This window comes from Pipistrellus hanaki, assembly GCF_964339955.1.
Source record: "Pipistrellus hanaki genome assembly, chromosome: 18".
NCBI classification, from domain to species: Eukaryota; Metazoa; Chordata; class Mammalia; order Chiroptera; family Vespertilionidae; genus Pipistrellus; species Pipistrellus hanaki.
In genome coordinates, this window is record NC_140520.1 from 9,935,643 (window position 1) to 10,079,821 (window position 144,179).

The following is a 144,179-nucleotide window of genomic DNA, read 5'->3' on the forward strand; positions in this document are numbered from 1 at the left end:
GTACTACTTACTTGAGCAGTTTTGTGTGTGTGTGTGTGTGTGTGTTTTTTTTTAAGTCATTTTCTAATTCTGTATCAAAAGAGTCGTCCCTGGCAGAGCAAGGGCATGGCAGTCCACCCCAAGTTATCTTTACTGCCGACAGCTCCGTGGTGGATGGTGCAAAATGTCCACAGTCCGCTCCGGCCTTGACCTCTGGGGCAGGGAGGCTGAGTGGGGCATTGTGGGGAGAGGGGCTGTGGCTGGAGCTTCTGCAACTCGGGATGGGATGTGCAGGAGCCTCTGGAGCTCAGACTAGAGCAGAGGAAGGAGGGGGGGGCCCCGGTGCTAGATTGGCTCACGTGCATTCTGACAGCCAGGCCCGGGGCCAAGTCCTTCCCTGCAGAGTTCCCCGACTTCATCTCCGGAGACGAGGAAGGTGCTGCGGGGGCGAGTCCGCACGGAGGGTGTCGCTGTGTCACCTCACGTGCGCACACTAACTAACATTCCTTAGGAAATGAGGGACCCACGGGGCCCGGGGCGACGATTTAGGAGCCTCTTGGCAGAGAAAAAGTGGTTTTGTTTTTGTTGCCTGTTTATGGGACACTCCCCACGGCTACCTGAGCAGCTCCAGGCAGCAGGCTCAGAGCTGCTCTCTCTACGCTCCTGCAGAGAGGGGTATACCTTAGGACACAAGTTTCAGTTATCTCAGGGAAAGCTTGGCTCCCGAGATACTAAGTTTTCCATCTTCACAAACAACAATGGCAAAGGACAGAATTCCTGCTGCTGTGGCTCAGCCCGCTCCCCTGAAAGCGGAGGGAAAAGCCAGCATTCTCTGGTCCCCGCCCACGGGCTTCAGCGAGCAGTCTGTGCGGGCTCGGCCCCCCCCCCCCCGCCCCCTCCCCCCGCCCCCCGCCCCCTGGTACCTCTGGGGACTCCAGACTCAGCACCATCCTCCTGGTTAAGCGCTCCCACCACCCTCGCTCCCTTCCCAGCAAAATCCTTGCCAAGTTGCACAGGTTGGAAGGTTAGTGCAGCCAACAATGGCCACTCTCATTGCCCCAACCCCCACCCCGGAGGGCAGCTGGGCCGAGCCCAGTCTCCCTTCAGGAGGATTTAATCACCTTCCCTTCACTTCCCGGGGAGGTCCAGGTTCCTAACCCACCTCCCAACTCTCCTGAATACCAACTGTCACCATACGGGCGACTACACAGCCTTCCCAAGGCTTCACCGGTGTACCTCCAGCGCTGCCTTGTTTGCATGTTATAACTCCATAAAAAAAAAAATTAAAAAGCAGCAGGTCCCTAATCAAGGACTCGAGCAACCCCTCGGAAGCCCTCCTCCTCCTCCGAAGCGAAAGGAAAGAGAGCCAAGCTTTCCCTTGAGATAACTGAAACTTGTGCCGATCCCTCCCGCGGGGTCCAGCCCCAGCCGTGGGTTCCAGTGAGGAGGGGGGACGCGGCCCCTCGCTGCGGGGGAGCCCCGCCCACAGGCTGCCAACCTGTGCCAGGTGCGTCACCCCCCCCACTCCCGCCTCCGCGATCCCAACTGCGACACACGCCGCCCGGGCACCGCTAGCCGCGTCCGCCCGCGCACGGCCCTGGCCTGGCGGCTACGCAGTTCGCAAGTTTCAGTTCCGAACGGGGCGGCCCCAGGGCGCCGGCACCGGGCTCCGGAGGAGTCTCCGAGGGGAGCGCGGCGCCCCAGGGCCCTCGCTTTGGGTCACTTTGCGGCCGCTCGCGGTGCCCACAGGCTGGTGTGAGTCCAGGAAAAGTGTGCGATTTCCGCCAGGGCCTGGCACCGGGCCTGGGAGGGGGGGCAGGGCACCCCTCCCTCACACTCACCCCAGCCTGATACCAGCCTCACCCCACCCCCAACCCCGGGCCGCGGCGCCTTTCCAACTGCGCTTCCCCAGACGCCGCTCTCCAATCCGCGCTGCGCGGGCCGGAGAGGCGGCCGCGCCGGTGGGAGCGCAGGTGCGAGCCCGGAGGCTGCGGGCGAGGAAGGGGGCCGGGCGCCTGCGGACTCCGGGGGAGAGAGGGGGAGCCCCGGGCTCCCATCGCGTTCGCCCCGGCCCCCGCGGGGCGCCCGGCCAGCGCGCAACACCCGCCGGACGCGCGCGGGGCAGGAACTCGCCAAGTTTGCCAAGCCCGCGCCGAAGTCTCTGGAAAGTTGCAGAGCGTCTCGCCGGGCCCACGGGGACGGGGGGTGGAGGGCGGCTGCCAGGGAGGGAGCAGCGGGGGAAGGGGGCACCGGGTCCCGGCACCTGTCCGCACCCCTCCCCTCCCAAGGGCTCAGCCCCGCGTCCCCCAAGGGCTCAGCGGCCAGGACCTGAGACCCCCGAGGGCAGAGCGCGGGGGAGCCGCCGCTGCCACCTCGCCCCTTGGGAGGAGGGGGGCCCCGGACTCACCTGAGCGGCGGGAGAGGAGACGACAGACGCGGGTCCTCGGCGCGGGCAGCCCCCCAGCAGGAGCGGCGCAGCGGTCACCAGGGCCCCCAGGCAGCGGCGCCGAGTGAGCCTCCCGGCCGCCGCCCCCTTCGCTCTTATCCGGCCTGACCACGCCTCCGCCCGCCGCCCCGCCCCCGCCCCGCCCCTGAGCCTGCCTCCCCGGGGCGCGCGGGGCAGGGCAGGGCGGAGCCAGCGCCCACCGGATCCTTCCGCCGGGGCGCTGACGGCGAGGGCCGGGCCAGCGGCGCCCTCTGATTGGCTTCCCGGGTGAATGGTTGCCTGGAGACGAGTAAACGTTCGGCGGTGGGACACCGAGAAGGGCACTGCGCAGGCGCAATAGAGGGGGGCTGCGCCGGACACCCCGTGAACTTCGGAGTTGCTGGGAGTCCCCTCGGTTTCTCCGTTCTGCTAGGCTCTCCTCGGCCGTTCCTGTCACCCAACTCCGACCCCCTGGACCCCCCCAACTTTCCCCATCTCCGTCCCGCCCCCTCTCAGGCCCGTTTTCCTCCTGCTCCTCTGGAAGTTTGGCTTCGGTTCTCTCTTTCCAGGAGTGGGGAGTGGGGTGTGTTTTGAAGTCGGAAAAATAAATAAATAAATAAATAAATAAATAAATAAATAAATAAATGAATGAATGAATGAATGAATGAATGGTTTCGAAGCAGAGGGAAGCTTTCTGATTGCCCGGCAAATTGGCTGCAGGTCGTTGGGGAAAGAGGCCGTGGATGGCTCGCCACCTGCGCGCCGCTGGTGGGGCCGCGGGTCTCGCTCTAGCGGCTAGAGGAACCCCGCGCCGAGCCCGGCCCCGCGCGGCGTGTCCCCGGGCCCGAGGACGGGGGTTTATGTAACTCGCGGGCGGGGTTTGGATGCCACCCCTCCTACTGGAGCCAGTGGCCGGGAGTCCAGGTTCTAAATTCAGAGAACCTGGGTTTGGGATTGCCATTCACCACCTGACTCTCTGCAAAGGCCTGGAGCCACTCACTTCACCAACCCGCCAGCCCTAAGGCTCGGTTTCCTCACCTGGACGGTGGAACGGACCCACCCCGGAGCAGCGAGGTAGGGTCCCCTTTTCTTAGTTCAGAACTAAGAAAAGGGGAAGCTCTTCGCGCATGCCCAACATAAGGTGTGTGGTCAGTGTTGTGGATATGAAATAGTAGCTGTCATTGATCAGTACCCATGTATGGAGCTTGTACCGATGCTCTACTGGGCCGTGGGAGAAGAGCTCACTTCTCAGATGCGGTGTTTCCGCACCCGCCCCTTGCACCGCCGCCTGGAAGGAATACGCAATGTGCTCTCGGTGTCTGCAGGATAAAAAGAGTTCTCACATTCTCGCCTTCCCTGGGTGGGGCGGCTCCTGAAACATCAAGGAGACAGGCCAGTATGAGTGCTGGTAGAAAAGCCACAGTGACTCGCCTAGGACACGCACGCAGGTGATACGGTCTCTGTGTGTTTTTTTTCTTTGTTTTTGAGGTATAGATTCAGTCAAGTGCACAGAGCTTATGTGCTCAGGTTGATGAGTTTCTACATGTGTGTGCACCCATGTAACTGCCACCCAGATCAGGACATTGGCACTCTCCGGCTCCCTCATGGCCCTTTCCCATCCAGTGTCCCACGAGGGTGACTACTGTTCTGACCTCTCTCGCCATGTATTAGTTTTACCAATATTTGAACGTGATATGGGTGAACGGCATAGTGTGTGTACTTTTAGGTTCTGGCTTCTTACACTCAATAGTGTGCCTGTGAAATGCATCCATGTTGTTGCATGAAGCCGTGGCTCATTCTTTTCCAATGCAGTGTCTTATTCCAGTACACAAACATTCAATAACTCATGGACTCATCCCACTGGTGGATGCTTGGCTTGCTTACAAATGAAGCTGTCACCAATGAAGCTGCTTACAAAGAATCTTTTTTTCTTCCAGTCTGAGGTATACGTGACAGATAAAAACTGTATATATTTAAAGTACACTACATGCTGTTTTGAGATACAGTGTGAACTGATCACCACAACCAAGCTATTAACATATCCATCACTTCACATAGTTACCGTGTGTGTGTATATATATGTGTGTATGTGTGTGTGTGTGTAGTTAGAATGCTTAAGACCAAGTATCTTAGCAAATTTCAAGTAGACAATACAATGTTATTAGCTGTAATCACTCTGCTCTAGATTAGATCCCCACTATTCACCCTACGTTTATACCCAGGATTGAATTGTGGAATTATAGAGCATGCACATAGTAAGCTTTATGTAGACTGCCAAACAGTTTCCCCAAGTGGTGTAACCATTGATCTTCCAGCCAGTGACATGAGATTTCTGGTTGAACCACCACTTTGCCTGGGATGGTCAGTTTGTCTGCTTTTAAAAAGGGGGTGTGGATTCCATTGGGATTTAAATTTCTCTAATAATAATATTGAGATAATTATTCTTAATAATATCCAGATGCTTGTTGGCCATTTCGATATCCTTTCAGGGAAATGTCTTCAGATCTTTTGCCCATTTTCGGGGGAGTTGTCTGTCACACTGATCTGTGTGTCTTTTGTCCAAGACATGGATTACAGGTATCTCCTCCCAGTCTGTGGCTTCCTTTTAATTCTCTTAATGTTATTTTTAATGGACAGGATTTCTTAATTTTAAAAAAGCCTAATTAGCCTTATTTTTATGAATAGTACATTTCATGTCCTGTTTAAAAAAAAAAAATCTTTGTCCAGGAGTCATCTACTTAGCTTTCTTCTAGGACCTGAATTGTTTTAGCGTTCACACTTAGGTCTATGATTCCGCTCAGAGTAATTTTTTGTGTAGCTTGGGGGTCAAATTTATTTTTCCCACGTGGATATACAGTTTAGTTCAGCACCATCAACACATAGTTTTGTTGAATGAATGAATGAATGAATGAATGAAATGAAATGAATGAGTGAATTGCTAAAAAAAAAAAAAAATGCAGTTAGGAGTGACAAGTTACTTAAAATCCAGATTGTCCATAAAAATCCAGAATACACAACCACCTTAACATGAATGCCGGTCATTATATTCCGTCGGCCCTTGGACCATTTCTGCTTTCTCAATGCCTCGTGGGTACCATTAGCACAGGTAGCCTCAGGGCAGAACACAGGTCAGAAACTCTTACCTGGAATTGGATCTAGTATGGGCTGGTTGGTTCTCCCTTTGTTTGGAGAAAATTTTGTCAAGCTTCCTGACCATCAGGCAATGTTGTGGTAGGGGAGAGGGGAGAGCCACGAGCCAGAAAAGAAATTCATTCTTCGTGTGTGTGTGTGTGTGTGTGTGTGTGTGTGTGTGTTGTGTTGTTTATTTTTTTTTTTAAATACACAGTGTTCTTTCTACCTCATAAAGCTATGGCACCCTGGCGCAGGGAGTTTCAGGAAGTCGCCAGGTACTGCCCACTGGCCGCGGAACCACGGATTGGAACTGTCCTTCCGAGGTTATCGGAGCCTCCTCCTTGCCCAGTGCTGGCCTCTGCTGGAGCACAGCCGACCGAAATGGTTTCCAGACCTTTGCGTGCTGAGTGCCGCTGTGATCGGCACCTGGGATTGCTGAGGAGAGAGACGCGAAGGCAGGGAAGTCTCCACAAGGCGGGTTGTGCCTCCCTTGTGGCCATGACCCTGAAGAAGTCTTATGTCCCAATAGAATCTTATTTAAATTCACGGGGAAGCAAATAAATAATCAAATACAAGGTTCTATCATTAATCCTTTTTGTAAGGCAAGAAAACACCTTGTGTAGTGCCCGGTGATCCTCACTTACCAAGTTCCTCTAAATCTGGAGTTTTTGTATTACTTTATCTCTAGGTGGATCACCGTACTAAATGTTTATTAAAATGTCCCGTTCCAAATCTCTCTTTAAAAATGATTTTTAAGCAAAGTTTTTTTATTGCTGTACACGGACATACAGAGCATGGCATCCAGGTCATGAGAGCACAGCTCAACGAGGCCCACAAACTGAACGAACCTGTGTCCCGAGCGCTCGGACTGAGGGACGCAGCAGCAGCACAGCATGCGGGCCAGCCGGGGCCTCCATGGTGCTGTCCCCTCCCCGCCGGGCTCCGGTGGGCCGAGGCCGGGCCGCTTCCCGCTCCATCTACAACTTCCAGCAGGAAATCCCTGTCTCTTCTCGGGTTTCTTCCAGCCGCTGTTTTTCTTGGGTGGTTCAGAAAGAACACTAGTTTTAGAGTAAAAAGGTGTTTTTTAAAATATATATATTTTATTGATTTCAGAGAGGAAGGGAGAGGAGAGAGATAAGATTCTTATCAATGATAAGAATAATTGATCGGCCCTAACTGGTTTGGCTCAGTGGATAGAGCACCGGCCTGTGGACTGAAGGGTCACAGGTTTGATTCTGGTCAAAGGTATGTAACTTGGTTGCAGGCACATCCCCCCTGGGTGGGGGGGGGGGTGCAAGAGGCAGTGATCGATGTTTCTTTCTCATCGATGTTTCTAACGCTCTATCCCTGTAAAAAAAAAAAAAATCAATAAAATATATTTTAAAAAAAGAATCATTGACTGCCTGCCTCATGGACACTGCCTGCTGGGGCCTGAGCCTGTAACCTGGGCATGTGCCCAGACCAGGAATTGAACCGTGACCTCCTGGTTCACAGGTCAATGCTCAACCACTGAGCCACACCAGCCAGGTGAAAGGTATAAGTTTTATTTGGCATAAAGTAGAGAAGGAATGAACTGAGGACCGGTCAGATCTGATGGGCAGGGAGGGGAAAATGGGCTTGATCTTTGGGACAGTTCTGACAGCAGAGACACAGGGGCACCAGAGCATCAGGGAGGGAGGAAGATCAGAGCTCAGAGAGGGGGAGAAGGTGATGGAGGCACTGCCAGAGGGAAGAGGGTGGATGCTGTGCTGGCTGCACCCCTGAGGGATGTCTCTGGACCCCCTTTCTGGCCACCTCCCTGATGATGTCCTTGCAGGTGGGTCAGATGGCTGGTATCCCTGTCACATGGCTTCCTCGGCTTCCTCACCCCAAAATGGGAACAGCCATCAGCCTCCCTGCTCCACCAAGGTGTGTGCTGGCCAAACGCAGCAGCGAACCCCTGCACAGGCCCTGGCCCCGTGCACACTGTGGCTCCCTTAGCCAGCCTCGGCCCTTTCTCATGTTACTGTCATGACAGCTTGGCAAGCAGGTAGGAGGAGAGTCGGTGTGGGTGTGTGTGTGTGTGTGTGTGTGTGTGTGTGTGTGTGTGTGAATGCCCCACACCTTGCTGTGGCCACTTCTCAGGCCCCAGATTTCTTATCTGAGGATTAATGTTCCAAATCTCCCTTCAGGGAAAAGGGCTTCCGTGGACCAGTAAATTGTGAACGGATCACTTCATACCTGTGACCAACCCCTGGGGCCACTCTGGACCGGCCTTACATTGAGGCCCCGGAAGTCTCTCCCCAGCTGCCAAAATGCCTGAAACTCCCCCTCCGACGTCCACGTCCGCTGGAGAAGAGACCTGCTTACCCCACCCCCCCCAAACTGGCTAGCATGCCCCCCAGGTGTGCTTCTCAATGCGCAAACTTCATCTTCCAGGCCTCAGCTCAGCCTGGATAGTTAGTTGCAATTCATCAAAGACGACTCTGGAGATTAACACAAAACGGGATTTCTTTAAAAGCTACTGGGGCCAGAACCGGTTTGGCTCAGAGGATGGAGCGTCGGCCTGCGGACTGAAAGGCCCCGGGATTCGATTCCGGTCAAGGGCATGTACTTGGTTGCAGGCACATTCCCAATAGGGGGTGTGCAAGAGGCAGCTGATCAATGTCTCTCTCTCACTGATGTTTTAACTCTCTATCCTTCTCTCTTCCTCTCTGTAAAAAAAATCAATAAAATATATTTTAAAAATAAAAATAAAAATAAAAAAGCTGCTGGGGAGCCCAGAGAATCCGCAGGATGGCTGGGGAATACGGCCACCACAGCTACCACTTGTTGATCATCGAGTCTGTGTCCCTGCTTATTCCCATCGCTAACTTCTGATCCAAAACCTGGACGAGGACCATCTCATCCACAGAGCCCAGCCCTGGTTGCAAAGAAGCTTCAGAACAGGCTACCGGACGCGTACAGCTTTCACCCCAGGAAGGCACTCTAGCCCGGCGGCAATTAAGTTCCGATGCTGGAGGCTCACAACACGTGCCTCTTCCTTCCAGCCGCTACACCAACCCCTGCGAGCACGGCTTCAGCCAATCAGTGTCCTCGATGCAGCTCCCCCGGGGTCACAGGTGCAGGTGTGGCTCTGAGGCCCACCCGCTGCAGGACCAGGAAATGGGCTCTTGAGAAGCGCCGAGGATGGAGACCATCCAGCTGGCCCCACCCGGCCAGCACGCCCTGCTCTTGGCCAGGGGACACGTTTCCTCCACATTTCTTAGTACGGATACCACCACGTGGGTGTCTGGTGGGAGAAAGAAGAAGAAAACAAGAAAGAGAGAGGCCTTGGGTGACGCCACCACTCCCCAGCCCCAAGTCTCAGGCTTCCTGTCCAGCTCTGTGTTATATTAGCCGCTGCTCTGAGCCCTCGGTTTCCCATCTTTTTTAAGGACCTGGCCTGGCTCACCCCCCAGCACCCATGGCTCCGGCGGGGACGTGAATGGAGGCGGTGGTGGGTGCGTGGCTGTCCCCTGGGGTTGGCACTGTAAGGACAGTGCCCAGCGCTGAGTTTGTGTAACGCTGAGCAGGGACGACTGTTTGCTCAGCAGCGAGCGCTCTATAATTAGCCTGTCCCAGCCTCAGCAGAAGGACGGGATCGATGTAATCAGAGAAGAGATGGAAAAGAACACGGCATCGGTCAGAGCCTCCAGCGGGTCCCCGTGGTTTCCCGAGCACAGATGCCGCAGGTGGCGTGCAAGCCCTCCTTGTGGGTTTCCTCCTGGTGATGGCCAGCATGTGTGTGTGTGGGGGGGGGGCATCCCGATGCCCCTCTCAGCCACCAGCCCTCCTCGCCTCCCCCTTCTCCCTCCTCCGCTCACTGCGTCTTAGCGACGAGAGGCCAAAGGAGGCGGGTGGTACCCACTCCGTGGCGAGGCCCCTCCAGTCCTCACCCCTGCATGTGGGGTGAAGGCTTCCCTGGAATGGCCGGGAACCGAGGCCCCAGGGGGGACCTGAGGGCCACAGGGATCCAGGAACTCACTTTTCTCCATGTCCTCCCTGCACCTCATTAGTGACTCCTGATCACTGGTGAGATTCGGCTACTATCCCTGCTGGCGTCTCCTCCCACCATGAATGCGCAACTCCTTTGCCATCTAAGATTCAAACTCCCGGAGGGGGGTTGGCCCAGCGGCTCTGTGTGGGCCTGTGCTTGCCCTCACTGGCCTCTAGGTTGGGACCACGGAGCACAGGTGCTCCAGGGACAGCAGCGGGGGAAGAGAGAGCAAAGGGCCTGAGGCCTCCCAGGGCCAGCAGCAGTGCAACCGCCACAGCTGCAGATCCCTCCCCGCCCGAGGACCCCTTTCCGTGGAGCTGGTGCCACCCCAAAGCAAAGGACTATGCTGTCTGAGAGCAGCCTCTCTCCCCGAGGGCTTGCTTCCTGTGAGAAATCCTACAACGACCCCAGGCCTGGTGCTTGCGGCCGGCACAGAGGTTTAGTATCCTCATTGGCCCCAATCGGTGCAGATTCGCTCAAGCAGAGGGTGGGGTGCCTGCGTGGCCTTGCCCATGGGCCACGGGGTTCTCCCTGCCCACCGGGATGAAGGGGCACCTCTCCCCTGCTCTCGGGGGTAAGGGGAGGGCAGCTGGGACCATGGATGACGCCAAGTCCCAGCAGGAAGGGGGTGACCCACGGGAGCTGCCTGCCAGCGACGCTCTGATCGTTGTGCTGAGGCAGCACGCAGGCCCATCGCTGCCGGGACAAGGCTGCCCCTGTGAGGACGGGAGGGTCCTGTCTGTCCTGGTGTCTGTCCTGGTGTCCGTCACCTGGGGAGGAGGTGTGCTTCTCAGCCCGGAACCCGCTGAGCCCACTGGGAGGAAACCCTTCCCCGGGGACTTGACCTGAGAGGGCTTCCCCTCGGAGGCAGTGAGTTGGTACCTTCATTTAGGATTCTGTTCTGCAAACCTGAAGACTGTGGGAACCCCCCTACCCCGCTGCCTCCATACCCCCCCACCCCCGGCACTTGCTGAAAAGGCGCCTTCCCATGCCCCAACCGAGGCCCCTCTTCGTGGCTCAGGAGAGGCACTCCCGGTCCGTCACACCCGGGTGAGCACGGACCACCCCTAAGACACCTGGTCGAAGGGGACGGCTTGGCGCCAGCTTGGCCAGCATTCACAGCCTGGAGGCTGTGTGGCCTCGGCGAGCTCTTGACTCTCCCTGTGCCCCAGTTTCCTCTTCTGAGAAATGGGAACAGGAATGTTGGCCTCATCGGGGCCACTGGGAAGAATAAGTGATAGGAGGTGCTGCTGTCCGTGCACGGTGGCAGAGTGTGGACCTGGCCAGGGGCCCTTTCTGCAGGAGCAGAACATCGAGCCTAGCGTCCTGAAGGGATGCCAGCTGAGGCTGCTCTGGTCGGAATCAGTGTCGATAAACAGGTCCACCCCGGCACACACCTCCTCCTTTCTCCGCCTCACGGACCAGCGCTTGTCTGGAAGCCCTGACGCCCCGCTGGCCTGTCCCCCCCACCCCCACCCCCACACAGGACACCGGCAGCAGCGACCATGAGCCCCGTACGGACATCACAGCTGGGCAGAGGCCCCCCGCACCCACCGTGAGCACTCCGGTCTTACCCTTCTGGTTTTTCAAGTAGGATTCCAAGAACGGGTGTCCAGCCGCCAGAGAGCTAGAATATTCTGTGCCGTCGGTCACGTGCCTGGGCTCACGGGGAGGCGGCACCGCCGGTGATTGGCTGGTTTCCTGCGCGCTGATATTGGAGGACGGCTGCTTTACCTATTTTTTATTGGTCGATCGTATCGCAGAGGAGGACGGCTGCTCTAGGCAGAGCACCTGTAGCTCCCACACCCCCTCAGACATCAGCTGGTCTTTGAGGATCAGGAAATTACTTCAAAATCTTGAGAAGCTCTGCTGTCCTTCTTAGGAATGATGCTCGTCATTGTAATTATCTGAGAACCCCCACACTGGCCTTGCCACTGATGAAGTCAGTGTCTACCTTGTTAAGCTCCAAGCGCTGGCAAACACCCAAGAATGATGTCCATCCTACACAAACCAGCCCGAGAGGTGTGTGTGTGTGTGTGTATGTGTGTGTGTGTGTGTGTGTGTGTGTGTTTGTGGCACCTGGGTGGGGAGGGCTCGGCGCCTGGGTTCCAGGGGTGACTCCCCTGAACTTGCTGTGTGACCTTGGCCAGTCGCCCCGGAGCTTTGGGGGGCCCATGCACACACATGGAGCTGCTGTCCCCTGGTCCCATGCCCCCCGCCCAGTGGTCTGCATGCGGAGGGGGGCAGGGTGGAGCGAGGCCTCTTGCTTCCAGAGAACGACCTTGGCCTTGGCTCCAGTTGACAGGCCAGAGCCCATCCTCGCGGCCAGGGATCCGATACAAAACGCACATCTATTTGTTTTGCTGAACGGACTCCCCAGGGCGGCCGTCCAAGCGGCGCGGAGCTGGTGGTAATGGAGAGAGCCCGGGATGAGGGCATAGTTTCCAGCGCCGGCAACACGAGCCGAGTCTTCCTGACGCCAGGACAGTGAGAGGCGGCGTGGACAGCGCCTCCGGGCACCCACGCGTCTGGCCCGGCCCCTGCCTTTGTCACCACGCCGACCCGGTCCCCCTTCTCTGGAATTGTGCAAGGGGGGACGGGCACACTGGTGCGAGGGGAGGCCCTGAGGGAGGGCAGAGCTTGGGGGCAGAGCTGACCTGGCCTGGGTTGGGTTTGTCTCATCTCCCATCTCATTCGAGAGCCTGTCTCTTCCCGCTGGGCCTGCCCGGGAGCTGCCGAGAAGGAGGCTGGGAACGGGAGAGGCTGCCAGTGTACAGGCAGCCCGAGGCCCACGAGCTGCTCACAATGATTAAGTGCTCACTGTATACCAGAGCCTGCCTCTCGGAGGGAGGATGTCTTTATTTGCTGTAGGAAGACTGAGGCAGAGAGACTGAAGGACTGGGCAAAGCCACGGGCCTGTGAGCCGGAGAGAGAGAGAGACTTGAATCGGGCCATCCTGCTCCGCCGGCCACTCTTGAGGAGCAGTCTTTCTGGCATTTCGGAGGGTGGGGCACCCCCTGGGCCGCTCTGAGCACCCTTCCCTCCACCCCGTCCTGGGAGCCTAGAGAGGAGCCGACTTCCCGGGGCAAGTCCCCGCTCTGCACAGGGCAGCCTGCTGCTCCTTGTCTCCTGCGGCCTCTGCCCTCCTGGCCCCAGCCTCCTAAATGCTCCTCCGCCTGCCGTCTGGGGAGGCTGTGAAAAGGTCGCTTCATGAACCCACCTTCCAGGTTAGAATCTTGGGGGACCCCTGGCACAGAGCACCAGCTTGGAGGAGGAAAGACCTGGGCTCAGGAGCCAGCAGCCTCTAAAGAACTAAGTGACAGCTGTCTCGGCACGTTTAATAACCACTGCATTCCCCGGCCTCCAAGTTCAGCCCTTAACAAGCAGCTCTGAGGTCCAGGGTGCAGAGGAGGTGCAAAGCAGCTCGGGAGTCCTCGGACCCCTGCCCGGCAGCCGCAGGCCCAGGCCCCGGGCTCCGCTGAGTCAGCGCCGAGGCCCCGTCGAGGCGCTGGCGTCATGCGGATGCAACTCGGTGCCCGGGCTGGAGAGTTCCAGAAACCAGGGCGGGGCCGAGACGCTCTGCGGAGCGTGAGCGCGGTTCCAGGGAGAGGAGAGTCTGAAGAAACGTCTCCACTGGTAGAAACCGCCTCCTCGGTCTCTGGGGGGACGGGGAGCCCCAAGGTCGCTGGAACCTTCAGCCAAGCCTGAGCCCTGCTGCGGGCGTGGCTCCAGCTGCTGCCTCATCACTAGTCTTGTCAGAGGGTTAGGAACCTCGGGCCCTGCATGGGACAGGGGCCGGCGGCAGGTCCCTCTCCTGTCACCTCTGTCACCTCCGCCCGCGCTCCTCACCGCTGAGTCAAATTCAGAGCCAGTCCTCCAGCCAGGCTGGCCCGAGAGCTGCCCCAGCCCTCACCCAGGGCGTGGGCCCTTCCTGAGACCCCAGACGCAGGCCGGGGTCCCCAAGGCCCGGCTCCTAGCTCTGGGAACCCCGTTCTCCGGCCGAGCTCTGATGCCTAAATCGCCAAGCGTGAGTCCCATCCATTCCAGGCTCCTGGTCTGTGTGATTGGCATTATTATTTTAAAATATATATTTTTATTGATTTCAGAGAGGAAGGGAGAGGAAGAGAGAGAAAAACATCAGTGATGGGAGAGAATCATTGATTGGCTGCCCCCTGCACACCCCCCAACTGGGCATGGAGCCTGCAACCCTGGCTGGTCATGGGGACATCAGAGACCTGCCAGGCGGCCTGGCCCAGGCCTCTGTCCAGCGGGACCAGGTGCCAGGAATGCCCCTAGCGTGTCCTCTCATGGGGTCTCCAGAGCTGCCGCCCAGAGACGGCTCCCGTCGGCAGAGGACACAGAGCACGAGACCCCACGAGGAAGCACATGCGATAGAGAAGAGAGGAGAGAGCCTGGGTACCAGCCACAGGAGCAGCAGCCGAGAAAAGGACAATGCAGACACCACGATGCCACACCCGTGAAGGAGCCCCGACTGTGGGGCTGAGTGCAGGCCCCCACAGCCCTGCTGGGCTGCCCCAGCCTCTGTCCTGAGGCCTCTGAGTGCCTGGTCCTTGCACCCACAGCACCAAACACGAGGACCAAGCTGCCAGGGGCTGGGTGGGGGCTGGGGAGCTGCTGGGCCAAGGACGCGGCTTCTCCAAGGCCTTGGTGATAATCACCCGGAGCGACCACACGGTCCTTAGTGCCGGAGAGCCCGCAGCACCGGGCGGTGGGTGGTGGGGTGGCGGCCACGGAAAGCCACAGGAAAACACCCATCAGGGCCGGGGCAGACACAGGAAGAGGCCGCGAAAAGAGGGAGGACAGCAGCCAAGGCTAGACAGGGAGGAAAGGAAATGGGGAAATGATGGAATTTGCCTGGAATCCCCGAGTGGGGTGGCTGGCAGGGGCCGAGGGGACTGTGCGGCCAGATGTTTGCTTTGCCTCCTGGGTGGAAAGCACTCCGAATGGAAACCTCTCCCAGGCCAGGGAGGTCAGGCTTCCCGCACGGCCCCTCTTCCCAAAAGCAAGATGGCAGAGCCTGCCCCGCCCACGGTGCCCCCCGGGGGGCCTGCAGGGGGACCAGAGGGCAGGCCGTGGAGCAGAGACCCCAGGGCCGGGGAGCGCGCAGCAGCAAACCGTTTACAGACCTCACTCTGGAAGGACGACCCACAGGAGGGGAACACTCCCAGCCGAGGCCAGGAAATGTTGCCCTTGGTCTGTGGCAGTGGCTGATGTTGGCTCGCCTCCTTCTTGCCCACAGCAGGATGGCACAGGCACAGGCAAACAAACCAGAGGCCAATGCAAAGGGCTTGGGCTTGCTCAGTGAGAGCGACCCAGGAATCAGGGCCAGGAGCAAGGGAGGCGCCGGGGCTGGGGGGTGGGGTCGTGGTGGTGGTTAGGAGAGCCTGCTAGCTCCCCTGGGGCAGGGGGGCGGGCCCTGCGGGAAAGTGAGAGAGCTCCAGCAGCCTGCTGCCGCCCATGTGGCGGAAAAGAAGGGCAGATGGTCTGGGGAGTCTCCTTGTGTCTCACGTGTGTGCACATGCAGCCAGCCTCTGTGTGCCGGGTTTGGTCCGCTCCCATCGCTTCCTTCAGTCAGCCTCCAAGTCCTCTCTGTACCAGTAGACCCTGGGACCCTTCCTCAGAGGCCCTGCCTCCCACGGTCGGTATGGGTCCGTGTGGCTGCGGTAACGAGTAGTCCCCACCCTCAGGGACTACTCCCAACCACCAACCTGGCTTTCTCGCTCACATCCCATGCGGCTGGCGGTCAGCCGTGGCCCTGGTGGCTCTGCCCACGACTTCTCATCCCGGGGTCCAGGCTGGAGGAGCAGCCCCTCAAGGGTACCCCCTTCCATGATGGAGGGGAAAGAGCAAGTGCGACGTGGAAACCCTCTCGCCACGTCTGAGCTCTGCTGAGACCTGGAGAATGTCATCACCTCTTCCCAGTCCCTGTCTCACGGTCACGTCCAAAGTCAGTGGGGTGAACTGTGTTATCTCCAAGGGAAGGAGGGCATGAATGAGTGCAAACAATGATAGACCCGCTCCCCCTCTCCCTCCCCCCCGCACAGACCTCCCCACAGCTCAGCACGGCCTGTGTGCCCCGGCGAGCTCTCCACACGGAGGGAGGGCCTTAGGAGACGGCAGCAGCTGCAACAGGAACGAGGGTTCACAAGTCTTTTCTCTGTGCCGAGCCCTGCGCTCAGTGTGTTACAGGGATGATCCGGGTTAATTCAGCGGCCCTCGAGGCAGAGACCGCGGGCATCCCATTCCACTCGGAAGACGACGGAGGCTGAGAGGCTGTGATGCCCAGAGCTGCTAAGGGTCGAGGCTGGGGTGCCACAGCTGTGCTCTGAGCCCCAGCCACGGAACTGGGCCGCTCTATGCCACCAGCTATAACCGGGGGACCCTGAGCGAAGGGACCTGGGACAGCAGCAGAGCCCGGGTGAGACCCAGAGCTCTGACGCCTGGCTGCCTCCCTGGCGGAGGTGCCCGTTACCTGACCACCGGGTGGTGTATCAGGGACGCGCCCAGACAGCGGGGCAGAGGATGGGGGTGCCTGGGAGTGCAGGGGTGCGCGGCTCTCCCCTCCCGCTTTCCTGCTCTCCCGCACGGGGCGAGAATGGCCCACATTTCCTGCAGAGTCAGACCAGCCTCCGTGCTCTCGGGCCTGGTTTCTTTGGCAAGTGGCTCACATTCTCCTGGCCGTGCTTCTGGGGCCTGATTTAAGTTTAATCCCAGCCGGAATGATTGGAAATACCAAGTATTCCTCTCGGATTAGTGCCTGGCTGCGAGAGCCAGTGCCTCGCCCACGGCCAGGTACCCTGGGCCTCCGAGGTACCCTGGTCCCAAGGACATGCCCGGGACTCGGCCCCTGGTGGCTTCTCAGCCCAGAAGGGAAGCGCAGTCCCAGCTGCCCCGCCTCTGTGTAACCGGGCTGGTGGGCCAGGGGAGAGGGCGGAGCAGGATGGCTCAGCTCAGAGGTTCCCCCACACGATGGGGACCCAGGGCTCCCCACTCCCCGTCAGCGATTGCTGGGGTGAGCGTGGGGACCCCAGCCGGGCAGGCAGGCAGTGCGGGCACAGCGCAGGGTTGAGGTGGCGCCGTGAGCTGGCCTAAGATCAGCTCCTCGCTGCCGGCCATGGCCTCGGCCATGTGTGTAACTGCCTGTGCGTGTAACTCCGGTACCTCCATGCAGAGCGGGAATGAAGATGAAATGAGGCAACGTTTTCAAAACACAGAGCACAGTGCCCGTCAGAGGATAAGCCCCGAACGCTGTAAATATCAGCCGTCAATGAGAAGCAGGCCGGCAGCGCGTGCCAGCCTTCACCCCGTGCGGAGGCAAACAGCCAAAGTGGGGAGCACCCCTTCCCCAGGGGGTGGAGCTGGGGGTGTCCCCCCCCCCAACTTTCCAAAAGCCTCCGCCAGCTATGCCAGGGGGAGATGGTCTGGCCACAGGCTCGGCCCACCACGAGGCCACGGGCCCCACGCTGCTGCCCGGGGCAGGCAGCCCTCACCGGCCCCTCTGCCCCACCCCTGGGTGTGGCTCCATCTCCTCTGCCCTGGTTCTTATGCCTGGTTCTGACCAGCCGCCCTGTTGGTACCCAGATACCCTCCAAGGCGGTGCCCACTGGGCGATCAGTGGTCGGGCGGGGGAGGTTGCCCTCCCTTCTCTATGCCTAGCCTCAGCGCTGGGGCTTGCCAACCATGGACAGCTCTCCACCTGGGCTGGATCTTCTCGGGCTCCTGCCCTCCACGCGCCCCTGCAGTGTGGCTGGAAAAGGCACCCAGCACCAGACTGACACAGAAGGGCCAACCTCAGGAGCAGGGGAGTTGAGGGCAAGACAAGAGAAGGTCCTGGGGAAAAGATGGCATGATGCAGAATGCCAGGACACGCCCATCACACTCAGCAACGAGCTGCCCGCACGGTCCTCCAAGGTGGACGCCTTCTCCCCAGAGTCACTCTCGGTCACCCCAGCCCCCCAGTGGGCTTTACTAATAACCATCGTTCTGTACTCATCATGCACACCCAGGCCAGCCAGGCCCCGCCGAGGCAATTCCTTCTGCTGGAATGCCTGCTGACCTTCCCTACTACGGACCAGGAGTGAACTCCTACGCATCCTTCAAAGCCCAGCTCAAATGTCGCCTCCCCCAGGAGGCGTTCCCTGAACACGCCCTCCCACTGTCAAGCACACTCGTGGGTGGCGTCTCAGTGTCCCACAACAGCCAGCTATGCGTCTAAGTATCTCTCAGCGTTGTGGTTCATCGGCTCCTATGTCACCTTCCCTTGTTCTGCTCGGGGCAGGGCGTATGTCTTATCTCCACCGACCCGGCTCCTGTCACACGGCATGGCACTGGGTGAAGGCTCAGCTGAAAGGTGCTGAAATGGAGATCCACAGTATATTTTGACTAACCCTTCATGCCTCTTCTCCCCCCCCTCCGCCCCGCTCCCCTCCACAAATCAAATCTAAACTCTCAGCCTGAGCCCTCTGTGGACTCAGATAAACATCTAAGGTAAACATCAAGTCAAGGTCCCAAACATGGATCACGTCGCTCAGGAAGGGTGAATCAGAAGGAAACGTTCAGAGCGGCTCGGAAGTCACCCGCCGGTTCCTGTGTGAGAAAGACGTCACGGCCGGTGGAGGTCTGGAGCGCCAGCAACATGAAGAATTAACGGCTGTGGCCCAGGAGGGGAAGTGGAGCCAGGCGTGACCCCGCCCCCCTGGGTGTCCAGGCTGAAGAACAGCCCAGCAATGCTGCTCTCCTCCAGGGCCCCAGCCCCCGGCCTGACTCCCTCTGTCCCCTCCTGCCCCGAGCAGAGCCAGCCGGTGGGCAATGGCTCCCACCTGCCCGGGCACCGCCTGCTGCCCTGGCCTCCCAGACCCCAGCACAACCGGCCCCCCTCGGGCTCCACCAGCCACAGGCTGCCCTCACCGCGTCCTCTCTCTTGGACCCGCTGCCCCCGGTTCAGTCTCGGCCACCATGGCCTCCAAAAGAGTGTCCTCAAGTCCAGTCTCTGGGGCGCTGCCCTTCCAGCCTTGTACCAGAGATGCCCCTCCCACCCCCCGCCCACCCGTTTGCCGTTTTCCCACAAGTCCTCCCTGGGCTCTGAGTCTGGGAGGGATGAGCAGGACCTGGTCTCCAGTGGCCTGGAGGGGCAGGATGTGCACCCACAGAACCCTAGTGTGTATGTGCGTGTGCGTGCGTGTGCGTGCGTGCGTGTGTGTGTGTGAATCTCTAACCTCAGGTCACTGGGCTGTTTCCATCCTCAGAAGTTACCCCCAAGACCCCAGCATCCCTTTGGGACTCAGGAGGGGTGACCCCTGGCATTGCTGGTGGAAGCCTGGGAGGAAAGGAAGCCCTCCCCCTTCCTGGGCACAAATGCTGGTGCCTCTGAGCTGAGAGGCTCTGTGATTGGATAAAAGTTCCTTCCTTCCTGCCCCTACCTTCCTCCCCTGCCCCCTCCCAGAGGTTCCCAGGCAGGTATCCAGCAGGTGCATCCCAGGGCAGTGAGCTTGGGGACGTGGTCCCTAAGGCCTGAAGCTCAGAGAAGCTCCTCTCGCACAGGGACTGTGGACATTTATTCACTCCAGTGCCTCCCAAGTCCCTCCGGGGTTCTTAGCACATCAGCTTTGGACACCAGCTGCCACACTCCCTGGAGGTCATTGTACCAGAGACACTTCCTCCCCAGAGACTCCTGCGTCTCACTGTGTGCGGGTCAGGGTTCAAGGCTCCCGTGCACACCTGTGGGTCAGGGCTCAGGGCTCAGGGCTCCCGTGCACACCTGCGGGTCGGGGCTCAGGGCTCCCGTGCACACCTGTGGGTCGGGGCTCAGGGCTCCCGTGCACACCTGCGGGTCGGGGCTCAGGGCTCCCGTGCACACCTGCGGGTCGGGGCTCAGGGCTCCCATGCACACCTGCGGGTCGGGGCTCAGGACTCGGGGCTCAGGGCTCAGGCTCCCGTGCACACCTGCGGGTCAGGGCTCAGGCTCCCGTGCACACCTGCGGGTCGGGGTTCAGGGCTCAGGGCTCAGGGCTCAGGGCTTCCATGCACACCTGCGGGTCAGGGCTCAGGGCTCAGGGCTCCCGTGCACACCTGCGGGTCAGGGCTCAGGACTCGGGTCTCAGGGCTCAGGGCTCCCATGCACACCTGCGGGTCGGGGCTCAGGGCTCCCGTGCACACCTGCGGGTCGGGGCTCAGGACTCGGGGCTCAGGGCTCAGGGCTCCCATGCACACCTGCGGGTCGGGGCTCAGGGCTCCCGTGCACACCTGCGGGTCGGGGTTCAGGGCTCGGGGCTCAGGGCTCAGGGCTCCCATGCACACCTGCGGGTCGGGGTTCAGGGCTCCCATGCACATGAGCAGGGCTCAGAGATGAAGTGCTTTCCCATGAGAGTCGCTTCTGAGTGTGCATCATGGAAAGTAGCGCCTGTGTTCCCTATTCGGCAAATATTTATTGAGCTCCTTTACTGCCTTTTCCTTCGGTAAATAATTGCTTCATATGTACTTTGCAGCTGGATCCACAGGAGATATGCATTTCCCACCAGGACCAACACATTCCTGACCTCACCCTGCCCTGCTGCCCCCTGTGTGGGCTGGAGGGAAGGTCTGGATGAGGGGCGCTGGTCAAGAGTGGAGCAGATGAAGCCACGGGCCACGGAGAGGTCGGGGTGGGGAGGGGGACCTCCACAGAAGAGGGACGGGATCCTGTGCTGAACGTGGAGCTGGGTGTCCCTCAGAGGCCCCTAGGTGACAGAGCTGCATCCTGTGCAAAGGAAGGCGCCGGGGAAGCTGGGCCCAGGCTTGGGCAGAGAGCTCAGGAAGAGCAGAAGGGGAGGCCCAAGGACAGACAGGACAGCAGACACCCACCCCGCGTGTGGGAAGCTTCCAGTGTCCTGGCGTTACAGACACAGCTCCGTAGTCTCAGGGGGTTTAGGAGCTTGCCTGCTCACTCCTCGGCTGCAGAGGCTGAGCTTGAGCCAGACACAGGCCCACTGCTTCCCTGTCTCAGCCCCATTCCTTGGGTCCTCACAATTTGGGGGAGGGGGAGGGTGCAGACTGGTGTCTCAGTGGCCCAGAGCTGGGGAGGTGGGGGTAGTGGGAGGAAGGAGGAATGGGAGGGGAGTTGGCTTTCAGGGGCCTGGCTTGCCTCGGTTCTCCATCGCAGAACATGTGACTGGGCACGTTTGTCCAGTACCTCGTGGGGACTTGCTTGTGGAAGGGATCTCCACTTTTAATGCCTCCCAGCCTGGCCTCCCCAACCCAGACCCAGCGCAGCATGCAGACAAGGAGGAAGGCCATGCCAGCAAACAGAGTGAGCACGGCCTGCACGCTCACAGCCCACCCCTTGGCAGTCACACCCCTTACAGCCCTGCAGAGGGGGAGAGAGAGGAGACGGGTGCAGCCAGGCAGGACCCCGGAGGGTTTTGATGGCCACACCGATGCTTACTCCTGGCCACTCTCAGCAGCACGGAGAAGAAGTCCAAGGAAGTGTGACCACAAAGGGAAGCGAATGAAAACCATTTTACGCCCGGCCCCTCTGATGCACACCGGCACTCACTGGCTTGCCTCAGGTGTGGCCGAATCTTCTGTCCAGTGCTGTCCTCACCGGAGTTTTCTAGAAACCAGCTCCGGTGACAGGGTGCCAGGTCTCTGCGCCCTCCTGCCAATGCCAGACGGGCTGAACCACGAGTACCTGCCATCCTCCTATGAGACAGGCAGCCGTGCGGTGTCCTGGGTGAGGCTGTGGCCCGTGGACTCGGACTGGCTTGCATCAAATCAAACCCCTAACCCGCCACCCACTTACTGTGTGACCTCAGACAAGTTCCTCAACCTTCCTGTGCCTTCGTTTCCCCGTCCCACTGCCACCATGGGCACCGTGAGAACGCCTCCCTCGCAGGATTACCGTCAGAATTGAAACACTCAATCCATGCTGGGAATCACATGGTTCTCACCAGGCCTGGCACTGTCCCCGCAGAGGACCCCTGAGGCGGCAGCACAGAGCTGCCGATACGAGGGTGTCTGCGGGACTAACCACTCCCTCTGGATTTATTACCTTCGACAATGAGGGCCCCGTGGGAAGGTGCCCGGGGATTCCCACGGGCCTATGGGACTGACTACTACTTCCAGTTACTAGTTAACCTGTTCTCATGGGTGCCAGGCTGGCTCAGGTCCGTTCCAGGGTTCGTCCCCACGGATGAGAACAGGACGAAGGCCCTAGCGGGTCCCTGCCCACCTCGGCTCGGGCTCTCTTTTTCTGGAAACCTGCCTGACGACACACAGGAAGGACACTAACGAGTTTACATCCTCTTGCCTAGTAACGCCACTTCCAGAAATCGACCTCCAGGACATAAAATAGGCAGAATGGGTAAGCTTGTCCATCATTGCGTGGTGGTTCGTATTTTAAAGTAAAACAGGAACAAATGGCAACTGCCAGGGGCATAGCTAAAGGAGGAGCGTGCCCACGGCAACACGATGGCTACCAGCGGTCTCTTCGGAGAGCACTGAGCCGTGGGGTTCAAGTTCAATGGGGGTGGGATGGAAATCAGGCCTAAGACAGCTGGCTGGAGTGCCTCCCTTTTCTCCTCTGTGAAAGGGGGGGACCACAGCCACAGGTAACGGGGCATCCCCCGAGCCGGAGGAGAGGCCGTGCCCCTGACCAAACGGTCGGGCATCGCACGTTTTATAAACATTCTCGTGGCGCACCACTCGAAAATCACTGTTTTATCGTGCGATTTCTCAGAACTTTTTATGTAACAACGTGCGTGTTCCAAACCTCTCTGCCCAGGAAACCCTTTCCCCATGAAGCATGTCGGAGGCTTTGGGCAGGTGTGACTCAGCCCAGCCCCCTCGCTCTGGGGAAACAGAAGCCCAGGAGCATCCAGCCGCCTGCCTGCCAGCCCAGGGCGGGCCGGGCCAGCCCGGGCAGGAGGCGAGGCTGTCGCGGGAAACCAGAGAAGCACCGGCCGGTTTGAACGGCAAAGAGCGTCTCACCCATAAAGGCCGCTGAAGAAGTCGGACAAAACGAAAGGTAAACACGGCTGTTCCCATCCACGCGAACCTTCTGAGCCTCGTAAAGGCTCGTTAAAAGGCCAGTAAGAAAGAGTCCTGTCCTCCACGGATGAGTGGGCTCAGGGACAGTGCGCCCCCACCCCCCACCCTGCCGGCCTGAGCCCCAGCAGTGAGCGCCTCTCTGGGGTAATAACCAGGCAGGTGGCAGGTGCCCCGCTCCCCTCCCCCTCACCACTATGTCACCAAGGTGATCCCGAGTGTCAGTCTGTTGGAGTAGAAAGCAGGTGCCTGCTCACTTGGGAGCCGCCCTGCAGCCTGGAGCCCGAGGTGCAGGCCAACGACACAGCCCTGGGGAGGGCAGGTCCCTCAGAGCAATCGTGGGCTCCCATGGTCACTGATCTGGGCTGGAAGTGTCCAGCTCGCCCTGCTGGAAGACCCGCCCCACAGCTCCCACAGCAGCTTCTGGAGACAGGGAACATGGTCTTCTGGGAGGTGGGCCCGTAGACGCTGCCCATCCCGAAACAGCTCCCCACTTGCCGGCCCCAGGGCCTAGCATTCATTTCGTCCAGTATATACAGTGTCCCAGGCACTGGGCTGGACCGTGGAGAGACCAAGGCGGTCCCCAGTCTAGCTGGGGCGCAGACAGGCAAAAAGGAAACCTCGGTAGAGCGTGGCACGAGCACGAGAGGACTGGGAGCATACCTGGGGTTGAAGCCAAGGAGGCTGCCTGGAGGAGGGGGTGTTACCTCGAGTTGCGTGGCGGGGCTGCACTGAGGCATGTGAGGCTGTCTCCCGGCTCATGCGGAGAAGGTCTTGATCGATTAGCGATGTCTGTTCCAGTTACGGAGGGAGGATTAGCCCAGGCTTGTTGCCAAGTACTCACTGACCCTGTGCGAGGCCTCGGCCTGAGCCAGTACATCGGCTTCTTCCTAAGGAAATGGCAGACGGAACCCAGATTATTTTGATTATAGCAAGCACTTATTGATTATTTCTTATATGTCAGGCATAACCCTGGGTGATTTCACAACAGCCCTCTGAGGTCAGAACTATCTTAATCTCTATTTTCTAGATGAGGAAACTGATACCCGGAGAGGTTGAATAACTCGCCCGTAACCACGGACGTCAAGTGGCAGCGCCGGGAGAAACCTCAGTGATCCGTGGTCTGAGACTCTTCCATTACAGACGAGGAAGAGGACGCCCAAGGTCATCCGGGGCTGGATGGCGGCTGGCGACCCAGCTGGCGGGGCTACGGAGGGCCCATGAGGAGAACTGGGCACTGCTCAGAGTGGGTGGCAGTGAGTCCGAGACCACTAACTGTCCTCAGTGTCCATACTCTCTTTCTCATTTGAATAGTAAACCTTGCTGAGTTGAAGCAGGGCGTGTGGCTGTCCTTACCAGTAACTACATTTCCCAGAGGCCTTTGTGGTTGGTGTAGCCACATGACAACGTTGAGGCAGACAGATAGGATCAAAAAAACAAATGCTCCTGGGTCAGCTTCCTAAAGATCAGCTGCTGGTCCGCATGCCCTTCCTTCCTTGCCTGATGTCTGGGAATCGGGGGGGGGGGGGGGGGGGGGGGGGGGAGGTCACTTTGGACACACCCTTATATGGAGGCCTCCTGAAGAGAAGAGCAGAGCTCCCCTACTCCTGATCCCTGGGTGGCCCTCAGGGCACAGAACTGCCTGCTCAGGACAAGAGAGAGTCCCAAAGGGTCTCCTGGAGCTGATGAAATCTGCACTTGCCTGCCCAGCCCAGAGGAGTTTGCGTCACCTCTGCCCTGAGCTAGCTCCATGCAAACCCTCAGCCCTGGGCCGGGAAAGCGCACCCTCCAGCACCTGCAAGGTGGAGCGCCTTTGGTGTGCAGCAGTACCACCGAGCACCACTGTTTGCCCTGCAGCTCCGCCTGGGGCGGGTCCCCAGCGGGGCTGGCTGCCCTCCTCTCTAAGAAGTCCGGGAGCCTCAGCCCACGGAGGCCGGTGCAGACCAGCGCCTCTGGTCCCTGGCCAGGATGCTCGCGTGCTCCAGCAGCTCCACACAGAACGCAGAGCACGAGCTCCCGCCTTCGCCTTCACAGCACCCAGCCAGGGCCGACCCACCCGGAGGCTCAACCCCTCGCGGTGGGTGGATGGAGGAGGACGAGGCTGAGCCTGAGCGAGCAGAGGAGGAAGGATCCTCCCTCCCCCAGTGGGCCGCCCGGGCTCCTCGGCCTTCTCCCTGGTCCACACGCAGCCGCTGGTGCTCCTGGGAGTCTGCATCACGTGTCTTGCGTTGTTCTGATTCAATTCCACAGACACCGAAGGCCTGCTAAGCACCAGGCGCTGATCTAGGCCCTTTGAGGCGACGGGAATGGACCCAGGCAGCCGCTGCTCTTGCTGGGGCTCTTGGCCTGGAAGGCCTGAGAGACGAGGCCAGGAACGATGCCTCCCTGCCCCCCCCCTCCAGGCGCAGCAGCCTAAGTGCCACCAGCGGGCACCAGCCTGCGCTTCGGAGCACTCGGCGTGGGCCGGGCCCGTGGTGAGCAGCATTCCAAGGAGGTTATTTATGGGAGGGAGCGATTCCAGGTAAGGGACCTGCCGGAGCAGAGGATGCAGGCGGGCGCGTGAGTGAGTGCAGCTTCAGGCCATGTGGGCAGAGCTGGGGGGCAGGGGCAGCATCTGCCTGCTTACTGCGACTGCGACTGCCTCGGTTCCCGCTTCCCTTCGTGAGAGGAGCCTCCTTCGCTGTTTACCTAAGAGAGGGAAGCACTGTTCTCTTTGGGCCTCGGGTTCCTCATCCCTGAATGAGGGGCCCCCGGCCGTGCTACCCAGCAGAGAGCCACCCCAGGAGGAAGCTGTGTGGGGTGTGTCTGTTGTCCTTGGGGCTCAGCCCAGGTCCTGCTCTGTCCCAGGGGATTCTGACACCTGTCGGGCTGGCTGGCCGGTTCCTGCTCCCCTGGAAAGGTGAAGTGGCCACGCCAGCCAGGCCCTGTGGACCTTTCCCACCCGCTCTTCCTCCTCTTCCCAGGGCGGCCGCGGAGCTGGGCCCTGGTAGCCCGGAGAGGAAGGGCCTGTGCCCGGGGTACAGGGAGGGGCCGGGTTGGATTTGTTGACTATAAAAATGTCAGCTCCTTTGGGCAGCTTTCTTGAATCAATATTTGCTGTTCTGCGGCCAAGTTCAAATGCTCGCTGATTCCCGGGGCCTGGCGTCTTCCGCCCTCACCTGGGTGAGGACTCACGTCTGTCTGTCCGTCCATCCGTCCTTCCATCCGCAGGTACCTGGCCAGGCCCCTCACGGCCCAGGTGGGGAGCCGGCCGCTGCCTCCCGCCTCCCGGAGGGGCTGCCCTGGCCGCTCACGGGGAGGGAAGATTCTGGGAGGAAGGACATTTCTGAGTTTCATTCTGATGAGTCGCTGACATCTCCTTGACAGGGTGTCACAGTTCAAATAAAAGGAGGGACGTGCAAGGCTTTCGTCGGCTGTGGAGCGTGCAGCCAAACCGCAGAGACAGCCGTGATGACGACAAGGAGGAAGCCCTTTGCCAGGGCCTCGCAGGCGCTGCTCGTGGCCCCAGCTGGCCCCTGGCCCCGGTGGGCAGCGATCTGGGAGCAGACAGATTCTGGGACCCTTCTCCCCGGGAACCTCTGCACCATCTGCTGGTTCTCAGCATCCAGCACCACCACTGGCCTGTTCCTGGAAGGGGCCAGTGGGATGTTAGTGGGAAACATGGGGCTCTGGATGGATGGATGGATGGATGGATGGATGGATGGATGGATGGTTAGATGGATGGATAGATAGATGGATGGATGGGTCTTTGATCCCCCAGTTGGTGCTCTGTGCCTTTTAACGAGTGACTTGACCTCTCTGAATGCCAGGTTCTCATCTCCGGGACAGAACAAGGCTTACTAACCTGCAGAGTGGTTGTGGGGTTAGCGACCGACCATCGCAAAAATATCCATCAAAAGCTAAGCTCCTAGAGGACCACGTGGGGCCTCTGGTGCTGAGGGGTGCTTCCTTCCAGGTGAACACAACCCCTGTCCTCCTGGTGGGTCTGCGCCCTGGCCAGCTCCAGCCCCCAGCCTGGATCACACCGCCCTGGGAAGCCATGAGGCTTTTTGGCCTGCACAACTGAAGCTCCCACCAGAGAGAGTGCTTTCAAGCAGCTCTGTCCTCGGCCCTGGCTTCTGATTTGCTGCGGCTGCCAGAGCTGCCAGCAGCTGACCCCCGCCACCGGGGACAGGGCAGAGTCCACCCCGGACAGGGGGAAGCCCTGTGTCTGACTGGTTGCCAGCTATACCTATTGCACAGCCGTGGACCCAAGGCCTCCTTTCACCATCAGTTAGAGATTTGCTTCCTACCCCATTAAGTTGCACCTCGTGTTGCCTGAATCTCAAGCTTTCTTCTTTCCTGGTTTACACATTCATTTTGGTAGAAGACCTCCTAAGAAAAGGAGCACAGCATGCATGGGCTGGGAACTGGTTCTGGCCTTGGCATTGAGCCTCAGACTTAAGGAGGTCAGAGAGCCACAGGCACACTTCAACGTCACTCCTGGCATCCATGAGTTTGTGACAGTCCATCATTGTGTGACCTTGAGAGTCACTGTCATATCTAATTAGCACAAAAATGTCAGTAGTCATTAGAATATTTACCTTCAAGTATAAGTCATTATTTTAGATGTATTTTGGAGTATCTCCTTATGTATAGAATATGTTTTAATTCTATAAATAAGTTGAATGTAAAAGTATGTCTAATTCTTCAGCATTGAAATGCTGTCCTAATTAATGAGTTATTTTATTTAAAAACTATTATGAAAACAAAAACACATTTGAATAGTTGAATATATAGAAAACAGATTATCAGTTGATATGAAGGGTAAGATAGGGTGGTTAGTCAGATAACTATTTGAAGAAATTTTTGAACCAAAAATATCCATCAAAAGCTAAGCTCCACAAAAAGGATAAAGAGGTTAAATTACAACATAATCTGAATCATCATAGGATGGTTTGATGTACCAGCGTTCACAACACTAACAAAATAAACTTTAAGAACCATGTTTCGCTTTTTGTTACTTAATTCTATTTAGGCCACGGCTATTTCAAGACATTTTGTGAGGAGGTACTTCGTCCCTTCAGCGTTTCATAAGGAGGAAAAACCTTCAAACATCACCCATGATGAGTCATCTCCAGCCCAGACATAATAATAAATATATAAATAATGCATAAAAAATAAAGTTTTTTTTAGGACAAAATGAGGCGAAAACATTTTCTTCTCACTTGGCTAGTGGTTCTTAACTTGTTCTCTGTCCCTTTCTACCTCCCCTCTCCTCCTGAGACACTAATAACATTCACAGGAGACCCCCTTCTCTGTTTCACATGCGTCTCCCACTCTTTGTCTGTTTTCCATCTTCTCTCTCTCTCTCCTCACTTCAGTATTTTGTTACTAACCTGTCTTCCTCGTCATGAATTCTCTCTTCTGCTGTAAGATGGGCAGCCCACGATGGGATGCTTAATTTAGGTTATTTTTCAGTCCTGTAATTTCCATGTGACTCTGTTTATAGGTTTCAATTCTCTGATGAAATTTCTGTCTTGTCATCTGTTCCTAAAAGTACCAATCAATTGTATTTTAGAATCATGTCTGATAACTTCAAAACCAGGATTATCCATGAGACTGACGATGCTGTACGTATTCTCTCTTGGTGTTTGGTTGTGGTGTTCTAGCTGGGGAAGTCTCAGCAAGAGAACGATGAAATTGATAGAAAACATATTCATAGGACAGGAAACCAATCTTTACATTGCCAATAGAAGAATCATTGTGAAGAAAGTAAGTGATTTAGGAATCACATGCAAAAAAATTCATATACATCCTTAAGCTGTATGTTAAGATTGACATTATAACAGTGTATTTGAACAGAATTATAAGCCGAAACAAAATAGTGGGCCATTTTCATCATTCTTCTTCTTTAGCCAAAGAGAAAGTACGTAGACTCTGGAATTGTTTTGTCATTTATTTATGTGAGGTAGTCAAACAAGATGAAAAAGGAGACTTGATTATTTTAAAAAATGACTTATTGTGTAGTAATACCAGCTGAGTGGGATTTGCTAACAACCACAAGCTGATTTACAGAGAAACCAACTCATTTGCTAGATCTGCTGTAGAAGTAACTGGAACAATGAACCTTGGCAGTGCCCTTTTTCTTAAGTTATGCCTGGAAAAAAAAAAAAAAAAAAGACACCACCATCCCTTTTCTCTCTTCTCTAGGGAAAATGCTGAATTTGGCGTGCGTGTAATAAAATCTTCAGTGCAGATGGAAAATTTATAGATTCTGTTATTCTGAAAGCTAGTCTTATTTTACTTCCATAGCTGTTTATCCAAGGTTTCATCAAGTACAAATTTGTGTCAGAACAAAAATCTGAAGTTTCGTTATGAAGATATTCCAACAGATTGAACTTGAGTTAAGTAGCATCTTCATCAGCAACCAAATCTCTAAGTAGGAGTTGAAAATGAAATAAACATTGCCTTAGTTATGTGGAGAAAAGAATAGAATAATTACTTGTGAGTACCCCTGGGGTACCCAGTACTGGCAAGGAGACATTAAAAATATATTCTCCCCCCCCCCCCCTCCGCAACTCTGCCCTTAAACCTAAGCGGGAAGTGGGCACCTGTGTGTGACAAACACAATGACCACAGGTGTCATCGAGCAGCCTCCGGAGCTGACAAATGATGGCTGCTGGTTCTAACTCCGAACTTCAAAAACCAGCCCCTAAAACTTGGAATTCTCAAAACATATTAAGTAGTGGTCTCCTTTAAAAATAAAATGTCAGATGTAGTCACGTGTCTCAGGAGTTCATTGGATGATGGTGGCTTTGAGCTTCAGCCAAATATGGAGGTTAGCTGGTCATTCTCAGCATCTCTCATTAAGTGGCAAATATTTAAGACCTGGCTTGTTGGGAGTGCCCTTGAGAGTTGGACCAAATGTAAAATTCTAGGTTGAAGATGATTTTTGCACAGAATATTGAAAGCAATGGTCCATATGTTCTAGCTTCCCGGATTACTATTGAGAAACCCAGGTCCTTCCGATTCCTGCTCCTTTTTATAGGACCTTGAGCACCCTGCCCGTCTCTCTTTAGAAGCTTTTCACTGTTTTCTTTCTTTTTTTAAAATATATTTTATTGATTTTTTTACAGAGAGGAAGAGAGAGGGACAGTGTTAGAAACATCGATGAGAGTCATCGATCAGCTGCCTCTTGCACACCTCCTACTGGGGATGGGCCTGCAACTAAGGTACATGCCCTTGACCCGAATTGAACCCGGGACCTTTCAGTCCCCAGGCTGATGCTCTATCTACTGAGCCAAACCGGTTTTGGCCTGTTTTCTTTATCTACAGTGTTTTAGAAACATCACCGTTCCAGATATGTAGCCTGCCACTTCTGTGATGGGCACTCAGATAGTCCTTCCAACATATAAATTGGTGTTTATTAGTTGGGGGGAAATGCTCTTAAATAAAAATTAAAAAAAATACTTCGATGCTTTCCTCTTCTACTTTCTCTTTCACTAAGTACTGTTGTGAGGATGTTGGTCTTTTTCTCAAGAATTGCCTTGTGACACACTTGAGCTTGAGAACTCTGTAAAGATCAAAATGCAAGGTTCCATAGTCATCTCAGAATCTTCCTTGTTTGTTGGAACAAAACCAAAGCTCTTTACATAAAGGAGGAAGACCAGTGGGTGGGGGTGGATGGAAATACAGGCTTGAGTCGGCCGGTTTCTCTTCCGCTGCCTGCCTCTTAAAACCAAAACAGATTCACACCTGACAGCAGAGAGAGAAACTGGCCCCACCCCAGACAACTGGTTTCCATTCTCAGCGTGGCTGGCCGCTGACTGCCGCGGGACCGTGGGCCGGCCGCATCCACATCTGGGCCGCTGCCCCTGGACTAGGGGTGTCGAACTCAATCAGAGAAGGGGCCAAAATCTAAAATCCAGCCTAAATAGCGGGCCCAATGGTTTACTGAACAGTCATAAACTGACAATGTCATAAACTGACAGCGGAGTGCAGTGATGACAGCGCGGTGCGGGCCACATTGCAAGGCGTGGCGGGCTGGATTTGGCCCGCGGGCCTTGTGTTTGACACATGTGCCCTGGACTGTAAATGGAAATGTGAAAGGTGCTGCGGGCCTGACCTGATCCAACAATAGGGGCTCCTCCTGCCCAGGGGTGTGAGGAGCGAAGAGCAGGAAGTGGAGTCAGCCATGCTCCCTTCAAGTGGAAGGAATTTTTGTGGCAGGGACACCAGACTTGGTAGTTTTTAAGGTAGTGCATGTGTTTCTCTCTCCTCCACCCAGTGTTTGCCCAGCTGCGAGGGAGGAAGAGTTTCAAATGACAATTGCAGAGACAGGTTTTCAAGGCGACCATGGGACAGGCGCCTCCCACGAGGGCAGGCTGCCTAGAGCATGGATGATGTCACCTGTGAGGGAAGACGGTCCGCCTCTCTCAGTTCCCCATGCCTTGATGTGGAGCCCAGAATCCAGACCTGGCTATGGGACCAGTGCTTCTGTGAGATCAGAGGCCTGTGGCTGTCGTGTTTGTGTTGTTTTGTTTTGTTTTGTTTTGTGTGTGTGTGTGTGTGTTTTAATTTTTTAATTGATTTCAGAGAGAAAGGGAGAGGGAGAGAGAGATGGAAACATTGATGATGAGAGGAAATCATTGATTGGCTGCCTCCTGCATGGCCCACACTGGGGATCAAGCCTGCCACCCGGGCATATGCCTGACCAGGAATCGAAGCCTGACCTCCTGATTCCTAGGTCAACGCTCAACCGCTGAATCACACCCCGGCCGGGTGGGGGCTGTCATTTTGACTTGAAGAGCTTACCCCTTGGGGGCTTTATCTCAGGATAACCAAGATGTCTTTCTCACCTCCCAGGCCTCTCTGCCTGCCCCCGCTGTCACTGACACGGCCTGGCTTAGACTGTGGTGAAGCCTCCTCACTTTCACTCAGCCTCCCGCCTGGCCCCTCGCGCACAGGTCTGACCAGTCACTCCCGTGTTAAACCCCAGGAGGGGACAGGAGGCTTTTCCGTGTCCTTGTCATTCAGCCTTGCCTTGCATAAAGAGCAAAGCAGTTTTAGTTTCACCTGGCCATTTCTGTCATCCCTCATCCTTGCCTGTTAAAACAATTGATCAAATACTTTCCTGTAGTTCATTTTTCCCCTCTTCACAGTTGAAATGCTTGCAAGCTATTTTTATTCTTTTAGTGGTTGCCCTCAAAGTTTGTCACACATATTTAACCCAAAATATTTTCTTCCTTTATTGATTAAAGTACTACATATGTCTGTATTTCCCCATTCCCTCCTTCCCCCCTTCCCCTGCTCATGCCCTCACTTCTCTGGTATCTGTGTCCATTTTAATATATATATATATATATATATATATATATATATATATATATATATTAATTTTTATTTTATTTATTTATTTTTTTACAGAGAGGAAAGGAGTGAGAGTTAGAATCATCAATGAGAGAGAAACATCAATCAGCTGCCTCCTGCACGCCCCCTACTGGGGATGTGCCCTTGACTGGAATTGAACCTGGGACCTATCAATCTGCACGCCCAAGCTCTATCCACTGAGCCAAACCGATTAGGGCATCTGTGTCCGTTGTTAACCTAAAATCTTAAAGTTGAACTATATTTTCCATCCTCTCCTAGAATTTAGCTCAATTTCTCTCCCTTTGAACTCAGAGTGCTGTTTAAGATATATATATTTTTTAACTCGGCAAATGACATTTTGAATTTACTGCTACAGTTACCATTTATTTGCTTACCATCATTTCTTGCAAATGACGCCATATTGTTGGCATCATTTTCTTCCTTGAAGTTTATTTTTTTAATCCTCACCTGAGAACTGTGCCACGCTCAGCATGGCCAGGGGTGACCCTGAGGAAGGATGGTGAAGGATTAAAGAGAATAAAGCCTGGGCTAGGTGGGACGCTGTTCTCAGATGGAGAGACAGTGCCACAGACTGCAAGCCGAGTCTTTATTTTATAGCCAGATTCCACGAGGCAAAGTAAGGGCGTGGTCAAGATGTTTACAATGTTCTCTCGGGTTTCAAATCTACTCAATTACATGCACCTGAACTCTACCAAGCTTTGTTTGGCAGCACTTGCTGCACCTCCTGCAGTCTATATCACTTAGCCACCGGGGACCACAGGTTTGGACCATAAGGTCAAGCTTACAACTATATATAGCCTTTGGCTATAATTGTGCCGGGAGGGCTTTGCCCTCCAAGCTGGGACTTGCACATGGCTTTGCCATGAGAGGGCCGTGCCATCTCATTAGTGCGAGGCTTGAACCTGTCCAAACGCTATAGCTGCTCTCTACATAGAACACATTCATTGGTTTTTCACACACATACACACACAGAGAGAGAGAGAGAGAGAGAGAGAGAGAGAGAGAGAGAGAGAGAGAGAGAGATGTGAGAGAGAAACGTCGATTGGCTGCCTCCTACATGCACCCTAATCAAGGCTGTGGATCGAACCTGTAACCTAGGTATGTGCCCTCACTGGGAATTGAACCTCCCATCTCTTGTGCATGGGACAATGCCCCAATCACCGGAGCCCCCCCAGCCAGGGCCCTTGAAGTTTACTCTTCAGAATAGTTCCCCGGGTGGTAGATGCTCTCCGTTTCACTTCCTGTCAGTATGTTGCTCTTAGTCATGAGTGACACTTCTGCTGAGTACACAAGTCCAGGTCGACAGCTATTTCCACTCAGTACTTCAGGGCTCGTCTTCTGGTTTCCATTGTTCTGTGGAGAAGTCAACTGTCATTCTAACCGTCCTTTTTAAGTCATCTGTCTTTCCTTTCTGGCTGCTTTCAAGGTCTTCTGTCTTTGACGTTTTACTACACTGTGTCTAGGCATGGATTTGTTTTTAATTTATCCTCCTCAGGATAGTTTATACTTCCTGGATCTGGGTTCATCTGCGTTTTCCATCATTTCTAGAATCTCCTTATGCCTCGCCCCCATTCTCTCTATATTTTCTTTTTCAGAACTCCAATCAGATATATGAGGCCTTCTCATTCTTTCTTTGATGTAGAACTCTTTTCATTTTGTACGTATTTTTATATTTCCTTGCTGCATTCTAAATAAATTCTCTTTTGGTGTGTCTAATCTTCTGTTTTATCCATCAAATGTGATTTTCATTTCAGTGCTTCCATTTTCCATTGCCAGGAAGTCCATTGTTTGTTATTCAAACCTGTCAGTCGTTTCTGTTGGTATTCTGCAGTAAACTTATCTCTGCAATGGCATCCTTGTTGGATTGAAACAGAAGGCAGGTCAAGGAACAATTCAGGATGAATATGTTAAATACTCAGAACTAAATGAGGGTGAAATCACCACATATCAAAGCCGGTGGAATGCAGCATATGCGATGCTTGGAAACTTTTATATCCTGAAATACTTTCATCAGAAAAGAAGAAACGCTGGAAATGAATTAGGTAAGACTCTACTCTAGGAGTTTAGAAAAAAAAACAGAAAACCCAAAGATAGTAGAAAGAAGGAGATAATAAAGAATGGAAATTAATGAAATAGAAAACAAAGAAGTAGAGAGTAAGCAAAGCCAAAGTTGTTGGCTCTTTTGAAAGAATAGTCTCTACTCATTGTCTTCACACCCACAATTTGGCTTTTACCCTCATCATTCTCTGAGAAAGAAAGTCATAAGAATGTCTTGCATGCCAAAGCTTACACGCCCGCTGTCAGGAGTCCCACCTCCCTTGCCTTCTGGGTGGCCATGGGTATTTTTGACTCCTCCCTGAAGTTCAGACTCAACTATCTCGACTGCCTGCTCAGTGTCTCCACTCAAACATCTAATGAGCATGTTAAACCGAGGTCCAACCTTGAGCCCTGAAGTCCCCCACCCCCAGCCTGTCTCCTCTTGTTATTTCCCTTCATCAAGAAAGGTCAACTCTATTTATTTTTCCTCAAATTGAAAATATTTTACAAGTTGTCCTTGCTTCCTGTCTTGACCTTTTCGTGCTTTTCCTCAAACCCCATAGCCACAACCATCTATTAAAAACACATATCAGCCAAAACCGGTTTGGTTCAGTGGATAGAGCGTCGGCCTGCGGACTGAAAGGTCCCAGGTTCAATCCCGGTCAAGGGTATGTACCTTAGTTGCGGGCACATCCTCAGCAGGGAGTATGCAAGAGGCAGCTGATCAATGATTCTCTCTAGTCGATGTTTCTAACTCTCTATCCCTCTCTCTTCCTCTCTGTAAAAATAATCAAAATATATATTTAAAAAAAACAACAATGCACATATCAGATCATCAAGCCCTCCAGGGGCTTCCATCACCCCTGGATACAATCTGAACTCCTCACCTCGCCCCTCCAGTCAGGCCCGCCTGCCTCTCCATCCAAGGCCACTCACTATTCTTCGGCTCATCAAGGTGCTCCTGCCATCTGGCCATCAAACATGTTTCTGCCTCCGGGCCTTCATACTTGCCATCCTCTCTCTATTCTCCCCCCACCCCCAAGGAAGGGGGGGGGGGTGCAGGCTCATTCTGCCTCTCTACTCGAGTCCTTGCTCAGATGTCTCACCTCAGAGAAGTCTTCTCAACACAGCGTGTGGAATGAATCACACCTGCCTTCCCCATCCACAACACTAGTTGTCTCCTTTGGCCCTGTCTTATTTGTATTTACAACATCACTGACCTCTTATTTATTTTATTCGTTTGTTGGTCTCTGTTATCCATACCCATCCTGGAATGTTTGCAGACTGTTGGGACTTTTATCTGTCTTACTCATCCTGTATCCCCATATTGCGAACAGTGCTGAGGACACCTTGGAGTTGAATCAATATTTAGTGAATGTCTGAATGAATGACTAAATGCACGAATAAACCGACTTGGCTGGGAAGAGCAAAGAGGCATAGGACAGACAGAGGTTGGGGAGGGTTGTTTTAACTCTCCATTGCCACCTTCTTCAGAAAGCATCTGGATTCCCAGCCACGTGGTCCTTCTCTCTCCGCCCCCGGCATGTCCTGCCTCTTCGTGGCGTTTATTCCGTTTTTATTCCGGATGCAGTTGGACTGTGACCTTGAGAACAGGGACTGTATCTCATTCACCTTTGCACCCCTGATGCCGGGCCCAGTGCCTGTCACACAGCAGATGCTCACTCGGCGCTGTTGAGTTGGGCTGAACTCATAACTGGCTACACTAACTCTAACTTCAAATGTCTTCAGCCTAATTGTCAGCTGAGTCACTTCTGCCAAAGCAAACCAGATCTAAAAACTATGAACCAAAACACTAGATGGGATTAGGCCCGTTTGGGGGTCATTTTCCTGATAGGTCCCTGAGGGTAGGGACTAAATATAAGCAACCAATCTTTGTAAGCCTTCCAGTGACCCAGCACTAATGATTATAGAATGTACTTTGTAAATAAACAAATGTTGCTTGAATACATAAAAATAAAAAAATAAAAAACCTCTTCCCTCTCTCCATTTTTTTTTTTTTCTTTTGGGTTTCCTAATTTGCAAATTGTCTCTGAGGACAGTCTCTAGGACCCCTTCAAACTAGATTTGTTAAAAAATTCTGGCTTCTTTTAGAAGGATGCTGGTGGCTGTTGGGCCCCAGCTGGTGAGAGCCACAGACACTTCATTCTGTGGCTAGGGTGGCGGGTGGCTTTGCCCTGCGCATCCCCCACTCTGCGGACGTGCTGCGAAGCCAGGAACCATGGCCCCCCCCCACCCCCCCCCACCCCGAGGGCTCTCTGACACCTACCGGCTCCGGAGAAGCGGAGGGGGACTTTTGCTTTTTGAGAAACTTTGCTGGCCCTTGAGGATGAGCTGCAGGCTCTGCTGGCAGCTGGGCGGCCCCTCTCCTTGGCTGTCAGTCTCCCTGGTCCTCCCGCCCAGGGACACAGGCCCGGGCTGAGTGTGCGGCTGCCCTGGGCCCTCGGCCTGAGCCAGGCGCACAGGATCGTGGGTGGAGGAAGAAGGAAAGGGCCGGAGTCGGGAAAGAGTACCGTGTGTCCTATAAATCAGAGGCGTGTGCCAAGTGGAAAAACACCCAGTCCGCAGAATGTTTCTTCTTGTGTTTCTTGGAAGCGGTTCCTCAAAGGGGTAAGATGAACCGAGCCGTTCCTGCCCGAGCAGGTGCGGGCTGCTTCCCTCTGCCCTGCCTGCACAGGGCTGCCGCTTCGGGATCTGGTCTGAGGGGTGCTGGGTCCCGAGTGCCCAGAGGGAACTGGTGCCCCTTCGAGAGAATGTCCTCGCCCCACTGGAGGCTTCCAGGGGTCCAGGCTTCTCGCTCTTGAGCGCTTCGGGGTCCCCCGTGGACAGCATGGCTCCTGTAAGCGGCAGCCCCGGCGCAGACGACCCTCAAGCCCGCGTGGGCCTCTCCCTGGGGCTGCTTCCTCTGAGAACCCCAGGAGGGCTGGGCTTCTCCTGAGACCTCCTTAGGGGCAGACCCGTGGGGGTCGCCCGGAGCTCCAGCCCTGGCACACCCTCACACCCGGATATGGAAGAGCAGCCCCCCAACTGCAGCAAACTTGGATCCCCATAACTTCTCAGGGAAGGCTGGCTTCCTGCTGGGAGCGGCATGGCCAGGGCTGGGGCCGGCTTGTGGGCGGCTCCGTCAGCAGCTGTCAGAGGTGGTGTGTCCCAGGGGTTAGGGGTGCGCTCATCTCACAGGACGGCGGGGAAGCAGCTTAGCCTCAGAGGCTGTCTGCTCATCTGAGAATGGGAGAGATCCCAGCACCTGCCTCCCGCTGCTCCGAGGACGGCGTGGGGCAGCTTGTGATGGGAGGAGCCCGGTGCCTGGCATTTGAGAGGGGCTCGGAGTGCAGGTGATGGTCGTTAAGCTGAGAGCCAGGAACCTGAGTTGCGAGGATTTGTGGTCTCTGCACGATGTTCAGCAGCTCCTTTCACACGCAGGAGCCACGATGGATGGGGAGTGGGGGGCCGGGGAGTGGAGCAAGGCTGCAGTGGAATGGCCAGTCTGTGAGCGAAGCCTGACCCTCAGCCGGGCTCCAGCCCAAAGGACGGGGAAGGGAGTGAGGACTGTCTGAGTCTCTGCTGGCCTGCCCGCAGGGCCACCACCTGTTGGAGGTGCGCTATCACCCCCGTTTCCGGTGAGAAAAGTGAGGCTCAGACATGTTAGCCTCGTGGCTCACGCTTCACTTGGCGAATGCGCACCAGGCCTGGGACTTGCACGGAGTGTGGGACTTCCTTCCTGGGATTCCTGCCTCCCGGTGCCGCCACCAGCCCGTGCACTGACTTCTGAGTGTGAGAACCCACCCTGAGCGGAGTCTCCGTGAATGGAAAGCGCCCTCACCCTGCTAGCCAGAGTGAGCGATCGAACCCCTCCTCCCTGTTCACCCCAAAACCCACACTTCACACCTGCCAAGCCAGGCCCCCAAGAACAGGTCTGCGATGGTCCACGGTGAGGCTGCCGCCAGGGCTTTCTGGGGCCTGGTGTCCTGAACCCCTAGCTCCTGCCCCTTCCGTAAGCCTGTGCCTCCAGCTCTCTGCAGGGGCTGAGCCCCCCTGTCTTTCTCATAAGTCCCCTTTGCTTTGGTCCCCAGCTGGCCCCTGCCTCCCGCCTGGAGGAGCCTGGCCCAAAGCCACAGCTGGCCTGTGAGGACAGAGAGCCTCCAAGCTGCATGTGGCATACCAGACCCTGAGGCTCCATCGGTGCCCCCTCGGGGCCCTCCCGGGGCCCCACCCTGCTGTGGGCTCCTGAGGCCGATGAGAGGAAGGACGGACCTACCTCTAGGTCACCTGCACATTTACTCCTGGGCCTGAGCTGTCCCGAGCCCCTGGATGGTGGGACCGAGGCCCTGGCCCAGTCCTTTCTGGTGGCACCTCACAGGGTGCCACATAGGGTGCCATTAATGCCCGGACACAGCCGGGGAATCCGGGGGAGGGGCCGGGCCGAATGCTCCCTGGGCACAGCTCAGGAGCTCGGTGTCCCTCCCTTCAGGTCAGGCCTCCTTGTCACCATGTCCTCGGGTCAAAGGCAGCTGGGTCACTTCCTCCTTTGGGGTCACTCCTCCTCCATTTTGGTCTGACCAACCCCTCCACAGCCTGCAGCTCTTCAATGCCTTAAACAAAATAATTTTCCTTTTGTTTTCAAAATCTCATTTGGCTTTTTAAAATGTCCTCCACGCGAGGGTGCGTGTGGAAAGTCTGCAGGTAACTTCAGCCCCGGGATAGTCTCCCCTCCCCTTCCTCCCCCGTCTCCCCAGCTTCTCATCACACAGACCTGTAGACGCTGGGATGGCTTCTCTCCCCTCTCTCTCCTCGGGGACCCAAGTCTCTAGATCAGGGGTCCTCAAACTTTTTAAAGTGGGGGCCAGATCACGGTCCCTCAGAGAGCTGGAGGGCCGGACTATATGAACTACTAATTCCTACTGTAACACCTCGGCTGCGCTCACTGCCCAAAAAACCTGGCGGGCAGGATCAGACTCCTCTGTGGGCTGCATGTGGCCCTCGGGCCATAGTTTGAAGACCCCTGCCTAGGTGATCTCAACAAGTCCCAGCGGCTACCTGCTGATCAGCCAGATTCCTATCTGCAGCCCAGACTCCTGAACTGCGGGTTCCTGCGACCAACAGCGGACACTCCACACCCGCTCAGATGTCTGGGAGGAAGTGCAGGATCTCCCAACGGCGCCCCTCCTCAATCTCAAACGGGATGTGTTTCCTTTTCGCCTTGTTTGTTTCAGCCGATTCCTATCACAGCCGGCAACCCTGTCCTTCCCTGAATTTCAGTCAACTGCTTCTCCTCCAAACCCGGGAATCAGGACGGTTTGGATTCTCCTGCTCTCTCCCCGCCGCACCCTCCTGCCCCACCCCCAGCAGGCTCCTCTCCGAGTCCCAGCAGCTCCGGTACATACCTTGACTGGGAAACATTCCTGGCTCACCCATTGACCCTGGTCTCGCCCAGAGGACACTGGAGTATCATCGTTGGCTCTGTGTCTCCCGTGCCTCACAGGAGAGTCTTACCACATACATGTTCAATGAATGTTTCAAGAAAAGAAAAAAAAAAAGTGTCCAAAAGGACTCGAGCGGCATTGTATAAACAAGGATAGCTGTGAGTGGTGCTGGAAGGAGACCTGACTTGGGGAGGTGACGCACAACACAGGACACAGATGATATGTTACAGAACTGTATACCTGAAACCTATAGAGTCTTATTAACCAAAGTCACCCCGATAAACCCCATAAAAATAAAAAATAAAGTACCATAATTACAATTTGATTTTTAAATTCCACTAAGTATACTATGCCATAGTTATCAGCTAAAATTATTTGTGGGGTTCAAATCGGACTTTTTCTAGGTCCGGCTTCCGATATGAGATATTTTTCATCCTCTAATAACTTTTACCTGTTAGTTCAAAGTCCTTTCTAAGGGGAGGCCACATTTGGAAAGAAACGGAAGTCTTTTTAAGGCAATATTTGTCTTCTGTCTGGCAAACATTTCATCACTGACTTGGTTTCAATGGGGCATGAGCCCTGGATGGCAGAATCCTGTGCTGAGGTTACTGTAGGTCCCAGCAGGTCCTTAGTCACAGGCTTACCCTCTGTTAGTCAATGTCAGGGTGCAGCGAAATGTAAGTCAGAGATTTTACTACAACTCTAAAATAAAAGGGGGTGGGGTGGGGAGGGAGGGAGAGAGGGAGGGAGGGCTGGAGAGGGAGTGGGAGAAAAGGGAGGGAGAACAAGATTGATTGGTTAGCGCCCTCTGGTGGCACACATTTCTTACTGCTGAACTGTTTCAAAACACTACCCATGCTATTTCTGGGAGTCATCTAAAGTTTTGATAAGTATTTTCAGGGAAGTCCTGTAAACTCTTCCAAAATGACATCTCTCATCCCTTTTTTTCCTTGTAACCTATGGGCCATTTGGAAGATATGGAACCCAGACTTTCCGAAGGGAAAGCCACTGCAGGAATCTGGGCGGTGCCCCTGAGCCACGGACACTGGGTCTCTGGGCCTGAAAAGGACTGTGTGAGACTGTGTTTTTGCAGGTCTTTGTGAAGTGCCTGTCCCTTCTTGGGTTCAAGGCTAGTCCCATTCCCTCATTCCCAATGCTTCTTCAGGTATCTGTGCCTTGTCAAATAGCTCCTTTCTCCCTCCTCTTCAAGCTCTCCTTCCTCTTAAAATTCAGTTCACACGTCAGTTACTTGAAGAATCTACTCTGTGAGAAACCCCTACTCCTAATATGAATGCTATTTGCATGTTGTTGACCGTCTTTTTGTAACTCAGTGAAATAATAAAAATTTCAGGTACTGGCAGACAGAGGGAGGCCCAGATTTTATCAAATTACAGTCACTCGGGGATCCTTGTTCTCTTATCTGGACCTGCTTTAGTTGCTTCTGAAAAGGCAAGTCCACAATTAATTACATTCACAATGTCAGGTTCCTAGTTTAAAATTTTGATTAAGTTGAAATCCAGTGTGCCAGGAAGAAGTAGACCTGGAGGATTTAAACTGGCTGGTATTTCAGGTTTTACCACTACTTTGCTTGATGCTCCCTGAGTACAGGGTTTTAAATATCTGCATTTATAGGTTATGAACTACTATCTACAGTTTAGCTGTTTTCTATTCCTTAAGCACAGTCAGGTCAGATTTTAATGTGAGTGAGATCCAGTGATTTGGGTATTGTGGAGCTTGATGATCTCAGAGGTTGGACTAGACTAGGTCTTAGGAGATAACAGGCCCAGTAATACTATTCTAGTTTTCTTTGAGATGAAGTAAAAATTACCTTTAAGCCCGGTCTTCACCTTTCTATAACATCAAGGAACGTGACACGATCAGCCGAACCAGAGAATATATTCCCTGAATGTGGGAGACGGAAGACTGTCAGTTACTATAAGAGGCAAATGTGTTCTGTAATAGGAAGAAGATTGAACCTGTTGTCATCACTGGGTACAAATGAAGGATAAACAAAGACTTTTCACTTAAAGAACATCTTTATTGGATCTTTAATATACAATATTACCTTTAATTTATAAAAATCACATACAGAGGACATGACTGGAAATCAGTTCAGGAGCCGTCAGTGGGTACTGATTCAAAGAAATGACACTTACCCCACTCAAATAGTTTAAGGAAAATTCCATCAGTGAAAATTTGCGACTAGTGGGATTGAGCAATGGCATTTCAACTTCCCAATCCAGTAATTAAAACAGGGGATACTTTAATCCAACAAAAGCTAACTTCCAAATTTCCTAAAAAGTAACTTTCCCCAGGAGCTGAGCTTGTCTCCATGGAAGTTTCTGGTATGCAATCGGCAGTCCAATTCTGCAGTTGTTTAAAATCCTGTGTGTGGGTTCCCGTGTCACTCACTCCCTTTCACACTGAGCTGCTGTGGCCTGCATCGTGTGTTGGACTTAGAGAGGCAGCTCACTTACAATGTGTGCTCCCTGTCCCTCTGACTACAGGCTTCTCCTCTAGAATTTCCAAAACTTGTGAAATATTTGATAAACTTCTTAGTGAGACATCTATTAGCTCAGGATGATCGGTGCATTGCAGTGTACCTACTGGGAATAAGGTGCTGTCATTTCATGGGTTCTGCTGGGCTCACGCAAAGTTTAAAATGGATGACTTGTTCAACATGAAGTGTAAGGTTGAGACTGGGAGATACCCGAATTTAAGTCTGATGCCTACTGGCACTCTGAAATAATGCTATTGACTAGTGAAGGGCGTCAGGAGAGTTGTGCAGAGAAGGGAGCTATCCTTTGGCTACCACTTTTCAGATGCGGGCGGGTCTAGAAGGAGCAGGGGCAGGGCCCTTCTGCAGTCTAAAAGGGCAACAGTGGCTGCCAAGTGGCACATAATCCGTTTTCTGCTGCTGAACATTTTTCGAGACTGGATTCTGCAGCACAAAGGTCAGCGATCCCATCGTACAGTTGGAGGGCGAGAAGCACTCAGGCGGAGGGGTTCTGCAGCCCCAGTAATCCCGAGTCTTGGGCTGAACGAAGGTGAGTGAGCAGGCAGAACTTAGAGAGGATGACTATTTCGACACCACAGAAACACTTCACCCTACCTGGGGACCCTGGAAGTGTGGCCTGAAATACAAGGCAAGGCCAGCATAGTGGCTGCCAGCACACCCCAGAAACAAAAAGTGTGCCTCCCTCATGAGAGCTGCATCATGAAACCTGAAGAGACCCCAGAGGAGCATATCTATCTTCAAGACAACAAAATAGATAGCCTTAGGTTACACAAATACATACAATCTCACACATACACATCTTTTCGCTTTAAAAACGAATTACAGAACTCAAATATAAAGGAAAGATGCAATCAAATAGGACAGGGTCTTACACCAATTTAAACTCTGGGATTAACATTAATAACTGTGACCCGTGCGAAAAGTCCAGCCCTCCATGTTTCTCTAAATAAAGTTTTATTGGAACACTGCTATGCCCCTTCATTTACATACTGCCTATATCTCCTTTCCTGTTTCAGCTGCAGAATTGAGTAGCAGAGACAGAGACTGGATGGCTCACAAATAAATATTTGTTTAGACCTTTACAGAAAAGCTTGATAAGCCATAAGCCAAAAGGAACATCCCCATCATGACCTAAATGAGCCAAAGTAACAGGAAATCACTACCACCAATGTTCTTGAACCAGAATAAGTGCATTAAAATATCTCCAGACCATATTGGGTTATTCCAATATTCTGCTTAGAAGTTGTGCAGCCAAACTCAGTTAACAACTGTTTTTATTAGTTAACAAATACACAGTATTAAAAATCTCTCTGTGTATACTTGTATTTGTGTATAAATCTATGTAAAGAGTGGATAAGATATGAGCTGGCCAATTTGAGGGGAAAGAAACCTAATGAAAAATAAGATCTCAAAATACTATTATTGGGAACTATTGTTTGAAACTTAGAAATAGGTTAGTATATTTCTCTTTATATTTAACAGCATGGAACCACCAGGAGGACACACAACAGAGCAAAAACAATACACGACCGCAAGTTTTACCCATGAATTATATGCCAAAAATTTTGAATAAAAAATAAGCAGCATTTCTAGAAAACATTAATTTTTAATTATCTAATTAAAGTGATTTAGCAAAATAAGAATGTTTGCATTTATTTCCAAATATTTTAGTCCAAGTTGCATCAGACATCAAATATTCCTTTGACATTTTTCCAAGAAATGTTAGTTATTAACTTACAATTATAGCTATTGGGATTATATAGTAACACACTGTTTAAAATATAAACAACTTCCATTACTCTCCATTTCAGTGAGATATACAATGCAGCATTTTGCAACGTGATCCATGCTGGGAAACATTTGAAATGGTATGAACTCCTCCCACAGAGAATGCTCCTGGAGCCTCAAAGTGTTCTAATGCTGGAAAGGGCCTCGCATGCTGCTGGCACGCAGTGGGCACTGCCCGTCTGTTCATCATTCTCTCCCTCACCCATGCATTCACTCAGAGAAATCCAGGCTTAAGGAGACACTGCCCAATGAGAATGGCAAGCACAACCTTTTACCGGCATCCCTGTAGTTTTGACAAAGACTTTGGCAACAGAGAACAACGAAGATGACCAAAATTTCAAACTGCTAGGTTAAAATCTACCAAACAAGGCCTGGATCGCCCTAGCTGACACCACAGGAAATCAGGGTCAACCTTCCACAGAAGGAATGCATTCCCTCAGTACCCGCTTACACATCAACATCTGCTCAGGAACAGGAATGAGCTGGTGTCGAGAGACACACACCACACAGCCCGTGCCCACCGGGAAGGAAGACCCCTCTGCCTGAGGACTTACTTTTCTGCACTGGGTCTTCTTTTTGGTTAGGTCCACATTCTCTTGGCCTTAACAACTTTACCCTGGTTTGAACAAAAGGTGTGATTCTAAAACTGTAAAAAAAATAAATGTAGCCCTGGCCGGTCTGGCTCAGTGGATAGAGCGTTGGCCTGCGGACTGAGAGGTCCCAGGCCAAGGGCATGTAGCTTGGTTGCAGGCACATCCCCAGTAGGAGGTGTGCAAGAGGCAGCTGGTCGATGTTTCCCTCTCATCGATGTTTCTAACTCTCTCTCTCTCCCTTCCTCTCTGTAAGAGATTAATAAAATATATATATTATAAAAAAAAATAAAGGAATGTAGATGGTAGAGGGGTATTCCAACATGTGTTTTTGTTTTGTTTTGTTTTGTTTTTGGTGCCTACCTACTCTTTGAGGAGATACCTGGAAAAGAGCATTTCTAGGTTCTTTGCATAGGTTCTATACATGTAATGAATTATTTAACCGGTGTCAATTCAGAAATAGGCCTGCAAAATGCAAAGGACTATCAAGGACAGAAGGAAATAAAGAATACTCTTGGAAAGCAAGCAGAATATAGCTTAAGGACTGATCTCGGAGGAAATGATTTTAAAAATCCGTAACAAAAATCAAACATGACACTGGGCAAGTCATTTGCAGCTGACTTTAATTTAATCGCCTTTGGTATCCAGAGGAAAAACTGGACGCATTACCAGAAGCTCACAGTAGGGCAGGGGCGTGGTGAAGACCCTCCCACTGTCCTTCTCAGACTCTTTGCTTGTGCACTTCTTTGCCTTCCTTTACGCCCAGTCATTTGAGAAATACAACAGAGCACTTCAGGAGTGAGGGTTGTGTGTGATTCCTTAAGAACTTCCTGGGGAACCCGGAAGGGCCCCTTACTCTGAATTCTTCTGAACTAAGCAAGGAAGGGCTCCTGGCCATCTACACATTCTGGATCATTGTCAACTCAAGTTTTTAATTTTTTAGAACCAAATATTTTCTTTCCCGTTCTCTTCTTAAATAATAGTCATCTACCCTTCTCATTTAAAATCTTAATTTTCAAGTAGTAAAAGATATCACAATTTCAAAGTATGAGCTAAAACCAAACTCTCTTAAAGACTTAAATAATATATCTGGCTCCACATCCTTATTTTCTATGAATACTGGAAAACTTGGGAGTGGTTATCATTATTGATCATTTGCTGAAATGTGAAAACTATTTGTGGGATAAGATGATCACCCTTAGAAAATATTTAATTATATTAATTTGTAAATTTCCTCCCAATTTAAGTCTACATGCCCATGAAAGGCTAAAAAGAAGTATCAAAATAAGGGAATAGGCCTTCAGAATTCCAAGGAGGGATTCTTGCACATTGTTTCATGAAATCTGCAAATTCAGACTAGATATTAGAATAATTATACTACTCCCAACTTTTATTATCAATGGGAGCTGTTTATATTAAATATAAAGAAGAAAAAGTGTCCTGCACTAAGACATAAATTCAAGGGACAGAAAATGTATAAGCATTAGACATTTATCTTACAATATAGTTCTTGATAAAATTTAAGTTCTTTCCCCAAATATAAAGAAATAATTAATTTATTTAAAAAGAATTATCTTTGCAAAATCTATTGATGGCATGAGAAAATCCTTTAGCTCTATCCCAAATTCAGTGTAATATGATTAATTACATCTTACTTCTATTACTAAAAATTATTTTGCAGCTATTTTGGTTAACTCTTTGGGTTCCTTTAAATATCCTTGGAGAAAATAAAAGTTAAGTTTATTTTTACATAAGAATATTTTTGAAAAGCCCAGTCATCTGATGAGATAATAAAGGATCCCATGTCCCCATTTCAGATAGACTACTTAAGGACATTTTACTGTATGTATTTTGTTCTTGATTTAATAGGCTGGAAAAGTAATTTAGCTCACCAAGGAAATTCAGAGCTGCATAACAGTATAATGAATTTTGCCCAGCCACATAAATAAAGTTGTAAGTAGAGGGATTCTACTATGTTTATAATGGGGTTAAAATGTACTTGGTAGATTTGCTGGTTTGGAAAAATAGCCTACCAAAAAAACCAACACTTTCTCTTAGAACAGGTTTCAAGGCAACAAACTGGCATCTCCTCCACTTTTCGTCATGCTACCAACACGAGACTGAATGACATGCACCAAATTCCCAAGCCAGGCTCACAAGTAGTGGTCATGACAAACAGCTTCAATCATTCCATATGGAGACAAAGGCTTGAAGAATAATTCTTTGTAAGATCACACCCCAGAGAAAGTTAAAATTAACCAAGAAATTTCAGTGGAATGGATTGGGACTTGAAATGGTTGCCAGTCTGGTCATCCAACGGGGAACCCGAAAATCCAGACAAGGGTATTTCTGTTTCTTTTCCGAGTCTTCTTGCTGCTGATCCAGTTACACAGTTTTTTGGTTCTTGTTTATTTTAGTTCATTCCATTATTAAAAATGGAGAAAAGGGGGCTAAACAATGCGTAAATATTTGATTTGAAAGCTGCTCCACTTCGGGAGAAGACAAATGGAAACTGGTGCCACAGCCATCCCGGACTCCTGAAGACGCTCCACGCTCTGGCTTATTCTTAGGAAGTCAAGCCTCCAGGTTCCTGGACTCGAAAACCAGTATTCAGAGAGTAACTGGCTGCACTGTTGATGTGACCGTCTCGTTAAGAATCCAAGTATACCAGGTCTCCATCCTACACACACCGGAGTACGTTTTGGTCAGGTATAAAACGGAATTATTTCAAAGTTGAGATATCTACACGTTGAAAGTCTGTGGGGAGCGAGTCACATTTCACCCTGCCATGCTGACGCAGAGGTCCGGGTTTCCAGAAGCCCCTTTCCAGACTCCGCCGTAGGGTCCATGTAAACAAAACACAGGTGAGAATGGTCTTTCCGGAGCTGCTTTCATCGAACAGCAGGGTTTCCTGAAAGTGTGGTGTTGGCTAAATGCAACACGGGCAGAGGGTGAGCCTCTGTATTGAACACCCAGTGGTCTAAAGGTAAAAGGTCATCCCCGGAGAACAGCAGATACAAATACCTGAAAATAAAAGGAGCTCCAGTTAGAATTCCACAAGAACATCCCATGGTCCAGTTAGAATGGCACAGGACACCAGTAACTGCTGTGAGCAGCTTTCATGAAAAGCACACCAGAGGACAAACCCCGCCACTCATATGACATAAAGCAAAAACACTGTGTTCCAGAACTGCACGTAAGAAAACCGTGAGCTGCACAACCCGAGCTCTGAAATGAGAGGGCTAAGGACAAGTTCACGTACCTGTTTGAAGTACATAAAACAATGCTGTAAAATGGCATAAACAAACCACTTCATAATTTTCAGACATTCTTTTAAACATAACTTCCATCAATCAGTCATATGTTTTGGCAGCTTAGATAGCATAACTAGAAATCCATTACCTGACATTGGTAAATAAATACTGAAGTAAATAAGTACACTATTAGGACATAGCAAGAACTTTTATGCACTAATATATGAATAGTTTTTGCAGGTGCTGCCAACTATTTAATAGAGGTTCCAGAAAGATGAATGTATAGGAGGCTTAACAATTATTAATCTCTTTTCATGGGTAATAGCATTGTTTATAGGAAGGCGAGGATTCCTGACCTCTCCACGAAACGGGCAAGCCACAGTGGTCACTTAGAAATAAAACATGACAGATCTGGCACGCACAACGATTCTTACCTATCATGCTGGGCAAATTCCAATCTGAATTCTACTAGGGGGTCATGGAAGTGCACATAAAAAACAACTTATATAGAGTCAGGAAATCCGGGTTCTAACTCCTGACCTTAGTAGCAATTAGCTGGCCTTACGAGGCTTCAGTAGAGAACTCCTTTACAGTATTTTAGCTAAGATTTATTTTAAACATCGGGACTTTAATATTTTCTCTGCTTACTGTCACAGTTCAGGATGAGAGAGTAAAACACAAAGCTGACGTAAGCAGAGACTGCGTATGGACTTCTAACTGGTAAAGCTGGGAGTCACAGGCTTCAGCCCCACTCCGGGACCGGAGACCTGCCTGTCTGATGTGTTCACTGGCTGCAGGCAGACAGCAGAGCTGGGAGGCAGCCACAGAAGAGCTGTGCTGGGCCCGCTCACTGTGTCGAGAACAGAAGCATACCCTTGGGGTTCGTGTACACACACGTCTGGGATGCTATGGACGTACTTCAGGTAAACATAAATGCTATAAAAATCAACAAAATAACAAATGTGAAAGTTTTAGATAATAAAAGATGCCATCATTTTAAAATATATTTTTATTGATTTTTTTTTTTTTTAGAGAGAGGAAGGGAGAGGGAGAGAGAAACATCGATGTGAAAGTGAAACTTCCATGGGCTGCCTCCTGCATGTTCCCTGCCAGGTGCCCTGTCCCAGAATTAAACTCGACGATCAACCAACTGAATCACACTGGCCAGGGCAAGATGCTACCATGTTTCCCCGAAAATAAGACATCCTCCGAAAATAAGACCTAGCACATGGAAAGATAAGACATCCCCTGAAAATAAGACCTAGCGCAACTTTGGGAGAAAAAATTAATATAAGACACTGTCTTATTTTGGGGAAACGGTATTATTTTTTAAAAAGGACCTTCATACTACCATAGTGGGTTGAATAGTGCACCTCCCCATCCCCCAATTCATTTCCACCTAGAGCCCAAAAATGTAATCTTATTTTGAAATAGGGCCTCAAGGATCTGGAAATGAAATCCTTCTGAACTTAGATGGGCCCTAATTCCAAGGTCTTACACTTTTACAAGAGAAAGAGGGTGAGATTTGGAGCCACAGATACACAGGGAAGAGGTCACTTGAAGACAGATTGCAGCACTGCTGCCTGGTCCCAGGGTTTGGAGCAAGACTGACGCCTTCAGGCAGAGTCAAACAATGCATGGAGAGCAGAGGCTGACACAAGACTTAAATAACGTACAGTGTACACTTAAAAACTTATACCAAAGTCAATGTTTAAAATTAAAGTAACAGATAAAAAACTCTTTTTAACTTCAGATTATAAATTCAGAAGAGGATGTCAAGGCCGTGGTATACTATTACTAATTTAAATTTAAGATTTTTAACCCAGAGTTTAAAAATAGAACAATTGGAGAAGCATGATCTTTGCTGTGAAATTTGAGAAAAGTCTACAATCTAATTTAGCTACTAGACTACTAGGTACTCTTTTCTTCTAATAAAGATTTTTTTGAAACTGTACTTCAAGAATAGCGATAACACATTACGAATGACACTAACTGGATGGAGCCTGTAGGTATATAAAAAGGTGCTATTAAGTACTTCAGTTTCACTGGGTGTCTTGGTTACCTTCAGAGCTATTTTTAAATACTATTCACTTACATCTCTTTTAGTTTTCTCTTACATAAAGATGAGACACGTGCCCCAGCTGGTTTGGCTCAGGATAGAGCATTGGCCTGCGGACTAAGGGATTCTAGGTTCAATTCCAGTCAGGGCACATAGCGGGTTGTGGGCTCAATCCCCAGTAGGGGGAATGCAGGGGGCAGCTGATCAATGATTCTCTCATCATCATTGATGTTTCAAGTCTCTCTCTTCCTCTCCCTTCCTCTCTGAAATCAATAAAAAAAATAAAAAAATGAGACACCCAATGGAGGTGTTGCCAAAAGTCATCAACCGAGTGTTAAATGAACAGGAAACGTTTTCAGAAAGAGGTCAACCAAGTCTGAGGAGAAACATGTGTCTCTAGAGAAAAGGTAAGGCTGAAAGAACCCACCACCAAGTTAATGTACTCTTACTTAGTCCTCTGTTTATTTATTAAACAAGCTTTGATTACTCATTTATTCTTTTTCACAACTACCAATGGCAATGTTGGGCTTATTATGGATAGATGTTACAACTCTAAAAAGGCTTGCATTAAGGACTACAAAGAACTCATAAGAAAAAAAGTTTGAAAAATAACTTACTTAAAACTTCATTCATACTTCTACTATTTAAATAATGTCTTTGGAATTGACTGGCTAGGAATCAAATTAGATTGAAGATAATACTAAGTGGAAATTATATTCTAAAACAAGATGCATTAAAACATTTAATTATTAATCTCTTCAAAAGATCAGCCCCTCTCCAACTTTCCCCACATCTTCTGTCACATCTTAAAGTTGTTTTCTGGGGGGGAGGAGGGAGGATGAAAAAAGATGGGGAAAAAACATGGGCATATTATGGATTCAAATGCAAAATATGCACGCAGTTTTTAAAGATTAACTGAAGAAGGCAGACATTTCTGGTATGCTGGGATGGTTAGGCTTGTCCAGAGATATCAGGGAGCTAAGGGGAATTCATGCCCCTCTGCTTTTAGGGGTCAAATAAGGTAGGATGAATTGGGCTATTAGAGACAGGATTTAAACCACACAAACAATTAGGTTATCTGGCAAACAAACAGCCCAGAGGCAGGTGGTCACAAAGGTTGGTTAAGTCAGCAGTAGAACATTATCAGAGCTCCTTTTATTTTATTATTATTATTATTATTATTATTATTATTATTATTTTTGTAAGGGTTAATGGCAATACAAGAAATGCTTCCAGGTGCCAAAAGACCTTACCTCCCTTTAAGTTTTTTTGTTTTGTTTGTTTTGTTTTGTTTTTTTTCTGAGATCACAGCCTTGAGAAAACTTGTAATTATCCTTCTGATGTGTATGTAAATCTTTTTACAAGCAAAATAAACCTCTTACCAGTTTTACATCCAGAAACGCTTTCCTCCAAGGCCAGGGTGCTATGATTTGAAATGTTAACGTTTTAAGGAAGAGAGCACCCCAATCTTAGTCACTATGGGAGGGTAGTTTAGATGTCTTTCTCAAAGCTGTAATTAAAATGAATTATTTTTCCTTTGGATATAGGTAATTAACTAACAGGGATGACCACCCCAGTGACCATGTGAATTTAGAATAAGCTGTGTACAGCAAGTGGTGCTGTGGAGAGTATTCTTATCACCTACCATCAGCACAGGTACCTACTGGATTGTACCTAACCTGGCTATGTGGAAAGGCCGGATTTCTTTCTGTCTTTGCAATGGGCCTGTGACGCAAATTGCAGCCTGGCTTAATGCTTATTCTATAGTAAACATGTTTTCTTTCTCAGCTACATTTGTGGGAAGGTTTTCTGAGTTGGCAGATTATGTTTTTTAATCTCCCCCCCAACCAGTAATGAGGATCTTAGAAATATTCTTGACTTTTTCCTCAGAATTATAAAATGCTCCATGCCTTACATCTCCACACAAAAAGTCCACAGTCAGAAAGTGAAGGCAGACATCACTTCAGGTGTGGGTCCACTTTGACATCCTAATGGGAGTGTAGTGGTATCTCATTGTAGTGCTAATGACATTGAGCACTTTTTTTTATGAGCTCATTTGTCATCTTTATAATCTTCTTTAGTGAAGTAGACACTTCAACTCTTTTTCCCCATTTTACATTGGATTTCAGGTTACCTTATTATTGACATATAATCTAGACACTTTTCATTGTTTCATTTAATTTTCTTTCATTCTTTTTCAAACATCTCTCAGAGATGCTTTTAAATTTTTTATGGTTTATGCTTTTAATGCAATACCTTAAAAAAATTTTTGCCCACCATAAGGTCACAAAAATTTTCTCCTATGTTTTCTACTAAAAGTTGTATTTTTTCAGGTTTTTAATTTTGACCTATGATCCATTTTGAGCTGGTGTGTGTGTGTGTGGTGGGGAAATGTTAACAATAGATAAATCTAGGTGATACACAAATACTCATTGTATTTTATTCTTACAATTTTTCTGGTCTTAAGAAAATAAAAGAAGACCTCTTAAATAATGTGGGTCAAATTCCACAGTTTACAGATGCGATAACTAAAGCAAAGAAATTTTATTTTGACATGTTCATTCAGCTAGGTTGTAGCAAGTATATAACTAAAGCTCCTGTGGTTTTATCTGCCAGTCCAGAGTTCTTTCAACTACCTGAGTCTCAGGCCAATCACACAGGATAAATCAAAACAGAAATAACTGTTAGAAGTAGGGAACTCACTACCAAGCAGATGTTCTAAGCCATCACAGCAGTACCGTAATAAGGGTGTGGCTTAACATCAACTCAGATATGGAAAGGAGAGGCAAAATAAAAAAGCAATATAATAGGAATTATAAAGACTTAGTGACTGACATATTAAAAGGAAAAGGAAGTAACTCTATAATGCACAAACTGAAAAGATGGAAAAATTAGAGAATAAAAATAATTGAAATAAGATGAGCATTAGGATAACACTTTGTTTGACACATATAAATTTTAATAATATACCAAAATGTAAGCTAGAAGTATACTAGCATGTAAACTTCAGGAGGGTAGGAATTTTTGTCCTTTTTGTCTACTGATTTATCCTCAAGTAACCTGAACAATATCTGAAAAATAAACTTTTTTTTTTTTTTTTTTTTTAACAAAGTGACACTTTATGGGGCATTTAGGTCCGGAAAGACAGGAAATAGAAACATGAAGCAAAGAGAAAGTATCAAGAACTATTTATTTTGTAGTGGACATATTTAAGGTCTCCACCTTCTTCCTGCCATAAGTTTAGAGTATAAGCCCAAATAATAAAGTTCTTTTTTCCTTTCTCATCGTTCTCTTTATGTATATGTTTATGGGAATCTCCAATGAAAGGATAGGTGACTATGGTAATATACTCGCTAGTATTATCAAAACACCGTGATTACTCCTAACAGACTTTACTAGCCAGAGCAGGGAGTTCAGGTGTGGTTTCCAGACCAGCATCATCCACATCTTGAACATGTAGTCCATGTTCTAATAATTCACTTGTCAGAAATGTAAATTCTTAAGTTCTACCCTGGGCCTACTTAATCAGAAACTGCCAGGATGACCTAGTTATCTGGGTTTTAAGAATCTTCCATGTGAGTATAATAAACTAGGAGGAAAGGTACTAAACTCTTACTTGACTAAATATCTACCTCATAGCTGCCATTCTTCTAGAGATGCAGCTAAATATTAAAGATGTGAAATTTTGTAAAAGGCCTCCACTTACTTTAATGTTTCAGCGAGAAAGAAGCTCTGCTGCACATCGTCATGGGCAGGAGTCGAGGAATAAACATCCTTCACCCCAGAGAACCCCCCGCTGACTCGGCAATACTTCTCAATAGCCTGTGGAAGAGATCAGACAAAAGAATCAAGGACAAAATTTCTAAGATTGGAAGGTCAAGTTAAGGGATCCCATCAAAAGTTCACAGAGTTCTATATGAGAATTTGACAGTTTAAGAATACAATTTCTTATCAAATGAAAATAGTTCCTTCTGGAAAAACTGACTGAGGTATCCTGTTTCCTGTGGAATTTCTCCCTATTCAAAACTCTTTAATCTTTTTTTTTTTTTTTTTTTTTTAAGACATCTTGTACATTCCTAACTTAGGAGTCAAATTTAAGTCATTCACATTGGGTTCGAGACCTGAATGACAAAATAAAGTCTCACTAATTCTGACAAATCAAGAGGAGGCCAATTTGAATTAAAAATTTTAAATGCAATTTTATACCTTCCAAGGATAAACAATAATCCAAACATGCTTTAAAAGAAAGCATTACTTAGAAGCTCTACATAATAATAGCAATGAGATAATATTTCCTGTTTGTGTGTCTGTCTATATGGGCTACAAAAGCAACATTCTAACTCCTGTTCATTCAAATTTGGACAGATATGGGTTAAAGTTTGAGTGTGCCAAACCTCTTTTTAATGGATAAGAGTAGGGCCATATGTTAAAAAGCTGTGTAGGGAAAAAGGACCTTAGAAACAGGACAAATTATCCTAGTGTTTCTCAATGAAAGGATACTTCTGCCAAAACCCTTCACCCCTAATTCAGATCTATCTTCCTTATTCCTCTAAATAAGAACCCTTAACTATTAGGGGACACTCAAGTCAGATATACTGCAGGATTACTTTACCTGTCTGTTGCCTCTATGGAAAATACTGTTTGGTTTATATAAGCTTTAGTAAGCCACTGCTACCAACACAAGTGTGTGCCCTGTTCCTGAGCCACTGTGGCAACAGTCTGGCTCTCTTCTCAACTGCAGCAGTTTCACTAGCAGCTACGTTCCCAACTCTGAACAAGTGGAAAGACAGCACCAACAAATGCTGCCTCTGCTCCTGTTCTAGATACCCACCTTTCATTACTATTCTCTGTTAAACTTCATAAGGACTATCCAGGTCTGGATGACCAATGACATGTGAGTGTCCTCACCTTAGTTCAAGTCTTCATCACATTATTCCCAGACTACTGCAGTGGTCTCCAAACCCCACCAATCTGCAGGTTACAATCAGATCCTTGTGTTTTGTTACTTCCAACTAAAAGGCCTTCAATAGTTCCTCCCCCTTTGAAAATCTTTAGTAGTCCTATTATATAATGGATTCTTAAAGTTAGGGAATTTGGGTGGATAGGAGATGGTGTAGAAAAAGAAGATATGATCATTTTTTTATATAGGCAAAGGACTTTTGCATCCCCATATGAGAAACACCTGTGTCATAATTGAGAGATGTGTGTATGTGTGTTTGTGTGTGCATAAGCGCACTCATCTTCTTCCGGAGTCACTGAGTAAAGTACATATCCCTTCACTGGCACATAAGGCCATCCACACGATGGCTTCAAACTCCTCTCTCTTGTTGCCACTGTGAAACCTTTTTACATAAATTAGTCTATGATCTGCCCTAGGATATATCTTGCAAATTCTTGTCTGAGCTATTTACTGACTATTTACTTATCTCACCTAGAATTCTCTCACTCTATCCACACTACAGATTTAAGTCAAACAATTTAAATATGAATATTTATCATCATAGATGGCACTATTTATCATAATTAGTGTATCTTAAAGAATAAAACAACCCCTTATCACAGGAATAGGCAGTACTTCCAGAAAAAGACTAGTGATTTTCTTCCTCCCTAGGTACTGAGAGCCATGAAGTTCTCTCAAAGGCAAGTACTGTAAGGGTAAACCACTTGCTTTCTTTACTAACTAACCATTAATAATTCCCCATTTCTAAGTTATGTATTTGTCCATCAATCTAATAAATTTGTAACAGTTTATTGCTCCTTCTTATGGTGATCCACTATGGAATTACTTAGAATACAAGCTAACATGAAGACGGGGTAATCCACCCAGGCTGTGAATCTGGGCAGTTTTACAATATTTCCCCTTTTTTTGGAGTTTGACCACTAATAAAGAAGTACAGAAATTTTATAATCATACTGAAAAATTGCCTTATAAATGATTCTGTAGTTACTCAATAAGAATAATGAGTGAACACTAATAGGAAAATACCTTTAATAGAAAACTAAACTGGATTTTAGGATTTACTTCTGCTGCTTAAGAAATGTAAATTGACTAGTAGAGTTTTCCGTCAGATAAAAGATAGTCCTACAGTTACTGAACATGAGGTAACGAGGAGGAGGATCACAGCACTAGAGAAGGACTTGGGTAACACTCTTGCACACGAAATGAAAAATTAGTTTACCCACCAGAGCTGCTTCCCAGCCCCACTGCCTGTATCTCGGGTCGTGAGTGAATCGCCACAGGTACCAGTAGGTTTCGATGACTTCTGGACGGAGGATGTAGTACTTCTCAGCCTGCCGGACTGCCACCGCCTCTACTGCACCATCGAACTTGAAGGACTCAGGCCCTAGCTTTAATGCTGTAACGTGACCAGAGAAATAAGTGAGCACAATAAGCCGTATGTGTTTGTATGCCAGAGCGTTTTCTCCCCTGAAGGAATGGGGGTGAAGTAAACTTGTTTCTTATTATTTGTTGTATTTTTACTGTTACTATTTTGCAAAATCAGGGACTTTAAAAGATCCACATTTGGCTTTCTTATAATAGACTTATAAATATTCCTATTATACTGACAAGAAGTCTCTCTCATAAATAATGTACACCAACATACTGCTAAATCTATTTATATCAATAAGAGTCCAGTCATCCTTTGGAAACAAATACAAAGGTAGGCAAAAGCACATTACATATTCTGCTTTGGCCCAAAATAAAATGAGACAGAAAACTGTATGGCACAAGATTATTTTTTAAATAGTCAAGACAATTTTAAAGTCCTTTTAATGTAACACACAAGTAAAAAAAAATGGTCTTTTATTTTTTAGTGGCATTTTAAAGCTCAGACCTTTAATTAGATTTAGTTGTAGAGTATATAATTTTTAAAGCATATTAGAAAACTAAAACTTATAAAATACAGTATATGAAAGTAATATATTTTAAAACTTAAATCAGTTTTTAAAATAAACTTTCTTCTCCTATAGCATCAAAATATGCAACAAGGAAGAGATTGAAATTGCAATCATCAAGAATTTCCCCAGTCATTTGCCCAGTTAGTCCTAAAGTGGGAAATAACCAACAAATTATCAATTATTTTGTAAGAAAACTTCTATCCAGTTTGAATAAAACCGGTCCATTTACACATATATTTCAGCGTTACATACTATTCTTTGGATGATAGGATTTCCATCCAGGCTGGAATATAGCACTACTTGAAAAGCCTTTTAAAACTTCTTTTTAATAACACTAGAACCCTAACCCTGGGCAATATAAAGTCTTATTTCACTGGGATGTTGAAGTCGCACACATTACCACCCTTAGCGGCCACCTTTCTATTCACAAGGCTACACTGGTGGCAAATAGTTTCAAGGTTTCTCACCTCTTTCATGATAATACTGCACATTTTTATATTTCCTTAGAAAAGAAATGGCAGCACAAAAACTATAATGCTGGTGGACCATCAACAAAACCATGGCATAGATGTTGGCATGATGTGTTGCTGTGGCCCAATTTCAGGATTACAAGGGTGACACCATAAGCTCCAAATAATTACAATTCAAAGGAGGTGAAAATAAAGCCTTTCTTACAATGCCCATATCCCTAAAAAATACAAAACTAAAAATACTGTTGTGATGGTGGATAGTTCTATTAAAAGCAAAACATGTAATCCAGAAGAGTTAACAGTTTGTATACGGCTAAGTCTTGGAGAGCTGATGCAGAACTCAGCAGGGGTTTTTAACCTGAGTTCACGAACTCTACGGGAGGCTTTGGAAGAGGGAGACAGATTTGTGTCCAAAAGCCTCTGCAATTGTTGGCAAAACTTTATGAGGGTACAAAAAGCGCTGACCAGATCCTCAATGGGATCTGAAGTTAGGAATAACCAACAAATTATCAATATTTTATAAGAAAACATCTATCTAGCTATTGAAAGGTCTGACACACAATCAACTCTTATTTGGCCTTATATAAATGCTTTTCAAATGATAAAAGTCAAACATTCTAAGTACTGAGATGATGTAAAATCCAATAAAAAAGTAAGATATAATAAGTTATTTTGTCTAGATTTCTTATGTTTTTCCTTACTCAAAGACTATGATGCTAAGAAATAATCAACTGGAGTTTTCAAGTGTTAACCTTAAGGTTAATTTTAAATAACTTAATTACAATGATAATATTGTCTGAACTGAAGTAGAAATTGGCTGTATGGAACTAATATTTTAAACTCATTAAAAACTGTATTTCATTTACTGGTCATTCATAATTTCACACATAAAACATTCCAGAAAGATAACGTAATTGTCCTGTGTGGAGTTGGTGAGTGTAAAATGTATAAGCTATCACATCCATATTTTGGCCAAATTATCAGTTTCATGTCTCATAGGTGTTTTTTTATTTAAGAAACTATAGGTCCAGTGCACAAGATTCATGCACTGGGGGTGGGGGGTGGGAGTTGATGGTAAATTATACTTAAAATAGAAATTCAGTTATTTAATATAAGCAACAATTCAACTTCTGAAACCAGAAATAGAAATCGCCGGTTTTTAGTCTTTCAGGGAACTTATCATTTCATACAGAAACATGCACTTTTAAGCCACAGAAAACCTTGGAAAGTCTGATCCAGTTTTTCTCAATGGTATTTTCAGGCTTTTTAAAAACCAATTTGCCTTCTCTTTTCATGATATGTTAATAATACATACTATTTACCTATCTATAACTATATGTATATCTATGCTTTGTATATAAAAAATATATTTCTCATTCTCACCATTGAGAATCATCACATTTTCCAGGCAAGGACATGAAGCCCAGAAATATTACATATTTGCCTAAAGCAATGCCAGAGGATCTTTTAGTTAAAGGAATAAACAACTCAAAATTATTAGTGAACTGAGTAAGAAACTACTGGTTACTTAGACACCAATTATATACTCAAAATAATTACTATTATCTTTTTATTTTCACAAGAGGACAGGCAAGGCATGTAACCTAAATTGGTCTATTTTGTGTCCTTTTATGTAACTTTTCATAGAAGTTGAAAAAAAATTGGCTAAATGGATTATTATAGGAAAATAATGTTATCCCATACATCCCCAAAATGTCCTACCTCTTGTCTTTCAAATAACTTCTTCAAAATCTCTATTCACAAAAACAGTAGCAGAATTCAGAAAAAGAAAGTGATACAGGAACACAATTCCAGAATTAAAATTCAAGTTCTTAAGAAAATAATTTACTGTATTAGAATAACTGTTTTGAAATAAAAAAATAAATAAAAAATAAATTTTAAAAAAAAGCCTATATATTTTCCTTCTAATTTCTGGACATATTTTTAACTTGTAAGTTATTTTGGACTAAGTAATTAGCGTTATTAATATTCTTACCAGTTCTATCATATGATTCGTGGCATGTACGTGCAATTTCTGCCCCTAGCTCTAAATAATGACCAGCTTTGTTCCTGGAACCATCTGCTCCAAGTGCAAACATTCCCCCAGCAAAGCAGGCCAAATGCCCCATCTTCTTTTCCAGGTGCCCATTCTTCCATTCGCCAATAAAGGTAAGGCCTCCACGGGATTTCTTAATAAGATGTTTTTCTATAGCCTACAAGAAAGAGTAGATATTCAAAATTTCAGAAGCAAAATATTAGTGTTCAAACTTACTGCACCCTTCTGACTATAAAACCTTGTTAATATGAGACTCCATAAAGCAGTAACTTTTCCAAATTGGAAGGCTTAATTTACAATGAGTTTTGGAGTAATCAAGTTGTATATGAGCAAAGCAATACATGCCACATACTAGTTCAACTCCTGTGTATTTTGTAAACAAGTATGAATATTGATTCCCTAAAAGGTAAAGATATAAAATAGGAAATAATAACCTTTTGTTTAATTTAAAAACAAACAACTATAACTTTAAGTACTGATCAACGGCTAGAGTCAAAATTGTATATACTTTGCAGTAAATACAAAATATACAACTTTTAAGAAGTGATTAAAATCATTAAAGGGATATGTTTACACTAGATCAGAAACCAAATAACATACTAAGTGGTTAACACACTATTCTATTTCACAGTTTTTGCTTGGAAATATCATATGTAAGTGCTGCCAAGAATTAAACTTGTTCCAAATGTAAACTGCCACAGCACTGTGGTATGAGGTTATATAAATATAGAACCGTGGTTAAGAGCACAGGCTCTGGAGCCAGGCTGTTTAGTTCCAAGCTCCATCACTTACTGGTACAATCTTCAACTCTCAGTGCCTTGAAGTCCTCATATGTAAAGTGTAGTAAAAATTAATTACTTCACATATGTAAAATGGTTAGAACAGTGCCTGGCATATAAGAAGTACTATATACTGTTTTGCCCTTATTATTCACCCAGAGGCTCTCAATATACACCTTCAATGGGCTATTTGAAAGAAGAAATGTTCATGGAAATGCATGTAAAATCAGAAGTTTTTCTAGTCTCTATAGGCAATAACTAAAAATAATTAAAACACATTTTCATACATAAATATGCTACAGTAAAATCTTTCTTCTATAATTTCTTTAAAATGCCACAATAAAGGAACAATTAATATTAAGACTTTTATATTAAAAAACTTAACTCTCCAATGAATGGATATAATAACATGCATATAAGATGTTCATCTATCACTATCAAATACAGTGTATATTCCTTAGGTTAAACAGGTAAGTGTTCTGAGCATAATTACCTCAATAGCATCATCATACATATTTCTCGCCTCAATGTCTGTTTTATCTGACATTAACCATGCTTTTAGTAAGTATTCATAAAAACTGTCTCCCAGCCCGCCAACTGATGTGTGATCTGTAACAAAGAAAAGAGAAGGATGGAGATGAAGAAAAGAGAAGACAGAAGACAATTACGTAATGTTTTTCAATTAAAATGACTATTTAATAATTATGTTGACAGATCTCTTTCCAACATACTTCAAATTTAGTCCAGTAAGAGCATACTGCAATCTCTCTACGTATACCAAATTTTCTAGATAAATCTTCGACTGGATGTATTTCACATACTTAGTAGTCTTTTTTTCAGTCACACAATTTGCATAGTGTGACACTATACACATACAAACATTTCCATTATTGAAAATAATTATCTTTCATATATTAATGGTTTTAACTATATAAGCTATAAGATTAAATGTAAGAGACATACTAAAATCTGATATTAACCGAAAAGAGCTCATTTTTCTATAAAATGGTGAATGGTGAATTCTGTGCAGTAAGCAGTAAATTAAAAGAAATCTACAAGGGGAAAAAAAGGCCAAGAATTCCTTTGTAATATCACCTTGCACAATACATTAAGTTGTTGAATCAATATCCTTGATTACTATTTATATGGCTATTAGTACATATTTGTTTGTCCTGGGTATATTCTTATTTTTATAGATGACATATCATCCATACTTTTAATCTTACCCGATTTAACAATATAATTCCCAAGGCAACCATACTCTTTTATTCCGAACTTTCTATTAAAACCTGCCCCACACCCTCAAACTTTGTTTCAAAACTCACATCTTCCCTGCTTGAAAAGAAAAATATCACATATTACATTCATATATTATTGGTCTTTCAAATTAGTGAAGAAAGAATGAACTATTAGGGTTTAAGGAAACAACTGTCTATCCGTTTGGAAGAAAATGCATATTAATGTTTATATCTTTAGCTCACAAAAATAAATTTGTGGTAGATTGATTTAAAAGTAAACAAAACTTAAGTATAACAGAAAAAAAAACAACCTAGGACACATATAATTAACAACAAAAATGCAAATTGATAATTAACCTAAGAAAGGAAACTCAAGTCCACTAATGATTAGAGAAAAGCAAATTAAAACAATGAGATTTCATTTTTGTCTATTTAATTTTAAAAGATTAATAACAATGTTGATAAGATATGGCTCATAGTTACTGGAAGTTGAAAGGCAATTTTATAATAGCTATCAAAATGTAACCTAGGTTTCCTAGTTCTGGAATTACCTTACACTAACACTTGCACAAATACACAACACCGATCTAAATGCATCACAGAACTATTTCCATTAGTAAAATAGTAAGATACCTCATATGTCTAAAAATGTGCCTAATAAATTATGTATAAACATACATACATACTCTAGCACAGTGGTCGGCAAACTCATTAGTCAACAGAGCCAAATATCAACAGTACAACACTTGAAATTTCTTTTGAGAGCCAAAAACCAACTTCTGCACATGGGCCACAAAGTTTCAATTGCACTGTACGTGCACGCCCACACGTGGTATTTTGTGGAAGAGCCACACTCAAGGGGCCAAAGAGATACATGTGGCTTGCGAGCCGCGGTTTGCCGACCACTGCTCTAGCAGACCATGAAATCATTAATGAGAATCAGAGGAATCTGTAACCTGATATGGAGGATATTTATTATATGTTGTTGAGTAAGGGGCAAAAAAGCAAGTTTCAGAACAACATAGTTTTATACTACTAAAGAATCGCGTGTTTAAAGAATGTTATTGTACACATATAATAGAAAAGGTTTGAAAAGATAAATGTCAACAACGATTACATCTAAAAAGAGGAGCCCTTCAATTTTTACTTCATATGCTTATATTTTATCAAAATATATGTGTCTTATACAGTTAAATCATCTTTTGTTATAGAAAGTAATAAATGGGGAAAGGAATAAATTCACTTCAGGCAATATGTCTGCCCGTACTCTAATAATTCATTGTACCTTAAACAAGCCCATGTTCCCTATAATGACTTTGAGCAAATACCTGCTTTTAGTTCTACTTTTCACATTCAAATACTTGTGCCTATTGTTTATTAATCTCTGGAGTTACAACATTTGCCTTTTCTGCCATCCCTCGGAGTATATTCTAGGTTATACTGTTCTTAGATATACTCACCAACTCCCAGTCAGAATGTTTTCTACGAGCTTGCTGAAATATCTTGTTGGTTATGATCTCTCAACTTGCCTCCAAATCTCTTTACTCTTATGTGATTACTAGAGGCCTGGTGCAAAAAATTTGTGTGCGGGGGAGGGGAAAGTCCCTCAGCCTGGCCTATACCCTCCTCTCGCAATCCAGGACTGCTTGGTCCTAACTACTCACCTGCCTGCCTGATTGCCCCTAACCACCTCTGCCTTGGCCCCCGCCATGGCAGCTTCCTTGACTCCAGGACATCCGGAAGGTCAGTCAGCTATCTGATCTAATTAGCATGTTACGCTTTTATTATTATAGATTTCTTTCTACATTTCTGTACTTTCATTTCATTGCAGTCTCAGGAAGGATAGTTGGCCACAGTGGTAGAGTAATAGCTCAATCTTCTACCATGAAGCATAAGTCCTAATAAACCTTTCATAAGTTTACTTCCTTTTGGATATCTCTGCAATTAGTTAATGTTATATATATTGAATTTCTCATTCCTTTGTCTCCTAATTTGTTCCCACTGCTCAATCATGAATAAAAACCAAAGCATGTGGGAGCCTAGGGAATCTTAGTTTACTCTAGTACTTCTTGCTGGTGTTGGACTTTTAAGCTTATAACCACTGTGTTACTCAAGATGATTTTAGGTGGTACAAAAAAATCTTTTATAAATTGTAATAGTTTTAACCTTATCAAGATGATTTTTTAATTGACTCTGATTTTGAAAGAAGCTCTACTGTGGATAAAACTCTATTACACAGCATCATATGGTACAGAGAAATCATTCACGGAAGGAGATTCAATTGATGCAGCAAACTTCATTGTTATCTTATTTTAAGAAATTGCCACAGGCACCCCAACTTTCAGCAACCACCACTCTGATCAGTCAGCAGCCATCAATAAGAGGCCATTATGGAGGATGTGTTGATCAGGGGTGATATTAACTGTGGGAGAGAAATGAAGACCTAATTAACTGAAAGAAAGAAGAAATGAAGGCCAGACCTCAAAGGAATTTTAAATTTTGGCATGTTGAATTTGAGATGCCAGTTGGATATCTAAATGAATACAATAAACAGGCAATCAGATATGCAGAAATCCAGAGAGAGCACTAAGTTAGGGGTATACATTAGGGAGTCATCAATACCTAAAATGGATTTGTGCTATGGGAGTTTATACAGAGAGAATGGAGTGATTAAAGGATATAAATGGTACTCTGGAGTATAATACCCAGAGCAGAGTCATCAGAATACCAAACAGGGTTTTGTAAAACTTTGTGCTCTGGCTATATTGTAGATCTATGGAAGAACAAATGAGCAGGAAAGTAAACAAGATAAAAGATATCACGGAATTAAAGGAGGTGAAATAGTGGGAGAAAACAGGAAAAAGCAAACATGATGTTTGCGTAGAAGAAATGCTTTGTGGATCTGTGAATTATGGCCAGAGTTTCCAGTTTAGCTATATGTTACTCAGGTTATAAGATGCATTCACAGTCCTGCTCATAGGATCTCTCCAACTCTTTTAAGTATCGCTCCAGTGGAAGATCATCCTATATAATAAAAGCCTAATATGCAAATTGACCACACAGTGGAACAACTGGTAGAATGACCAGTTGCTATGATGCACACTGATCACCACCAAGGGGCAGACACTCAATGCAGGAGCTGCCCCCAACCTGCAGGCCCCAGGCTAGCCAAGGTAGGTCAGAGGGGGGCCTCCCCCAATCGCCCTATCACCCCTCAAGAGGTGGTGACTGGCAGCAGCAGCAGAGGAGAGAGGTGATGGCATGTGGGCAGTGCCAGGCCTAGAGACCCTACCCATGCATGAATTTCATGCATCAGGCCTTTAGATTGCTTAATAAATGAACAAACAGCAGAAGCCTGAGATCCACGATAACTATGGAATTTATCACCCAGTAATCTGACTTCCCTCTTAAACCACTGAACCATGCCTGGGAGGTGTTGAATTCAATGAAACATGACTCTCCAGGCTCCTCGATATTCAGAAATTAATAACACATTATAAAACACAACTAAATACCAATGATTCACATAATCTGTGTCAGCATGTCATGAAGTTACTGGCAGATTTCTAACAGAAACTATTTACTGAGATGTTTTATAGAAAATTCTAGATTTAAAACTAATATTTATATCATGTGCTTAAAGTGAAGCATTTTCAGATATATTATCTTAAAAATATGATCCAAATGGCCATCCTATTAAGCAAGTACAATTAGAACAGATGAAAAAACAAAGGCACAGAAAAGTTAAATAGCATTTAAATTATTAAGTGGGAAATCCATAATTAATCTTCTAACTTCAAATATTTTACCCATTCTTATTTTCCCCCAGTTTTTATTAGTATAAAATTTAATAAATTAGTATGACCAATTTCCTATATTTTCTTCACTTCAATCATTAAATGGCATAGACTAAGCATTGTATTTAGAAAAGTAGCAGAAAATAAAGTAAAAGAAGAAAAAATACTAATGATATGCCTTTAATCTAGGTTTCTTACTATACTCTTTTATATCTGTTGCCAAGAACTTTTCCTGAAGGTAATTACCAGTAATTATTCTCTGTGATTGCTATGTGCATGTCACAAACATTATCATTATTCTAATTACAATATAGTTAGCCAAAGCTGAATTGTTAAATTTCAGTTCAATTCTCTGTTTTGCAGACTATTTATAGATATGACAGATGTATACTGCTCAAAGATAATAATGGAATTTGATGTACTTTTCAGAAGCTGATATAAAATATATGAAACATTAAAAGGAACAAATTGGACAATTTAGTAAGGGCTGCAGCTGCTAAAAGATATAAGAGCTACTCCCCTAGGATTTTAAAGACCCCTTGCCAATAACAATTGAATAGCTTTTTATAACATCCTCAAAATTAATACTGCTTAGAGTCAATGTATTCTGAAGAACAATTTCAGTTTATTTGGGGGGGGGTGAAAGAATTATTTTTATTGTAATTCTTTATTGTGATGAAATAAATATAACAAGAAAGTTGCTATTTTAACCATTTTACAAGAAGAAAAACTGAAACTACAAGAGATTAGAAACCTGACCAAGGTAACCAATTACAGGCCTAGACACTAACTGAAGGTTTCTCATTCTACATGTGGTATACTTATCACTACACCAAGCAGAAGTTTCCACACAAATAACCTTTTAACAAAGGATCAGCTGTACTAGAAATACTTACATTGACCCCAGCGACCTGTTCTTGGATTCAAATAATTTGGATAAAGACCATTTGGACGATCCATTTTCTGAAGTAGCTTCCGAATGTGCATGACCTAAAGAATGCAATTAACAAAAATAAATGGCTTTATAAAAAAGCTTTGTGTTTTTTCCTCATTCAGAACCTTCACCACCTCCTCTACCTTTTTTTGTGTCTGTAGTGGTCAAGTAAAGCTACTATTTTTAAAGTGCCTCATTTTTATGATGACATATGATCATTATATAAAATCAAGCAACAGTAAAAATACAAAGCAAAAAGCCATTGGAATTTTGATAGCATTGAACTGATGGTGCAGTTGGAGATGACAAAAATGTAAGTTCTCTGCAGATAAACCCACCAAAAGATACAGTTCAAAATTACTGGTAGGCCCCAGTCACTGGCCAGGCCGAGGGACCTCACCCGTGCACAAATTCATGCACCGGGCCCCTAGTAATGTATGTTTTTGTAAAATGACACTTTCTTGCCTCTTGTAGCTGATGATGAGAAATTCTACTGATTTTTAATATCTATATTCAAAAATATATTATGCTATTTCTAATCATTTAAATGTAGACTGTCTTAATATTTAGGTAGATAATCATGTAATTTGTGATTAATTACTGTTGTTTTCCTTCCTTTTCAAGTCAATTCCATTCTTGAACTTTTTGTTCATTTCGTTTTTCTTGACTTACTATGCTGTCTAGGAAATTCAGCACAATGCTGAATAGTGATGACAATGAGATTTTTTAAAAAGCCCACCAATCATTAAAACTTCTCAAATAGCAGTAAATATTTTAAATATGTTCTAAACAAAACATCTCTTTAGGTAATTTAAAAAGAAAAAGAAGGCCAGAACTCTAATAAATATATTTCTAAAAAGGCAATCATTCTCTAAGCATCAGTCAAGTCTTTTTGTAATTGTTGAAGGACATTTTTTTTTTAAACTATGGAACTCTTCATGAATTTGCATGCCATCCTTGTGCAGGGGCCATGCTAATCTTCTCTGTATTGTTCCAATGTTAGCATATGTGCTGCCAAAGCAACTCTTTTATAACGAAAGAAAAAGAGCAAACCTTTTTGTAGTAAACCGGGTCCCCTGTCAAGTAGCTGAGGTGGACAAACTCCATATGCAGGGTCCCAAATTCAGCAAGAATGCTGCTTCCCGCGGATGCCCAGCCCCAGTTCCGCCCGACTCCACTAAATGAAAGCAAAGAGAAAAGGAGAATTGTAAAAAGACCAAAATATTTTGAAATGAATAAATAAACTTTAAATAGATATCTCAGAAATGATTATATTTATAATACTGAATGTAAACTATAATTGAAAAATTAAAATTTTAAAATTATATCTAACACAATAGCTTATTTATATCTAAAATTTTATTTTTTTATTAAAATATTTTTTGGCCCTAGCTGGTTTGGCTCAGTGGATAGAGCATTGGTGTGCAGACTGAAGGGTTCCAGGATCAATTCCAGTCAAGGGCACATGCCCAGGTTGTGGGCTCAATCCCCAGTAGGGGGCAAGCAGGAGACAGGCAACCAATGATTCTTTTTCACCATTGATGTTTCTCTCTCTCTCCCTCTCCCTTCCTCTCTAAAATCAATAAAAATATATATTTTAAAAAATTTAATAGGTACTACATCCACATTTTTAAAAATTAAAACAACATAGAAAAGTATATAGTAAACATATTTCACCCCAGAAATCTCATCTCTCTTCATACCCCCAAGTCCCATAAATATAACTTTCATTAACTTATATGTTGGTACAGAATTTTAAATGCACATACTGTACAAGCAATCCAAATATATATTTTCTTCATTTGTTAAACAAAACGTAGCAAAGTATACTTACTGCTCTGTACCTTGTATTTTAACTTTCAAGATGTACCTCATTAAAAAGAAAGTTGTTAATGAACAAATACGTAAAGAAGTTCATTAACAACTTAATTTTAAAGCTTCACAAAATTCCATAATAGAAATGACTTGAAATGAGGCCTATGCAAATATGTGAGAGCATTCATTCTGAGTTGTCTCAAGCCCCCCCCCCCTTTTTTTTTAATATTTTATTGATTTTTTTACAGAGAGAAAGGGAGAGAGATAGAGAGCTACAAACGTCAATGAGAGAGAAACATCGACCAGTTGCCTCTTGCACACCCCCCACCGGGGATGTGCCCGCAACCAACGTACATGCCCTTGACTGGAATCGAGTCTGGGACCTTTTAGTCCGCAGACCGACGCTCTACCACTGAGCCAAACCGGTTGCAGCATTGTTGTCTCAAACCTTTAAGTGCAATATGCATTTATTGTGCTGGCGCCAAAGATGTAACATCTATACTATACGAGTATCATGCAATAAAGAACTGTCCAGCCCCAAATGTTAACAGTGCCAGTGTGAAACTATACTATGTGAACAGATACAATTTAATCAATGCACTATTGGTAGTCTTTCAGCATATTTCTAATATTTTGCTATTATGAAAACTTTTACAGTGAATAGTCTTATGTACATTTCTTTTGTGCAGATGTATTGCTAGGATATTTATATATATATATATATATATATATATATATATATATATATATATATATGTACATATGTGTGTGTGTATATATATATATATATATATATATATATATATATATAAATTTTTTTTTTTTTTTTTTTGCCTGCCTTAAAATTTTTGTTGGAAGCCAGACAATATAAATAAAAAAATGTCAAGGCATTAGTCATTGTCTTTTCTCTAAGAAGGTTAAGTTTCTTTTGAAACACAGGTTGAGTAGAGGCAGATTACCTAGGTTTTTGGCTTTGTTAAGGGTAGTTTATTTCAGTCATTTTGGCAGCTCCAGAACCTGTTCAGCAGGCCTCCTCTGCCCCGTGTTAGACTTGGCCTCTCTTGCTCTGTACTGTGCCTTGGAAAATGCCCTGGGGAGGGGGGAGCCAATGTTTATATGGAGATGACCTCTTAGGAAAGAGGTCCCACCTGAGTTTGTTGCTCAAGAATGCCTCCAAACATTTGGTTAAGTGTTTCTGATTGTTTTTGGTGGTAGGGTTAGTCTGATATAAGCTATTCCATGGTTGGAACTGGAAGACTAGATTAATTATTCAAGTAGCAGAGTTCTTCTTACTAGATCTCTAAACCATTCTCCTGGGTCTTTTCTACTTTGGGAACAAAGTATAAGTCTTTCTCTCATTTTATACCCACTTGTATAGTGCCAATTCAACATGTCATATTTTATTCATCTGTGTTGAGAAAACTTTTTTTGGGGGGGGGGGCGAGGGGAGGGATTGTTGAGGTTGTTATTAATTCTTACCTAAGGATATTTTTCCATTGATTTTTAGGGAGAATGGAAGGGAGAGGGAAAGACAGAGAAACATTGATGTGAGAGAAACACATCAATTGGTTGTCTCCTGCACATGCCCCACCAGGGCCCAAGCCAGGGAGGAGCCTGCAAACAAGGTATGTGTCCTTGATTGGAATCGAACCCGGGATCCTTTGGTCCAAAAGCCGATGCTCTACTGAGCCAAACTGGTTAGGCAATAAGACCAGTTTAAATAGTGGTAGTCGTCATGAAGAAAATTAAACAGAAAAACAGAATAGTGGGTACCAGTGAAGGTGAGTTAGCAGGCAGGCTCTTTATATATAATGTTCAGAGAAAGTGCTCCTGCAAAGACATAATTTGCCTGAGAACTGAGTGATGTAAGAAGGAGCAAGGATGACTAGATCTGATAGAAGATATTTCCCATCAGAGAAACAGCAAATGCATCATTAAATAAAAACTCTAAAAGATCAATTAAAACAGAATTCTATAACAAGAATACCCACATACAAATATAACTTACCTTTTCAGATTCACCATTGCCCAGGGAATCCCAGTAGGTGTGTTAAAGGCAGGAAGGAGTTTCTCAGCCAATTGGACTGCTTTAATCTTGAATATCTGAGATTAAAAACATGAATATTCATAAATTATAGTAATCAATTTATAAATCGCAGCCATCACCATATGCTGGTCTCTCATACAATGCACACCGAAATGTACTGGATATATGCAAGCACAGGGTGAAAAGTGGCATCTCTGTGGTAACATGTAGCATATACAGCAATCAGGGGAAATGTAAATTGGACACTGAAGAAAGCTACCCAATGTGCAATGGGCTGAAATTACAATTAATGAAAGGTAAGGGTATGCCGAAACCGGTTTGGCTCAGTGGTAGAGCGTCGGTCTGCGGACTGAAAGGTCCCAGGTTCGATTCCGGTCAAGGGCATGTACCTGGGTTGTGGGCACATCCTCAGTGGGGGGTGTGGAAGAGGCAGCTGGTCGATGTTTCTCTCTCATCGACATTTCTAGCTCTCTATCTCTCTCCCTTCCTCTCTGTAAAAAATCAATAAAATATATTAAAAAAGAAAGGTAAGGATATGGTTTTGGTGTTGATAGTATCTTTATTTTTAGCTGGCAAAGATCTAAGAGAAAACCTTAGGCTATGAAATGCTTATCCATGGTATACAAGCTTAGTATAAATATCTACACAAAAGAAAAAGGCACAAACCTATTTGGATAAATACCCTTGAAGTATTGTAAGTACATTTCAGTCTCAACATTTTCCATCAAAGTTTAACCAATTTATTAAAGGAAAAGAAAACATTTGAGTTCACATTCCAAGTTTAATTTGAGATTTATAAATGCTTCATCCCAAGGTTAGGGAGAGGTAGGGGAGATAAGAGATCAACTGAAAGACTTGTATGTGTGCATATAAGTATAACCAATGGACGCAAAACTCTGGGGGGTGAGGGCATAAATGGGAGTGGGAAGGGGAGCAATGGTAAGATATGTACCCATATAATACCTTAATAAAAAATGGGGGGGAAAATTAAAAAATAAATGCTTCATCCCTTGGTCCCAATTGCTCCTATTTTTGGTACCTGAAACAATCAATTACCTAAATATCAGTGTTTCTAAACTTTTAAAATTAGATACTATTACCAAGATATACATTGTAAGATTTCAAAAATCCCTAGCATATCAAAGCAGATAGGTTTGGCCGAAACCGGTTTGGCTCAGTGGATAGATCGTCGGCCTGCAGACTGAAAGGTCCCAGGTTCTATTCCGGTCAAAGGTATGTACCTTGGTTGCGGGCACATCCCCGGTGGGGGGTGTGCAGGAGGCAACTGATCAATGTCTTTCTCATCGATGTTTCTAGCTTTCTATCCCTCTCTCCTTCCTCTCTGTAAAAAAATCAATAAAATATATTTAAAACAAACAAACAAACAAAAAAACATGATAGGTTTGTGTACTCTACTTTGGAACTAGTGACTTACAGGCTCCAAACTGAGATTGGGTCATCATACCTCATTAGGAAAAGTGGCACGTTCTCCTATATGCCTCAAGTTGATGGGTTATTTATAGCATTCTAACTGACTGGATGTATAGAAACACACACACACACACACACACACACACACACACACAGCAAGCATATTTTTCCTAGTTAAAATATATCAGACGTATGTTTATACTTGTACAGTATTCTATAGTAAGACATGTATTAATTTTTTCAATCATCCACCCCCCACCCGCCACCATGGGCTACACAAACACACTACTGCAATGAAATATCCTTCTGAGTAAACCTTAGGTATCCACATTGTTACTTTTAGGGAATATAATTCTAAATAAATAACTGGCTCAAAGAGAATTTAAAATGTTTTGTTTTAATCCTCACCCAAGAATATTTTTCCATTGATATGTAGAGAAAGTGGAAAAGAGAAGGAAAAACAAATACTGATGTGAGAGAAACACATCTCTTACACAAGTCCCGACCAGGACTCAGGCCGCGGAGGAGCCTGCAACCAAGATATGTGCCCTTGACCCGGAATCGAACCAAGGACCCTTCATAATGACAGGCCAATGCTCCATCCACTGAGCCAAACTGGCTAGGGAGATAATTTTAAATTTTAAATGTTTACTTGACATAGCAAAATTATTTTTCAAATATCGTATCATGTGCATTCCCTCCAACAGCTTCTTTACACTTAAAGTGGGTGCATTTAATTGTATGTAAATTGACGTCAGCAGAGATGCTTAAAATAAGTAATCTGGGCCTTGAAGTTCTTCACCAGGCAGAAGTGGAAGGATAAGTGTTTACTTTAGGCAGAAAATTATGGCGTAGCTCTACAAAAATACAGGGAAATAAAGCAATGTGGTCTAAATACATAGTGTCATGTATACAGAACTGGGGCCTCTCTTGCTCACTCCTTCCTGGATTTCACCCCTAAATTTCTAGCTCCTATGGTAGGGACTCCAAACCCTTCTGATCTATTAAACCAGTAATCATAACCATAGCCATTAACTATGAATTGGTATTACTTCTGGGACTATAAAGATGTAGAATGAGTACAAAAGTGTAGATGAACTTTACTTTTAAGAGGAAAACGTTGTTATCTGGGTCAGCAAAGCATAGTGGAATGTTTGTTCAAGTACCAGTACATCGGTAGAAAATGAAAGTGTCTAATTTTCAATGAAAATAGCAGCAATTTTTGGAGCAAAATCAAGTTTCAAAAAGTAAAATGAGAATTAGTGCAGTCAGACAATATGACTAATATTTAAACCAGACCAAAAAAAAAATAATACTCTACATCTTTTTTTTTTCTTTAACTCAGAACTTTCCTTAAAGGACTTTAGATTTTTAAAAATGGCATTCTATTTGTCTTAGAAAACATCCCTAAACTTGTTTAGAAATGACCTTACTCCACAGACAATACAGTACTATTTGTGTTTTGGTAAAGAAAGATTTTGGTGGTGGTGTTTCTTTTATTCTGTTTTTATTATCTGTGGAATATGTATTAAACTCCACATAACCAATTCTCTACTCGGTCTGACAGATTTCAGATGCAGTTATCTACATAAATTATGTTATTACCTTATTCAGGAAGGGATGCCACTTTGATAACCATTAAAAAATGAGAAGAGACAATCCTGTAAAAGGTACGCCATATATTTGAGGATAGAAGTAAACATAATAAATCATCAAGATTTTTAAACTTGTGAATATGTAATATAAATAGCCTTGTTCTAAGAAAATAAAATGATAAAGTTTCACATTTATGAGATTAATAAATCAACAGGAGAGGAATGCTTTATCAGGATGACATATGACCCTCATTTGGTTCCTTATACCAGAACACAGAATGCATGTAAAATGTTCTATAAGAGAAGTATTTTGCCATTTTATAAGTTATAGGTAATTTTTTGGCTTATATGAGACATAGGGATTTATTGTCTATCTAATATTAGAATATTGTCATATCCAAATTATTTTTCTATGTTTTATTTCTTTTTAGTAGACCTCAGGGATTTATTGTTGGTTTCCTAAAACATATGGATTAGAGCTTTCCATGTAAAATGATCAAGGAGAAAAGAAAAATGGTCAGTAATTTTCTATTGTAAGAGGAAGTCACAAAAGTAAAACATGTTCTCTTTATTTTATGAGTAGACTATATCCTAAAAAAAATTAACATATGTCCATTTTAAAATAAATAAAAGGATTCCCTACTCATTAGAAACACAGACTACTTACCACACAGGAAAATGGCGAAGAAGAAGAAAGGCAAAGTAATATCTATTGAGCCAGGTACTATGCTAGGCACTGTCATGTCACTTAACCTCACAACTCTCAAGTGAACTCTCACATTGTCAGAGATGAAGAAACTTCAATTATAGAAGGTAAATGCCTTGCCAGATATCACATGAAAGGGAGGCAGAGTAGAAATTCAACCTTTAACTCCAAAGCATATGTACTTTCCTCCACAAAATGGCCAAAATAGAAATAATGGTAACATCATATGCCTTTCATCATGTTAATGTTTTCCTATGATAACAGCAACCAAATTTCAACATTCTGCTTCGACTTTCGGGTGGGAAGCCCAGTGTGAACAGGCAAGACTGATGATTATTCTCTTTCCTGTGCTGTTCATAATTAATTTTGAATCATATTGCCTTTTGGTAGGAAAATTAATCAAGTATGCCAATTACACAAATTATTTAGTACTTCTACATAATCAGATAAGCATAAAGGTAAAAAGAAAAATGTGCTCCTTTCTCAAGGAAACTGAAAAAAGAATCTGAAATTGAAGGTACCAAAATAGTTCATTTTCTTCCTCCCTTCATTGTTTAATATGTCACTCCAGAAGCTCCTGAAGTCAAGAGTCTGAGCCCAGAGGTATGACTGGGCAGCAATGTCCGGGAAGGGGTGGAACCAACATGAGGAAAGACCTAGCAAAGGGAGTCAAGTCCCAGATCAGTCCATGTGAAGAAGATGCACTCAACAAGGTAGCAGCCTGGCGAGGTCAGGAAAGTGTTTTCATACAGCAAGACTCCGCCAATAGGGAAATAAGTGGATGTGTCTCTTTCTCTCCCTCCCTCTCTCTAAAAATCTCCTCCGGTAAGAATTTAAAAAAAAGAATAAATGTGAACTGAGGAAGTGGCTATAGAAAGATAAGTTGGTTGTATAACGGAGTTACATAATAAAGTCTGACAGCAAAATTACAAATTAAATCAATGTTATTAATCTAACATTTCTATTAAACACTGGCACCTTCAAACATATTGCTTCTAAAAGAATTGTAGTACAGGAATAGCTCACTCTTTACACAAGCATGCAACACAGACGAAATATTTAAATACAAGCATATGAAATCATAAAAATCCAGATGGAAAATGGGAATTTTTGTTTTGTAATAACACAAACATGGGGAAGGCTTTCTAATAACATCCTGAAGCCATAAAGGTTCAAGAAATCCTAAAAATGATGACTTTAGAGTTTACCACAAAAAACTAAAGACAACACATATAAGAAATCCACTTTTCAACACCCATAACAAAAGACGAATTTTCTTAAATTCACGAAAAGCTCACAAACTAATTGAATATATGGGTGAGCAATTTAGTTTCTCAGAAAATGAAATAGAAATTACTTATAGCTTCCTTCCCTTAGTTTTTCTTTCTCCCACTACTTAATCCCATTCTTTATCCCATCTGAGTGGTGGAATTTCCCACATCCACTTCTTCATCACCATAGAACTCCAATGTGTCTGTGTGTATTACACCAAGACTTCCAGAAGGAGAACTCAGAGTTGTTGTATTTTAAGTTTAGAGCAAAAAAATGTAGTCAATTTCCAAACAGTTTTAATAATTAACTTTTGGTCTTGGGACGATCCATATTCAATCTTTATTTTGTTTTGACCATGTAATTAATTGTAGCAGCAACAACCAGAGGATTGTTCCTGCAAAGGAGACGTGGTGTATGTAAAGTTAAGATGTGTGATGAATTTATGTTCTCAAAATGAAAAACTCACTATTCCCGAGGAACAGCCCTACTTGTACCCTCCAGTTCTTTCAGCAAACCTTAATATTAGTTTAATATTTGACAATTAAGGAAATCTTTCATTTATTAAGTTCCATTCTCAGCCCCTTCCCCAAAACAATGAGTTACTTGATTTTGCTCACCTCCTCTCCTGAAAGATAATATGCTGCAAGTAGGCCTCCAATAAATCGAATGTTGACTTCAAACACAGACACCTCTGAATTCTGTGAAAATATATTGAAAATATTCACATATATGTAAAACTTTAGTTTTCAATACTTTAAGTTTCTTGCAAACATCCTGTGGAGAATGTTTTTCCACTTTCTACATCTTCATCTCTCCCCTCCCATTTGCAATACACATTCATAAATATATAGAAGAAGAGAAAGAGGGAGGAAGGCCTCTATCACCTTAGTAATCTTCTAGCCAGTTTCCCTGATTTCATCCTTACCCTTCAGCTTACACTCTATTTATACAGCATCCTATAGCTGAGTGAGCCTTTAAATCCTAAGTCAGTTTAGGCTACTATTCCATGGCAAATCCTTACAATGACTTCTGGCTACATTGAGAGTACAATGACTAATAAGATCCAACATAATCAGATCCCCATTTCTCTAATAACATCTTCTTCCAGTATTCCTTTGACTTGCTTTTTTATTACCAAACTAGAGGCCCGAAGCACAAAATTCGTGCACAGGAGGGGGTGTCCTTCAGCCTAGTCTGCACCCTCTCCAATCTGGGATCCCTCTCACAATCCAGGACTGCTGGCTCCCAACTGCTCGCTTGCCTGTCTTCCTGATTGCCCCAACCACTCTGCCTGCCAGCCTGATCACCCCCTATACACTCCCCTGCCAGCCTGATTGATGTCTAACTGCTCCCCTGCCAGGCTGATTGCCCCTAAATGCCCTTCCCTGCAGGCCTGGTCACCCCTAACTACCCTCCCCTGAAGGTCTGGTCACCCCTGACTGCTCTCCCCTGCAGGCCTGGTCCTCACCAACTGCCCTTCCCTGCAGGCCTAGTCGCCCCCAACTTCTTATGTTGGCCATCTTGTGTCAATATGGGGACAGCCATCTTTGACCAGTTGGTGGCATCTATCTTGTGTAGTTTTAATTATCCTAATCTCTTCACATTGTTCTCAAAGTCCCAGGGGTAGCAGCTGTTTAATGTAGTTAATACTTCTTGTGATACCACAATGTCCTCTTTTTGCCTTTTCAGTTCCCCATATTTGGTTAACAATACTAAGCAGTAAATTCTCTAATTAAAATAAATAGCATAGAGAGCCAAATGATAAAAACGATATGCTAGCAAATTATTGAGATTGCACCAATATCAATTCTCCCTAAATTAATCTATAAATTGAAAGCAATCATCACCAAAATTTCAACAGTATTTGCCGAAACCGGTTTGGCTCAGTGGATAGAGCATCAGTCTGCGGACTGAAAGGTCCCAGGTTCGATTCTGGTCAAGGGCATATACCAGTAGAGGGTGTGCAAGAGGCAGCTGATCGATGATTCTCTCTCATTGACATTTCTACCCTCTATCCCTCTCTCTTCCTCTCTGTAAAAAACCAATAATATATATATATCTATATATATATATATATATATATATATATATATAATTTTATATATATATATATATATATATAAAAAATTTCAACAGTATTCCAGAGCTGAAAAAAAACAAAGAGCTGAGAATTAAGGTAATTTCATAGAGGAAGAAGATCAGCTATTAAGATTCACATATAGATATCAAGCTTCTTACAAAAATACTGTAGTGAAGACAGTTTAATAATGGTATAGAGATAAAGAAAAAAGCCAATAGAAAACAAAAGACTAATATAACTAATGTGGCATGTATAAATAATGGGGAAATAAATGGTACAAGGGTAAACTGATAGCCTACCTCACCTTGCATTAAAAAAATTAATTCCATATGAATTAAAGACCTAAATGCCAAAGCAAACATTAAATATTTAGAGTTAAATATAGTAATATATCTGCATGACCCTGGAGTAGTGCCTTCTTAAACAAGATACAGAAAGTGCAATCTATAAGGGCCACATAGCCAAAAAAAGTGGGGGGGGGGGGGGGACTATTATTTCTCAGCCTCTTTTTACTAAGGTTGCGTCCTATGTGTAAGAGCTACTCAATGGTATAGAAGCAAAAATGGGATGACCAACTCCCCAGAAGTGTACTTAAAGAATGGTTACATATCTTTCTCTATCCTTTTCCCTTTTCTGCAACTGGAAGGTTTATCTACCTTATCTTGAGGAGCCACCTTATACCATGAGTTTGAAGCTACATACTGAAGTTGACAGAGTAACAAGACAAAGAACCCTAGGACTCTGATGCTCAAGGAGCTACTCAAATCTACCCTGAAAAGCCCATCTCTGTACTAAAAGAGAAATGAACATTTATCTTGGTTAAGCTATTTTATATTGGGTTTTCTGCCACTCATAGCCAAGCCTAAACCTATCTGATAACAAAAATTGTTCTAACTAAAATATGTCTGAAATGCTAGAACAATATTTTTCTAGGTTAGTATCAGAAAAGGCATTAGAAAAAAAAAAATTTTTTTTTTTTTTTGGATTTAAATCACAACTGGAATAATGCAGGGTCTGCCAAAGAGAAAAACACAAAGGACTTCTGACTACAGTCAGAGAAACAGCAGGCACAAATACATGAAAGATGATAATGAAGACAACAAAAAAGTCCACACTTCTTTAAGATGAAGAATGGTAATGAAAAAAAAATGCTACCATTTACTGAGCACATTGTATGTACCAGATTATCTCAAATAATCCTCACAATATTGCAGTGGGATAGTACTTTATGATGGTTCTGAAAGAATAAGGAACTTTCCCAAGACACACAGCTAGAATGCAGCTGTGCTGGGCTTTAAACCTGAGCAGTGCCATTTAACAACTGAGCCACCCCTACCAGGCATGTGCCCTGACTGGGAACAAACTGACAACCCTTTGGTGCACGAGATAAAGCCCAACCAGCTGAGCCACACCGGCCAGAACCCAAATAAACCTTTAAAAAATAATAAAACTTATTATTTACAGTTTGTGCTTTCCTCATATTTCTAGTTTAATATGTTCTTCCCCTAACTATTTATTGCCTTAATACAGTACCTCAAATGATAACGGCAAGAAAAGTACAAGGAAGATGGTGAGAATGTGTATTTTATGCAAAAATTAAATAACAAATGATAATCCCAAAAGAAAAAAAGGGGACTTGGGATTTCCTTAAACTCCTAATAAAGTGCTCAAAACTATTAGGGTTTAAAAAAAACCAAACTATTAGGGTTTGACACTGTGTCATTTTAGTCAATCGAAGAAATGATCAACTGTGTACTCACCACACTGAAATCAAGACTCTCTTTAATCCATTTTTGCCCATCTCGGAATTCATCATGTAGTCCCATGATATAAAGGGTATCCAAAGCATCGACTATGGTAGCACCCATTTGTGAACTTCCTATTTTTGGAGATGAAAAACTGTCATTAAAAAGATGGCCTTCCCATAAGGCCTATTGTAACGTTTTAGAGTAGAGGCCCGAGGCACGGAAATTCCTGCAAGAGTAGGCCTTCCTTCCCCTGGCTGCTGGCACCAGTTTCCTTCCAGCGCCAGGTACCCAGGCTTCCCTTCTCCAGCCACCGGCAGGCACCAGGACCCAGGCTGGCTTCCCTCAGGCCGCCCACAGGCATCCAGGATCCGGGCTGGCTTCCCACCAGCCCCGGCTTCATCAGGAAGGACGTCCAGAATGTCCAAAAGATGTCCGGTCTAATTAGCATATTACCGTTTTATCATTATAAAAAGCCAATAAAAGTAGGAATATTAGGGAATATTAGGACCCAAAAGAATATCCAACATGGTTCACTTTTCTCTAAGAATAGATAATATACATTGTTTAATATATCTTCCTAAAAATGGCACATTGACAACTAATGAGATTAAAAAAAAAAAAAAAACCAAAATTATAATTATCCTTACTTTTCTTTTTGGTCATAATATAAGAGCTATCTATCTAACTAAATTAGGTTGAATAAAAAAGAGGATTAATTTAAGAAATGGGGAGGTTGGTTCAAGATAACAAGCTAAGTCATAAGACTGTGGGGATGGGAGAGAGAAATTCTACAGTGGGGACTTGCTATAGTTCTAATCAATATTAATCATGCTCTATTAACCATGATTAAAGAAAGCACATTCTGGCCTGTCTGGGAGTTGTAGGCCCCCAACCTGAGAGTTAACCTTGAAATGGGGTCTATTCTCCTTATCCAAGAACTGCCTATCATCATGAAAAGATTAGCAACCTTCTTGGGAAGCAATGGAATCCCAAGGAATCCTTCTCTTCCCCACCCCAGCCTGTAATCTGTAACCATTTTACCCATTTTTATTCCATTTGGATACCCATTCTTACTCCTTTTGCCTACTTCCACACATAATCTTTGTCCTTCCCAATACAAGTAGCAGGCTTATGGGGGAGGAGGGGCAGAGCAGATTGCTGTGGATGACCTGCTGCTCTCCCATGCTGCCAGTAATATTAGAAAATAAATAATTGGGAAATGAAAATGCTCACATGATTCAACTCTATCTCTGCTTAACTGGCTTAAGTAGTGACAGGCAGTCCAGACTTATTTGTTGTCCGGTTTCAAGACAACCGTCCTCTCCTGGTACAAATTCATAGAAAAGGCAAAATGTCTATTTAAAAATAATACAAAGTACAACAAGGCTAGATAATCATGGAACAGAAACTGCAATAATCCTTAATAATCAAAAAGCATGTTGATCATACTGAAAAAGAAAGTCATAAATCGAATGTGAGTGGAGAAAATCAAAATATTAAGATTTATCCATCTTCAGGAACGAGATAATCCTAATCCTAAAGGAAATGTTCCCACGAGGGAGGAACTAATTCAAAAAAAGCTAGCTGACCCTGGCGGGCATGGTTCAGTGGTTGAGCATAGACCTATGGACCAGGTCATGGTTGGATTCCCAGTCAGAGCACAAGCCCAGGTTGCAGACCCTATCCCCAGTAGGATGTATGCAGGAGGCAGCCAACCCATGGTTTCCTTTCATCACTGATGTTTCTATCTCTCTCTCTACCTCTCCAAAATCAACAAAAATATATTTTTAAAAGAAGTTAGCTGATACCAAAACTAGATACTAAAAACACATAAGAATCAAGCTAATCTTACTAACGAATATAACCACAAGATTCCTGAATAAAGTATTAGCTAACAGTGTAGCACAGAAAAAGAATAAATAAAAGGGAGCAATTGGGTTTTCCCCAACTCCAGGAATGCAATTATTATTTCTATCTTCTGAGAAGAAAAACCATCCACATAGCTTACTATCTACATTAACATAACTTTATTACTATACTGTCTTCATCAAGAGTTTACTGTTCCAGGAGTCTCTTGTTCAGAATGATGAAAGGTGTAAAATAATTTTATTGTTCACTCCAGGAACTTCCTGAAAGACCCATCAACTCTTAAACAGAAAGTATCACAAGATGGATTACACGCCAAAGCTCTGAACTCTTTGCCTCCAAATTTCCTACTTACCCATCCTAAATTATTGTATCATGATCCTTATCTGATCATCATGAACAAGCTTCCTCCAACTAAAAGGCCCATCTTAAAAAACAGATTTTAAATCTCAATAAACATCTCAGCTTTCTCCTTCCCCATCTGACAGGCTAAGGCTCTGCTGAGGTAGTGATCTATTTTACAAAGTAAGCATTAAACAAAAATAAAGTTTTGTCCTAACAAGTTTTCTTGGTGATATTTTAGGAGTCAGCATTTGACATTACTTAATTTACTAGTTTTTCTTTTCTTTCCTTTTTTCTTCTGGTCCTTTCTCTACTGGGTAAATAGTATTTTCTTCTGAAAGTTTATAGCTATACAACTGTAATAGAAAAAAATGTTTTAGTAAATTAATTAAAAGTATATCTGAAAATTTTTTTAAAAAGTGACAGGCTTGCATTTGAAAAAAAAAAATTTTGTTTTGATGTAATAAAAAAAAAAAAAAAACTATACAAATTCATTCTTATAATGGTTGTTCTTCACTACACCACATTTTCTTATTCATGTGCTCCTAATACTTTCTTCAACTTATCAAGTATCCTATATAATGAAATGCTAATATGCAAATTGACTGAACAGCAGAACCACTGGTCGCTATGATGTGCACTGACTACCAGGGGGCAGACACTCCATGCAGGAGCTGGCCCCTGGTGGTCAGTGCATTCCCATGGGGGGTGGGGGGGGCTTCTCAGCCAGAAGCTGGGCTCACAGCTGGTAAGCGCAGTGGTGGTGGCAGAAGCCTCTCCCACTTCCATGGCAGCAATAAGGATGTCCGATGGACAGCTTAAGCCCGCTCCCTGTGGGCTCCCGGACATCAAGAGGGTTCAGGCCAGGCTGAAGCCCTCCCCCCCCCAACCCCCCAACCTCCTGCAAGTGCACAAGTTTCATGCACTGGGCCTATAGTATCTTGATAACAAGACAAGTACTCCATCACACTCTGGTAAATTCCCAACTCCAGTCTTCTCCCAACTCCATGTTGATATTAACTAGAATGTTCTGGGTTATTACAGACATACTTTCCTTTTACTTTTCTTGCTCCTCAGCTTTTATTAAGATAATAAAACCTTTATTAAGTGATTTAATCACCCGTATATCCCTATCTCTTCCATAATCACTTAAATATTTCCCTTTAGTATTTTGTCCAAAATATTTATGCTCATTTTAAATCCTTGAGTACCAGTTTTTGTTCTTTTTTCAGCTTATATGTTGTTTTAAGGTTTGTGCCATCGGCTAAAAGCCCCAAGGCACAGAAAGGCAAAATTATTAAAAGATATACGCAGCTAATTTTGACTACTAAAACTTCTGCAGATTGCATTTTCAACTTTGTCTACCATTTCACTATCATTTTCTTCTCACACTGGATTTTCCCTATGTCCCGATACTACCTTTTTCTATCTTGAAGGATTCCTGAAGCAGTATAGAATAGTGGTTATAAGCATGGATCTGAAGCACTAGAATGTTTGGATTCAAATCCTGGCCCCATTATTTCCTAATTGTGTAACTTAAGAAAAGTTAGTTGACCCTAAATGTGCTTTGGCTTTCTCATCTCTAAAATAGGAACAGTCCCTGTATCATAAGGTCACTGTTAGTATTTAATAAGTCAAATTCACATAAATCTCTGAAGTAAGTCTGTGGCATAGAGTACGTTTATTAGACTGCTCAGGCAGCCATAACAAAATATCATACTAGGAGGCTTAAACAACGGACATTTATTTTCTCATAGTTCTGGAGACTAGAAATCTAAGATCAAGGCTTCAGGTTTTGGTGAAGGCTTTCTTCTTGGCTTGCAGATGTCTACCTTCTCACCGTGTCCTCACTTGGTTTTTCCCTGGTGCATGTACATGGGGAGAGCACGCTCGTGTTTATTTCTCTTCTTTTAGAGGCCCCACACTTACGTAATTTAACCTTATTGTGATTAGGGTCCCACACTTACCACCTCATTTAACCTTTATTAGGCTTAACTACCAATTAGGCTCTATCTCCAAATATATATTGGGTGTTGGAGCTTCAACATGTATATTTGTGAAAGACACAATTCAGCCTACAGCAGAGTAAACTATATAGATACTACAGATGTTTTACTATTAATCTGTATATGACTATTGCTCTAAAGGAAAACAGAGTCTTATTCAACAAACCAAATTACATAATCTAAAGCACATTACTGACCTCATGTCAAATTGGTAAAAGGTAAAACATTTTATGGGAATGTACACTGAATTACTATTCACTGAAAGAATAATCCCTCTGAAATGGAGGACCACTGGGGAAATCCTGCTTCTATACCCAGTTAACCCAGAATGAAAGGGCTTCTTTTGTAAAACCTACCTTCCCAACACTGTAACTCCCTTTAACTTTTATGATTTCACAAATAAGTCTGAGTGTGCCCGGGAAACCAATTTAAGTGTTCCTCATAGCCAGCTAGCAAGAACTCTCCTGACAATAATCTGAACCTGCCAAGCCCCATCATCACTTACCAACCTAACCAATCAGTGTTCTACAAGTTTACATTTGAAGAAGTCTGACAGAATTACCAAAAATTAAAACTGCCTTTCATTTTTTTTAAGATTCTATTATTTTTTAAAAAAACATGAAGTCAAAACTCCATTAGAATTTAACAAAATTACATTCAGTTAACAAACATCCCTTTTGTTCACTTAAAAGATTTGTATTGACTTCTATGGAATAAATTTTAAGAGTTACATGAAAACTCATTTATTTTCTGAATTTAAATTCAGCAATGTTTCCTTACATAGTTATTGCAATGATTACACAAAGTAATGTGATTTACCTACTACCTTGCCTAAAACCAGTATCCAATTGATAAATGTTGATACATTAAATGTTCTGAGAAAGGAGGTTTAAAAAAACAAGCAGAGGCCCTGGCTGAGTAGCTCATTTGGTTAGAACACTGTTTTGATACGCCAAGATTTCCGCTTTGGTTCCAGTCAAGACACATACAAGAATTAACCAATGAATGCATAAGTAAGTGGAACAACAAATCTATGTTTCTCCTTCTCTCTCCCTTCCTCTCTAAAATTTTAATTTAGAAAATTAATATCCAACTCTTGTTTTCAGTACACTTTTATACTTCAACCCTTTAAAAGGGCTCACCCTTTACCACTGAGTTTAACTTAACAGGATATTTACTTGAAGAGAGGATTTTTATTTCAACAAGGGTGGTCTTTATTAGGAGGCTTCTGAGGGGCAGGGGGCTGAGGGACAGGATGGGGTGGCCAGGCCCAGTTGCAGGCTTCAGCGACCTCTTAGAGCTGGAACAAGGTCCAGCTGGCCCAGGCGACTCCGCCCTGGCCAGGGTGTGCAGCGACTCAGACCTGGTCAGGCCACTGGGAAGTAGTGGGGGAGCCGCTGCAGGTAGATGTCTTCGTCCTTCTTCAGAAACACACAGATGATCAGCCGGTCCACCTTGTCCTTGTGCTGCTCCAGCCACTCGCGCAGCGCGACCAGCACTACCTCTGCCGCTGCCTCCCTGGAGTAGCCGAACACTCCGGTGGAGATGCAGGGGAACGCGGCGGAGCGGAGCTGGTGCTCCAGCAGCAAGGCGAGGCTGCTCAGGTAGCAGCTGCGGAGCATGGCAGCCTGGCTGGCGCTGGGCGCCCCGCGGACGATGGGCCCCACCGTGTGGATGACATACTTAGCGGGCAGCCGATAGCCACCAGTGATCTTGGCCTTCCCCGTCTCGCAGTGCTTCAGGGTTCGGCACTCGGCGGTGAGGAGGGGCCCGGCGGCCCGGTGAATGCAACCGTCCACGCCGCCTCCTCCGAGCAGGGAGTTGTTGGCGGCGTTGACGATGGCGCCCACCTCCAGCTTGGTGATATCACCTCGGAACAGGGAGATCTTCTCGTTGAGATGCTCGTCCTTCTTGTACTTGGTCTCCTCCACCTTCGGGGCCAACCCTTTCGCCGTCTCCTTCCAGGTCGGGATCTTGTTCAGCCTGATGAAGTCCAGGCAGAAGTAATGTTCCTCCCGCTGCTTATCGCTCAGGCCCTTCAGAAAGGATTTTGCCTCCCTCCAGCTGGTGGTGTTCGGGTCCACCTTCGCCGCCAAGGCCAGGGGGGTCCAGGTGCACACCCCAGCTCTCCGCCCCACCGCCAGCGCCTCCCGCGGCCCAACTCCCGCTGGGCTCCGCGTGCGCGGCCCGTTGGCGTCCGGGGCGGGCGGAGGGCCGCTCGCACGGCTGCGGGCCTGCCTGGCACAGGCTAAGGTGCCCCGCCAGGGGCGTGGGGCGCCAAGCAGCCGTCCCGCCACACACAGCTGCGCCAGGGGGCCCGGGACTTGGCTCCGCAGAGACATGAGCAGTCGGTCGGCCAGGAGTGGAACCCGCCCACTTCGACTTCCGGTACCAGGTGGCGCGTGCCGGCCCGCAGCAGACACACTCCTGGAGGATCTAATTTTAATTAACCGTTTAATATAATGGATTTTACTGCACTAATGCCTCCCATTGTGGCATCTACAAAGCAATGGGAACTTTTCCATCTGTAACCTCTGCTGAGGAAATATACTTATTTCATTAAGTGATCTCTGCTAAATTAAATGTCATATAAATGAGATCTCTGACATCTTGTTATAATTTTAAATTTTAAATAATATTTAAAATTTTTTCCATTATTTCTCCATCCCAACATCTTTCAAACCCAGGAAAAAATAATTTTCCAGTTATTTTCTTTTTTACAGAAAGCATCCAAGCAAAAAATAAAAATTGTAAGAGAATTATAACATTAGAAAAATTCTTCCATAGTTTTATAAAGAAATATGCTGCTATCTGAAGTACTGCAGTGATGTGTTACAATTAGTAGAGACAACTACATTGTATATGATTAGCCTTGTCACCCCATTAGTATTTTCACCTATTTTTATTTAAAAGATATCCCTCACAACAAGATTTAAAACAGTGGAAAGAAGTGAAGATTCTAAAAATAATTTTTATAATTCTCAAACTTATCATTGGACTAAGTAAAAGATGTTAAGTAAGTTAACTTTGAACTGAGAAGTTTAACAAGTGGACTGAACTCGCGAGGCAGAACGTTCGAGAACTCACGTGGAACACAGCTCTTCCCAGACTTCCTCCCCATTCACACTCTTCATTTTTCCTTTGTAGCTGTGAATGTGTACAGCATAACCCACTCAATTTACTAAGCAGATCACCTTGGGCATGTTAATTGTTCTATGTGTAGGCTTCCCTCATTTTATTGAGCTTTGTATTACTGTGCTTCACAGATATTCTGTGTGTGTTTTTTTTTTTTTACAAATTGAAGGTTTTTAGCAACTCTTTGCCAAGCAAGTCTATCCGCCCCAATTTTTCCAACAGCATTTGCTCGCTTCACATTTTTATTATTCTCACAATATTTCAAATTTCTTATTATGGTGATGATCAGTGGTTTTTAATGTTACTCTTGTAATTATTTTGTGGTGCCCATATAAGATGAAAAAGTTAATAAATGCTGTGTATGTTCTGACTGTTCCATCAACCAGCTGTTCCCCGTCTCTCACCTTCTCCTTAGGCCTCCCTATTCCCTGATCCACAACAATTTAAAATTATACTAATTAATAGCCTCTAACTATTCAAATAAAAGCATGTCTCAATTTAAATTAAAAGCTAGAAATGATAATGCTTACAGAGGAAGGCATGCTAAAAGCCAAGGTAGGCTGAAAGCTAGACCTTTTGCACCAATCAGCAAGATGTGAATGAAAAGAAAAAGTTCTTGAACGAGATAAAAAGTACTACTCCAGTGAACACACAAACATTAAGAAAGGAAGTCAGCCTTATTGCTGTTTATAAAGATATAAAGATTTAGTAGTCGACAGATCAAACTACATATCTGTGTATTTCAAGGCAACCATAACCAATCTTGACTGAAACTTGAGGGGGAAAAAATGAGTGTTGCTTCAAATTATAATCCCATTCCATAGAAATACTCAGGGTTTAAAAAGTATTTAAAAAGTTAATCTTGTTTTAAAAATGGACATAGAAAATGGAAATAGTAATCAGAAAAAGTAAACTTACCAAATATATTAGTAGAGTGTCCTTTCTTTGCAATAGGTCTGAGTTCATTATGTCCCCATCCATATGTCCTATAATTATCCCAGGCATGTTTCATCATCTGAGAAAAAGTTATAAACCATCAATGCACATTATTCACACTATTATCTTTGTATTTTATATAACTTAAGGATTCCATTCCTATATCCTTACATATTCTCATATATTTCCTACATTAATCAGCCTTACTCAGAATACGTTATTCTATTAACATTTGTATCAGTACACATGATAATGTTTAATCTCAGGGTCTATGCAACACAAGGAAAAATTGAGTGTAATAGTCAAGTCCTTTTATATTTAGAAGGAAGATGTCTGTTTCGCATCCTTTGCTTTTAGAAACTGCCAATCGTTTTGGGAACTGCTCTCTTCCCTCACTGTGATTATGATAGAGCTGTCAATCAAGAGGCTCTGATTCCACAACCAATTAACAAAGCTTGACTAGAGAACCCCTTATCTTTAGACCAAAGATCAGCAAACTCTTTCTTTAAAGTATAAGTATTTTAGGCTTTGAAGTCCATACAGTTTCCATAGCAACTACTTAATTATGCTGTTGTAGCACAAAAGCAGCCCTTGAAAATACATAAACAATGAGCATGCCTGTTCCAATTAAACTTTACTTTTAAAAAATAAAGGCAAAATTTGGCCCGCAGGTTGTGGTTTACCTACTCCTGACCCAGACAAAGTGATTGTATATGTATAATTCAAGAAGGGATGTTCAAGTCCCTTTATACATATTATTATAGATGACAGGAGACAGAAAGCCTCTCTCATTTTGCAATCTCAAACTCTAAGTAATATATAATCCTGGAGCTGATGGAGGCTCTCTCCCAAAATGGAGAAACTAAGTAATGAGAGAAAAAGACAGATTACAATAACAAAGTATTTATTTATATAACAATTGAATTATTTAATAGTAGACTGTAATATATATATAAAAATTATAGTAGACTGTAGTATATATAAAAATTATTTAACAGTACACTATTCACGAAAACATTTCTCAGCTTGCTTTTTGCAGCCAACCTTATTCTTCACCAAAAGTAGACAAGGTCATTACAAGAAAACTAAAAACCAATATAAAACACAAATGCAAAACTACTGAACTAAAAATTAGCAATATAGGAGGACATAATGACCAAATGCAATTTAACCCAAAAATATAAGACTAATTTAACATTCAAAAACCAATCAATATAATTCACTATGTTAACAGAATAAAAAGAAAATCATCCTCCGGTAATCTTTATAAGTGTAGACAAAGCATCTGACATAATTAAACACCCACTCATGATAAAGACTGTCAATGAACTATAACTACAAGGAAACATCTTCAATGTAATAAAGGGCATTGTCAAAAAAACAAACAATTTCTAACAACATATTTAATGCTAAAAGACTAAATTCTTAACCCTTAAAATTGAGAAAAAAATCAAGTATGTCCACTCTCACTACTACTTTTCAAAAATGTACTAGCAGTCCTTGAGAGTGCAGTAAGGAGAAGAAAAAGAATTAAAGACATAAAAAGGAAAAAGATAAAAGTTTCTCCAGTCACAAAGGACATGACTGTACAAGGAAAATTCTAAGCAATCTTTTTTTTTTTTAAATATATTTTATTGATTTTTTACAGAGAGGAAGAGAGAGGGATAGAGAGTTAGAAACATCGATGAGAGAGAATCATCGATCAACTGCCTTTGCACACCCTCTGCTGGAGATGTGTCCGCAACCAAGGTACATGCCCTTGACCAGAATCGAACCTGGGACCTTTCAGTCCGCAGGCCAATGCTCTATCCACTGATCCAAACTGGTTTCGGCAAAGCAATCTTTTAAAAAGCCACTAGAACTAATAAATGACTTCAGAAAAATAACAGGATAAAAGTTTAGCAAACTAAACTAAAATATATTCCTATGTAATAAACAACAGAAATAGAAATTTTAAAACAACTCCATGTTATGATAGTATCAAAACACATAACATACTTGGGAATAAATATAACAAAATATGTGCAAAATATAGTGAGAATTACAAAATACTGCTGAGAAAAATTACAGAAAACCTAAAAAGTGGAAAGATATGAAAGACTATTGTTAAGATGACAATTTTTCCAAATTCATTTACATATCAATAAAATCCCAATCAAAATCCAGCAATCTTTTATTTTCGCAGAAAAGTTAATTATAGAAAGGCAAAGGACCTAGAATGGCCAAAACAATTTATATAAAGAATAAAAATGAAGGATTTATCTGATTTAAAAACCTACTATAAATCAATCAACACAGAGTCATATTGGCATTCAGGATAAATATATAAATTAATGGAATAGATATGAGTCCAGAAAAACATTCAACACCTACTGATTTTGTCAACTGATTTTGAACAAAAGCATTAAGATAATTTAATCAGAAAAGATTATTTCAACAACTGGAACAACTAGAAAGCCCTAAGTGAAAAAAATAATGCAAGACCTTTACTTCTCATAATAAAAAAATTAACTCACAGTATAACACAAACTGAAATGTGAAAACTAAAACTAAAACATGTGCCCACACAAGACTTGCACACAAATGTTCATAGCAACTTTATTCATAACAGCCAAAACCTGAAACAAATGTTGAACAAATGTTCCACAGGTGAATGCACATAACCATGGTATATCCAATAAAAAAGAAACATCACTAAGAAAAAATTACCTTTAGTGCATCTGTACAGATAAACCTCAAAAACATTATGCTGAGCAAAAGTCCAGCAACAAAATACTACAGACTTTATTATTACATTTGATTGAAACTCTAGACAAGGCAAATCTAATCTAGAATTACTAAAAGCAGATCAGTGGTTGCCTGGGACAAAAGAATCAGGTGGACTGACCTGAGAGGACAAAAGAAAACTGTTTTGAGATTACGGAGTTTATGTTAACAATGTGATTTATGGGAGGGGCCTTGGACCACAGGGTATTAGCCTGACCTCTGGAGGGCTCGGAGAACTAAGCTCAGCCAAGCCCACATAACAAACCTCCAATGAAAGGCTCAGGTGAACGTCCCTGGTTGGCAATACTTCATGCACACTGCCACACATCATTGCTGGGAGAACCAAGGACTGTTTGTATCACTCCAGTCGGAGAGGACAACTAGAAGCTTGCACCGGGTCTCTCCTGGACTCTGTCCTATGTGCCTTGTCTATTACTAACTTTAGTTTTATTGTAATAAACTGAAACAACAAATACAAGAGCTTTGCCGAGTCCTGTACGTACTTCTAGCAAATCAATGAACCTTTGGGTGGTCTTAATATACAGCAATCTATCTGAATTATTATGTACATGAGACAGTATTTCAATAAAATCTAATAACATCTAAAAAAAAAAAGCAGGTCATCCATCTTACAAAATCAACAACTACCTATCAATGTCTCCTGAACACTGTCCAAACAAAGTGCTTTAAAAATCTGGGCATAAAACAAAATATCAAAGGTGAGGTAAAATCAGAGTAAAGTTCTATTTTGATTCCATCAAGGTCGTCTTATAATAATTCATAAGATCAAGTTTAAGAACCTGCTAAATCATTCATATTCGTTACTAAAATATATCCATCTAGATATTTGAGTAGTTGAACTAAGTTTATTATCTTATTTTATGATAAACAGTATCTTTGGAATACTGTTGATGTGATTACACCCAGACAAAATCTACATAGGCAGTCCAACTGCAAACTCCACCTGAAATTAGCCGGAGTTTTAATTTACCAAGATCAACTGAAATATTCACTAAATTACACACACCCCCACAAACACACACACACACCCACACACAAACACACACACACACACACACACACAAACACACCATGGTATTCTCTTTATCTCTAAGTCATTCCTAAAATAACAAACTGAAAGACTTCTGTGACTAAATAAGTATAAAGAATTCTGAGATCAATCCCTCCCCATTCTTCAGTCCATTGAGACTCTTTGGAAGGAATGTGTTCTTAATCTGTTGTAAAATTATGGGGTTTCATGACATGTTCCCTAAAAGATGACAGATATGCCCAATGGGCATGGCTCAGTGACTGAGCGTCAACCTGAACCAGGAGGTCACTGCTCAGTTCTGGTCGGGGCACATGTTTGGGTTGCCAGCTCAAATCTCTGGTGTGGGGTATGCAGGAAGCAGCTGATCAGTGGTTCTCTCTCATCATTGATGTTTCTCTCTCTTTCTCCCTTTCCCTTCCTCTCTGAAACCAATAAAAATATAATTTTTAAAAAAATGACAGTTATAAAGCTAACTCTTCAGAAGCATGTTTGTGAGGAGATATGCACAGTATACAGCAGAGTCCCTTATAACTTAACACTAAAGATATTTCTTATTCAGTGATAACTTATTTATAAATCTATTCTACATTATTTATAAAATGCTATCAAAAGATTTCTGAACACAGAGAGAAAAATGTAATCATCCAAACATTATAGCAAAATTTTAAGTGACCAATACTTACATTATAACACATATTAATAGGGAGTTCTAGCCTTTACTGTCAACTTGGAAAATGAACTACAAAAATGACCCAAAAACAAATAAGACCCAAGTAAAATAGCATCAATGGTGTGCATGTGTCCAAATATGTGTCTATAACCACTTGATATCATAAGTCTAGGCTTATTATTACCTCTTTAATTTTTTCCCTTTTCATTCTTATGTCATTATCTTCTGGATCTCCACCATTTATTCCTGAAAGTTTTGGTATAGGAACTGGTGGTAGTGGCTTTTTCTCTTTCATCTTTATATCTTGGACTACCTTATTTTTCTCTGTCTGAATTTCTGCTCGTATTTCCTCTCTCGACTTTTTTAATTTTTCTTTTGCTTCTTCCAGGGCCTTCTCATGATCAGCTCGAATTTTATTCCTCAAACGTTCCTCTTCTTCCCTGTAAGAAGAGGAGAGAAAAAAAGACTGCTTAGGATGACCCTTAAAACCTCCAAGCTTTGGATAAACGAAGATGGTGTCATAGGTAAACACCTAAACTGCCGCCTCACACAACAATTTCAAAACTACAACTAAAAGACAAAACGTCTATCACCCAGAACCACGGGAAAACTGGCTGAGTGGAAGTTTTACAAATAGAAGGAAAGAGAAAAGAGCACTGAGACATGCACAAGCACTGAAAAGCTGAGGTATGGAGGCACGCAAATCAGGCTGGTTGGCGGACAATTAGATGTGCTGCTTTTTTCCGAATGAAGTGAGACAAGCTTCCAATTACTCTGAAATCCAGTTTCTGGGGAGATGCTGGGGACTCAAACTCCTACGGGGAGGAGCTGAACTGTCGGCCATTGGGTCAGAAGGTGAAGGTGACTTTCTTGCAGAGGTACGCCCAGCAATCATTGTGTACTGCGCTGGGGCGCAGGATGCCGGGACTTAAAAACGCAGAGAAGGCTAACTGGCAGCCATCACTGTTTGCCACACCCTAGCCTAGCGATGCCCTGAGACTCCGCCCTGTACAATCTACTAACCTACCCAGGCTCCATGCAGCAGCTTTTGCATATAAATGGCCTGCCATATTGCAGCTTAACCAAACAAATTGCAGCTCCGGTCAGACAGCTCCAAAACCTTCAAACCCCAAGCAAAGAGGAGAAAACTGTAGTTCTCCCTGTAGCTCCTGCTGGGTGGCCTCAGACAGTAGCTGACCTGCCCCCCATTGGAGATCCAGAAGCTAGTGTATCTATTAGTCTGTGTGAGATGACACCAGATTTCAACTACTCTCATAAGGGACACATTCAAGAGGCAGACTCAGTGAGCACCAAAGCCCCACTGAAACAAGTCCTGCCCCGTAAGCATGTCTCCAGCACAGCAATTCTTCCATTACAGACACAGCGGGACCTCACAGCCAATTGGCCTGGGGGTCAATTCCTCCCAGTGACACCAACAACAATAAAGACTTAACTACAACAAGATTGTACACAGTCCACAAAGGGATGCACCAAGAGTGTCCACCTCAGGTAACTGGGAGGCTGACCCATTGGACCATATAGGACACCTAGCACACAAAGCCACCCTACCAACTCAGGGAAGCAGTGAAATCAGGAGACAAGGAAACAGATCACAAATGAAAGAAATGGAGGAAGACAAAGACTGGATATAGAGTTCAAAACCACGGTTATAAGGTTTTTCAAGAATTTCCTAGAAAAGGTCGATAAATTTAATGAGACCCTCAAGGATATGAAAAAGGACCAACTAGAAATTAAACATACACTGACTGAAATAAAAATATATTATACAGAGACCCAACAGCAGACTAGAGGAACGCAAGAATAAAGTCAAAGATTTGAAATACAAAGAAGCAAAAAACACTCAACCGGAAAAGAAAAAATAATCCAAAAAGTTAAAGATAGTGTAAGAAGCCTCTGGGACAACTTCAAGCATACCAACATCAGAATTATGGGAGTGCCAGAAGAAGAGAGCAAAATACTGAAAACCTATTTGAAGAAATAATGACTGAAAACTTCCCCCGCCTGGTGAAAGAAAGACTTACAAGTCCAGGAAGTGCACAGAACCCCAAACAAAAGGAATCCAAATAGGACCACACCAATATGCATCATAATTAAAATGCCAAGGGCAAAAGACAAAGAGAATCTTGAAAGCAGCAAGAGAAAAACAGTGAATTACCTACAAGGGAGCACCCATATGACTATCAGCTGATTTCTCAACAGAAAATATGCAGGCCAGATGGGAGTGGCAAGAAATATTCAAAGTGATGAATAGCAAGAACCTACAACCTCTACCCAGCAAAGTTATTCAGAATTGAAGATCAGATCAAGAGTTTCACCGATAAGAAAAAGCTAAAGAAGTTCATCATCACCAAACCAGTATTACATATATGAAATGCTGAAAGGTATTCTTTGAGAGGAAGAAGAAAAAAGTAAAGATAAAAATTATGAACAACAAATATATATCTATCAACAAGTGAATCTGAAAATCAAGTGAATTAAAATCTGAGGAACAGAATAAACTGGTGAATATAATAGAATCAGGCGCACAGAATGGGAGTGGATTGATAATTCTCATCAGGGGTAATGGGGTACGGGAAGAGACTGGACAAAAATTGTACACCTATGGATGAGGACAGTGTGGGAGAGGTAAGGGCAGAGGGTAGAGTGGGAACCAGGTGAAGGGGAGCTATGGAGGGAAAAAGGAGAAACAATTATAAGAATCTGAACAATAAAGATTTATTAAATTAAAAAAATAAATACCCTCCAAGCTTTAAACATGAAACTTAAAGTTTCATCCACCAAACCCAGACAGTTGATTCCTACTCCTACCATTGAAAGACAGCAATGATCTGTGAGACTCATATTTATCTGCCCAAAGAACAGGATAAATATAACTTGGTATGAGCTCTGGATGCCAAATAGCTAACACTTTACACAATGGAGGAAGAGGGAACCTAGAAAGAAAGTTACAACTTCAGGACCAATGAAAACAGAGAAAACAGCAATCAGTAGACACATAAAAAAAGGGGGGGGTGGGGAGGGAAAAAGGGAGAAAGTCGGGAGACATACCAGTGAAAAACTAGCAGAGAGAGAAAATTTAAAAAATAGAATTAAGAACTTAGTATCAAGATGGACAAAAATATAAACAGGGTCAAGGAAAGAGATAAGCAGAAAAATAAGAGAATGGAAATTTTTCATTTTGTTATATAGTACCTCATGCTCTTTTATAACTTTTGCATTTTGGAAATAACATGGAGCTTACAGCACAACAGTTCCCAACTGATGTGGGCATGACTACTTAAAAGTTTCTTGAGCCTTTGTTAAAAATACAGATTCCAATTCAGCAGGTCTGTGTGACACCCATGAATTTATATTATTGGGGGGTGGGGGGGAGGAGAAGGGTAAGCAGTACCTGGCCCATTTTAAACCACTGCACAGAAAGTGCTAAAATATACAGTCTAAGAAGACTATATTTACATTTCTAAATAGTACAGCACAACTCAGATCTTCATCACTGCAATAATACAACTTAGGGTTCTTTGCAGTTTACATTTCTTAAGATGTTAATATGTAATCTCCTATCTAAATTCAGAAATTCACCAGTATATTAGTACCATTTCCCCGAAAATAAGACAGTGTCTTATATTAATTTTTTCTCCCAAAGTTGCACTAGGTCTTATTTTCAGGGGATGTCTTATCTTTCCATGCGATAGGTCTTATTTTCAGAGGATGTCTTATTTTCGGGAAAACACGGTAGTAGAACCCCTTCTCTTCCTATAGAAGTCAAATGGTTCTGGGTACTTTATCTTTCTATTGTCTAACATCAAGACAAGGACGGCCCTGTGATCTACACCTAGGAAATCAGATGCTCTGGCTGAAACTACAGATCTGGAGCAAGTGGCATAAAGGAACAATAACTCAATTTTAGAAGTCACTCAGAAAGCAGAGGAATCTAGTGACCAGAGGCAGCGAAGCCATAACCAGCGAACTACAACTATGACCCAAAAACAAACAAGACCAAAGTAAAATAGCATAAATGATGTGCATATATGTGTGCGCACCAACAATGGTACACTAACTGTTCCTTAACCTTCACCATGGTTCTGCATACCTGCCTTCCTTTAATGCCCGAATATCTTCTAAACCTAGTTCTCCAGATCTTATGTCAATTCTGAAAGCCAACCAGTATCTTTCCAATAAATTCCTATTTTACATGCATTACAGCTGGTTTCTACTATATGTATCTAAGATTCCTCTCCTTCAAGTCAATGCGCTAAAAACAAGAGGGTCATACAGTAAGTAAACCAAAATTCTCAATTCTAATTCCGCTCTTCCATACTCTACTTCATGATGCCAGAGCTTAGACTCAGCAAATTACCTCTGTCTTTTGTTTTATCAGCTGGTTTCCTATTAGTTCAACACATAGGTTTGATTCTTATTAGAATTCTTATTAGAATCAAACCTATGAACAAATAAAAAAATGTTATACAGCAGAAATGACCTTACAAATCTATGGGAAAGTACAGACTCTTCAATAAGGAGCATGGGAACAAGTGGATACCAGTGTAAAACATTATCAATTCAATCCTAACCTCATCATACACCAAAATCAAAACCAAGCTGTGAAAAACAAAAATTTAAAACTACCAAAATTAAAAACAAGGAGACTATAACTTCAGGGTAGAAAAGCATTCTCTAAGACAGCGGTTCTCAACCTGTGGGTCACAACTCCTTTGGGGGTCGAATGACCCTTTCACAGAGTTCACCTAAGACCATTGGGAAACACAGATATTTACATAACGATTCATAACAGTAGCAAAATTACTGTTATGAAGTAGCAATGAAAATAATTTTATGGTTGGGGGTCACCACAACATGAGGAACTGTATTAAAAGGTGGTGGCATTAGGAAGGTTGAAAACCACTGCCCTAAGCCAAATCCCAAAAGCAATCCTATATATTAAACAGGTAATTAATATGCAAATTGACCCTCACACCCTTGCACAAGATGGCCACCCCCATGTGGTTAAAGATGGCCACTACAAGATAGCCAGCAAGGGTGTGTAGTTGTGGGCGATCAGGCTAGCAGGGGAGGGCAGTTGTGGGCAACCAGGCCAGCAGGGGAGGGCAGTTGGGAATGACCGGGCTGGCAGGGGAGGGCAGTTGAGGGTGACTGGGTTGGCAGGAGAGGGCAGTTGGGGGCAATCGGGCCAGCAGCGGAGCAGTTGGAAGCCAGCATTCCCAAATTGTGAGAGGGATGTCTGACTGCCGATTTAGGCTCAATCTCACAGGGCCTAAACTGGCAGTCAGACATCCCCCGAGGGGTCCCAGATTAGAGAGGGTGCAGGCTGGACTGAGGAACATTCCTCTCTGCGCAGCCCCAGTGCCTGAATTTCGTGCATTGAGCCCCTAGTAATACCATAAAGGAAAATATTGACACTTTCAATTTTATTAAAATGTGACATGTCTGTAAAACTAAAGATACTATAAACAAAGTATAAAAATAAGACACCCATTGCAAGAAGATACATGTAATGCACCTACCTAAGAATTTATCAGGATGTATAAATAATTCCTACAAATGAATTTTAAGAAAATTTTAAGAAAATAAACCGTAAGAAAAAACAGGCCAAAAAAAATGTGAGTAAACAAAGGCTAGGAAACCCAAATAACTAATAAATATGTTTTAAAAAATATTCCACCTCACTCAGTAATGAGAGTAATAAAAACTAAAATTGGCATCAGATTGGTAAAGATTTTTTAAGTACACAATATCTTGGTTTGCAAAAACGTAGGTGTACAAATTGGTACAACTACTGTACAGACTAATTGAGCAACAAAATTTAGAGTCAATAATGCACATACTTTACAACTTAATAGTTTATTACTAAGCTTTTATCCCGGAGGAAAAATTCAGGGGGGCGGGGGGCACACAAGAACACATGTATGAGAATGTTTTTGTAGCAAAAATATGGACTTAACCTAAATATTTATTAACAGGGGAATGTAGAAATAATTTGAAGTTTAAGCATCTATACCTATAGTAGATAATTGAACCACAGCCCAATATATTAATATACATAAATCCTTAAAAAAAAACTTGAGCAAAAAGAAAAAAAACTTACAGAATTATATATGTTTAAGAACATGCAAAACAATATATATATTTGTAATTTATATCAATATATATGCTGTAGAAACATAAAACCATGTAATGTCAAACTCTGAGGTTTACCTCAAGAAAGGTAATCTTCAGCTGAAATTTTCAGATTTAAAGTAATTAATATGATATTAATATATCTGTTAAAATTTTTATCTATGCTTATAACTTTTTAAAAAAAAAGGCTAGCCGAAACCGGTTTGGATCAGTGGATAGAGCGTTGGCCTGCGGACTCAAGGGTCCCAGGTTCGATTCCGGGCAAGGGCATGTACCTTGGTTGCGGGCACATCCCCAATAGGGGGTGTGCAGGAGACAGCTGATTGATAACTCTCTATCCCTCTCTCTTCCTCTCTGTAAAAAATCAATAAAATATATTTTTTTAAAAATAAAATAAAATTAAAAAACAAAGCTGGTATAGAAAATATATACTAGATACCAGAACATACTATTATATAATTATGAGATTAAAATAGCATGTGTTTTTCAGAATAGCCAGAAAAATTCATGGGGGGTTAAAAAAGAAAAGAACTTTGCACATATAGTGATATATTATCATTTAGTTAACTAATCCCCTGTTGACAGACATTTGGATCATTTACAATATGTCATGTTTTGGCTTCAGGGAACATTCTTGTACATTACTTTGTGCACTGATGTGAAGATTTACCAAGAATAAGTTCTTAGAAAAACTACTGGATCAAAGAATATGTACTTTAAATGAGCTAATATTACTAAATTGTTCTTCACAAGAATTCTATTAATTTAGACTTACACCAACAGGCTAAGCAAAGGATGAACCAGCTGTTCCCTGCTCACCACACCCTAGGTTTTTCCAATCTTTCTAAGTACAGAGAAAATAATCTAGGTCATGAAAAAGAAAATGTTTTATAATGGCATTACAAATTAATGGGAAAATAATTCGCATTTACTATAATATGCATAACAGATATACACCAAACACAAACTTCATATCAGATACCACCTTACTGCCAAGTATTGAAGGGTTAACGTATGCACATATTACTTTATAAACGTAACAAACATAACCATATAGCTACACAGAAATAATTTTAGATACATAAATACATAAAATTGTGCCAGATCTCAATTTAGCACAATGATTAGCAGATGCCAGGGTCTAGTTCCTTGTGGGGAAAAAAGCTGCACCTTATATCCAGATAGCCTAGTCCACATGCCAGAAATGCGTAAGTTAATGGCATAAATGCTTATGGGGCAGGGGTTGGGGGGAGGGGGGGTTGAAGAGGTAGGGCAGGGAGGATGAAAGATAAAACAGTACAAGTTATCTCAACTCTTGAAAAATGCCATGACCTAAAAGCAGGCACCAGAGCCTCACTGAAATAAGAAGAATCCCTAGAATCTGACTCCGAAGATAATATGTTCTTTAAGAATGATGTTGAGATCTGAATCTAAGATTTAAATGTTTCAGTCGTGTTGGAGTCAAAATTAATCATCTACATTATTCTCCAATAATCCCCAATACTTCGTATAATGCTTTGCACATAATAACTACTCAAAACATTTGCTGAATAAATATGACCAATATTCTTTAAATGATAACAGCAATATCACTAAAGAGACATCAAGAAATCTGCATAAGTAACAAAGGTTGATTTTATAGACAGGTAAATGTCAAAAAATATAAAAAGAAAACAGCACACATATTCTTTGTATTCTCCAGAATACTTCATATCCTTTTGTGAAAAAACGATATAACTTGTCTCCAAAGTTCTCGTTAAGATAGGAAGAACAAAAGAGAACACTGTCAAAGACATCTCTCAACGTTAACGTTAGGAAATTACAGTCTTAAATCAAAGAAAATTTCACAAGGTCTGAGGCCTGAATTACTAAAGGACACTTGTTTTTCACAAGATCTATCCTACTATCCTATAGTCTTAGATAAATTAAGTGATGTTAATTGTTAACCAGGCTCAAAAGTGACACCTGGAAATACTTCTATAAATATACCTATTACCTTCAGGCTAGTATATAAAGTTTACTCTTAAACTTATGAAAAACAAGAATGTATATAACATTTCATTCATTTACTTTTTAAATTGGTACAGATATCATTATATAAATGATCATATGCAGTAGTCTTCCCTTCTCCGCTGGAGATAACATTCCAAGACCCCCAGAGGCTGCCTAAAACCATGATTAGTGCCAAATCCTATACACATTGTTTTTCTCTATACACACATACTTTTTCATTTAAAGAAAGCATGTTATGGCTTTTCTTTGGCATATCCGAATTGTCAGTATCACTACTCTTTTGCTTTGGGGCTATTATTATGTAAAACAAGAGACTTGAACACAAACTGCAATACCAGGACAGCGGATCTGATAACTGAGAGGGCTACTAAGTGACCACAGGTAGCGTACCCAGTGTGGACTCACTGGACAAAGGGATGATTCACTTTCCAGGAGGGACAGAGCAGGATGGAATGGGATTTCATCATGCTACTCAGAAGACACATAATTTAAAACTTACGAATTGTTTATTTCTGAAATTCCCCATTTAATGTTTTCTGACCATGGGTGACTTCAGGTAACTGAAACCACAAAAAGCAGAACCATGGAAAAAAGGGGGAGGGGGGGGGGGAGGAGGTAGGGCTTGGTGGAGTCTACTGCAATAAAGAAATTCTAGCCATTTATAAAATGATTTCTTAAATTTTTTTTCCCTTCAAATTCGCATAGAGCAAAAGCAAAATAAAAGAAATAAATACAAAAGAGTACAGAAGTTAAAAATGATGGCAAAAGTTCCAAATTAATTTGATTACAAAATAATGGCATGAAACAATTTTAGAAGTAACTACTCCATAAGGTTCAGCCAAAAGTCAAAGAAGCAGCAAGCAAATAATAAATGAACAAGATTGAGAAAAGGAAAACCCCGCTCTCACTACAACAGTGCGTTTTCCCAAGTATTTAACTCAGGCTCACATCTGAACCTATGCTTTCTCAAAAACTTTATGCTTGATAAAAAGTCAAAATAACGCCAGCCGAGAACAACTCAAGCATATGATTCTTATTGCACACTGAAAAACTATTGTAAGAAAAGAAGGGAAAGATTTAGTAAGCTAAAAAATAAATAAATAAATAAATAAATAAATTTTTTAAAATGTAGGTTTGAGAAAAGTAAGTACTTTCTCAAACTCTTCTTTTGATACAAACTACATAAATGATTTAAAGAGACGGTAGTTAAAGCTCCCATGTTATGCCAATTTGGCCAAAGTCTCCCAAGAGGTAACTTCAGATTTGATTATTTGAATGAACGTGAACCCTTTAATCGATCACCTTCTAATAGTTACCTGACACAGTCCACCTCTCAACTAAATATATATTAGGGTAAAATTACATTTTAAAACATAAGCCAGATCTAGTCTACATGACTCTCAAAGTGAAACGACAAGATTCAATGGCATCTTTAACTTCACTGATTCCATATAGAGCACCCAAAGACACCCCCTGGAAATAACGATAATCAGAATATTCTTGCATGTTAAGAAATGATGCCAGGCCAAGCTGGCCCCATAGTTGAGTGTCAACCTATGAACCAGGAGGTCACAGTTCCATGTCCTGACAGGGCACATGCTGGGGTTGCAGGCTGGAACCTCAGCAGGAGGCAACCTCTGGTCAATGATTCTCTTTCATCATGGTTGTTTCTCTCTCCCTCTCTCTTCTTTCAGATCAATATATACACATATATATATACATATATATGTATGTATTATGTATATATGTGTGTGTATATAAATAGACATATATACACCTATACATATATATATTAAATAACAGGTATATTCTGCCCATCTTTGTCTTCCTAAAAAACTAAGATTTACTACCAAGTTTTCATTACAAAGTCAGAGAACGAGAGCCCTTCAGGAGAGGACAAACCCACAGAAGCTGTCAGGATCCAATATATCTATCTCACCGGGGGGCACAGTGACGGAATGCAGCCCATTCTTAAAAAAATGAAGACACAACATATGCCACGATTCCTTTAGGTTACCTCTGGACACACATGCTCCTCCTGTGTAAAACGAAGGAGCCGGGCTCTAGGGGCCCTTTTCAGTCTGTGGTTCTACTAAACCAGTTTTGGAATAACAAGTCACACAACTCAGGGAAAATGACATCTTACTGAAAAAAGGTTTAAAAAAACAAAACAAAAAACAACCACGACCGATCTGATGCAATAAATCATATCTCGCCCTGCCAAGTGTCACCACCACCACCTCTGAAAGGAACAAACCTGTGTCTGGGCTCGTCGGGCCCGTGAATCAGGAAGCCTCCGGGGTCTCTGGCCCCTTTGTTGGCATTGACGTGAGGGATCAGCACGTCCTCCAGACCCAGGTCGAAGCGTTTGTGTTTCGAAGAGTCCGGGAGGAAGAAGAAGGCCCCAAAACACAGGGTGATGAAGGCACTTAGGATGAGGAGGAGGATAAACTTCTCGGAGAGTCTCAAGGTGGCCCTGTGGTGCGGGAAGGAGGGCGGCCCCAAGTTCAGAGGCGGAATCCTGCGTCCGGACAGCGGCAGCAGGGCCGGGGCGGTCATCGTTCACGCTCTCGGGCAAAAAAAAATGCTTTATAAAGTCCTCATCTCCACCTTCCGAATCCTGACAAGAACGGGGGGAATTCAGATTCTCTCCTCGCCCAGGATCGTTGTGCTTTTTTTTTTTTCTTTAAACAGGGCAACCTCTTCACGCTTGCCCCAAAAACATTCAGAAACATGGGCGCCCCCCCCCCAAAAAAAAACAAACAAACACACGATCACCCGCTGACGTCCTGGGGTAGCCCCTTGGCCATGGGGGTTCAGGACCTCCTCGGGGTTCCCGCCGGCGTCCTCCTCATGCCTCGGGGTGGCCCCGGCGAGCAGCGCCGCCGCAGAGAGGATGCCAGGCGGCGGCGGGCGCTTCCATGCCGGCGCCCGGGGATGCTCCGGCGGGGCCTCCCGCCCCCGAAGGCGGCCAAGCCCCGCGGAGTTGGAAAGGGGGTCCCCTTCGCCTCCTCGGGCGCCGCCGGGAAAAGCAGGGTCTCCTCGGAAGTCGGCGGCCACCGGGGAGGACGGTCTCCCGCCGGGAAGCCGGGGAGCCCGGGAGCCCGGGAGCCGGAGAGGCGGCGGCAGGTCTCGGGCGCCCGCGCCTCCCGACGCGGCCCCGGCTCCGGGGAGAGAGAGCTCGACGCTGCCCACCGGCCGGCCGGCGCGAAGGGCATCCGCGCCCCGAGCCCCAGCGCCTCCCGGCCGCCGCCGCCGCCGCCGCGTAGCCGCTGTCGCCGCCGCGCGGCTCTGTCAGGAGCGGAACTTCCTCCTCGGGCGGCCACTGAGGAGCCCGGGCGTGAGCGCGGGGAGGGAGGGAGCGCGGGCCGCCCGCCGGCTCCTCCTCCTCCTCCTCCTCTTCCTCCCGCTGCCGGCGGAGCTAACCCGGCCGCCGCCGCGCCCGCCGCGCCCGGACGCGCACACCGAGGAGCCCCCGCGGCCCCGCGGCGGGAGGAGAAGGAGAAGCCGAGCCGCGGGCCCTCAATCCGAGCGCGCGGGGCCGGCGCCTGCTCATTCCTCGCTCGGCTCCGAGGCGGCGGCGGCGCCCGGGGCGGGCGGGGAGGTCGGCCGGGCCGCCTGGAGGGCCTCCTCCGTGGCGGCGGCGGGAGGGGCGGGGCGTCGGCGCGGTGCGGGGCTGCGCGCGTGCCCGGGCCCCGCCGCCTCTGCCGGACGGAGAGCGCCGCGCCGCGGGGCCCGCACCCGTTGGGCACTCGCGGGAGTGGGGCCGGGCGGGGGGCGGGGGGCGCGCACCGGCCTCGCTGCCCGGGCCTCGCGAGTGGGCGTCCCCGGGCGGCGAGGGCGCGGTGCGCGCGCACGCTCCCGCCCCGCCCGCCGCGCTCCGGCCCCGCGCCGCTGCGGCGCCCGCGCCCCCGGAAGCTCCCGCCGCCGCTGCCGCCGCGTGGACCCGCGAGGGAAGCCGTCCGCCCGTCCGCCCGCCCGCCCGCCGGCGCCTCTCCGGTAACTTCGCCGGCGCCGGTGCCGAGCGCGCGGCCATCGGGTCGGGGAGAGGCCCCGGCGCTGGGGCGAGGAGAGGAGGCCGGGTCGCGGGGGGCTCGCCGCCGCGGAGTGGGGTGTCACTGGCATTGGGGTTCAGGCCACCAAGGTCTCCCCGTCACTAGAACTCATGTCCTGGTTAGGGACCAGGGGTTCCCAACTTCCTCCACGCGGCCCGTGGGCACGGAGCTGGGCACCCGAGGCCTCGATGTTGAGCACCAGCCCTTGTGCCAGGCTCCGTGTTAAAAATAAAATGGCCACCTTGCCCTTTCCATTGGGCTTCCTTTCGGAGGAATCTGGGACAGCAGCCTTCTCCTGGCCCAGTGTCATCTCAGGCCTCACCGCCGTCTCTCCCATGGAAAAAACACTAAGTGTGAAGGAGGAGGTGCCAGGAGCCCCGAAGACAACAGAGCTGTTTACAATCAGGCTGCAAAGCTGTCTGAGTGGATTCTGTTATCCATGGTATTGAGTAAAAAAAAAATATATATATATATATATATATTCTTGCTCCCAGATTGTGTTTTATTCTGATACTAAATTGTCATCCTCTCTACACACCCTTACTGATGACTGGGAATTAGAGAGGAGGCCCTTAAATGGCAGCGAGGGGAAAAGTCAGCCGTAGGTTGAAAAACAAGCAAAATATCCTCGTGTTCATTGGCACAATTCGAAGTACATTCCAAGCTGCACTATTTCCAGAAGCTCAGCATATCTACCTACCTACCTACCATATGACAAAAGGCGTCATTGTCATGGACCCTGCTTCGCCAAATCAAAGACATCCACGTGTTCATGGCCAGCGCTGACGCTCATCCAGCCAGGCTGGCAGTAAAGAGTGCCCAGCCCGAAGTGAGATTTCTGCTGGCACGTGGGAAGCGACTATAAGGACCTTCTGCCTTCCCAGTGTGCCTTTCTAAAACGTGTCCATTTTATGAGTAGGCTTCTAATGCCTAGCCTCTCTGAAAACACTTGGGTTTCCTACCTTCAAGGTCATTATTTTCCACAAAAAATATTAGGGAAAATAAATATTGACCTCTGGATAAAAGAGCAAGTTACGTGAGTCTTGAAAAGTAAATACTATGCAGGTTGTCACCAAATCATTAACCAGGGAGATAGCTGGAGGCTGCCATCACCTAGCTGACAACTGTGACATAAGCAGGTTCAACCTATTGGCCAGAGAAAGAAGGCTTATTTGTGTCCCTTCCGTTTTCTTGCCCTTGCCTGTTTTGCCAAATTCATTTTTCCTTCAGGAGAGTAAAAACATCCTTGTTTAAGGTGGGGGTTACAGCAAAAAGTCCAAACGCAGTTTGCAATTCTAAAGCCATTGATGATGGTATCAATGACTTTATTATAATCCTACACCAGCATCGCATCAAAAGGTATGGCATGTGCCGAAACCGGTTTGGCTCAGTGGTAGAGCGTCTGTGGACTGAAAGGTCCCAGGTTTGATTCCGGTCAGGGGCATGTACGTTGGTTGCGGCACATCCCCAATAGAGGGTGTGCAAGAGGCAGCTGGTCGATGATTCTCTCTCATCAACGTTTCTAGCTCTCTATCTCTCTCCCTTCCTCTCTCTAAAAAATCATTAAAATATATTATTTAAAAAAAAAAAAGGTATAGCATGTGCCTGTGTGTATATATTATCTTCTAGAGACTAAGTCTGTCTGAAATGAGTTTTAAAATACTCAGTACTGTTTAGTGTGTGTGTGTGTGTGTGTGTGGTTTTTTTTTTTTTTTAAAGAAGTTGCTAATATGATTTATGAGCATATAAAAATGGGCATATAAAAATACAAAAGGGAATACTTGAAAAATACAATAGCTGTTAAGATGTTATTACCTATGACTCCTCCCCCCCACGTTTGTGTTACTTTTATAATTAAATAAATGATTTTAATGAAACCGTTACTTGAGAAAGTTAATATGAGATTTCAAATAGGTGCACTCAGTTTTATCAAAGTGAACACATGAATGGGTCCGTTCAGAAAGCAGAGAGTACATGAAATAAATCAATAAGTATATATGCAACAGGGAGAGATCTCATTCTAGAGGGTCTAAAGACAATTTGTCATCTTCCCGGAGTCATTATGCTTTGATCAAAGGCATGGAAAACATTCCAAAGTGGCCACAAAGCGGTGATTTCCCTTTTACAAATCTATGCAAATTAAGTAGCATTGTAGGAAAGTAAAAGTATTAAATTCCTAACCAAGCAACATTTACCCCCTACATATTTCAGTTTTATAGGACCATTCCTGAGATTCACTTATGTATTACAACATAAAAATTACTTGTATTTGTTCAATCATATGTTTACTTTATCATTGTTGAAACAATTTTAACACCCAGTACACACACACACACACACACATACATTTCTTCTAGCTCTGTGGTAATGAAATGATTCATAGGCTAGAGGGGAAAAGATACAGTTGAAAAAAGAGTCTTTTGGTTTACTTATATAACCTGTTCCTTCCTACTACCAACTAGTTCCCAATATATCCAAGGAAGATGTTAGAGAAGAAATAACCAGACATGACCATGTGTAGAGAAATGTAGGAAATGTAAAAAATATATAGGGAAAAGAGTGACCAGACTTTAGCCTCGCTCTTTCTGTATTCTTCCATGCAGCGATTTTCAACCTGTGTGCTGCAGAATTTTTTGTCATATACTTTATTGATTTTTTTTTTTTTTTTTAACAGAGAGGGAGAGAGATAGAGAGTTAGAAACATCAATCGGCTGCCTCCTACACACCCCCTACTGGGGATGTGCCTGCAACCAAGGTACACGCCCTTGACCGCAATCGAACCCGGGACCCTTCAGTTCGCAGGCCAATGCTCTATCCACTGAGCCAAGCCAGTTAGGGTGCTGCAAGAATTTTTAAAACAAAATTCGCGATGTCCAACTATTTAGTCAGCGGCACTGACCTCTTCTCCCTTAGCTTTTCACATACAGAAATGACAACAGCCCTGGCCAGTTGACTGGGCGTGGTCCTGTGCAGAGGGATTGCAGGTTCAGTCCCCTATAGAGAGAGCAATTGCCTTCTTGGGCAGCGGGGGGAGGTCTAAAATTGAAAGGGCTGGACAGAGGTGACAGCAGAGGTATGTCAAACTTTGCAGCCCCTACACATGTCTTCAAAATCGGATGCTCCTGTCACCTTTATAGAGAGCAATCTGATGCCAAAGGAGGTGAAGCGTTCTTTATAAATCCTCATATTAAAGTTTTTAATTCACTCAAGGCAGTTAGCCTGAGAATGTTTCACTGATTTACGTACCCATCCATTAAACGTTATTGAGCATGCCCAAAGATGAATAAAATATGGCAAGCAGCTGGATATAATGAAAAGACTATAAGCTCTGAAACTAGAGAACCCTGGATCTAATCCTACCTTTACCATTTACCTGTGTGATTTTAATTTACTTGCCCCTAAAAGTAAAATAAAATTCCATACCTTATAGCGTTGTTATGAGGATAAAATGAGGTAATGTATGTGATAGTGCTTCTCCGTAGTTGGGATTCAATAAATAGTAACTACTATTTTTATTCTAGGCATCAGGATGAGTAAGGAGTTGGCAGAGAAAGAGGTGGGGAGAACCTGTGAAAAGACTGGATGAAGGAGCATGGCATATGTTAGGGGGCCCTCCTTTCCTCTGGCCCCATATTCCACAGGGGCGGAGGAAGGTGTTGGAGATTATTCATTAGACTATAACTTTTGGCTCCTACACCACTAACCTTCACATTCATAAGTGAGTTACTTGGCTGGTGAGTACTGTTACATTCATTGGCTCATAGTTTTTGATTGGATGGAGTTAATCTATTAAAAAGACCCCCAATGACTGAGGATTCTTTCTCTTGTGCCCCAGAAGACCTGTGCTGACAATGATCTTGGATAAATGTGTCTGCCCTGCAAACCCAACCTTCCCCTTTGTTGGGCTGTTCTCAGGCTAACATTTGTGATGGTTGAGAGTTGCAAAATGTTAGCAAGCTCTTTTGGGTTACAGATCTAGAACTTTGTTCTTTATTAACTTATCTGCAATAAAGCTGACATTTAAAAAATCTCCACTTGCCTATCCTCTTTGTCTTATTTCATCCAAACTTCATGCAGAGTGATAGGAGCAGGACATCCAATTAATTGACCCTCTAAAGAAATTAACTATGGCTAGAATGTAGATTGTAGAGGAAGGGATGGTGAGAGAGAAAGCTGAAGAGGAAAATACAGAAAGATTTCTGCTCAAGTTAGTACAGCAAGATTATGTTTGATCTACTCCCTTTACTGCACACAAATAACAATGATAGCTAAAACATACAAAGAGAAAACCAAAAAGACATAACCAGGCCCAAAAACAAACCTTTTCATAGATCAGAAATAGAACTGAAACAGCAAGTCTGAAGCCACAGGACCCCAAGATTTTTGTCTTCCTGCAGGGGGATAGGAACTAAAGATGCTCCCAACAAGGTGGAGGATAGGAGCCACGCTTAGTTCTAGAAGTGTGGTGCTTGTGAAAGGAGGCTGGAAATAAACAGTAGCCAACCCATTGGCTGGGGAAGCAGAGACAAAGATATGGCCTTGGAGTCAGGAACCAAGCCAAGCAACTGGCCATGGGATTAGTTGTGCAAAATCCCCAACATTACTGTGGGGTAGGAGCATCAAAATGCCAACATTAGACCTGATTCTATAATGGAGGTCCAAGGGGTCAGGTGAGAGCAAAAGTCACTGAACATAGAGGGGCAAGCATAGCAGCAACGAGAAGAAAACAGGTAAAAGCATATAAGATCTTCACATTCAGCATTAGTATAACCACCAAGTTCCAAACACATACAAATATCTAATATTAAGAAAGCCCAACAGAATGAGCAATCAGAACATTAATTTACTATTATGAAATGAAATAAACTATGGAACTGCCTTACAACTTATTTAATATTTTTGCATTCTCAAAGCAACAAATGAAAGTAGGGATCAGATGTTAGCCAACTTTAGAACAGAAATATGAAAAATAACTAATAGAAATCTTAAAAATAAAAATATTACTGAAATGAAAAAAAATCAATAGATGGAGTTAACTGGGGAACTTGTCAAAGTTTAAGAGAAAAAGTAATGAATTAAAGGGATGCTCTGAAGAATTCACCCCGAACACAGTAGAGAATAATAAAGAGATTTTTAAAATATGAATAAAAGTTAAGAGTCATAGGGATTCTATTGAGTGGTGCCAACACATGCCTCATAGGAGTTCCAGAAGGAAAAACTGAAAACAAAAGGAAAGAGGAGAGAAGCTCTACTTGTTTTTTAAAAAAGGAAAAAAATGCTGAAACCAGTTTGGCTCAGCGGTAGAGCGTCGGTCTACGGACTGAAGGGTCCCGGGTTCTATTCAGGCCAAGGGCATGTACATTGGTGGCGGGCACATCCCCGGAAGAGGGTGTGCAAGAGGCAGCTGGCCAATGTTTCTCTCTGATCGACGTTTCTAGCTCTCTCTTTCCCTTCCTCTCTGTAAAAAAATCAATAAAATATATTTTAAAAAAAAAAGAAAACCTAATTAAATATTTTTTTCCTTTTTAAAAAAAATATATTTTATTGATTTTCTTACAGAGATGAAGGGAGAGAGATAGAGAGCTAGAAACGTTGATGAGAGAGAAACATCGGCCAGCTGCCTCTTGCACACCCCCTACCGGGATGTGCCCGCAACCAATGTACATGCCCTTGGCCGGAATTGAACCTGGGACCCTTCAGTCTGCAGACCGACACTCTACCGCTGAGCCAAACCGGTTTCGGCTAATTGAAGGTTTTCTAATAAAAACCATCAGAACATATGTGTAATGAGCAAGATAAATAAAAGTGAAGTAACTTTTATCAAATAGAGAAACCACAGAGCAATAAGGAAAAAAGATAAAATCTCAAGTTACCGAAGGGAAAACATTGATTATCTACAAAAGGACTATACCTAGAGTGCTAAAAAGCAACAACAGTAACATGAAAACTAAGTATCTTAGAAATACTGAAAGGACCACTCTCAACCAAGAATTCGATTTCCAGATAAACTGTCATTTAAGGGAGAAAGCAAAACAAAGACATTTCAATCATAAAAGACTAAGAGAGTTTAACACTCACAGACCTACACACAAAGACCTACTGAGGAATGTACTTCTACCAGTAAGAAAAATAAGCCCAGAGAGAAAGCATACAAGAGGTACTGGTGAGGAAGGAAATAAATAAAATGTGATGGTAGAATTAAAAACAACTACTCTGTGGAGAGCAGCTATAGCATTTGAACATGATCAAGCCTCAGTCTGACTTGTGGCAAAGCCACATACAAGTCCCAGCTTGGAGAACAAAACCCTCCCAGCACAATTATAGCCAAAAGGCTATGGTTGTAAGCTTGATCATATACTCCAGCCCTGCAGTCCTAGGTAGCTAAGGGATGTGGGCTGTGTGTGTGTGTGTGTGTGTGTAGGGGGGGGGGGGGGGGGGGAGGTAATATAATAGCAAGTGCTGCCAAAACAAGGCTTGACAGTGTTCAGAGAATGGCAACAGGAAAGAAGCAGATTTGAAATTCACAAGAATATTGAAAACATCTTGCCCTTGTTTTGCTTTGAGTGATCTGACTATAAAAATAAAGCTTCAACTTACAGGCTGTGTCACTGTTTCCGCATCCAGGCACAGTGATCCACCGGGCCCCAACTGTATTCTTTTGTCTGTCTTCTTTAATCCTTCACCGCCCCTCCTCAGGTTCACCCTGGCTGTGCTGGACGAGGTTCACTACTCTAGTGTTTAAAAAAATAAGAACAATGGAAATACACAATGGGTAGTTAAGGCCTTTGTCACATTTTGGAGAAGTATAAAAATAATGACTTTGTCTAAATGCTTTATAAGGAACTTTATATTAATAAAAAGCTGATACAGCTGAAACCAGTTTGGCTAAGTGGATAGAGCATCAGCCTGCAGACTGAAAGGTCCCAGGCCAGGTTCGATTCCGGTCAAGGGCATGTACCTTGGTTGCAGGCACGTCCCCAGTAGAGGCTGTACAGGAGGCAGCTGATCAATGTTTCTCTCTTATTGATGTTTCTAGCTCTCTATCCCTCTCCCTTCCTCTTTGTAAAAAAAAAAAAAATCAATAAAATATATATATTTTTCAAAAGCTGATACAGAACTTCTAAAACCTCAGCAAGAAAAATGTGGCCAAGGGTTAGGGAAATTTGATATAGAAAACTAATCATTCTATATAGAAGACAGAAGGAGAAAAAAGTGAAAAGAAAGGCATGCCAAACACAACACACACAAAAGACAATAGTAGAATTAAGTACCAACATAATAACAAACAACACTGAAGATATTTAAATTTCTTATTAAAAGACAGATGATCAGATGGGTATAAAATAATATTCAGGTATACAATACCAGCAAAAGACACACAAAACTAAAACACTGATATACTGGACATAAACATATATAAAAAGAAACAAAGAAAACTGATGAAACATTATTAATACTAGATTCCAAAAAGTCTTTTAAACCAAATGTATTATTAGAAACAAAGAGGGTCATTATCAAGAAGTTAAATGTTCCTAATAACATTGCTTTCAATTACAGAAAATAAAACCAAGAGAAATCGACAAGCCCACCATCTGAATGGGAGGCTTTAACAATCTATCAGACACAGCTAGATCAAACAGACAAAAACAGAGCTAATAGAGATAGAAGCATGAAGGGCCTCCGAGGAGGCCACATTAAGGAGTTGGGTTTTATTCTGAGAGCAGTAGGAAGCCATTAAAGGGTTTTAGGCAGAGGAAGGCTTAGATCAGACATGCATTTTTAGAAGGATCGCTTTGGCTATAAAATGGATAATGGACTTCAGGGTGGTCAGACTACTACACAGAGGCAGGGACAACATTTTAAAAAGTTCTTTCTATCATCTAACCAAGAGACATGAATGGCCTGAACTACAGTAGTACCATCGGTGAAGAAGAAGAGAAAGCATTTCAAGAGGCATCCAGATAGCAGAGTTGATTGGGTGGCAGGGGAGGGGATCAAAGGTAGTATCCATATTCCTGCCCTAGAAAGTCTGATGCATGGTAATGAGAAGGGAGAGCAGGGCTCTGGGCAGGAAAGTGATCCTGATCCCTTGTTTCTGATTATACCACTTATTAATAACTCTCAGCCTCTCAATTCTGACATTCAAACTGGCTCATTAAAAAAGTTAAATTATCCCTGGCTGGGGTAGCTCAGTTGGTTAGAGCTTTGCCCCAATATGCTAAGGTTGCAGGATGAATTCCTGGTCAGAGTATATACAAGAATCAGCCAATGAATGCATAAATAGGTAGAACAACAAATCGATGTCTGTCTGCCTCTCTCTTCCCCTTCTTCTTCCTAAAATCAATCAATAAAATTTTTAAAGACTTAAATTATATTCAAAATACAATGTAAATCAATTTGAAAAGATGTCTATCAAAAAATTCAACAAAATGAACACTCAAAAATTCTATTTTAAACTTTTGGTGCTTAGGGGATATTTCAATAATCTGGGGGAATTTATACTTTAACAGTATCCCCCCAAAATGTGTCTATTCTAAATAATCACTTCCACACAATAGTAATAGTCCTCTAAGATTATTTCTATTTTATTCCATATTTTCATACTTATATATACATAATGAATATTCAAATACACCTCTATACCTACCTACTGAGGAAATAAGCTAGTCATGACTTTCCTTAGGGCACAGCTTGTACTAAGGACAAGTAAATCCAGTCTGATGACCTGTGAATTCTTACAGAGAGCCATAGATTTCATAGCACATTGCTTCTCTTCTTGTTATTAATTGCCTTACACTATTGTGTGAATTTATGATGTGTGATTATCCTTCCACAAACAATGATTCTTGCATTGACTGAAGTTGTGAGCCATGTACCTATTATACAGCCAAACTGAGGTCACTTAATAAGTCCTGAGAATAAGGAGCTATTTTTTACAAAGGCACTTTACCTAGTAGCTTCAAGCATGACAAAGGTGGGAAGAACTTACAGCTTTCCTACTATGAATGTTAAGGTTTTGTACTGTATTTTTTCTAAAGCCATTCCAAAATGCAAATAAGATTTAAAGTTCCAGACATGCTGTGCTATTTCAGCAAAACATTTACCGCATCCAGTAAAGCTTGAGCCTGGAATCCAGAACAGGGCTGCTCTATGGGCCTAGAATCCTTTGGAATTGTAGAAGGAATCCGACTGGGAGTCAACAGACTGGAAGTTTCTTGAGAGTAAAAGAACCATAATGAGATATGCTACCCTAGGATTGCCTATTAAACGATGGTAAGGATGTGTTTTTGAGAAGATGAAACCTTTTTTGAGACCTAATATTGCATTAAATTTCACACATGGAGTCAGTTGTGCATTGCAAGCCATTACTGTACAATGTCGCCTCAGACCACATTGCTTCTGCAGCCCTCTGCATTCAGGCAGGGACAGTGCAAGCAAAACAGTGAGTGGGCTTCTCCTTCCGGGCCAGTTGCTCTGACGCTCAACCTAAAGAGTGATTTGGGTGCCACATGCTATGTAGACATCTCTCCGTTAGTGGAGAAATGCCAAAATCACAGAGGGCCTGCTATCAAGATGCGGGGTGCCTCTTCCCTATAGTCTTATAAAGATTTAATATGTCAATGGTCATTATGCCGTGAAGCGTAATGACCAACAGCGTAACCACCCGATCACAGATCAGCAGGAAGATGGGGCAGTGAGCTACAAATTGGCAATGGAGAGCTATAGGAGAGGGTAGGGAGGCAGAGGGTGCTACAGGAGGGCAGGGCAGCGAGCTACTGGGAAGCTACTGGCACACGGATTTGTGGCCAAGGCTACTAGTGTAAGATAATAGAGCTACTGCACTTTGCTTTTCTGATATTTTCTAAAATCATAACTTGTTAGTTTTATTTATTTTTTATTTTTTTAAAAATATATTTTATTGATTTTTTACAGAGAAAGGGAGAGAGATAGAGAGCTAGAAACGTCAATGAGAGAGAAACATTGACCAGCCACCTCCCGCACACCCCCTACCGGGGACGTGCCCGCAACCAACGTACATGCCCCTGACCGGAATCGAACCCGGGACCCCTCAGTCCGCAGACCGAAGCTCCACCACTGAGCCAAACCGGCTTCGGCTAAAATCATAACTTGTTAGTTTTAAACAGCATGGACAAAATTAGGCCATGGCAATAAAATTATAGTTCTTTATATTTCCAGTTAAACCACATATGTATTAAAGTTAAGGGGTTCTGTATGTGTGTGTGTGTGTGTGTGTGTGTGTGTGTGTGTGTGTGTGTGTTTGATTGTAGGTGTTTCTCTATTTCCGCATCAAGCACAGAAAAAAAAGAGCGGGGCCGGTTCCTGAGTGGAGGACCTGGGGATTGAGAAATAAAAGAAAGAAAGAGAAGACAGAAGGAAAAAGCTGGGAGCCGGGTGGGACCGCTGTCCTCTCTGATGGAGGGATAGGGACCCAGAGCCAAGGCAGCAAGTTTATTTTATACCCCCAAATACCAGGGGGTTTCACCAGAACTTAGGATCAAAGGAGCTTACTTGCATTCTTGAGTAGGCCCTAGCATTCCTGTTATTTGACTGGATTTACATATCAAAGTCCCACTGCTCAACATTTGGGCAAAGGTAAGTCAGTGCTGATAACACCCTTGCCTTTTTGGCAAAGCATGTTCCCAGGGCGTGGCCTTGTCTGCTGCCTTGGTTTCAGCTGACAATAATTAAAGAAATGCCCACGTGCCTTCCCAGGGGGTCCTCTACATTTGATGGTAATGTTTTTCTTTAAATCTTTGTATTTTCTGAAAGAAAAAAAAAAGAAAAATATATATATATATCGATATATATATGAGAGGGAGGGAGGGAAGAAGGGAGGGAGGGAAGGAGGGAGGAAGTTGGTGAGGGAGGGAGGAAGGAAGGAACCCATTAACCAGCAGATGTAAAGAATGCTCAAGGTTTTTACAAGCTACAGAGAAAAATTCAAGATTTGAAGATAGAATCGGCAACATCAGGAAAATAGTTAATTGTATCATTTCCATAGTAGCAGCATTAATCATTATAACAACGCAATAACAAGGAACCTGGAAAGGTCTTTAGTGCTGTCTTTTATTTTTTCAGCAAAACATCCACAAGACGGTGATGACCTTGTTTTTAAGAATTTCGGGGGAAATGGCCCCTCACGTGCCTGTCTTGCTATTTCATACAAAGTTGTTCTCTGCATCTGAACAGACCTTCTTTCCATCTCTACCAGCGATTCTGATAGGCAGAGAGGAAAATGATCTCGTGGACCTCGGGTTCACTTAGGCTAATGTAACAAGAGAAGCAGAAATTCCTATGCAGATAAAAGCAGAGCTGGAGGGGGGCAGGGGGGGGGGGGAGAGGAATCACTAACCTCAAGGTAAGCACGCAAACTACCTAGACGTAGGGGTGTCGAACTCAATCAGAGAAGGGGCCAAAATCTAAAATCCAGCCTAAATCGCGGGCCGAATGGTTTACTGAACAGTCATAAACTGACAATGTCATAAACTGACAGCGGAGTGCAGTGATGACAGCGCGGTGCGGGCCACATTGCAAGGCCTGGCGGGCTGGATTTGGCCCGCGGGCCGTGTGTTTGACACATGTGACCTAGAGCATAAATAAAGGAAGAAAAGAATCCTGGGAGCCATCTGAGTAAAACCCATGGGGAAGAGGGACCAAAAGGCACAGAGCGCACATGGATCATGGGAAAGGGACACAGAGGTCCCAGGTTATAACTTTCATACAAGAGATGGGTCTCTTGACAAGACTGTGGCACAGCAAAGGCAGGGAGCTCTGTTTAGTTCTAATGAATGAGCCTAATTATCTGGGAGCATCTAAATCCCAAGGCTTCATGGAAGCATTCATTTATTCATTTAATTTATCATCATCATCATCATCACCATCATCATCATGACTGGTGTCAGGCATTCTTCACCTTTCTCTGTTGACCAGCATATTAACGAGTCCCATTTGGTGACCAATCCAGTGGTTCGATCATAATTACCCAGGGAGTTGGTGTGGGGGTGGTTTTGAATCTCCATACCCCAGCCTTTCCCTGAGACACTTCATCAGAATCTCCTGGAGGGGAGTGTGATGGTGTCATGAACCCTGGGAACAACAGGCTGCTGCAGTGTCACCACCACCCCCAGAGGCTGAGAGAAAAGGAGCCAGGGCTCAGACTTGAGCGAAAAAAGCACCCACTCACAGGAAGTGACTCTACTTCCGTGAAGCCAGGGTTCGGCATGATACCTTTGCTCACTGCTCCACTGGAAGTAACAAGCTTGGCAACATCTGGTTGTGTGAAGAAGTGATGAGTCAAAAGTCCTGGGGGCGAGTGTGGGCAGTGGTAGCTTTACCCACGAGGTGGCCCATGAATGGCTTTAATTCATACACTGCTAGGGAATGGAGTTATGGCTCATCCTCCATACTTACCATAGATGACTGCATGAACTTTTAGCAAGTGGAATATACTTCTGACAGTTGGAAGAAGAGGATACAGGACCATGAATAAGAACATAGACTCTAGAGCCATGTGACCCTGGGTTTAAATTCTGGTTCTGGCTGGCTCCTACTGGTGTGAAAGCATGGATGTCTTAAGCTCTCTGTGCCTCATCTTTCTCAACTGAAGCAGCAGGGGTGATTGCTCCACCCTCACAGGGTTATTATGAAGACTCAGTGAGTCGGAACCGGTGCAGCTCAAGAACACAGCCTGGCACAGTTTTGGGGGACTGGGGGGTGGGGGTGGGGGATAGGCAAGGTCAGGCCATGTGATTAGGAGACATGCTTTGCCCCTCCGGGACTTCAGGACCTCACCCTGGGCCTGCACACGCACGCTGTGTCTTGTTTAGGCCACTTGTCCGATGAAGCTGATGTCTACACAGGAGCACAGAGCAACCCCGGAGAAACCTTCCATCCCGTTCTGCCGTGGACAGTTATAACCAGAGAAAACACATCCTCCTCCTCAGAGCCTATTATTACTGCTTTGGGTAACACCGGAGTCAGACAGCACAATCTGTCAAGTGAACACAAGTCAGCCTGAGCAGGGATAGGATCCCCTTCCCTGAGCATCCACAGCCCCTGCCTGTGCCTTTATCACATCACATTGAACACCTCAGCGGATCCCTTGCAGTTCCCCAGAGCTCCCTGTTCACCTTTGCCCCTGGGCCTTCGTAGAGGCTGGGTTTGCCTGCCCGGGATGCCCAGATCGCCCTACGCTCCCTGCGGTAACAGATCACAATTGCCTGTTTGTCAGCCACCCTCGGGAGCCTGGGAGCTCAGTGAGGACCAGGATTGGGTCTCTCTGGCTCCACATTACGTCCCCAGCACCTAGAACAGCGAATCACACCTAACAGACACTCCGAAAATATTTAAGGAGTGGGTGGACAGCTGGATGTAGCTAATGATGGAGTAGGACCCTGCCGCCTGCAGCTGTGTAACCTGGAGTAGGTAACTCGACTTCTCTGATCCTCAGGATAGCAGGCCTCAAATGACTTCTATGGAGGCTCTCGCCACGACTAAAGGGCAGAGCGTGAGGGAAGCAGCTGGCACGGGGCCCAGAACAAAGTTAACGTTAATAGTTAATGCACGCTTTACAAAGCAGTGCAGCCAATTGCACCCAAGCCTTTCATTCTCCTCATTTCATCTCTTTCCTTATTAATAAAAATTGATGTTACAACCATAATCGTCACTCTCAAAACCCAGCCAACGGGGGAGACAGGAGGAAAGGTCAGAGGTTACCACTCTGCAATTCTCCCAGGTAGACATTCACTAATGCCGCTTCATTAATATTCATTAGACAGCATGTAGTGGCCAGGTAGAGCATAAAGGGAAAATGGGCAACTGAGAACTCAGGCTGCTTTCATGCCAGCTCCTCTGCACAGAAATTAATCCAACGCAAAATCAACATTTGCAGGACTGAAGCAAACACATCACAGAAAGCCCAGCTACAACATGCCCCTCTCCTAAACCATCCGAGAACCTGCGCTCAGGGACAAGACATCAGCCACACATCAGATGCCATTTGGAAACTCTGTATGTTCACTCTTTAAAAAAAAAAAAAAAAAAAAAAAAAAACCACAAAAAACTTAATGTAGCCCTAACCAGTTTGACTCAGTGGACTTGCAAACTCAAGGGTCCCAGGTTCGATTCTGGTCAAGGGCATGTACCTGGGTTTTGGGCACATCCCCAGTAAGGGGTGTGCAGGAGGCAACAGATAGATGTTTCTAACTCTCTATCCCTCTCCCTTCCTCTCTGTAAAAAAAAAAATATACAATACATTTTTTTAAAAAAAAAACTTAATGTATACTTATTGTTTTTATTTATTTTACTCAATGTTTCCAGTTTCTTAAAAAAAAAATATGTTTTTATTGATTTGAGAGAGAGATAAACGGGGGAGGGGAGAGAGAGAGAGACATTGATCAGCTGCCTTCTGCACACCCCCTGCTGGATATGGAGCCTGGGCATGTGCCCTGACCTGGGATCGACTGGCAACTTCTCAGATGGGAGGAGGATGCTCAGCCAACTGAGCCACACGGGCCGGGACCGACGTTTCCAGCCTTACTGAGATATAATTGACATACGCCATTGTACAAGTGTAAGGTGTAACAGCATAATGGACGGACCTACATATCGTGAATCTAGTTTGCTTTTGATGATAATATCTGACATTTACTGAGTGCTTGCTACAGGCCAGACCATTTGGTACATGCTATCTCTTGTAATTATCAGAACATAATTTTTCCATTATTGAAATAAGGGAACTCGGTGCTGCCACTGAAACTGTCCAGGTTTAGAAAGGTGCCTAACATGAATGGGTTAGTTAGGAAGCAGACTGTTGAACCACACAGCCTGGACTCACAGCCACTGCACTGAACTGCCCCCTAAGATGCCAGCCTCTCTCCCACTGGCCGCACAAGTCCAGCCCCATCTGCCTTCTGTCTCATTCTGGAGTCTCGTCCTCTAAAGATGAGCATTTCTAGCCCCTGAGCTAAGCAGCACATCGGAGTGTGCTGAGCTGGGTGATATTGTTGATTCACAAGATGCCAGCATTGCAGGGGGCCTGGCCCTGGACCCTGCCACACTGAAGGGGGCAATGCAACGTCATGACAGGATCATGACGGAGGAGGGGGGACTCCTCTCTCTGCTCCTGTAGGCACGCCGGCCCCAGCATACTGCCCCACTGAGGGCAGGTGCAAGCGACTATTGGCCGACAGTTTGAGCTTTGGGAGGAAAAGAGCGAGGAATAAGGCAGGTGATTAGGGACATGTATTCACTGTCTCGGGCCAAGACATTCTATGTGGTGGCAGGCTGTCCCTTCCATTCCATTGTGCCTGGTGTGTGTCTCAGCCTGGTGTGTGGGACCCAGCCCCTCCTAATCTCCCTCCCTAAGAGCAAAGGTGCCCGGGGCTTTATGTGGTGGTCAAAGGACATCCTATCTTGCAGAAAATGCTAGTGGCCTTAATCTAATCATCTCAAAACATTCTCACAACCACAATTCCTCACATCTCATCCAGTATATGCTTAAAGGACACTTCTCTTGGCAATGACAAACTTATTTGTAAAGCTTATATTCATCCCAAGGCTATTTTCAAGACGAGAATAATGAGGCCTATTCTCCAAATGTCAATCACTGATGACCTTCCTCTCTGCTCACCCCATCCCGGGCCTCGCTGATGGCAAGGTGAAGAATGGCCACGGAACGTCTTTTCAGAACACTCTCTAAACCAGATTGCGTATCAATTCTGCATGCGGACTGTTTATTTGCTAAGAATAACCTTGTTTCATTCCAATCATATGTTGCCTTGGTTCTATTTTCTAGGACGAGGAGCAGAAAGCAGAATAAAATATCACTGCGTTTCCCATTTTCATTTTTCTGCATGAGGTTAATGGTGACGTGGGAAGCTGCCTTTCACAGCGACGGCCTCTGTGGGCCCCCAGAGGGCCTCAAGGTGGTCACCGGAGCAGTGAGCTGTGGGCAAGGCATTTTCCTGATTTCGCTGCTGTTGCAGAGAAAAAGCCCCCACGAGAGAGAGGATCCTAGCGAAAGCACTGGCAACAGGTTTTTTTTTTTTTGAGGGAAGAGGATAGTGGGTGTGGGACCAGGGATGAAGAGCTTGAGAATTCTAATTGCAGATTTTTATGTTTTTCCCCTCAAGAATCTCACAGGAGCAAAGTGGGCTGGGAACTGGGTTGATACCGCTGTCAGTGAATCTAAGAGATTGGGGCCCGCACATGCTCTCCTACACACACACCCCTCTTTCCAACACCCAGCTATTTCTGTCCAAGGTTTGGCTTTCCCTTTGGATAATAATTTCCTATGCCAGGTGTAAAAATGCAATTAGAAAACACTGCCTGATTCTCTAGGCCCACGGGGAAGCTACCTTCATGCTCAGACAAAAGAAACCTGGTTTTTGTGTTTGTTCCCCCTGCAGGTGGATTAAAATGAGTTGTTGGATTTACTATTCTCTAAATTGTTTAATGACAGTGTTTTCTGGAACCTTCGCAAAAACAAAAGCCAGGCTGCAGCCTCTAATGGAAGTAAATCCTAAATTGCCTGAAGTGATGAAAGACAAGTGAGTTCATACTTTGACTCACCCCTCTTTGAAATTCTTCTCTGTCCACAAAGTATATATATAAATCTTTATGGAATGACCTGTTCACTGCCCGCCGCTGGGACCATGCTCTGGGCTGTTTCAGTTATAAAATAAGGTCACTCTGCTCCGGGCAAAGCCTGACGTAGCGGCTCTGATAATTAAAATCTACGGGGTCCTCAGGAGATGATATATTGAAACCTCTAAAAACTAATGTGGAAGCTATAAAGTTACAAAAGGAGAGGGGATTAGGGTCCCCGGTACTGCTCATCAAATTATATGCCAGCAATAGGGTATTTATGTCCCTCTTGGAAAAAGAATTGCAAGACGTTTTTTGAAAACTTGAAATCCAAGCCCTGAATTGCTTCTCATCTGGTGGGCCTGTCCTCTGGGAAAGGGCACCTCCATCTCGGACTGCATCTCAGAAGCTCACTGCGGTGTCCTCCGCTGTGCACGAAGCGCTTGACTAAATACGCTCCCTGATGCTGTCAATCAAGGGGCGGGACTCAGAGGGAGTCAGCCTGGCCCTTCACAGGGGTTCATCCGCAGGCAGATCCCCTCCTTTCGCGCCTGGATGTCCGACCTGCCTGTGGGAGTAGTTCTCTCCCCTCTTTTCTCTGCTGTAGTTCGGAGCAGGCCACTTCCATCTCAGGAGGCAGCACCCAGAAATGCCATCATACAGATGCTTTCCTCCTCATGAGGGTCCAGAGGGCCCGGGCTAGGATTTAAAAATAAAAAAGTTACTCTTTGTGTCAAAAAACCTTTAAGCTAAATCTCTGAGATTTTTATGACGAAGGTACCTTAAGCCCTAACCGGTTTGGCTCAGCAGGTAGAGCGTCGGCCTGCAGACTGAAAGGTCCCAGGTTTGATTTCCAGTCAAGGGCATGTACCTTGGTTGCGTGCACATCCCCAGTAGGAGGTGTGCAGGAGGCAGTTGGTCGATGTTTCTAACTCTATCCCTCTCCCTTCCTCTCTGTAAAAAAAAATCAATAAAATATATTTTAAAAGAAAACCCACAAAGGTACCCTTAGACCAGCTCAGACAAGATGCTTGCTGAGCCTCATTTTAATCATTTATAAAACAAATAGAATCCTATTTTATGAACCACAAGATTGTTATAAATATTAAAACAATGGCACCTACAGAGAGACCACTAAGCTTAGTGCAGGTCTATGGTAAGTGCTTTGGTAACGGGGCAACCAAGGGGTCCAGGCTGCCGGTCACTACTTGAGCCAATTAAGCAGAAATGGGATTGAATCCTATATGAGTGTTTATTTCAATCCTGCCGGCAGTGTGGGAGAGCAGCAGGTCACCCACAAAAATCTGCTCTGCAGCCCCCCATAAGCCAGCTGCTTATATTGGGTAGAAGGACGAAGATTATGTGGGAAAGTAGAAATTACAGGCATGGGGAAGTGGGCATGGGATAATCATTACAGGTTACAAGTCATAAGGGGTTGGAGGGGATTCTCAGGGCAGGTGCCCGGCACCAGATTACAGGTTATAGGGGATGGGGGTTCTAAAGAGCAGGTGCCTCCTGGACTAGAATGTTTCAGCCACGAGGTTGTAAATCTTTTCATAATGATAGACAGTTCTCCAGACAGGAGGATGGACTGCATTCTGATGCTAGCTCCCATGTCCCAGGGCATACAATTCCAGGGTTAGCATGTGCTTTCTAATCAGAACAGAACCATCACGGCGAACAGAGCATAATTAAATGTCTTATGATTGTAGCAGGTCCCCAATATTCTGTTTCTGCCCCTAACAATTCTGCTTCATTCTGTCCATGTGAGGACAAACCAAAATTGGAAGGGACTTCGAAAATTCAGGAAATCACATTTGGAACAGTACTTGAGAAACACTATTTTGAAGCTTAAAATATATATTTGCATATATTATATATATATATATATATATATATTGAAGTACAGTATTATATGTTTATGTTTATTATGTTGAGTCTCTGTTATAACCCAGATGGTGGAATTTTAAAAGCAACACAACACAGTTTTATGTGAGTTAGCATATGTGTAGCTTCTGATGTGATCTCCACATAGCTTTTACCTTGAGCTTTATTGGTCCTTATTTATTTACCCTGCTCTAATGATTAAAAATTATTTTCTGAGGTATAAATGGCTACCACTGGAACCCCAAGCTGCCCATCTTTGCTTTGCTGTAAACTAGATTAGATAGCAGAATAGCTGAAGGTACTGAATACCAATGGGCTTGGGTTTGGAATTTTATCACTCTCACTGGCCACTGTGAACCTACCAGCTATAAATCACCTTTTATTTCCTTTTAGAAAAACAAATTAAGTGATGGGCAAGTCACAGTCCACATGCAGAACAGCTTTCTGAGAAGTAAACCTCAGCAAAGCCAATTCCCATTCTTTTCCTTCAGTGGGGGTGGGAGGCAGGGATACAGAATGTGTTTGTTCGAAAGGAGCTGAAATACCTGACTCAGCCACAAACAGGTCCTGCTGCTTCAGCCAGCTGTTTCAATCATGTGATGACCTGAGAGTGAGCAGTCAGTGGTGTCTGTCGGTCATCCCTCCACTACCTCCCCCCTGTCCCTTACACACACACACACACACACACACACACCGCCATTTCCCCTCAGTGAGTGACCATTCCATGGCCTGCAGTTTGCTCACATGCTTATGTGATCATTTTCTGCATTTCTGCTCATGCTGGTCTCGATTAGAGGTGATGTCACTTCCCAGCCACTTTTGGTCTCTAAAGCGCTTTGCTTCTTTTGTCAGTGTTTTTTGTTTCATTCAAACATAAGCTCATCCTCTCAGCTTCTTTCATGCTCTTGCTTTGTTTTGGCTTCATCGTTTTTTTCCAATCTGCTTTGTAGACTTTTTTTTAATGCCATCTTCTTTCCCCATCTGATGCCTTCTCTATTCGGGGTGAAGGAGGTTACATCTCCTTAGGATGGTCAGGAGCTGTGTTTCCCAAAATGGACAGCACACCCGCCGTGACTGGAGCTGCAGATGGCTCTTCTCAGTGGTGCCCAGACACTGGCACTGCACAGCACTGAGTCACACGTGAGTTTTCACTTCCGGCTCTCTCGGGCCTGCTGACACCTTTCCATGTGGTCTGTCCCTTGCTAATCTCCCTTTTGAAAAGAGAGTGCTGGCCTCAGGCGGAGACTTCAGGATGTAGTATCTAGCTAGTGTTCTGTAACATTCTTTTGGTTTTCATTATGCAAGTATTTTTTATTGTTACCCCCAATTTATGCCAAGTGATACTGGTTTTCTTGTGAGAGTCATGATACAAAGTTTTCTTCTTTAGAAGCGTGTGCATAAGTATAAAGCGCACATCAGTTTAAAGAAAAACATTAAGTACAAAGAAATGGCCACAATGTTGAAGGTGGTAGTGATAGATCCTCCCTTCCCCAACGGATTGGACGGAGAATGACGTAAACTGTACCTGCGGCCTGGACATTCCCGAGCACCTAACCAGGCACCTAATGGACCGTACACTGAACTAACAATCAGCACCTGCCAAACACCCTAAGCTCCCAATTCCTAAGTCTCTAAGTGCCTAATCATGTGCCTTACATGAAACCACCAATCAGTGCGTGCCAAGTACCCTGAGCCCCATCCCTTCCCTTTCCTCCCCTCAAAAGGCTCCCTCACCCCTGCACCTGTGCTCTCTTCCTTTGCCAGGCAGCCGGCAGGGTCCTTCTCCTCTAATAAAGCCTGTAGTCCTGGTTTTCGGCCTTCTGTGTCATCTTTAAGGTAGCATGGGAGCCGAAACCAGTTTTGCTCAGTGGATAGAGTGTTAGCCTGCGGACTGAAGGGTCCCAGGTTGGATTCCAGTCAAGGGCATGTTTGCGGGCACATCCCCAGTGCGGGGGGGGGGGGGGGGAGGGGGGGGGTAGGGGAGGTGTGTGTGTGTGTGTCTGTGTGTGTGTGTCTGTGTGTGTGCAAGAGGCAGCTGATCAATAATTCTCTCTCACATCGATGTTTCTCTCTATCTCTCTCTCTTCCTTTCTGTAAAAACTCAATAAAATATATTTTAAAAAAAGAAAGAAAAAGGTAGCATGGGAAAGAGTGAAGTTAGGGAAATACCAGCCTAGATTCATGCCATCAACCTATGTAATTTTCTTCTTCATTTTTTTTTCTCCTTTTATTTTTTGAGGGGGCGGGGTGAAGGGGTGTGTGTTTTATAATAGTTTATTATAAAAGAGACACAGGAATTATTTACATGATGAAAGAGTTCAGAGCTTCAGTGGAACGGACTTCACATGATGCCACTTCAAGTGATTATTTCAGTCTGCACTTCCCAAATGTCCCCATTTCTTTTTTTCTTTTTTTTTTTAAAAAAATATATTTTATTGATTTTTTACAGAGAGGAAGGGAGAGAGATAGAGAGCTAGAAACGTCGATGAGAGAGAAACATCGACCAGCTGCCTCCTGTACACCCCCCACCGGGGATGTGCCCACAACCAAAGTACATGCCCTTGACCGGAATCGAACCCGGGACCTTTCAGTCCGCAGGCCGACGCTCTATCCACTGAGCCAAACCAGTTTCGGCCAATGTCCCCATTTCTAAGTAACAATCCTTGTCGTCTAGAACTACTTTAATGGCTCCACATTCTGGTAGGAGTTTACCTCCCATTTGTACTTTAACTGGTTGAGTCGCTCTACCCTTTCCTTTGGAGCCCCATCCAACAGCTATTCCTGTTGCTTGCAATACTTCTCCTGGAGACTTTTCTGGAAGCTTAATGCCTCCTTTGGTTACAGTTCCCGCAGCCCTCCTTCCAAGGCCAACGAGGGGAAGAGACTTTTTACAGGCCTGTCCTGCCGTGACTCTGGCGGTGGCAGCTGGTACTCTGCTCTCCTGCGGTTGCAAGGAGAGACTTGCCTCCGGACATGTGACCTTGGGAAAAGGCCACCCAGTGAGTGCACAAGGGAGTCCGCCAGGCCATCCGCCCCTCCCCTCCAGAGAGGGCGACCCCAGCGGCATCAGCTGGGATTGGCTCCCAGCGCTGTGGGCAGGCCGCTCCCTTTGTTCCTTTCTTGCTTTGTGGAATTCTATGTTAGTTTTCAAATATATTTGTTAACAACATCTAATCACAAGTCATGCTGCTTCCACATTTCTCCAATTGAAATTTTATGCAGATTATCTCATGGTCTCATTTTATTCCTTTCAGTCGCAGGATTTTGACAATCTTCTCCTCAGACAGACGCTGGAAACCACTGATGTCCCAGCAGGCAGTCTGGGGCCAGCATTGTGGACAGTGGTCTGGTTGAATTCATCTATGCAGAATGCTATTGTCAATCCCATTCGCCAGCCTTCGCCATGAGGAAGCATATGGGTCACTTAAGACTTTGATATTTTATTAACTAGGCCTTCTTCAAGGTGATCTCCTCCCCAAGCAATGCGGTCTTTACAAGCATCCCCCTGCAGGGGTCTTCAAACTGCGGCCCGCGGGCCACATGCGGCCCGCAGAGGAGTCTGATCCGGCCCGCCAGGTTTTTTGGGCAGTGAGCGCAGCCGAGGTGTTACAGTAGGAATTAGTAGTTCATATAGTCCGGCCCTCCAGCTCTCTGAGGGACCGTGATCTGGCCCCCACTTTAAAAAGTTTGAGGACCCCTGCCCTACAGGGTGAAAGGTCATGAAGCTCCTTTCTGTGCTATTTCCCCCCCGAAAGGCCACTCTGTCCCATTCACAGAGAGGGGGAATCTGGTCCCAGGGAGTGACATTCTCCTAACCCTCTCTTGTCACTTGGCAGGGGCACTCTGAGATTTTCCAGTTGATTCTTGGGGATCCAGTTGGAACCATCTCAAGAGCAGAAGCCTTCTGCTCCACCCCACGCCTGTGTTCTGGGCTTCAGTCTGCGCAGGTGCAGGCTGGGGGGTGGATTCCAGATCTCTGCTCCAGCCTGCAGCCCACAGAGCGAATCGAGCACTTGGAATAAACTGGAGCAGGTTCTCTCCCTGCAGCTGCTCTTTGCTCCTGCCCTTTGGTTTCAGGCACAGAGTCGCTGCCATCCACCCCCACGCCTTCCTTTCCTCCGGAAAACCTCAAGCCTTGTGCTCACGTGCCGAGGGGAAAGCCTTGATGCTAAAACCACATCATCCTATCCATCCTTGCAGAGGGACTGGGTCAGGTGTGGGTCACGGAGTGGTCAGGGAGAAATAGCTGCACGTGACCCACTGTCCTGCACCGCTTGCACACCTCATCCCCCCTCATGCCTCGTGACTGCCATGGTGACCCACGGAGCCAATTCATGTCGTGGGCCACTCCGCCATGTCTGACTCTCCGTGGGAACACTAAGCAGGGGTTTTCTTCTTGATCATGGTCTTCCTGCATGCAGTCTTGTTAACCCAGCTAAGGGCGGTTTTGCTTCACAGTTTTCTGGGTACCACTCCCCACGTTGTTTCTTGGAAGGCAGCCTTGGGACTGGGCAAGAGGCCACCTGCAGGTCTCCTCAGAAGCCCCGGACCCGAGGTAAGGCCCTGGCCTTCCTAGCTGTTCCGTGGCTGTGCCGGGGTCTGAGGGACTCCTGGCTTCCTGTCCCTGGCTTGGGCAGCTGGAAGGAAGTAGGAGCCTGTTCTTAGACTGTCTGCTGGAGTTTTAATCGAAGTATTCTGCTCAAGGCAACCCCAAGCATAGTCTGTTCACAGTGGGGCCAGCATTGTGGACAGTGGTCTTCTCTACCATCACAGGTCTCCTGTTTTCATAAAACTTCTTGTTTTATTGTTCGGCCCACTACTGATTTAGCAATGCTGCTTGTATAGTTCTATAGCCGATAACACACCCAAAGAACTGCTCAAGAGCTCCCAAACACTTAGCCACTCTTACTGAAGTACCACAGGACTTACCGTATATGTGATCTCAAATGTCCAGCCTGTAAGGCTCTCATTCACCTGCCTCCATTTCCTAAATGAGATAATGCATGTGAAGTGCTTTGCACAGTGCTTGACGCCTCGTAAGCAATCAGTAAATGTGAGCTATTGGCCTGGTTGAATTGGTGCTGTTATTATTTTACCTCTGCACCTGCTATTTTTGCAGTGTCCACATGATTTTCCTTAGCCAGAATTTACATGTGTTTACGTTTTATTGATCGATTTTTGAGAGAGGGAAGAAGGAGAGAGAGAGAGAGAAAGAGAAAGAGAGAGAGAGAGAGAGAGAGAGAGAGAGAGAGAGAGAGAGAGAGAGAGAGAGAGAGGAATTGGTTTGTCGTTCCACTTATAGACGCATTCATTGGTTGATTCCTGTAAGGGCCCTGACTGGGGATCAAACCCTCAACCCTGGCATATTGGGACAATGTTCTAACCAACTGAACTACCCATCCAGGGCATGTGGCAATCTTCTTGAGGAGCACACCAGCTTTGGCCTCTGACCCCCATGGTTTCCACCCTCCCCTCCCAGAACATGAGCTATGAGCATGCGGCAGGTGGCCAGCATACGTTTAGACCGATTGGGTGATCGCTGACCCAAGGACTCTGGTCATGTCTGACATTCATTGCCTTGATCTAGGAAGAGGTTCAGTCTCTACAGAAACGCAGTATCTAAGGTAGGGAAGGCAGGGTTTAAAAATAAATAAATAAATACACCACTCTCTAGGCACTTATCTCGCCAGGGGATGCAAAGTAATTAAGTTGTAGTGAGGCTGCATTCGCTGTTTCTCCCGTTCTGAAAAACTTGCCAAGCACTTTATCCCTTTCCAGGGTCTTTAAAGAAGCTTGTCGGGTGTTTTTAAGTCCAGGTTCTTCACTCTTCATTGGCGCTCACACCCATTTCCTCCTGTAATACCACTGCCGTTTCCAAGTACCAACCAATTACAGTGCTTCGAGGGAAGAACAGTCCTGCTAAATATGTATGTATTACTAGGATTCACAAAAACCGTGGGTGGAACCCTAAAGTGCAACAATACTCAGACTTCACCAACCTGTGGGGCCTCACGGGCGTTTGTACCCACATTGCAATGGCGGTGAGCACGCGTCCTGCCCTCACTCCCTCTGCCGGCTCATGTGCCGTGAAGCCCAGTCTTTCCTGGGCTCCGCTCTTTAACTGTTCCATGAATTCCTGAGAATGTGTGTGTACCCCCCTCCAGCTTGCCACTGAAGCTGGCACTCTGAAACTGCCCCCCTCAATCCTGTGTGCTTGCACTCTCCCTCCCTTGCCCTCTGCTCAAGGATCCAGGGGTGGTGATTCGCCCTGATCTCACTGTCACCTCCTGTGTCAGGTCTCGTTCTCAGGGTTCTATGACAGCGCAGGAATAATTTTTGAACTAGGAAGGAGATGTCCTCAACCATCTTTCCAGGGTCACAACAAAGCTGTCTGGGCCGCAAGGTGCTATAGCTCTTTCATTGCGCTGCTCTTTCAACTCTCTCTCTCTCTCTCTCTCTCTCTCTCTCTCTCTCTCTCTCTCTCTCTCACACACACACACACACACACACACACACACACACACACACCACTAAGATTCCATTATAAAGCAAAAATGACTAGACTGAGACAGGTTAATGGCCTTCCTAAACACCTATCTTCTATTATAAAGCTTCGTCATTGTTCAAAAAGTCTCATTATGATATAACTTAAATGACTATAGAAAATAAAAACACGGTTATTAAAAAAAAATCCATTGCTCATCCCCAATAAGCCCAGGTTTGTCAAGTCTAACGAATAGCTTACTAGAAGATATGCACTCTGCAGATTTAAATGGGACACAGATACACAGATATTCCCCCACAGACCTCTAACCCAGTTCCTAATGTTTCCTAAATTAATACATTCCGTAAGTATTCTAAGGGAAGTCCCATAAACTCAGTCACGGCTTCCCTTCAACCAAATTTCTTTTTTAAAAATAGCAAAGTCGTACCTTGCACAGAAAATCCATTTCCGACAGGAACCAAATAAGGTGTCACCTGCCTTTTCCCACTTGCTTTTCTTTCTTCTTCTATGACTGAGACCCAGCTTCAAGGAGGAGCAGGGAGATGCTGGAAATCTGGTCACGCCGAGCCATCCCATCAGCTCTGTCAGACAGGCCACAGGATTCAGCTTCACACCCACTCCTTCCATTTTAAAGCCTCAAAAAGCACATCATGTATTTCCCTACTTCAGGTCCCCAACTAGTAATTTGTGAATTACTGTTGAGTGTAATTCAGCGTTTTTTTCCAATTGACCTGTGCAGTTCAAACCCATGTTGCTCAAGAACCAACTGTAGCTGTAATTTGAGACTGGGAGGAAACAGATAGTCGAGGATATAGAATACGGACCCTGATCCTGGTTTTGAAGGTGTCAAGCAAAATGTATGTATGGTGGGACACGCAGTCCTGTATTGCCAACAGGGATTTAGTTCCAACACCCTATGCAGTCCTTTGGTGAGGTCTACACTTTACCGTTTACTTCCGAGATTGAAATTTGCTATAGAAAACTCTAATTTTTATGTAATCAAATTTATCATCTTTTCCTTTATGACTTCTGGGTTTTGTGTTATATTTTGTAAAAGTCTTGTCCATTCTAGGATTATAAAAATATGCATCCATGTGTTCTTCTAGGATGTCTGTGATTTCATGTTTTACATGTAAATCTTTGATCCATCTGGGACTTATTTTGCCATGAGAAGTGAGATCCAAATCCAGTTTTACTTGTCTTTCTCCTCCAAGATGGCAAATCAGTAAATCCAATTACCATTTATTGAATACTCTACTTTTTATAGGAATCCTTTAAATAGCAACTTCCTTGTATACATTTTAAGCATGATTTAATTTATATATAAGTTCTATGTATGCGTTGATAAAAATTCTATTTAAAAGATAATGTGAGAAATAGCTATGTGATTATGGACAGTTGTTTCATCTCCCCCTGCCCCCTGAGTCTGTTTCATCACCTATAAAAATGGAGACAACAGTGTATACCTCCCAGTGTTCTTGTGAAGATTTTAAAAAACAAAGTATGCAGCTATGTCTACCTCAGTAAATGTGAACTTCTTTCTGTTCACTTTTCTGTAATAAAGCAATCTGGGCCCTCAGAATACAGATCCAACTTGGGTGTAAGACTCATTTTTCTAATGACTTCCTGAGTATATAGAGATAGCCAAGGGGATGGTGGTGGTCATGGTTTTTAAATAGGGACACAAATTTGTTTTCCTCTCTCCTTTTCAGTTCCACAAATGTTTCTGCAAGGCGAGGTGTTGGGGACAGCTAGTATCATGCAAATCTGAATTCCAGTTCTGCCACTTATCAAATATGTAGCCATTCCTGAGGAACTAGAGGGACAGTACACAAAATCCTAGTGGCTGCCAGCTGCTGGCCAGGGCCTTCCTTCATTCTGTGCCACCCCTTGGTGGTCAGCGCACATCATAATGAGTGATCAAACTCCCAGTCAGTCGAACTCCCGAGGGGACACTTTGCATATATATATATATATATATATATATATATATATATATATATATATATATATATATATAATTTAAAGGGAAGCATAATAGCCCCTATGTCCCAGAGTCTTGATAAGATTAAATAAGAATCCCAAAGGAATGCAAGCTCCATGAAGACAAGAACCTTGTCTTGTTAATCACAATATGCCCAGTGTTAGAACAGAGACTGGGGTACAATTGCCATTTATTAGGCAAGGAGGAATGCAGAGAGGGAGGGAGGGAAGGAGTGAGGGAGTTAAAGTGCTTAGCAAGCTGCCCAAGGAAGTGGGCTAAACTGTCAGCTACAGGTAAAGGTCAGACATAACAACCATGTGGTCCTGCCTTCAGGGTTAGGCTCCTGATCTGAAAGCTAAGGTGTGCAGCCTAATGAAGCATGTGGTATACGATAAGCTCAGTGCCTTGGAGATAAGTGGGAAGTAATGAGTTCCAACCAGAGAATTAGGTAAATTCTGCCTGGAAAGGGGCTGTGTTGAAGCTGGACCTTGAAAGAATTGATTTTCTAAAACAAAAAAATAACAAAGTACAAAATTGGGGAGTATTTGTCATATTCCAGGCCTGGAGCTTAGTACAAGGGATAAGAGTGTGAGTCAAGTAGGGAAAAGAGCAGCCGGAAGTTCAATTACAGTGGCCGTGATTCAGCTATGCACAAACATGAGCTTTTGAACTGCAGCCAAAGGGGCAGGCTCAGATTATGATTAGTATCATATATTATTTATTTATTTATTATTTATATCATTATTCAGTATGAGACATGGAGTAGAAGGAGTAACATGAAAAAGCCTTTGCAATAGCTCAGGGGAAAAGTCATGAGCTGCAGGGAAAGGGAGGGAGAGGCTGAATAGGGAGAGGGATGTGTAGGGTCCACCGAGTCTGCTATTGGGCAGTCAGGCTAAGGTCAGGAATACATGAGAACAAACAGGACCAGGTGAGTCTGGGAAGAATTGAGCTTAAGGATGCCTTATGGGACACTGGGTTGGAAATAGGCCACTGGTGCCCAGCAAGATGTCAGAGGAGAGGCAGCAGAGACATGTCAGCATTTCTCTGTCGCTGATGAGACAATTAGACAATCAGGGTTGCTTTTTTAAGATGTTTGCAGTCAACATAACCTATGGAAATGGAAGTATCTCAGATCAATGGGAGAGATAAATTATTCAATAAATAGTGCTGGGGAAACTGACTGGCTATTTGGTTTAAAAAAAAAAAAAGTGGTGCCCATCTCATGCTGCACACAAAAATAAATGCCAGGTGAAGTAAATGTGAAATTGAAAATATTAAAAAAAAATCAAAAAAATATTTAGGAAAAGCATATGTGTGTATGTAAGTATATACAAACACATGCATAGATATAGAGAGACATATACTAGACATAGATATACATAAACATATTTACATCTAAATTTCTTTCACATCTATATGTATTTATTGAATTCTGTAAACTTACTAAGATACCTCCAATATCAATTTAACACCATAATGTTCATTCTCATTTTCTCCCTTTCCTTTACAACAGTGAGAAACTTGGCTCCCATTACTTTTAATATATTTATTTATTCAACCAAATCCCCTGTCTGTAGCCAGTTTCCTAGCATTGTCACTATTCCCTTCCATGAATAGATCCATTGCCATCTTCATCCTGCTTGGGCTCTGATACCCCACACCAGACCATCCATTTGAGTAGATGTCCACCTTGCTCTGCCCCATATAATGGCTGTAGGACTGAATTGTTCAGAAAGCAGAAGGAAAGAGGAAGAGAGGGAATGGAAGAGAAAGAAAAGACCCTTCTGTAGTTTGTAGTGTGGCTTCTCTAAGGTAGTTTATAACACTGTAGATTGACCTGGTACAACCCAGGCAGTCCAGCCGGGCCTTTTTGATGTTGTTGTTGTTTAGAACATATATCTAAGTGACCTGTTTTCAATGGGACGCAACCTTGATGTGATGGATTGAATTATCAATGTGCTGTCCATTGGTCTAAAGCAGAAAAATATGTACTCCAAATTGCCCAAATCTACCATTACATACAGATTTGATTTTTTTCCATTCAACTACCATTCATCAAGCACTTTCTGTACTTAATGCATTCTGGGAAAAATGAGAGTATTTCCCAGAGTGTCACTGATATCCAGGGAGTTTCCAGCCTCACCGGGGAAATTAAGCACAGAGACTTAAACGAGATGAATAACACAAATAAAAGCAGTTCGACACAACACTGGCATGGGCTGGTGCCAAATCTTGGATTCTCATTGAGCCAGGTGAGCGGAGACTTAATTTCTGCAATCCCAAGGCTGGGTGCTGACAGGCTGGTAGGCAGGGTGAAGACTCACCCTCAGTCAGAGGAGACAGCCTGTCAGGGGAAGGGCTTTTTCCAAGGACATTTATCATAACGGTTTCTTCCCTCCAACTGAATTGCTACCTGTTATGGGTGACCCGCGAATGACGACCACCAGTCAGCCAAATTGGAATTTAGGAAATCTTTATTACAAACTCGAGTCCGGGCTCCCGTCTCAACTGACACAGCAGCGAGCAACGAGAGCCCCGACCCACTCTAAGCATGCTATTTTTATCCCCGTCTTAGGGATGTCTGGCAAATTATGATTGGCTAGAAGTTTTCAGCTTAAGTAGTCTCTGTTTAACCTGGTTTGGTCTGTTTGTCCTGCCTTGCGGCTACTGGAAACAGGACGTGCCTGCCTGGGGGGTTGAGCCTTGCAACAAAACTATATTATGACTAAAAGTTATGCTACATTCTTTGTTGTGTGTCTGGTTGCTTGTTCCTTCCCTGGCCTGGAGTCCTGCCTCGATAGGGCCTTGCTGGCCACCTGGAGTCCTGCCTTGACCGTGTCTTGCCGGCCACAACACTATTGTCCCACATTTGTACAGAAAACATCATCTGTGAGTCCTAATCGATCATTGCCCCGTTCCCAAACATGGCTGGATCTATGATTCTGGCATCTCTACCCTCACAGGCCAACTGAGACCCTTTTCATGAAAATAAGAGCGTGGGGACTCTGATAGCGTCGCCTTTCATGTCGCTACCTAAGTACACAAATTCTTTTTTTTCAGAGGTTACACACAGGCAAAAGAACAAATATCACCCCATAGTCTTTTGGAACAAGAATTTTGGGAACAAATACTGCCAGAAATTTCTTTCAATGAATTTATATAACCTCAGGTAAGTTATCTAATTAATCATGGTGCCTCAGTTTCCTCATCCGTAAGATAGAGATAATAACATTATCTATCTCATAGAGTGATTGGGGCAAAATGTGGGTTAATATACACAAAATTCTTCAAATAGTAATGGTGCATAGTAAGGTCAATAAAAAGAAATATGATCTATATCTATCTGGCATTTACTATTTAGACCCAGCTATCTATTTTTATAAAATGGGAAGTATTCATATTTCTCTGTAGCCTGTTTTTTTAATTTATTAATATAGCAAGAACTTTCCGCCTTGTTTGACAGTTTTAAACGTGCAAAGAGACAATTAGATCCTTCGAGTGATTTTTCAAAAGTACAAATGGGGCCTTCGTCTTTTGAGGGTCTTAATTCAAGGTGATGAGCTAGGTTAGGGCAAGGCCTGGATCCGCCACATCTTGGAACGGAAGCTTGGGGATGCTGCTTGTATATAACCTCAAAGTCTGAGCACTGAGCATAACCTTGAAGATCCTCTAACTCAACAGTTTTCAAATATTTTATTGCTGCTGTTTAAGCAATAAAACCATGTTTTCCTCCAACAAAATCTTTCATGGAGTTCTACCCAATAGGCAAAACAATTTTTAAAACGAGGAAATTTGTAAGTTCAAATGAATAATATTTGCATGCTATAAAACTTATTAACATGATGATTAAGGCTGTTTGATTAAGAAAAATTAGAACTCCAACCATATGGATGATAATCACAATTTTATGGTCAACATCGGCTTCCATGAAATGGAATAAGATGTTCATGAGATCCTGTAGCCCCACTGCCAATGAATGATGTATTAGGGCCAGCATTCCAGCAGCCTTATTGTACAGATGACAAAATGAAGGCCCAGAGATGTTGTGTACTGCTTGGGCTTATAATATTAAAAGTCATGATAATAAAAATTATAAAGAGCTAATATGCTAATGGTCAATACGCCATAACAGGTAATGACCAGGTTATTAGCATATTAGCTGGGGTGTTGCTCTGGAGATGGGGCAGAAGCAGGGAGGTGCCCGGAGGAGGCGGGACCACCCGTGCTGGGGAGGGTGGAGGTGAGAGCCCATAGTGGCCCCCTCACCAGTCCTTCGCCACTCACCGCTCACACTCTGAGTGCCCTGCGGCCCACCTGACAGGGGAAGGAGCACAGCGCAGCACGCAGGAGGCTTCCACGCTCTCCTCTGGCGCCATGATGGGACAGAGCTGCCACATTGCTGCGGAGAGGGGGAGGAAGCGGGGAAGTGCCCAGGGAAGGCGGGACCAGCCCGAGGCAACTGGAAAGACTCAGGGCAGGGCTTGAAGCGGCCAGAGAAGGCCAGAGGATTGGGGGCTGGGCCAGGCACACTGAGCTCTGCGAGGACAGGTTCGGGTGTCAAGGCAGGGCTCCGCAGGTGGATGGGAGGCACTGCGAGATTTTGTGTGCTGGGCTCCTCGTATAATATAAACAGGATAAAAATAACTTGTTACCAAGAAAATATCTGGTATGGTTAAATACGTTATCCACAAAACACAGTTCTTTCCAATTTAAGTAATCGCCATGTAGGTCTCCAATTAATAAAAATGGAAATGGTCAATTAAATTAGCTGTTGTTCTTTATCATTTTGCATTATTCTCAGAGTTCATATGCTCTGAATTGTGCTGACTGCGAAATTTGTATTTCATCCCATTAGTGGATATAAAGATTTACTGATTACCTCTAATAAATTAAATTGTGTGTTTCAATTTATGAATCAGCATCCCATTTTCGACATATCAGCTCTTCCTGTCCATTAAGTATTCCTCCCATCACCTCTAATTCCTGTTGTTTTCTCATTGGGAGGCTTGCGAGTAAAAATCAGGAAATCACTATTGACAAACAATCCCCTTCTTTAATTAACAAAGACAAATTTCACTGACAGAAATTTTAAAAGTTGATTCTATGTTTTACCCTGCCACTCCCTCCTACACCCTGGACATCCATCGGACAATGCCACAGTGTAAATATTGGGTCGGCAGCTAAGTAATTGCGGGTTTCACACATATATGGCTTCAGTTGAATTTTTAGGTTTGCAGACGTAGTACAAATGTAAAACACATTTTGTTATTGATAGTTGGCTATTCAGCTGTTAATCAGTAAAAAAAGTTTTTTGATCTGTTTTGTAGTTTTCGTTTGGCGTTCGTTGAAAAATGGAAAATCAAAAGGAACATTTTCGTCATATTTTGCCTTTTTATTTCCGCAAAGGGAAAACGCATCGCAAGCTCATAAAAAGTTATGTGCTGTTTATGGTGACGAAGCCTTAAAAGAACGGCAGTGTCAAAATTGGTTTGCCAAATTTCGTTCTGGTGATTTTTCACTCAAAGATGAAAAACGCTCTGGTCGTCCAGTTGAAGTTGATGACGCCCTAATCAAAGCAATAATCAATTCGGACTGTCACAGTACAACACGTGAGATTGCAGAGAAGCTTCATGTATCACATACATGCATTGAAAATCACTTAAAACAACTTGGCTATGTTTTAAAACTCGATACATGGGTTCCTCACGAAATTAAAGAATCACAGTTAACGCAACGCATTAGCAGCTGCGATTTGCTAAAGAAACGTAATGAAAATGATCCATTTTTAAAACAACTGATAACTGGCGATGAAAAATGGGTTGTTTACAACAATATCAAGCGGAAAAGATCGTGGAGCAGGCCAGGTGAACCAACTCAAACAACATCAAAAGCTGATATTCATCAAAAGAAGGTTTTGTTATCAGTTTGGTGGGATTACAAAGGAATTGTCTACTTTGAACTCTTACCACCCAACCGAACGATCAATTTTGATGTCTACATTGAACAACTAACGAAATTAAACAATGCAGTTGAAGAAAAGCGGCCCGAATTGACAAATTGAAAAGGTGTTGTATTCCATCATGACAATGCAAGGCCACACACATCTTTGGTCACTCGGCAAAAATTAATGGAGCTTGGTTGGGATGTTTTGCCACATCCACCATATAGTCCTGACCTTGCACCATCTGATTACTTTTTGTTTCGATCTTTACAAAACTCCTTGAATGGTAAAAATTTCAATAATGATGATGATGTCAAATCGTACCTGATTCAGTTTTTTGCTAATAAAAACCAGAAGTTTTTTGAACGTGGGATTATGATGCTGCCTGAAAGATGGCAAAAGGTCATTGATCAAAATGGGCAATACATTACAGAATAAAGTTATTTAGTTCCATGAAAAAATTGTCTTTGATTTTCTTTAAAAAATCCGCAATTACTTAGCTGCCGACCCAATACATTTGTTTCACTCTCTTTAAATGAGAACTGACAACCCGTGACCTCTTTTAGATTGAACTGTATACTTTATTTTTTTTTAAACTACTCCAAACCAGGTGGGTCAACCAAACAGAACCTCGCTCTCCCTGGCCTCAGGGGTATGCACATCACCTAGGCAGTCAGAGTATCCCATTCCTCTGACCACAGCGATTGGCCAAGACATGGGTGCGTGACTTAAGCCAGAACCATCACAGTTGTTCCCTGGGATGGAGTTGGACACTGGAAAGAAGGTGGGAAGGTACAGCTTGACAATATCTGTGGCCATTTCCACCCTTTCCCACCTGAGATTCGACCACTCCCACCTCCTCTGCATGGAAACCCTCTGTGCACATTGGAAAGAATAAGGCAAACACCTAGAACAAAGTTGAAGAAGGAAGAGGGAGAAAAGGGTACAGAGCTGGCAACTGACAGCACTTTCTGACTCTCAGGGATCCCTGAGGCCAACTCCTTCCTGCGCGTCCTGGTTAGAGTCCTGATCAAACAAAGGCTCCTTTTTGCTCTAGGGAGTGTGAGTTTGGTTTCTGTCGCTCCCAATCTGAAATCCAAAGAAGCCTGGCTACTACAGAGTGTGAAGGAGGGGGAAGAAAAGTCAGTTCACACGGACACACCAGGACCTCCACCCAGAACTCCCTTCCATCTCTAGAAGAGGAGGTATGTGAATGGATGGGATGTGTGTTGCTGAGACTTTAGACGTCCCCACCTTCACCACCACAAAGAAATGTCTCGTGTGTAAACTACAGGCCCGGTGCATGAAATTCGTGCACTCAGCGGGGTCCCTCAGCCCAGCCTGTGCCCTCTTGCAGTCCGGGACCTCTTGGCGGATGTCCAACTGCCACGGAGGCGGGAGAGGCTTCCACCATGACTGGCTGCACTTGCCACCCATGAGCCCGGCTTCTGGCTGAGCGGCACTCCCCCCCTGCAGGAGCACACTGACCACCAGGGGGCAAGTCCTGCACTGAGTGTCTGCCCCCTCGCGGTCAGTGCTCATCATAGCAACCAGTTGTCCTACTGTTCTGTCGATTTGCATATTAGCCTTTTATTATATAGGATGCTCCACTGACCATCCGCACTCGCCCGTGCCTCCCCTCCAGGGTGTGCTGGTAAACTGGCTTTTTTGGGGTGGGAGCGGGAATGCTGGTGTAACATTTAGCAATTTCTGTTCTCTAAATTTTCTCACCATGGCAGATGGAGCTACCAATGGTCTGAAAACCGGCTAGAAAATTCCAGAATCTGCCCAAACCGGTTTGGTTCAGTGGATAGAGCGTCAGCCTGCAGACTGAAAGGCCCCGGGTTCGATTCTGGTCAAGGGCATGTACCTTGGTTGCGGGCACGTCCCCAGTAGGGGGCGTGCAAGAGGCAGCTGATCGATGACTCTCATGGATTTTTCTAACTCTCTACTCTGTATCTCTCTCTCTTCCTCTCTGTAAAAAATCAATAAAAATATATTAAAAAAAAAAAAAAAAAGAAAGAAAAGAAAAGAAAAGAAAAGTAAAAAGAAAATTCCAGAATCTGGGAGTGGGTAAGGGAGCCTTCAGCACCCACAGCTTCCCCCTCTTTCTCCATAGAATCTCTCTCCTCATTCTGCCATGCCAAGTATTACGCACAGCTCCGCCTCGGGTTGCACACCGACCACTCTTTCTTCTTTCCCCGGCGTCCCACCAGCCTCACCTTCCTGTCCGCTGCCAGCAACGCAAGGTAACAGGGACAGCCATAGGCTCGGCAGTCAGAACTAGATGCAGGCACTTGTGTCATTTACTTAATCCTGCTGAGCCCTGGTTTGCTAATCTATAACGTGATAAAAACAATGCCTCCCTCCTAAGGGACATCACGAGGACGACATGAGACAGCAGAGAGAAGAAATGCCCAGTGGAAGCTTTTGTCTTTCCCGTGGCCCTCGGAGAGAGCGACAGCCCCTCCGTGTGCCTCAGAGCCGCCCCCACTTCAGCCCAGGCACACCGCTTTCCCATCACTCCTCCGGGGCGGGGGTTCTGGCCTTAGGTCTCTTCACACCCTGATCCCAGCTTCGCCTCCGGAACACGGCAGGATTCCGGATACATACTAAATGAACGCTGTCTTTCTGATTCATTTTCTGTTTGATCCCAAGAAGGATTGGGACAGAAAGAGCCGGGCTGCAGAAGGAAACGGGAGGAAGAAGCTTGGGACGGGGGGGGGGTTAGGGGAGGGGGGGGTTAGGGGAGGGTGTGTGTGTGTGGGGGGGATGGGGGGGACTAACTTGTGTGGATGCGGCCACCAGCGCAGCGGTGGGGCCAGGGCGGGGAGGAGAGCTGCGTGGAGAGCTGATGCGCTGGCATATGGATCATTGCGGTCTCCCACTGGCCCGGCTCATTAGTTCGCTTGGTGCACAGAGCTAAGCAGAGCCCGGGGGAAAGATCGTTTGCTCCACAACATTCACTCCTTTTCCTGCTCTTGTTTATCTTCGTTGCTGGCACTCCTGTCACTTCTTGACGTTTCTTCCACGGAATGTCTTTTTGGTTTTAAATCTTTAAGTTATTTTTTTCCTTCCTGTCCCGGAGATATGTGACGGGAGCCAATAACACAAGCGCTCTCCTTTTCTTTCCTTCGCGGCTCTGAAAGCTTTACATAAGTGTTCCTTCGCTTCTATTTTATGGCCAGGACCAGATGCAGAAGTGCTAAAATATTTTGATAGGAGCTGTCCTGGCAGTGGTTCTTGCTTTTACAGCTATTCAGAGGGGGAGAATTAGCTAGGAAGTCAGCCCACTGAGAGGAGAGAGAGAAGAGAGGAAATCTCTCCACTGACCGAGATGCTCAAATCGTTTTTAAAATCAGCTGGATGGGGAGAAAAAGAAAATGTTTGGGCCATATCATTCTCTAAATGAAAAACACTAAATAAATCTGAAAGCCATATAATAATCCCTATGGGGGTGGTTTCCTTTGAAGTTCATACAATGCTTTAACACGCAAACTGATATCCCGAGACCTCTTGAATTAAACACACACTCCCTGACCCCATAGTCCTTAGTAGGTAGGAACTCGTAGTGTCCCTATGGGACATTTGAAACTAAGGCTCAGAGAGGTTAAGTGACTTGCCCAAGGTCACACAGCTAGCTGGTCAATGGTGATGCTGGTACTTAACCAGTACATTCAACTGCCTTTCCTCTCATGCAGGGAAGGAGTCAGAGGTGCATGGGGCTTCACGTGATTTGCACAGGGTCACCTAGATGGGTGCTCTTTCCCGGTCTGCAATGAGGTCACCGCCTCACCCTGAGCCAGGTATTTGCCTCATATTCTTGTCCATCTTCTGTTTCCCTTCATTCTGCCCATTCCTTTGTTTCACTCCATCCTATCGCATTCACCCTCTGTGTGCTGTGGGGGCTCTTTTCCGGTCCCTCCTGGGTTCCACACTCGTGGTTGTGTTTCAATTTCTGTGCCGGAGCCCTTACCATATGCCAGGTACCAGCCCACATGCATGCCAACGTTAGCTCACTTTTATGTCCCACAACAAACCTATATGGCAGACACTGTGATTATCCTCATTGTACAAATGAGGAAACCAAGTCACCTCGCCGGCCCAAGGTCACACAGCGAGCAGCGGAAAGAGCCAAGATCCAAGGCCTTGCAGGCTGACTTCAAAGCCCCATCCTTAACCAGGGAGCAATAGCTGCCTCTTGCACGGGTCTTGTGTGACATGGATGTTCCGAATGTCACTGTTTTCTACTCCTTTCAATCTACCTGTCATGTAAATGTAGACAGTGTGAGCTGAGACCCTAGGAAGTGGTTTAGGGGAAAGGAATTTCTAAGGTCTAAGATTCTCTGCGCTGAGATGAAATCAAAATTCAGGTTTTCCAAGTCTCAGTCTAGGATTCTATTTATTCATTGGTTTGTTCATTCATCAGCCTGATGTTGCCTGCTACCTACTTAAGAAGTAGCAGCAACAACAACACAAACTAAACAATGAAGCTACCTACAGGACTGGTGCCTAATGAGGAAACAAACTATTTGTTGAATAAACCATGATAAGTTGGAAACGTGTTGTTTTCCAAAGGGAGAATCTAGCTGACAGAAGGGAGGATAACCAGCATGGGAATAGTAATGAAATAAAAATTCGGAATCCAATTTCCTTTGGTGAGATGTATTAGATTTTAATTATCTAAACCAAATGGCTGTAACCCATTTAAAACCGGATCAGCTAAATTTTGCGGTGTATTTGCTTATGTAATAGCTTCCTTCATTTGCCACTAGACTGGTGGTTGGCAAACTCATTAGTCAACAGAGCCAAATATCAACAGCACAACGATTGACATTTTTTTTGAGAGCCAAATTTTTTTAAACTTAAACTTCTTCGGACGCCACTTCTTCAAAACAGACTCACCCAAGAGTGTGAGTATTTTGTGGAAGAGCCACACTCAAGGGGCCAAAGAGCCGCATGTGGCTCGCGAGCCACAGTTTGCTGACCACGGCACTTGTGTATGAAACTGAAGGTTCCTCGTCTTGGTCTCCTCCAAAATGCCTGGCACATAACAAATGCTCAACAAATGTTTGTTGAATTAAACAGAAAAAGAAAACACTTACTGCTTACCAATTCTGCCCTGGTCCCGGGAGAGAAACGTATGAGTGCGGAGTCATGCTCTATTAAGTGCAAAAATGAGGACAAATGCCATCGCGAGGCTGGTAATTTAAGAATGCGGAGTGAAGCCTCTCCACAAAGGCGAGCTGCTTACCCAGCACTTTCTATATCAAGGTCTGCTGTTATAAGACCACAGAATAGCCCAGAGCCTTGCTATTTTCATCCCAACTTTTCCAGGATCAAAGCATAAAAAAACTCTCTCAAAACCACAAATAGTCGCTCATGATATTTGATCTCAAAAAAGTTTGTCGTTTAACCTATTTATAGTTGAGGTAGGAGAAATTGGGAATTAGAAGTAGGCTTGTTCTATTTTCTGGATCTGTTCAGGGTTTGGGCGGGGGCGGGGGGCGGGGGAGAGGCGGAGAGAATGCCCCCATTCACAAGCAATATATCATATCCCTGTCCTTCCCGCTGACAGAACCAATTATCTGAGGCACGCGGGGGCCAGGCAGGTGTGAAGCAAAAAAATAATCTTTATTATTCATGAGGAAGGTGTTTGGAGAAAGTGGTTTAGATCTGTTAGCAAGTGTGCTTGCCAGTAGCCGGGCCCAGATTACATTTGCTCCCCATCCTCTTTCCGCTGATGTAAGGGCCTGACTCTTAAAACTGGAAGGCCGGGCAGAGGAGAGGAGGCAGCGTGCATGCTGCCTGCAGACACACAGATCTCAGGGGAAGAGTGAGATGGGCAGATATGAGCACACCCAGTTTGGTCTTCCCGATAAAAAGTAACTTCTCTTGCCGAAACCAGTTTGGCTCAGTGGATGGAGCGTTGGCCTGCGGACTGAAGGGTCCCGAGTTCGATTCCGGTCAAGGGCATGTACATTGGTTGCGGGCACATCCCCAGTGGGGGGTGTGCAGGAGGCAGCTGGTCGATGTTTCTCTCTCATCGACGTTTCTAACTCTCTATCCCTCTCAATTCCTCTCTATGTAAAATCAATAAAATATATTAAAAAAAAAAAAAAAAGTAACTTCTCTTTCCCGGAATAGGAAGGAAAGGGTCTGGAAATGTTACTTTCAGGGTGGTCCCTCCACACAAAACAATGAAGAGCAGGAACTAATTGTTCCTGTCAATATATGGCATTATAAACAGATGTCCCCTATGGCCAGTACCTTGTAAGTGATTTGAATGTTATCTCTTAGAAATGATGTATTAAGTCCTTTGTGCCGAGCACTAGACTAAAAGCCTTGCAAATGTGTCAGCTCATTTGATCCTGAAAATGAGGGAAAACAGTTGGGCATTTCCTCAATAAGTTAAACTTGGAGTCACCGTATAATTCAGCAATTCCACTCCTAGGTATGTGCCCCAAAGAACTGGAAACAGGTGTTGAAACAAAAACTTGCACATCAGTGTTCACAGCAACACTAATTATGATAGCTAAATGATGAAAACAACGCAATGTACACCATCAGGTGGACAGGTAAAGAAATGTGGGATATTAAGAGGAAAGACATACTGATCAATGGTACAACACGGGTAAACCTTAAAGACACTGTGCTGAGTGAAAAAAGTCAGACACAAAAGGCCATCCTATAAAATTAAAAGGCTAATATGCAAATAAACTGAACGCCTGGACAACCAGACACTATGATGTGCACTGACCACCAGGGAACAGACGCTCAATGCTGCCCCCTGGTGGTCAATTAGCTCCCAAAGGGGGAGCGACGCTCAGCCAAAAGCCGAGCTCAGGGCTGGCGAGCGCAGTGGCAATGGCGGGAGCCTCTCCTGCCTCTGAGGCAGCACTAAGGACCCCTCAGTGGATACCCCCCTGAGGAATCCCTGACTGTAAGAGGGTACAGGCTGGACTGAGGAACTCCCCCCACCACCACCAGTGCACGAATGTCATGTACCGGGCCTCTAGTAGATTTTATGACTCATATGAAATGTCCAGAATAGGCAGATTCATAGAGATGGAAAGCTATGTAATATAATTTCTCTCAGTTCTGTGTGTCCTTTTTTTTGCAAACTGAAATGAGCAATATTACTTAATCTGTTTTAAATTCAATTTTTACATATCAGGTTTACGCTATAATTGTTTTTCTTGTTCCTTCTATGTTTACAACAGAAATGTTAACATTCTAGCAATGATTTAAGATTCCTTTATTAGTGCAGCTTGTGAGTCAGCTACCTTATTTAAAACATCATTTATTCATTTATTTCATTCCATTCGTTTTTATAAATTTTACTCAATTCATTAACTTTAATCAACAAGTCCTTATTGAGTCCCTACTATGAGCAACACAGTGTTAAGCGTGGGGGTAAAGAAATAAAAAGAGACACACAATTCCTGTCCACAAAAAACTGAGTCTGATGAGGTTACAGACACACTGTTAAAGAGCCAATTAGGATATGATGTCATCAAAGCTTTAAAGGATCTGTTTACAAGGTACTACACTGGGGTTGGGGTTGGGGCTGGGGGACGAGAGGGGTGGGGAGGAGCATCTATGGCTGTGAGTATGAGAGCAGGCTTCACAGAGAAGATGTTCTAAGTTGGGATATAAAGGAAGAAAAGCCTTCACCAAGATGGTCTAAAATAGGGCCTCCTAGTCCAGGTTGGAGAATTGAAACATCATTA

General features: G+C 44.7%; 3 protein-coding genes across 4 annotated transcripts in view; all 3 read right to left on the reverse strand.

The window, feature by feature from the left end:
- TENT5C (terminal nucleotidyltransferase 5C) overlaps positions 1-2,530 on the reverse strand; it is a 16,400-nt gene extending 13,870 nt beyond the window's left edge. The window contains exon 1 of the mRNA XM_084866953.1: positions 2,387-2,530. The gene's annotated coding sequence lies outside the window, so the exon portion shown is untranslated. The remainder of the gene's footprint in view (positions 1-2,386) is intronic.
- Positions 2,531-41,462: 38,932 nt separating this feature from the next.
- On the reverse strand, positions 41,463-103,034 carry MAN1A2 (mannosidase alpha class 1A member 2). Of its 2 annotated transcripts, none has more exons than XM_084866396.1 (13): positions 101,721-103,034; positions 91,479-91,734; positions 86,790-86,886; positions 78,535-78,653; positions 75,312-75,392; positions 69,652-69,746; positions 66,882-67,005; positions 65,791-65,884; positions 60,353-60,468; positions 59,021-59,237; positions 55,838-56,010; positions 53,361-53,476; positions 41,463-47,365 (listed from the first exon to the last, which is right to left on the reverse strand). In XM_084866396.1, the coding sequence occupies exons 1-13, from the start codon at positions 102,020-102,022 to the stop codon at positions 47,233-47,235; spliced, it is 1,923 nt and encodes a 640-aa protein (XP_084722522.1). In that variant the 5' UTR covers positions 102,023-103,034; the 3' UTR covers positions 41,463-47,232. The 2 variants fall into 2 exon arrangements, with proteins under 2 accessions (XP_084722522.1, XP_084722523.1); XM_084866397.1 differs by having other exon boundaries at positions 91,608-91,734; positions 101,721-102,974.
- LOC311612970 (ADP-ribose glycohydrolase MACROD1-like) lies at positions 83,968-85,147 on the reverse strand. Its single transcript, XM_084866404.1, has one exon. The coding sequence runs from the start codon at positions 85,076-85,078 to the stop codon at positions 84,104-84,106; it is 975 nt and encodes a 324-aa protein (XP_084722530.1). The 5' UTR covers positions 85,079-85,147; the 3' UTR covers positions 83,968-84,103.
- Positions 103,035-144,179: the final 41,145 nt, after the last annotated feature.

What these genes read in the sequence shown, in the direction of transcription:
- LOC311612970 (XM_084866404.1), bottom strand. Translation starts at nt 85,078, where the DNA reads ATGTCTCTGCGGAGCCAAGTCCCGGGCCCCCTGGCGCAGCTGTGTGTG.
- MAN1A2 (XM_084866396.1), bottom strand. Translation starts at nt 102,022, where the DNA reads ATGACCGCCCCGGCCCTGCTGCCGCTGTCCGGACGCAGGATTCCGCCT. An exon ending in AAAGGGAAAAAATTAAAGAG is followed by an intron (nt 86,887 to 91,478) that starts GTAATAATAAGC and finishes ACTTTTTCTCAG; the next exon opens with ATGATGAAACATGCCTGGGA. An exon ending in GCAATGGTGAATCTGAAAAG is followed by an intron (nt 67,006 to 69,651) that starts GTAAGTTATATT and finishes GCTTTCATTTAG; the next exon opens with TGGAGTCGGGCGGAACTGGG.